Raw genomic sequence first — 144,179 nt, forward strand, 5'->3', positions numbered from 1 at the left:
TACTGGACTACTCTGTATCTAATATAACCTACCCTAACCTGGCTTAAAGTAAATCGCAAAAAAAAACCTTTTCCACGTATTTTCAATATATTTCAAAATAAGAGGGTATGAGGGTTCTATGATGGACGAGGAACTTTGAGGGAAAGTTCCATATTTCCTATATGAATTACTAGCAACTACGCCCCTAGAAGCCTCTAGGGGCACTTAAGTTAGGAGGGGGAAAAGTCGACCTCATCCCATTTTAAATTTGAGTTTCAAAAGAGTAAAAAAAATATTTTTTTTGGGGGGGGGGGAGGTGAAGACACCCTCCCCAAAAGTAGTTGAAAACCTTCCCAGGACCTATAAGAAGCTTCACTGTAAAGGAGAACAATATCGGTTCAGCGGTTAGCGAGATCCTTCGGGACAGGTAAAAAACGCTAACTACTTTATATAATAGGATAATTCCACTTACACAAATCTAAAGAATCACAGACTGGAATCGGTGAAGATGCTTTGATCAACGACTCAATAGTGAAGGTAGTCCCAGTCAACAGTGTAGTTATTCCACGTGATATCCCCTTCTTTTGAAATGGTGTCTGCTGGCCGTCTGGCAGGGGTGCCAGGTAGCTGGATGGACCCACATACTCGCTGGGCACGGGCACCTCGAACCAGGTAAAGTCAGGGGTTATGTGCCGTGTGGATTTCTTCTTAGGATCCGCTACATTAGATGGTTGACATCATTTCATTAATATAAAGAAAAGTCCCTTCATATTTAAATTTAGAGAAAAATTGAGAGAAAAAATTGTATTGATTTATAAATTAAATAGCCTAAAACCATTTTGGAAATTAAATGTCAACTGAAAAACAATACAATACTGCAATCTAAAATCCTAGCTTTAACTGTAGCTTAAAATTTCGATAACCACTGAACCGATTAAGTTATCCATTTTCTGAAAGTTTTTAGGCTATTAAATTTTTATATCTTAGTTTAGTTTTAGACTATCTTCCTAATTTCCTTACTCCTTTAAATACAAAGCTTCTAAATGCTAGGAGCGCATCCGCTAGTTATTTTACAGAAGTAGAACAGCAACAAAAAGGCAAAAGAAAAAGGTGGTTATTTGTTCGACTAAGGACATTAAGGGAAACCGCCATTAATTCTATAGAGCATTAAAAGTCCCTTAAAATAACGAAATTCTTTTTAGTATTAGCGCAGCTACTCCAAAAAAAAATGCCTTGATTAATTTTGTTGATTAACAATACTTAAATACTAATTTTCTGCAAAAATAATATCAATCCTGAGTTAGAAATGGTAGAATTGTTGGCCCCTATAAATCCTTGGGCAGACATAAATAGACACACAGCTCCAAACAAAACTTGCCCGTGCATTTTATATTCTGAACAAGGATGACAACAGCCATAAAAGCAAAGTTCAATAAATTGGACACGAACAAATAAATATTGACAAAAATAGAGCGACTGCATTTAATTTTTTTAAGTATGAAAATACTGATTTTTTGGAAGCTGTTTATGGTGCCTATTAAATAATGACGCCATACATTACAAATGGCCAATGATAGTCCAATTCACAGACTAAATCACCGATGACAGGCAAGTATAGTTTTTAATTTACCAATGGTACGCCAATATGACGTCATTTTTTTATAGGTACTAAGAAAGCTTAATTTTTTGGTGAAGATTATATGATTCCTAGGGTTTTAAACTGTTGTTAATTGTAAAGTTTAAAATAAATACAAAACAAAAGCTATCCAGTAAAGACAGACCAACTTTAGATGTAGAAAAGTTTCGTTAATACTACATATACAGACGGGAATATAGCATATGAAGAAAAAAAATAATTTCTCTTAAGCATTTCCAAGGATTCTTAAAAGATTTCTAAAAAAATTAAGCCAATATAATTGGAAGCTTTTTTGTATTCTGGCTTGCCATTGTTAATTTAGTTTATTTAATGGCCTATCATGGGTCATGTGTTTTATATGACGTAATTTTTTATAGGCATTATAAAGAGCTTCCTATAATCATCGTTAATAGTGCTAAGTAGCTAAATGCTAAGTTGTTACGGAAGTTTTTGTATAATGAAAAGCTGGAGGTAATATAATCTTTCTTTGTGTTGATATATCCCTCTCCTGTACTTACATATACAGTATATACACTTTACTAAATATATGTTTACAATTCAACTATCAATGTCTGAAAAGTTTTCTAAAACTTTGAAACATTTTATGTAAAATCTGTGGCTCTTGATTCGCAAGAAATGTCAAATTGAACAGTTTTCATGTTATGAAATATTTTAGTTTCTAAATATCTTTTGCTAATATTTTCATTTACCTAAGAAGAAAGAAGACTATGAGCTATTTATTACACTGGTCCCCAAAGTTTTATAAAAAGTTTTTCGTAGTCATTAGTTTAACAACTTTGAGGACTTAAATGAATTTTGATTAGTTGGTTAATTAAGTTGAGTGTCCAAAAATTCAACCACTAATTGTCATCAACAGGAGGGGTAATTTTATTTATCATCATTTGGGATGGACATAAATCTATTGGCAATTAACGACAATTATCTTAAGTTTCCAAGATTTTACTCAACTTAATTTCAGTTATTTCTGCATATAGTACAGAGCTATATCTTTAAATCATTTCAATGGTGCGCCAAATCGGGTTGCACCAAATTTCAGCCAATCACAGCGCGGCGTTTCGTAAAATGCTGTGCTCTTATTAGTGGAAAGTTGGCTCACCCTGATTCGGCGCACCATTGAAATGATTTAAAGATCCAGCTCAGGATACACAGTTTACGAAACAAAGGTTTATTATTCTACAGTACATATAAGAATATATTTATTACTTCAGATGGACTGTCTCACACAAAAATCCGTCTTCAAAATTATATTAATGTATATTCTATCATAAATGTTTACTAGTGGCTACGCCCCTAGAGGCCTCTAGGGGCACTTGAGGAGGAGAGAGTCGAATTTGATAACCCAATTTCTTATTTTAGATTTTTTCTAGGGTGAGTTCTCTTGAGAGGGTGGTAGTACCCTTCCCCAAAATAGTTATAAACCTTCCTGGGACCTATGAGAAGCTATCCTGTTAAGGAGAATCCGATCGGTTCAGCGGTTAGCGAAATCCTTCGGTTCAAACACACAGACACACAAACACAAATTGACAAACAGACATCCTGTTTCTTTAGTATTAGGATTATAACTGTTCTTTTCGTACAAAAATGCGTCTAGGTTATAACCAACTAATAATATGGGCGGACTGTTCCTTCGCACTGTTCTCAATGGTCCAATTTACTAATTAGGGATCTATATCTACGTTATTTAATCATATATGTATTCTAAAGAGACAAAACAAACTTAACTTTGAACAATTCATTTGCTTGTATATGTGTGTAATACATTAATATATATTTGAAATGAATATATCAAAGAGTTTATCATAAGGTTTGTACTATCTTTAATACTTGCGGCTGCGCCATTAGCATCTAGAAGCTCCTTATTCGACGGTAGAAAGATAAAAAGGAAAATAAATCCTTACCACTTTATAAAAACGGATTTATAAGATATGATGCTTTCATTCAATCCTATTTGTAGCATTTTTATATAAATAACACAAAGTAGAAAAATGATTGTCTGCCTGTCTAAGGCTTAAGGTCTTAATCTTAGTAACCGCTGAACTGATTGGGCTCTACTCTTTATTGTATATAGATACGGGTCCTGCAGTGGTTTTACCCTATTTTGTTGGATTGTATGACAGCCCCATCCCCATAAAAAGAAATTATATTCCCCATTTTTTTTAACCTATGCGACGACCTGTTGTGCTACTTTCCTTGATTTCTCCTCTCATGGCGTTTCGCACCTAGAGGCTAGGGGCGAAATAAACGGCATTTAATAATGCTATATTAAATACAAAAAACGCTGTATAATTATGATAAATAATTGTAAGTGATATATCCTGCAATATTAATTGAATGCTGTCATTACCATATCTTTGGTTCTAGTATGAGTTGACAAGAGATTTAGTAGATGTAGATGGTCAAACTGGGAACATAATCCGTCAAAATTCTAGTAGACAAACGCCTTTGTTTTTTTTTGTGTTATAAACGATTCATTTCAATAATGACAAGTTTACGATATAATTTCCAAAAAGTTAACTGTATAGTAAAAAATTCAACTATTCTTAGCTGACTTATTATATACTAGCGGCTACGCCCCCTAGAAGCCTCTAGGGGCACTTAGAAAGGAGGGGGTAAAGTAAACCTCCTCCCATTTTAAATTTGAGTTTCAAAAAAGTACAAAAAAAATATTTTTTGAGGGGAGGGGGTTGTAGACACCCTCCCCAAAAATGATTTAAACCTTCCAAGGACCTATAAGAAGCTTTACTGTAAAGGAGAACAATATCGGTTCAGCGGTTAGCGAGATCCTTCAGGACAGACAAAAAACGCTTACTACTTTATATAATAGGATTAGCGGCTACGCCCCTTTCGGACTTTAGAATAACCCATTTCTTATTTTAGATTTGAAAAGAAAAAGTAAAAAAAATTGGGGAGAGGTAGTTTTTTTAGGGGTGATTTTTTGGTACACTCAACTAAAATAGTTATAAACCTTCCTAGGACCTATGAGAAGATACCTTGTAAAGGAAAACCATATCGGTTCAGCGGTTAGCGAGATCCTTCGGTACAGACAGACAGAAATACATACAGAAAGACAGACAGACAAAGATCCTGTTACTTTTTCATATGGATGGTTTGTCATATGCCCTTTATTATATAAGAGAGGAATTGCGACTATTTAGCTGACTTATCATACGAATGAAATAAAAAAAAAATAACTGCAAAATCACTTCACTTTCTAACCAATAATATGGCCGGATTGTTTTTCAACTATTTTCTTATTGGCTGATTTAGAGAGTATCTATCTAGACTAATATATCTATTAGATTGAGTATGAGACAACAGGACTAAAACAAATCTAATTAGAGTTTCAAATAAATTCATTCTAAACTTTATTCTAACCCAGGCAAGTTTGGCATTTTGCGGATGAAAACTTGTTTTAAATGAATCTGAGATCTTCAGGGGTAAGACAATGGACGTAAAAATGATATATATCCACAAGAGGGGAGTAAAAATTACTACTCTTTAGATGAATAGTTGGTTAAAGTTTAGACACACAACAAATATTGGGTATTGACCCTTTCATGGCAACGCCACTTAAGGGGCGATTCTTCGTTTTTTTCACATTAGCTTTTCTCCTATTTCTAGCCCCTGCAGGGGGCTCTAAGCCTGCGGGGCAAATTGCCTAACCCTGTGGGGCAATCACCTAACCCGATATAACCTATCAAAAGCCATTTTAAAAATACGACGAATCGCCCCTTAAGGGGCGTTGCAACGAAAGGGACTATACCCCAAATTTGAAACCAACCAATCAATCAAAATTTTAGATGTAAGATTTCATGGTTTTAGAACTTTGGATACCTTTGTAATTTACATCCAAATGGCAACTCCCTCCCTCCCTGGGGTCTTAGACAATGACATAGATTTTAAAATAATAAATAAAAGAAACAAACAACTTTGAAAGAAATCTAAAAAAAAAAAATTTTTAAATAATATAAAACAATGAGAATTACGAATTATTTATTAAGCTCTTTAATAATAATTAAATAATCCCAAATACGAGTGTATGTAAAATTTAGGGGGGGGGGAGTGGTGTTACCCTACACAAAAATAGTTATAAACCTTCCCTGTGAAGAAGAACCATATCAGTGGTTAGCGAGATCCTTCAGTACAAACACACAAACATAGATCCTTTTATTTTATTATAAAAATAATAATTTATTTTTTATAACATTTTTAGATTAAGCTTTTACTTAATTTTACGATATTGTTTTTAAATGACGAAAATAACAAAACCAGACATTAAAAAAGTAAAATCTACAACTATAATGATGAATACATAACAATAAACCTTGTGTGTCACAGATATTAATAAACTAAGTCAGCTACCATGAAGTGCCATCCTTTTATATCTAGAAAACAACATTTTATTATAATAGAGTTAATAGATGTAGCAAATGATAGAAAAAAACTGTTGATACGATATATATTCAACAATCTTAAGGGTTAAGACAATGGATGATAAATTTATGCACACACTCAATGATGATAAACTAAATGACCCTTGAGCAGATCAAATTTTAACCCAAAGTTTTTAAGCCAACGACGAATGAGAAAACTTTATAAATATTTGGTTAATATATAAATTTAAAATCCCTTTTTATAATTAAATACAAAAATGTTTAAATTCTCTGTATAATTTATTACTTCAATTGTTAGTGTCAACAAAATTTAAAATGTCGCGCAAGCACAAATGCTGCAAAAATCAGAAAATAGTTGCATATATGCTTTATCACGGAGTGATGAGACATTGGGGCTGCTTATTACTCTGGTCCCAAAATTTTATAAAATAAATTATGGGGACTTTTATTGAATTTTTATTGATTGGTTCAGTAAGTTAAGAGTCCATACATTACAACCACTAATTTTAATCTACAGAAGAAAGTAATTTTGTATATTATAATTGTTTAAAATTGTTAAACAGTATTAATTTTTTGTGGTAAAGCCTTTTTAAGTTAATAAATAACAGGCGAAGGAATATAAAACAAGATATGCAATCTATAAAAAAAATCCCCCTCAACACCCTATAATTATAAAATATTGTATAGATATTTTGAACCCCAAAAACCTCTTTGCGCACCTACTCGTAGAATTTTTTGATCGCTTAGCCATTTAGTTTTAACAGGCGTATTTTGGGATTTTTTATGTTTTTTTTTTATCTCCCTCCAGAAATATTTTAGATAAGGGTAATTTTATATATAACCCGCGACCGAGGCTCAACACGTAGCGCATCCGCTCGTCGTCGGGAAGGTGATAGGTTCGAATCTCGGGCCGACACCGCGTCATAACGAAGACGTTGAAAATGGTCCCTACTGCTGCTTTGTCAGATGCGCAACATAAATAGTTAGAGTAGGGGGAATGCCTTGGTCCAAAACAGGCGCAACTCGTTACCATGCACAGTTGGGACTTCTCAGACAAAGGTCGTGCATCACAGAGAGTTGGTTGTCTGTTGGATGTTAATTAACCTAATATCTTTGGGTGTCTGGACATAGAAGGGTGCGTAACAGTCATTCTTAGTTCTCCTGGATTGCTGGACCAGGACCTGGACAGTACATCAAGTCGAAAAGGTCCTTGACTGCAATCCCGCCCGCACCAGGTAATTACAGGTAGGGTAATTATGCTACCAGTTGACTAATCTAATGTTTAAAATTTTGCACTATTTAAACCAGGAAATGTCCAATAATTATAATTTTTACTATATAATTTATTATCATATGTTTTTTTCAGTTTGATAAATATGATTTTTACAATGATAATTTATTTTGTTGTTACTTGCTTTATTTGATTACTTGCGGCTAATTCAGAGGAATAGAGTAGAACAGAAAATGGCTTAAAACCATCCCAAGTCTTATATCTAAAAATTAAATTTGCTAAAACCATCCTTATGAATGGAAAATAATTTGAAATAATATTAAGGCTTAAATCATTCAATAAAAAAATAAAAACCATAACATTACCTATGAAAAGCTTACCTAGGATAAAGAACCCAATCGGATGGGTAGTTAATGAGATCTTAAGCTTCAGACAAACAATCCATATTACTTAATAGGACTAATCTTTTAAGCATTTTATTTTTATATGTCAGAAATGTGTGACTATAAACTAGGCACTGTGCGCGTTTTAATAAAGATTTCTTTTGTGGTTTCCCTCAAAGGACCTAGTCAAACACAAAACCGTTGGTCGCTTTACTCTGAATTAAATTAATAAGGGTAGTTTTTTTGGTAAAAATTTTTACCTAAAGGATATGTAAGGCCTTGCCTTAATTCCATATCAGTCTAAATCATTTTTGGGGAAACGTGATTTTCACGGATCCTATAAAAGAAAAACGACTGAAACTTTTTGTGAACATTTGCATCAGTTATATTAAATATTAAACATCCATGGCGGGTTTTTAGCTACTTTTAATCTGAATTAATATAAAAATTGTTTATAACTCAAAAGAAGATGTAATAATACAGTTGTAAAGAAATAAAAACTGTTTATAACATGCATTTAACCCATTGCATGTAGTATTTAGTTGTCATTCTTGTATAAAAATGTTTGAACTATTATGATGTTATACTTCCGCAGTGCATTTATATTTGGGTATATTTATATGATTAAAATCATTTTTTTTACATCAAAGCTTTTTTATAAGTAGGGTACGTCCGTCTGAAACAGATAGCTCGTATCGTTAATTTAGGCATGTTAGAATTATCCTATAGATTTCAAACTTTGCACGATGATTCGCACTTAAGAAAGCGTATCAACTCTATAACCATTTCCAGAAAGTCTATATGTCCATTTAAAACATGATTTTCAAAACCAACAATTTTTGAAAGATACAATCATCCCCATTTAAATTATATTTTAAAAATAAATTCCAAGGGTTATTAGGTAAAATGTTATAAGTGAAGCATTTATATAAATTGTTCCTGTATTTAAGTAAATATTTTTTTTTAGATTACTAAATAATGTTAACTGCATTGATACATAATTGTTATTGTATGTTTGTCTTCCCTTTTATGGACGTTGTCATCCTTGATATATGTGATAAATCTACCATTTTGATGCATCGGTTAAAAAAATGAGTTAATATGTAGGTTGTTTTATTCTATTTAGTAGCAAAGCAACTCTACATATAATTACAAATATCTGTTTGTCCGACTTCGGATTTGTATTTTGTGTAAACATTTTTATGCACATAATCCCTCCTTTCATGATTAATTGGTCTGTTGAAGACAAAGAATTTTTTGGATTTTTATTAAGAAAGCTAATTTATAAAAAGTTACTTCTGATCACTTTGGATCTTCTCTGTTCATTCATTTGTTCCGTTTGTCCGTCTGTCATGCTATTAAGAACATGAAATAGAGATATAGACAGAAGCCTCACCCACCTGAAATGGAATATAATGGGGCAGATCAGACAGTTACTTTCTTATTGCCTAACCCCTGCGAAGGGAAACCCAACGGTGGCACTCAATACCTAATACAACCTAAATTAATCTAGCCTAAGGTTACAATTAACACGAAACCCTTATAAGGGGGTAAGGGGGTTTTTGTGTTCGGAGAGGCATTTTGAGGGAAACTACATTCTTAGTTCCTTGCAAAAAAAGAAATATGTCTCTTTACACTCTTTTTTCCCGACAACATTTTGTTATTTGGTTTCGTGTGTGTGTAGGTGTGTGAGAGAGCGTGTAGGTGTGTGTGAGTGTGTGTGAGTGTGTGTGTGTTGCTCAAGAGAATTCCAATAAGAAATGTTTAATCTTGCAGCTCACTTTCCAGTCAACCAGTTGAATACAAATATCCCCCGGACCCAATATATATATATATATATAAATACCAGGGAGGAAGGGGGTACCCAAACACTGGTACCCAAAGTTTTATAACCAAGTTATCTTATTCGTAGACTGAAAACTGTGGGTACTTTTATTAATTTTGACTACTTTGTTTATCATTATTAAGGATGTTAACCAATTTATCGTCTACTGTCTTATCCCTTAAGATTCCTGATAAAAAGAAATATACAGAGTGTCGTACAAATTAAACTATTACTTGATTCTATTTATAAATTTTATTTCGTAGGGGTAGAGAAATAAGTGAAAAATAGCCTAAAAATATACCACGGCATAAATCTAAAAGAAAACAGCCTAAAACCACCCAAAGACCTAAGTGAAGCCTCACTAAAATAGAGAAGAATTTAAACAATTATACAGGGTGTCCTGCAAGTTTCTTTAGAACCCAATTTATAAAAATACAGGGTGTACCATAAATTGCCATATTATCTAATAAAACAGGGATTATTTTAATGATATATTTTATTACTTCTCTTTAAATAATTTTTCAGAATGGAATAGAACCGGTTTTTATGTAACAGAAAAGTATTGGATTTAGAGCCAGACTGGAATAGTTATTTATTGTATTTTTGTAAAGTTAATCATGTTGCAATGGGTTATTTGATCACATGTTAAAAATTACTATTCTTCAATGTGAATGTTATATAGACAGAATAATATAAAAACCCTAGTCCTGCACATGTGCAATATTACGAAAATGCGATACCTAATTTTGTTGTATTTAAAGCAATAGTTTCTGAAAAACAGTATTAAAAATCCTTATGATAAAGTAAGAGGATGTATGTTTTTCTCTCTGTGTGTCTGTTTGTCTGTACCGAAGGATCTCGCTAACCGCTGAACTGATCGGGTTCTCCTTAACAGGATAGCTTCTCATAGGTCTCGGGAAGGTTTATAACTATTTTGGAGGAGGGTACCACCACCCTCCCTAGAGAAATTGAGTCCTCTAGGGGCGTAGCCGCTAGCAAGTGATAAAACAATACTGTATAAAATACAACAAAATATATCTTTTGACCGGACCCTGTAAGTAAGTACTGTAAGTAGATACATATGTACTACAACCTTGAGTAACCCAATAAAAATGTATCTCTTGACTGGACCCTGTAAGTACTGTAAGTAGATACATATGTACTACAACCTTGAGTAACCCAATAAAAATGTATCTCTTGACTGGACCCTGTAAGTACTGTAAGTAGATACATATGTACTACAACCTTGAGTAACCCAATAAAAATGTATCTCTTGACTGGACCCTGTAAGTACTGTAAGTAGATACATATGTACTACAACCTTGAGTAACCCAATAAAAATGTATCTCTTGACTGGACCCTGTAAGTACTGTAAGTAGATACATATGTACTACATCCTTGAGTAACCCAATAAAAATCGTTGTCCTGTCTTATTTATTTGTACTTCGTCTTTATAGTGGATATTTAGTTCTATACATTGACTATTGGGGCTTTAAAGTTAACTATCCAGGCATATATTTAAAATTCCAATCTTAGGTAAAGTATTTTATTTTTAAAAGCGAAGCTTTTCTATAATTAGGATCGGTCCGTACGTCCGTCCGTCACAAACGGATAGATTTTTAAGTTAATTTAGGCATGTTAGAATTGTCCTATCGATTTCAAACTTTGCATGGTGATTCCTTTAGTAGTTAGGTACGATTTAGAAAGCGTAGCAACTCTATAATCATTACAAAAATGTCCGTACGTCCATTTTAAACATGTTGATTTTTTTACTTTTTAACAACTAATTTTTTTGTGATCTAATCATCCAATTGATCTGATTTTTGGTATGTTTATTCCAAGGACAACAAAGTATAATATTTCAAGCGAAGCAACTCTACAACCTAGTCCTAAAAATGTAAGTATGTCCATAAACATTATTCTGTATCAAGCAATTTTTCAACAATTTTACTTACAATTTTGCTTCGACATTATACATTTATATTCTGATTATTCAGTTCTGACACTATATAAGTGTTAATGTCCGTTTGTCCTACAGTTTCAGTGCTTCGCTTTTATGGATGTTGTCATCCTTGTTTAAAAAAGATCAGCTGAAAGAAATTTAAGTACAAAGAATGTAAAGTAGTCATTCATTATTTGGTTATTGGTTTTAAATTTAAGGTTTAGCAAATTTTGATTTCAATTACAAATATTGAATTATCCAAAATTTAAAATATAGGCAAAAAACTGTATCAAGGATGGTGATATCTATAAAAAGCGAAGCTCAATAAATTACACAATCAAAGACATTTATAAGACTTAAGCTTAGCTATTTTTTTATAGGGATGTTTTTTTACTTATGAAATTGATGGTAACTGGACTAAGTGTCTCAAAAAATCAGCCTTATGACGTCATAAAAATGAGGGATTATTCAACTCTTTTGTATGGGTTTTCTTTCCCACTTCTCCTCTCATCTCCCCATTTTTATGAATTCGCATGGCTGATTTTTTATTCACTTTGTCCAGCTACAATTGATGCCTTATCGTTATTGAAATCACAATCAAGTAAAAACAGCAACGGATCTTAAGGAATAAGAAAATGGACGATCCCGAATGATTATAGCTAATGTGGATTAAAATTATTGGGTATAGTCCCTGCTTTTGATAGATTATTTTAGGTTAGGCAAGGTAAAGTTAGGTTAGATGATTGCCCCGCAGGGTTACAGCCCCTTAGAAAATTCCCTAAAAATTTGAGAAAAGCTACTGTGAAAATACGACGAAACTCCCCTTAAGAGGAGTTGTCACGAAAAGGACTTTACCAAAATTATTAGTGAAAAAGATTGTACAATGCAAGTATAAAGCGAACCAATCAAAATTCAATAATAACAAGGGTGACAACATCCATAAAAGCGAAGCTCTGAAACTGTAGGACAAAATGACATTGACACTTGTAGAGTTTCAGAACTGAATAATCAGAATATAAATGTACAAGAATCGAAGCAAAATTGTAAGTAAATGTGTTGAAAAATTGCTTGATACAGGATAATGTTTGCGTACATACTTACATTTTTAGGACTTGATTATAGAGTTGCTTCGCTTATAATATTATACTTTGTTGTCCCAGGAATCAGTATCCCAAAATTAAGATCAATCGGATAATTAGATCATATAAAAATTTATTGTATAAAAAGTGAAAAAATCAACATGTTGAAAATGGACATTCTGGTAACGATTATAGAGTTGCTACTATAGTTTCTAAATTGTACCTAACTACTACAGGGATCACCATGCAAAATTTGACATTAATAGGATAATTCTAACCTGCCTCAATTAACGAAAAAGCTATCCGTCACGGACGTACGGACGGAAAGACCCTAATTGTAGAGAAGCTTCGCTTTTAAAAATGCTGAGAACGGGGTTATAAAATTGTATGTACCTACCATTGTGATTTACAGTCAAATGCCCCCTCTCACCCTGGGAAATTTAAGATGAAATATCTACATATTTTGTTAAGCTTTTTATTTAACAATATTTTACAATTGAGTAGGTTGGTTGATGATAACAAATTTTAGAATTAAATAACTTATAAATCAGGGATCTAAAGGGATAAGACAGTGGCCGAAAAATTGTTGTACATTCCCATTGATAATAAACCAAATTTACCCTTCGGTAGATTACAATAAGTGGTTGAAACGTTTGAACACTCAACTAAATTCTAAAAACTCAAAAAGTCTCCAAAGTTGTTAAACTAACGAATAATAATACATTATTATAAAACTTTGGGGACTATTGTAATAAAAAGCCAATTGACCACTTCCTTCCAGCTTATAGAAATAATAATTATAAAATACTTCCTAGCCTTAAAATTTCAAATCATGGCCTGGGTAGGTTTTACACATCATTTAATTCTATATACATTTTTTTATATAATTAAGTATATAAGTTTAATGAATTTTCAATATTTTTATACGGGCTGCTAAGCCCCTAGCCTAAAAATCTTAATGCAATAAAAATGATCAAACTGTCTAAGACATATAAAATGATTCCATTAAAAAGAATAAATTCAGCGAGATCTTAATTTATTTAAAAGTTAGTTGTTATCTGCTTTATTAGTTTAAAAAATCATTTTTATAACATTTAATTAGAGAAATTAATGAAACATAAAAAACATTAACAAGTTAGAATTATCAATAATCAAGAATAACAACATCCATAAAAGCAAAGCTCTAAAATCAGAGGGAGGGGCAAACCAACAATAACTTTTGAAGGGAGTCAGAAATTATTAAGTAGAACATTAATTTGTTGAAAATATATTTGTTACTAAATTTGTTAAATACAGTACATACTAACAATTTTAGGCCTTGAAATTAGAGATGCTTCACTTGTAGTATGGCACCTTGTTGTCCTACGAATCATTATTCAGCAACTCAGATTACGAGTTGCTGAGCTTCGTAAATCGTGTCTAACTGTTATAGGAATCATAATTCAAAGTTTAAAATATATAGGACAATTCTAACATTTCTGAATTAACGAAAAGAACTAACCGACGGACTGACAAACATACGTACGTACGGACCGAACTCAATTATAGCTTCGCTTTAAAAATGATTAATAAAATTAAACCATTCTAATTATTTTAATTTTTAAATTTACCTAAAATTTTGTTTTGATTAGCTATAAAAATAATATGTTGACATTAGGTAAATTAGGAGAAATATCACTCACTCAGAAATTAATGAACATTAATAAATCTAATTTTTTAAAGCGAAGCTTTCCTTTTATTAGGGTTTGTACATCACAATTGGCTCTTTACATTATTTTAGGTTTTTTAGAATTGTCAAATCGATTTTAAACTTTGGATAAGGATTTCTGTATTAGTTAGGTATAATCTAGAAGACGACGCAACTCTATACATAGTCGTTACCTGAAAGTATGTACGTCCATTTGAAACATTTTGTTTTATAACTTTTTCTACAGCCCTTTTTATTAGACATGAATTTCATATTCATCTGATTTTTGGAACAACATTTTTTATGACAACAAGTTAAAAAAAATAAGCAAACCATCTCTAATATCAAGTATTAAAATTGTAAGTATGTGCTTAAACACTCGACCTTTTGCTACAAGTTTATGTTTTTTTGTTGAATTTAAAGCTTCACTTTTATGGATGTTGTCATCCTTGTTTATTTTATAATCTAAACCATAATATCTATAATACAAAGTAGAATGATGTCTGTCCGTCTGTCCGTCCGTCCGTCCGTCCGTCCGTCCGTCTGAAGCTTAAGCTATCGGTAACCACTGAACCGATTGGATTCTACTCTTCATGGTATATACCTACTGGTCCTGTGGTGGTTTTAAGCTATTTTCTTCATTTTTTTTTGCAGAAGATTTCCTGGGTCCTTTTTTTTGCAGAAGATTTCCTTGGTCCTTTTACGGGCGAAGCCGCTAGTATTATATATTTTACTTCAAAAATATTTTCATTGTTATTTATTTAAAAACCTAATTATAAGTATCAATTTGTTTAACGTGACAATGAAATATTTTGTTGTCATATAATGATGATTTTTATGTTTTTTTTTGTTGCATCTAAAGTTGCGGAAACTGTACACACCCTTCCTGTATAGAATCTAGATATTATAGTGTAATAATAAAAATTAAACGGTACTTAAACCTAACACAGATCATATCCCATCCTCTTTTTAAAAATTGATGGAAAAAAATACACTTTTACAATTAGACTCGATATTTACAAGTTGTAAACATTAAAATGAAAGAAAAGAGGGGGCACAAGCTATATGTAACTCTAACAACGGGGTTGAGACCCTGTGCCGACTTTTAATTGGGTTTTTGATTATTAGTTATTAGCCTCGGAAATATAAACACAGCCCTATCGCTACAAAAGAGCAGAACGCAAAAAATTGTATAAGCGGAAAAGAAAATATGTAAAAATTAATAACCATGTAAAAAATCTAATTATATTAATATTTTTTCTCGTATTCATTCGAATCCGGTGGATAGGAACCGGTTCTCATCCATACGAAAAAACTATGTCTAGCATCGTATTATATCCAGCTTTCTACGAATATAGAAATGTATAATCATAAGATTAAAACCAGTTTTTTTAGCCGGCGCCTTCGGCACCTCGGGGCTAAAAAAACTAGTTTTAATCTCATAATTGTACTTTCTATATCCGCGGAAAGCCGTTTATAATACGATGCAAGAAATAACTATTAGACATTTTAAAGGAGTGGGGACAAAACCGCGACAAACAAAACCGCGACAGTTAAAAAATAACAGAAATATAACTATTTAGGATTTTTTTTTGTAGAAATAAATGGCCGCAGCGCTCGGCCCCCTGGCCTGCCTAGCCGCTGGCGCTCGGCCCCCTTGCCAATAACCTAACCTAACCTAACTAATGTAAAAAAAATATTAAAAATTTGAAAAAAATCTACCAACCCCTTTTTGTAAAATCCACGAAATTCTAAACTATAAATAAGTTAATGTACATTAAACATTTAAACATATAGGTTAGGTTAGGTTAGGTTATAGGCAAGGGGCCGAGCGCCCGCGGCTAGGCAGGCCAGGGGGCCGAGCTCTGCGGCCATGACCTTCTAGCATTAAGATTTTGTATTATAGATTTTTTTTGCAATGTCGCGGTTTTGTCTTTGTCGCGGTTTTGTCACTGTCGCGGTTTTGTCCCTGTCGCGGTTTTGTCCCTGTCGCGGTTTTGTTTGTCGCGGTTTTGTCCCACTCCATTTTAAAGAATGTTTGATGCTTTTTGGTGTTTTTGATTTTAAAGTTTTGTTTGTATTAAGGTAATACGTGCGTAGGATTACTTTTTATTTATTTAGGATTATACTCAGGAATCCAAAGGGATACGACAATAAAAGATAAATTAATTTTTGCCTCAAATTTTGATTACCTCTTCGGATTATTCAAACTATTAGTTGAAAAGTTTTAAGATAGAAACAGGACATCCAAATTTTACAAAACCCACAAAAGGGCTTAAGTTGATGAATACGAGATATAATATGATATTAAAATTTGGGTACCAGTATAATATACAGTCCAATGTACTCTCCCTCCCTGAAGTATACTAAATAAAGAAATGCAACGGTACCTCAAATTCTCAATAGAGTGCTGAAAAAATGCGGTTATTTTCCAGCATGGTTTACCTGTCCTACTTTTTAGCCCCCCGTTTCTCAACTCCTTGTTTACCTAGGGATCTAAAGGGATAGGATAATGGCCGATAAATTGATGTACATCCCCAATGATGCATACAATCATCCCTTCTGTAGATTATAATTAGTTGTTGAAACGTTGAAACACTCAACTTAACAAACCAACCAATCAAAATTGATTTACTGTCCCCAAAGAAGTAGAGTCAAGGAATAAGAAAGCGTTAATATAAAACTTTGGGGACTAGTGTAATAAACAGCCCCTTGTCTCCTCTCTCTCTTCGCTGTTTTTCAACTGATAAATTCTACCTATAGATCACACAATTATGTTTGCTGTAGTTGTTATAAACAAAGAAAAAAATGTTTAATGTAAAAGTAAAAAATGGTGTTTTTTTTACTGGATGCAAAAAGGGGTGACCCCCCTTCCCCTTCTTATAAAGGGGTTTACAACTTAGAAACCCCTCATTTTATCCCACCTTTAAAATTTCAAAATACATTAGATTATCCCCCTCAAACATTTTAAACCCACTTAAAATAAAAAGCTTGGACGTCGTCGGGGGGTCAGTAGGAAGGTCAATCTAAGTCAACAAAAAATTGACAAACTTGCATAAAAACATAAAAATGACAAAAGGAGTACAGAATGTTATACTAAACGTATTCAAGTTTGATGAATTTGTTGTATCTATACAATGCAATGATACAAAGAAAAAACAAGGATGACAACATCCATAAAAGCGAAGCACTGAAACGGTAGGACAAACGGACATGAACACTTATATAAATTGTAAGTAAATTTGTTGAAAAATTGCTTGATGCAGGATAATGTTTAAGGACATCTTACATTTTTATGACTTAATTATAGAGTTGCTTCGCTTATAATGTTTTACTTTGTTGTCCCAGGAATCAGTATACTAAAAATCGGATAATTAGATCATATAAAAATTTGTTGTTAACAAAGTGAAAAAATGAACATGTAGAAAATGGACGTAACGATTAAAGAGTTACTAAGCTTTCTAAATTGTATCTAACTACTACAGGGATCACCATGCAAAATTTGAAATCGATAGGACAATTCTAACGTTCCTAAATCAACGAAAAAATCTATGCGTCACGGATGGACCGACCCTAATTATAGAAAAGCTTCACTTTAAAAATCAGGGAGGGAAGGGTAAATTACACTAGTGGAAAACATTTTTAGAATCACGTTATTTTAATCTTTTGCTCTAAAACTTTGGGTACCTTTTCTTAATTTTGATTGGCTGATTCTAAACACTTAGTGTCTAAACTATTGAACCAAAATATATAATCAACAGTATGTGTGATTTAATTTATCATCATTGGGAATGTGTAATTATATCCCTGAAAAAATTAAGTTTTTTAAATTGGCCCTAATTTTATGTTGCATATATATAGCATTGAATTTTAGGTTAATATAACTAAAAGCGAGGCTTTTCTATAATTAGGGTCGGTCCGTCCGGAACGGCGAGCTTTTTTCGTTAATTTGGGCATGTTAGAATTGTCCTATCGATTTCAAACTTTGCATGGGGATTCCTGTAGTAGTTAGGTACGATTTAGAAAGCGTAGCAACTCTATTATCATTTTCAGAATGTACGTACGTCCATTTTAAACATGGCAATTTTTAACTTTTTTAAAAACAAATTTATATTTTATAATTTTACGATTGATCTGATTTTTCAAATACAACAAAGTACTAATGCTATAAACGAAGCATCTCTATAACCAAGTCCTAAAAATCTAAGTATGTCCTTAAACATTATCCTGTATTTAATCCGTTTTTCAACAAATTTACTTACAATTTTTTTCAACTTTTATATATTCATTTTCTGAATATTTAGTTGTGACACACTTCGAGTTCATTTGTCTTACCATTTCAGAGCTTCGCTTTTTTATGTTGTCATCCTTGTTTATTTTATCTGTTATCTTTTGACTATTGTCATGTTTTACAATGGATGTAGGATATACGTGGATATATCGACAGGGAAATATTTGTCGTCATTTTAGCTTGCTTGCTAATATGAACCTCATTTATTGGTTAGTTTGTTCATCCAGAGGGAGGTGAGGGAATGAGGTAAAGGGGGTGGATGGTGGGTATCGTTATTTTAGCCAGCTGCGAGTATTACTTTATCAGAGTACATGGAAATATGGTACAACATCCAAGTAATAATATTTAGATTTGTATAAACTTAACTGTTAATAATATATATCTACATAACATCTTTACAAACTCCCTCGATTTTATTCAATAAAAAATCTACCGAAATCTTATTTCAGTATATAGCTACTAATAAATAATAATCATCTTGGTACGTTAGTCATGCTACAAGCATTTAAATAAGTTCCTTCGTAAATGATTCGTCGTCGGGGAGGTATTATAACTAAATAAAATAAAAATGGGTAATACTGCAGCTATGTCAGGTGCGCGACGTAAATACTTAGAGTATGGGGAATGCACTGGCCCATAAACAGGCGCTACTAATTATCATGAACAGTTAAGACTTCTCAGACAAAGGTCATGCAATCAAAGGGTTTGATGTCTGTTGTATGTTACCAAGCCTAATATCCTAAGGTGTTAAAGTATCGCGTTCCATTACAAGCGGATGATTCTCCGAATTTTTGTACATTATCGCTTAAAATCGGAAGACCTTACGATGTAAGGCATGGTATCTATTGGACTAAATCTGCCATGTTCTTAAAATAATAAAAATAATAATAAATAAACACATTTATTCTTGACCACAGATAAGTTACTTTTAATTTTAATAAATCAGGGCTCGGCGGCCGCGCGTCAGCCGCTGGTAAGCCTAAGGGAAATCGACCCTTTACAATTTTAAAAATCAGCTGGAAGTCTAACCCTGACCCAAATATAGTAATCCTTCCAATCAAAAAATTTTCAAAGCGTTAAAACTGGTTTTAATTTGAGGATTTTTGTGGCTGATGCGCTGCTGCCGAGCCCTGATAAACACATACGTTTTAGGTTTTTTCTTTACATGATAAAATTATCTTTTTTTTGTACAAATATAGATAAACATTTTGTAACATTTGTTAGATACATTTAGAATATAAATTGTAATAGTTATTTATCGCATTGTATTGTAGACAAATTTCCGCGGATAGTAAAAGTAAAAATTTTAAGATTAAAGCTAGTTTTGTAAGTCTCAAGGGTCCGGAAGGCCTGGGCTAACAAAACTGTTATTTATTTCAATATTCGAGGACTATTGTCTGCAATACAATACTTTACATCACTTTTCAGTATGGCTGGTAACCGGTTCTTATCCAGCGGATTTTAATCGGTTTCGAAGTCATACTGGAAAATGACATTTCTCAATTGTTCACTTATGTTGATAATGGATGTAGAATATACGTGGATGATAGTAGAAACATGAGAAAAGTTGTCATCAATTTAGGTTGCCATTTCCCCTCTCCTTTTATTGGTCGTTTATCATCCAGTAAGAGGGGAGGAGAGGGGGCAAAGGAGGGGGATGGGTAGATCGTTATTTGAGCCCGCTACAGAGTTCACATGCAAAATTTGGTGTAAGGTCCAATTAATAATAAATCCATTATGTTGATTTGACTGTCTCTCCGATGCTTTCCAGAAACCTTTTCTTCCTGATTTCTTCTTCTCTCATATATCGTTCCTGAAATTTAATATTTTGTTCCAAGTAGTTTTTATCAAATCCTTTTCTCTTGAGTAGGTATTGTGGTGATTTTCCTCAAAGTACCCAGCGAGCACTTAACCCCCCTTATATTTTATCAAATATATTTAAAATAAAGTTTCTTTTCATTTGCCTTACCTTTGCTAGGCCCATGTTTGCGATGCCTAGAACTAGGGTTGGGCCGGATATCCGGTTTGGCCGGATAGCCGGCCATATTCGATATCCGGCCTGTTACCGGATATTGAAACTATCCGGATACCGGATATCCGGCTGATTTTTACTGCCGGATATCCGGTAATTTGCCGGATATCGAGCGTTGGCCAGATATCCGGCCGGATACCGGATATTGAAACTATCCGGATACCGGATATCCGGTATCCGGCCAAAAAAGTATCCGGCCCAACCCTACCTAGAACCCAATATAACCTAACTAAACCTGGCCTAAAGTTATAAACAAACAAACAATTACACCAATTCTTAATTTCAATTTCTTTAAAAATAAAAGTGCAAAGGGGGGGAGGAAAGGGGGTGTCTGCTCAATAAAATATAACCAAAAATCATAACAGCGCACTAAAATAGAGAACCCACTGTGGTAGTTATTAAGAACTTAATCTTAATACAAAAAAAAATATTACTACTTAATGTAATAGGATTATGGTTACATTATCTATAACTAGCGGCTACGCCCCTAGAGGCCTCTAGTGGCACTTTAAATGTTTTTGTTTGTTAAAGTTTCTACGATAATTTTTTACGGACGATACCTCTTTATTTGACATTGAAGTCTCCCATAATTTTTTTAAAATTTCAATTTTTTTGTCATTTTTCTTGGGAGGGTGGTAGTACCCTCCCCCAAAATAGTTAAAAACCTTCCCAGGACATATGAGAATCTACCCTGTTAAGGAGAACCCGATCGGTTCAGCGGTTAGCAAGATCCTTCGGTACAGACAGACACACAGACAGACAGACACACAGACAGACAAACATCCTGTTACTTTAGTATAAGGATACAAAGTAGAACGATGTCTTTCTGTCCGTTTGGGGCTTAAGATCTTAGGAACCATTAAACTAATTGGGTTATACTTTGGATGACAATATAGCTACTTTCACTATTTTCTTGGGAGGTGGGACACCCTCATCCAGCAAATAAAAAATAAGATGTCTTTCCTAAAAAATTATGCCATTCGGGCTCTGCTTGTCCTGCGATTTTAAACTACTTTTTTTGTAAGTGGGACACCTCCCATCCCCCCCCCCAAAAAAAAAAATGTGACTCAGCGCGATGAATTAAATTTAAATATACTGAAATAAAGATAATTATTATTTTGCTGTAGCACTTTTGGATAAGATTTTTGTTATTGAAAACAAGGTGCAACCTTTTCTCTCTTCCTCTGTATCTGTTTCTGTTTCAGCTTGTTGTTGTTGTAGAACTGGGCAAAGTTGTTCACCACGATGGGGATGGGCAGGGCCATGGCCAACACTCCAGATATCGAGCACAGGATCGCAACAAACATACCTGTCAAGAAAAAGAATTAAAAACGATGATGTATACTCAGTAGTCCGAGAATATACGCTAGTTTAGACAGTATAAAAAATATTTTAAAATACTGCTTTAACAAGTAAGATTAAAATTTAGATTTAAGAATCACTTTGTTTTGTATATTTTATTTTAAAATATAAGTAAAAGATGAGAAAAAACGCCTATACAAAATTAGGCTCTAAATTTACCAATTATAGTTATTCTAACCATATCCAACAGTATTCATAGTAATAATAACCTACCCATAGGTGCTACAGGGTACATATCACCATATCCAACAGTACATAGTAATAATAACCTACCCATAGGTGTGACAGGGTACATATCACCATATCCAACAGTATACATAGTAATAATAACCTACCCATAGGTGACAGAGTACATATCACTATATCCAACAGTACCTAGTAATAATAACCTACCCATAGGTGACAGAATACATATCACTATATCCAAAAGTACATAGTAATAATAACCTACTAATAGGTGTGACAGGGTACATATCACCATATCCAACAGTACATAGTAATAATAACCTACCCATAGGTGTGACAGGGTACATATCACCATATCCAACAGTATACATAGTAATAATAACCTACCCATAGGTGTGACAGGGTACATATCACTATACCCAACAGTACATAGTAATAATAACCTACCCATAGGTGTGACAGGGTTCATATCACTATATCCAACAGTACATATAGTAATAATAACATACCCATAGGTATGACAGGGTACATATCACTAAATCCAACATTACATACAGTAATAATAACCTACCATAAGTGTGACAGGGTACATATTGCTATATCCAACAGTACATAGTAATAATAACCTACCCATAGGTGTGACAGGGTACATATCACTATATCCAACAGTACATGGTAATAATAACCTACCCATAGGTGTGACAGGGTACATATCACCATATCCAACAGTACATGGTAATAATAACCTACCCATAGGTGTGACAGGGTACATATCACTATACCCAACAGTACATAGTAATAATAACCTACCCATAGGTGTGACAGGGTACATATCACTATATCCAATAGTACATTGTATTAATAATTTACCCTTAGGTGTTATAGGGTACATATCACTATACCCAACAGTACATAGTAATAATAACCTACCCCTAGGTATGACAGGGTACATATCACTATATCCAACAGTACATAGTAATAATAACCTACCCATAGGTGTGACAGGGTACATATCACTATACCCAACAGTACATAGTAATAATAATTTACCCATAGGTGTGATAGGGTACATATCACTATATCCAAAAGTACATAGTAATAATAACCTACCCATAGGTGTGACAGGGTACATATCACCATATCCAACAGTATTCATAGTGATAATAACCTACCCATAGGTGTGACAGGGTACATATCACTATATCCAACAGTACACATAGTAATAATAACCTACCCATAGGTGTGACAGGGTACATATCACTATATCCAACAGTACATAGTAATAATAACCTACCCATAGGTGTGACAGGGTACATATCACTATATCCAACAGTACATAGTAATAATAACCTATCCATAGGTGTGACAGGGTACATATCACTATATCCAACAGTACATAGTAATAATAACCTATTCATAGGTGTGACAGGGTACATATCACTATATCCAACAGTACATAGTAATAATAACCTACCCATAGGTGTGACAGGGTACATATCACTATATCCAACAGTACACATAGTAATAATAACCTACCCATAGGTGTGACAGGGTACATATCACTATATCCAACAGTACATAGTAATAATAACCTATCCATAGGTGTGACAGGGTACATATCACTATATCCAACAGTACATAGTAATAATAACCTATCCATAGGTGTGACAGGGTACATATCACTATACCCAACAGTACATAGTAATAATAATTTACCCATAGGTGTGATAGGGTACATATCACTATATCCAAAAGTACATAGTAATAATAACCTACCCATAGGTGTGACAGGGTACATATCACCATATCCAACAGTATTCATAGTGATAATAACCTACCCATAGGTGTGACAGGGTACATATCACTATATCCAACAGTACACATAGTAATAATAACCTACCCATAGGTGTGACAGGGTACATATCACTATATCCAACAGTACATAGTAATAATAACCTATCCATAGGTGTGACAGGGTACATATCACTATATCCAACAGTACATAGTAATAATAACCTATCCATAGGTGTGACAGGGTACATATCACTATATCCAACAGTACATAGTAATAATAACCTACCCATAGGTGTGACAGGGTACATTTCACTATATCCAACAGTACATAGTAATAATAACCTACCCATAGGTGTGACAGGGTACATATCACTATATCCAACAGTACATAGTAATAATAACCTACCCATAGGTGTGACAGGGTACATATCACTATATCCAACAGTACACATAGTAATAATAACCTACCCATAGGTGTGACAGGGTACATATCACTATATCCAACAGTACACATAGTAATAATAACCTACCCATAGGTGTGACAGGGTACATATCACCATATCCAACAGTACACATTGTGATGATAGCCCACCAGAAAGCTGCAGGTATAGAGGTAAATGGGGTGTCTTCAACATCTTTTTCTAGAAAATATAAAAAGAATATTTAACTTTTTAAAGAAGAGAGAGTACCTTTTAAACTTCCGGTCCAAACTTCAAATAACAAAGCATCATCTCCCCCACTCAAAAAATGTTTTTGTCTATCATCATTGGGAATGTCCATCAATATGTCGTCAATTGTCTTATCCCTTAATATCCCTGAGAAATGTAAGGTGACTGTGCAAAATTTAGGTAAGAAAAATAAGAGGTTGTGTCGACTAAGAAACAGATACTAATTAATCAACTAAAATTAGAAGAGAAACTTTGTTTAAGATAGCCTGATATCTAGTTGCCGAAAGTGTACGCAGTTTCCTGGGTGTTTCCTCATCCTCGCTCAATATTTACTACTAGCTACAAATCTTCAAACTTCCCTTAAAAAAATCAAAATTTGAATGTGTAAACGATTTATACAATATACATTATAAATTTGAATTTTTTAAATTTTGATTTTTTTTTTTTGAAGTTTGAAGCTTTTTTAGCTAGTAGTAAATATTGAGCTAGGATGAGGAAACACCCAGGAAACTGCGTACACTTTCGGCAACTAGATATCAGGCTATCTTGTTTAAACATGCATATACAATAGATGTAAAAAGTATAGATAAACAAACAACGTTTAGACCAATTGTAATCAGTTTTATTAACGCATTCACACAATAAGACATTATAAAACGTTTTAAATCAGGGAGGTAGGGGACATTGAGCTTTTTATTACACTAGTTCCCAAAGTTTTATAAAAACGTTTTCTTATTCGTTGACCTTAAATTTTGCGAACTTTTAATGAATTTTGATGGGTTGTTTCAATAGGTTGAGTGTCCAAACGTTTCAACCATTAAATGTAATCTACAGAAGGGGTAATTTTTTGTATCAATATTGGAAATTGATCAGTCAGTGCCTTTAGATCTCATTTTTAACCATTTAATACGTAAAAATTTCAAATATAAAAAAGTGTTGGAGGGATAATTGTTTATGAATTATCTTCTAGAGTAATACAGCTATTCTGCTTACACTTATAACACACCCACACACTCTCACAAACTTTTAAATTGAAAAGAACTAATATACATAATTATATGTATCAAAGGAAGGAGGGGACATTGGACTGTTTATTATAATATTTCACAAAATTGTATAACAACGATTTCTTATTCGTTAGCTTAACAACTTTGGGGACTTTATTGAATTTTCATTGGCTGGTTCATTAAATTAAGTATCCAAATGTTTAACCACTAATTGTAATCTACAGAAGGAGTAAATCTTTGCTTTTAAAAATCGCCCCTTTTTTGTTCTAAAAATGTCTAAGCGCATTTGAAAATTTTTGCACTCCCCTCTAACAATTTTTTCACCACCCTTAATTTTAATGGGGGTGAAGAAGTTTTACAATCCCCCACACAATTTTAATCAAAAACTTTCACTCAATTTTAGATTCTAATCTACATAAGAGATAATATTGTTTAATATGATTGGAGATGTATATCGTGTATTGTCTTATCTCTTAAGATCCCTGAAAATGTAGAACTATATTTCCAAAGTTGTATCACAAGAAGGAATTATCTTCATTAAAACATTATGCATAAGGAAAATATAGAGCTTTATAATTTAACTAGCGGCTTCGCCCTAGGCTCTAGAGGCTTTGGCCCAAGATATGATAGAATAAAAGTTAAGGTGAAATTCATTAAAAAATGACAAAGGAAATCTTCTGCAAAAAAAAACCAAGGATATCTCCTACAAAAAAAATAGAAGGATTTTTTTGTTCTTTGGGGGGTTGGGGGTGTCCAACCCCCCAATAAAATAGCCAAAAACCACCACAGGACCAATAGGTACATACCCTGAAGAGTAGAATCCAATCGGTTCAGTGGTTACCGAGATCTTAAGGGACAGACGGACGGACAGACATCGTTCTACTTTGTATTATAGATATGAAACAAAAAGTTTTGTTAAATACTAATATAATTTTGTCATTTATAGTTTTATATGAATATAACATAAACTTTCAATTAAACAAGGATGACAACATCTATAATAGATGGTTAAATAACAATTATCAAATACTGAGTTTGACAATACCTGCAAAATAGCAGAGTGATGAGAAAACCAGGACACCCACGGCCATGAACAGGACCAACAAGAATAGTTCCTTGTAGCTGTTTCTCACCGTGAAGGCTATTGACTGCAAGTTTTACACAATTATTGAAAACCAATATTAGATCAGCTTAAACTTAGGATTTAGGTTTGGATATTTATTCAAATTGAAATTTGTAAAGAAGTAAGTTTTTTTGTTTCTAGAAAAATAGATGGTGCGATTATTTTGCGTTTTTCAGGTAAGCTAAATATTTTTCTTGTGATGTTTTAATATAATTTAACTCCATTCCTATTTAAATCCCTAAAAGCTAGGGACGAAGCTGCAATTTTTCAGAAAATGTATTTTTAATTATCAAAAAACTAACGCAGACACCTCTTGAGCCATTGCACTTTAGGGAGTAGGAGGGGAGAGATTAAGCCAACCCTCTATTTTTAATTTTGCTTTTGAAAATAAAATAAAAATAATATTTATTTTTTTTTTTTTTGGGGGGGGGGGGTTGGGGTAAAGGCGAAGAGGTCAATTTTAACTAGGGGCGATTTCATCGGGAGAGGGAAGATACCCTCGCCTAAAGTAGTTAAAACCTCCCCTGGATCTATACAAAGCGTTAAAGGAGATTTATTGGATTAAACGTTAGCAAGATCCGTTGCTAAACAAAGACAAACAGACAGACTCCCTGTTACTTTTATATAAGGATAAATAGATTTCAATTAAGTTCCTGTAGGCCAGTGGAGTGGCGAGCAATCTTAAAAACCCTCAGAATTCTCATTATTCGAAATATTGAAACTATTCTTTTAACATCAGAGAAACTGTCGGATTCTTCCTAAAATATAAATTCAAATAAGGATGACAACATCCATAAAAGCTTAGCTGAACAAATCATATAAATAAATCAAAATGGATAAATTTAAATGTAATAACGTATTTAATGTTCAACAATATATCTAGAACTTATAGTCAAGGATAGCTATTCTAACAATCAATTCTACAAAAAAAAATTACGAAACCTTTCAAAGTATGGTGGGGTTATATTTTGTTTTTAGTGCAATTGAAGAGGGGTGGGTAAGAAGGGGAGGAAAAGGGGATATGGGTTGTGGTAAAATTTTTCTTTAGAATTGTTTGTAAGAATATCTTTTCCCTGGCTTATAGTGCCTATAAAAAAAGGCGTCATCAAATACAAAAGACCAAAGGCCAGTATATATTTTACCATTGGTCAATTAAAATGTATACTAGCCTATCATTGGTCATTTGTTTTGTATGACGAAATTTGTACAGGAGAAAGTGTCTCAAAAATTAACCAAGTGACGTCATACAAATGAGGGAGAAGAGAGGAGAAGTGGAAAAGAAAACCCCTAAAAAAGAGATAGATAATTCCTCATTTTTAAGACGTCACATAGTTTAGACTTTTTGTCCCGTCCCTGTAATTTTTTAGGCACTATAAGCTGCTTCAAAACTTTTATCAGTAATTGTAGAGTTGCATTCAAAATTGTACCAGGAATCACCACGCTAAGTTTGAAATGCTTTTTTACGGACGGACTGACTGTAGGAATAAGTTTTGCTTTTGATAAATTAATGTTAAATGAAGGAATTAATTATGTCACACAGAGCCAGTCTTATTTTCATCAATTTAGATTTTAATTAAATTTAATTGAGATTACAATTACTTATACAATTTGTCTCATTGTTATAAATTAATTATATTGAGTGGCGATTCTTGTAAATTAATTATAGAAATTGAAAAGTTTTTAAACTAATCTTTTTATCTACAATACTACGCTCCTACCTTCTAGGGGCGCTGAATATATTAAAATGGATAGTGAGGCGAACAAATTTTTTTGTGATAAGTTAAAATTTTAATATTCTTTTCCGTGCTTATTTATTCATCTACATTAAATTTTCATTAAAATGTTTTATCTTATTTCTAAAATTAATTCGCTTTTGTCTTTTATTTTTTATGCCAGTAACTTCGTTTCTAGCCTTCAGGGGCGTTGAATTTAGAAAATTAGGCTCACAAATATTTAATATGAAATATCCAATATCTAAGGGGGGGGGGGTTTAATGCAACCATCTCGTAATCAATGTATAAATGGCACTTAGAATTCGAATTTTGATCTGAAATTTTGCATGAGTAATCCTTGGTAGGTCTATTTTCCCTAAATCAAACAAAAAGTTGGAAAAGTAGCGGCTAACGGCTGGGGGCTCATCCGTTTAGCCATTTGTTGAGTATTTTCAAGCGAAATCCATCACGAAACCTCTCTCCATATAATGCTCTTTTCCGATCCAAAACGTTTTCAAACGGTTCTAGCCGGTAGTTGCTGGTACTAGAAATCTAAAAAAATGTTTGTTTTGTATCATTTCACATGATTTAAAGCAAAAATATGTTTCAAAAAGTTGATTTCTACGTAATTTATGACAGATTTGCCCTAAAAATGGCCAAAAAACGACTAAACGGCTGAGCCGTTAGCCGTTACTTTTTCAACTTTTTTTTTTCGATTTAGGGAAAATAGGCCTACCAAGGATTACTCATGCAAAATTTCAGATCAAAATTCGAATTTTAGGTGCCATTTATACATTGATTACGAGATGGTTGCATTAAACCCCCCCCCCCTTTGTGAATAATCGATTCCAGCTACTTTTTGTCGTGAACCTTAATCAGAAATAAAATTTTGAAGTTTTATTTGTTGTTAATTTTTATTTTAAGTAAAAGGATCTTTGTGTGTCTGTTTGTCTGTCTGTCTGTTTGTCTATCTGTCTGTCTGTTTGTCTGTGTGTACCGAAGGATCTCGCTAACCGCTGAACCGATTGGGTTCTCATAGGTCCCGGGAAGGTTTATAACTATTTTGGGGGAAGATACCACCGCCCTTCTAAGAGAAATCTCCCTTAGAAAAATTTTACCCCCCTCCCCCAAAAAATTCTTTTTAATTTTAAGAAACGGGGTTATCCATTTCAATTCCCCCCTTTTCAAGTTCCCCTAGAGGCCTCTAGGGCCGTAGCCGCTAGTCATTAAGAAAGTAAAAGGATTTCTGTGTATCTGTTTGTCTGTGTGTACCAAAGGATCTCGCTAACCGTTGAACCGATATTGTTGCCTTTACAAAGTAGCTTTTAGTATAACCTGGGAAGGTTTAAAACTTTTTGGTGGGAGGGTACCACCACCCTCCTAAGAAAAATCGCCCCTAGAAAAATATTACCCCTCCCCCTCAAAAAAAGACAAAAAATAGATTTTTTAGAACCAAATAAAATTTTAATACTTTTCCTTTTTTAATCTAAAATAAAAATTGAGTTTTCAAATTCAATTTCCCCCTCCTAAAGTGCCCCTAGAGGTCTCTAGGGGGCGTAGCCGCTAGTATATTATACATTGTAACTAAATACATGCGCATGTTTGTTTTCCTTTTATTCATGGCTCAAGTTTCGGGGCTAAGAGTCAACAAAACGGCCATTGAAAATTATTTCCAAGATTTATAATTTAAGACTTTCAGACAATGAGCTAACTTGCCACTATAATAAACCAATTTTCTCAGATATCCAACAATATGCTGGTAAGAGAGAGGTGATTGGTTCATATTTTATAACAAGGATAACAATATCCACAAATATTTTCTGGTAGGGAGTATCTTTACTTTTCAGAGGTCTATCTTTTCAGAGGCCGCCGAAAGATTGACGAAATAAGGGACAGACCAATTGATTTTTAGAGTAGCTTCTCCATAAAATTTGGTGATACTTTACTTACAACTGATAGACCTTATATAGCTATATTTCAAAAGTACACTTTTCATATTTTACAATTAGTTCGGGTAACCACGAAAAACAATGAAGCTGACGTCACTAAGTTCTCATGAATAAAGTTTATACTTTTAACTATATGTACACAACAAGACTCTGCCCAGGTTAACTTTTTGTTTTGTTTTAAAGATATGTATTTCATAAAGAAAAGACATATACATACAGAATTACATATTATAGTACGAGACTTTTATTTACATCAACATAGCTTAGTAGCTGGAAATTAATCAGAAAAAACAGGAATCACTGTGTTATTAAAAACTCAAGAAAATCAGAGATAAAATTAGTTTCTTGCCCTGCATTTTGTAACAGTTTGAAGGAAAATTGGGTTAGGAGAATTGTATGGGCATGCAGGTTGTTTTTATTCCAATTTGAAATACAGTCTTCTTTGCTTAATTTGAGTGATTTGTCTTTTGCAGCTAAAATAAGATTGGATAGTTGAGTATATACATTTAACGAGAAATCATCATAATACATATTAAATAGGTAAAAGCTTTCTTTTAGAAAAATAAATTGAGGTTGTCCATTATTATACTTAATATCTAAAAAGACAGCTAGTTTATGAATAAAATAAGAAGGAAATAAACAAAAGAATAATGCATGATCTGTATTGCTTTCTGTATTACATTTGTTGCAAATATTTGAATCGACTAATTTGAATTTAAATAGTTTATTTTTGCTTGGTAGTGTGCGATTCAATTGTTCTAGATAAAAGTTTTTGAAATGTAATATAATTGGTAAATTAAAAAGTTTCTTAATAGTAAGTTCAAAAAGTTCCTTGTCAGGAAAGAACAGTTTGTCTCTTTTTCTTGTCATTATAGAAGGTAATTCTATGTCAATTTTAGATTTATACATTTGTTTGAAATGAAAAGAAAAGAGTTTCTTGTTCTTTACCAACAATGAACTAAGTGGGTTCAGGAACAGCTTGGATTTTTGCAGGCTGAAACTAGTAGCAGAGAAGCAGGGCTTGAACGCATCAACCACTTTTTGTAACTTGTTAATTAGAATTAGATCATGAATTGATTCATGTATATTGAGATCAAGAATTGGTAGATATAGAGCTTTGGCACCAATTTTTTTGCATTCTAAAATTGAAGCTATCGTGAATTTTTTTGCATTAGAAAGAATGTGTTTGTCATTTTTAGTAAAGGGTGTAGTAATATTTGCAAAATTGGATGTCAGAATGGGTGAAAAAAGACATGTTGATTTATCATGTTCAAGGTTGTAGAAAAATTCTAAAGCTTTTTCGAAATAATCGCCGCCCTTGCAAGGATAAAGTTCTTTGAAAGTTTTTTGATATTTAGTAAGAGTAAGAAAACTAAAAGTCTTTAATAATGACTTAATAGGCATGTGTTTGTGTGTGAAAATTAAGCCAATACTTGTGTCAGGGTGGTCAGATGCATACTTAAGACAACTCATAAAACTATTAATCCATATTGAGAAAGATTGGCTTTTTGGTAATAATAAATTTAATCCACCCCTTCTAAGATCTAATTCAATCCTTGGACGAGCGATTTTTGTTCTTGAAGTAATGGTACCATCTTCTTTTCTTTGAGACCATAGGAATTGCAGCACAATTTTTTGCAATCTTTGCAGGGTTTTCTCGTCAGGGTTGTAAACTCGGTAGATGTGATAGGCTGAAGAAGAAAGTAGGGCAGAGCATAGATTCCTTCTTTTTAGCAGATTGTATCCTGGCTTAAGGGGAAACCTTTTAGCTTTCTTTTCTAATTTATAACAAAGTTCATTATATGTCATTTCTTTAGCTAGTGTTTGATTAAAGGAAATATATATCCCTAAATGTTTAAAGTATTCCACGATTTGGCCTAATTTTGATAATTCACTTGGATATGAACCTTGAACTAAGATTTTTGTTTTGTCAAAATTTATTTGCAGTCCTATACTATTTTCTAATTTGGACAGAAGGTTTATAAGTTCCAACACGTCCTTGTTTTCTTTTAAAATGGTGCTTATAATAGTGTCATCAGCAAAACTTTTTGGTCTAACAGGGGTGGGTCCTATTTTATAATAAATATGTTTAATCTTAGTACTTTCTAAGCATGCAATAAAAATATGGTTGACAATAATGAACTTTGAACCAGAAGGCGAGTCTCCTTGCGACGAGCCCCTTTTAATTTTAAACCATTTAGAGAAATATCCATTAACAGCAACTCTGAATCTACCCCTATTAGTAAAATTAATAAAACAATGAGCAAAATTGCCTTCAGGGAATATGAAGGATAAAATGACATTAAAAACCTCTTCCAAAACCATGTCGAAGGCTTTAGAAAAATCAAATGATATTATTTGGCAATTAGATTGGGCTTTTTCCATGTGATTGATTTCGGCAGTCAAATTAATACTTGCATTAGACATTAATCTTGTGGGTACATAGGCAAATTGACCACTGTGGACGATTCTGTCCAAATATGACGTAAGTTTTCTATTTAAGGCTTTAGATAATATTTTGTAAACAATCTCTAACAGTACTATTGCGCGAAAGTGTTCAATTAAAGTCAGATCAAAGTTTTTTTTGGGAATGAAAATTACATTTCTGTCTTTTATCCATCTAAAGGGACTGTTGTCAATGTCTATATCATATAATTTGTTTAATGCTTTAGTAAAGAAAGTTGGCAATAAATCTAAGAGAAAAAGAAAAAGTGCTTTTGGTTGTGATGAAATTCCTGGCGCGCTTGTGTTTTTCATAGAATTAATAATCTCCCTGAATTGTTTTGTAGTTGAATATGGACTGGTGAGATTTTTAATTCTAGGAAAAATTTTTTCCATGTTAAGATCATAATCATTGAGCAAGTTATTCAATGTTGACTTTGGAACACACTCAGGGCTTATAATTTTAGCATGTTGGTTAGCAAACAAATTAGCCAACTTTTGGGGAGATGTTACTGTTTCTCCATTTGTATTGATTTTATACGACGTTTTTTTAAAGTTTGGTATGTGCCTAAAAGTCATGTTGTTGTATCCTCCATCATATTGCAGCCTCCGAAAATATTTAAACTCTGCTTGTGAATACACAAGAGACTTAAAATATTCCTGTTGACTTGATACAAGTTTCTGTATTTGTTCCACTGTGTCAATGTTGGGTTGATTTTTCATACTTTTGTACAGTTTAGAAATTTCATCATCAAACGATTTAAGCTTTATAGAGTTTTTTGCCTTGTCTTTTGAAAAAAATTTGTCATGAGCTTTTTTTAAATGTGTTAAAAGGTCAAAAAATGCTGAGGTTTCTTTGTATTCTAAATGATCAAATGACACTTCATTATCAAATAAGTTTGGATTTGTAACATAAACCTCTTTAGTATTTTTTAGGTGTTGTATTTCAGACAAATCATACAAAAATGAAATAGTTTCTTTTTTTAAATGCTCAACAAAGTCTGTTTTTTTGAAAAGATGACTTTTCCATGTAGGAGAACAATAAAGAAAGGACTTTCTAAAAGACACAGTACAATGCTTATGATCGCTGAAACTATTGTGTTGGAATTTTATTGAATTAAACATATTAATATTGCAGTAAAAATGATCGATTTTGCTAGAATGAAATTTACCGTTTCTGATTGCGCACCATGTATAATCATGGTTGTAGTTTAGTTTTTCAGATAAATCAAACAAGTTGAATCTATTTAATATTCTATTTAATCGTTTGGCCTTTGTCAGATGGTGTGGTGAAGTGTCGGAGATATTAAAATCACCATAGAAACAAAAGTTTTCTATAGAATTTTCCTGAATAAACAATTCTATTTGATGTAACACTGCTAAACATTCCTTTAATTCACAGGGAAGGTATACAATGATATTTTCAATGAATGTAGTTCCAATCTTAATTTTTACGTACACAGCATATTTTGAATAAATAACTTTAAAATTATCAAACTCAAGACTATTATGGATGTAAATAAGAATGCCACCTTTTTTGTTTGCAGTTTGCCCTACAAATTTTAAATGCCTTGGTAATTTTGGTATGTTTTTATCTGCCGGTAGTTTTGTTTCAAGTAAGCAATATAAGGAGGGAATGCCTTGGCTTGAAAAGTCAAGTTCTTGTATCTTATGGGAGATTCTATTTGTTCGATGTCCTATTTGGTTTGTGCATAGAGATCCTAACCCGCGTACATTGCTAAATATGATATTAAAATTTTCTTTAAGAGACATAAAAAAATATTTACACTAAACTACTATACAAGTTTTTACAGAGCTTAATATAAAACAGAGAATGGGGGGGGGCACGGGGGGGGGGTTGTGCTTGATAACACAGAGATGGGGGACTGGGGTTTCAGAGGAAAAAAACCTCTGAAAAGTATTTGCCCAAATTTCTAATAGAAGTTTGGCTTTGGGCTCTGGCCAAAAATAGGTAAAAACAAATGAAAGATTTTTCCCTATAACAACTTACTGTTGAGAATTAATCATTCAATTAAAGAGAGAGCAGCTTATTACAATTATGCTGAAATGTTAAAACAAAAGCAACTCTGGTGTCTTATCCCTGAAATATAAAATAAATATTGGCTTTGTGCATTAATATTTGTATTTTTCCGCAGTGTTACTAATAAAATTAACTTTTGATTAAGAAATAGTTGGTGCTTATAGATTAAAGATTTTGTTTAATTGTGCTTATGATCCCTTTTCCGTGGTTTAACTTAGAAAACAGTAAAAGTGTCCAACCATGACGCCAGAAAAAATCAACAATTAACCAATAAGAAGCCAGTATTCACTGCAGTAAAATATGTAGCGGCCTCTCATTGGTCAATCGTCACCTTCCCCCGACGTCACAGTTCGACACTCCCACTGCCTTCTTTATCTTATAATTTTGTAATGATACAACTGTTTTTAGGTGCGAAGTTTCCTTTAAATAGTTCTGGTCCCTTACATATATTAAATAAGATTACTATGTTAATAATTGTTAAACGAGAAATGTTAATTAACAAAGTTTTTAGCTTGTCACTGCTTCGCATTTATTGTATTAAAAAGCTTGTGTTTCCCCTATTTAAAAAAAACTATTACACAAGGATGACAACATTCTTAAAGGCGGAGTCCTAACTAGAAGAAATTCATAGATCTGAGCGTTATAGTACTTACTTTGTTGCAAGATGCAGTAACTTTTTCAAAATACTTTGTTTAAAAAAATTGATAATTAACTTCTTTGTTTTTCTTAGAATAATATATTGAAAATTCAAGAACGATTGTATAAGTAGAATTGATGTAAAAAAAAGATTGAGTTCAGCACATTTCAAATGTAATCCATTGCTTGCGGTCGGACGGCCAGGATTGCAGACGTATGTACGGACATGTTGGCCTAATTGTAGAAAATCTTCGTTTTTATTGATCATAGAAACTAGAAGGCTACAATAAAAGACATTAGTTCAATCAGGGATAAGACACTTGTAGAGAGTTTATGTTTTGTAGTTGCATTGTATATATTCATCCTGGGGGTTTAGTTTAGACCATTGTATTTAAATTACTTCCTTGATCAAAACAATATGAGGGATTTAGGAGAGGGGTTGGAAAGTTTGGAGGGGGGAAGGGGGGGAATTCTGAGGTATTACTTATATGGGGCAGGCTGTAATCTCCGTGTGCTACAGGTGCAGGGGGTAGGGGAGTGTGGTTTTGATGGGAGGATGTGTGTGTGTTGATGTAAACCTGTGTGTCTTTTCTCATGATTTTATTTGAAATAAAATCCTGAGAATCCTGATTTTAAAAGTATAATTTTCATAAGAAAATACAATATGCAATAATAATAGAGTTACTCAATAAGTATATTGTCTTAGTAAGCCAATAGGAGATTACTGACGGAACATTAAAGAGATCTCATTGGTTGAAAAATTTTACAGATCTTGGTATGTAAGAGCATACTTTTTTCATTTCGTTCGCATTATGAGTCAGCAATAAATTGTCGCATATCTTAGGATTAAGCTTTTCCTGTAGTCTATTGGAATTATTTCTTAGGATCTCTGGCATTATAACTCATATAAAATAGCCTAAAACTGACCTCGACATTGCTAGTTTCCATAACCAGAGCTGATATGAAGTATGGTAGAATAGCCAGCACGTCAACTATATTCATTCCATCCTTCAGAAACTCACACTTCTTGGGAGCACCATAAAATCTACAAATACCCAGATGAGCTAATGGGACAACGGAAAGTGTCGTGTGTGACGTCATAAAAATACGGTTAAAAAGGGAGGATGAGAGGAGGAAAGGAAAATAAAAAAGAGATAAATAATAGACATATTTTTATTACATCACACATGACACTTTCTGATGTCCCGAACTAATCGTAAGACCTCTTATCAAAATACAAGAGTATTATTGGTTGTATTTTAGATTAGATTAGATTAGATATTTATTTTATGACACACATAACAAATAATAATAATAACAGTATTATGATACAGGTATTTAATATTAATTTACAAACAATAAAATTGAATATGAATATAAATTAAGGACAGATCAATTAGATAATAATTATGTACAGTGTCAAAGGACTAAACAATCTCGTGAGAGGTAATATTGGATAGCCTTTGAAATAGATAATATACAAGTTTAAAGAAACAAAGATTAGGAATATGAAACAACAGAAATTTACTAAAAGGATTATATTTCATTCCGGTGTGAAATTTATTTTGTCAAGAAGACACGAGATTGGATCATGTTAGCGGCAAATCATAAATTCAAAATTATAAAGTTTTTATGAAAAGGAATGAGGTGCAACTAATAGGAGCCAATAATATTTCTGTATCAGTTACAATTGAAACACAAAATACCCGACCTCCCCATCCCCCTATTGATAACATATTATTTCAGAATGGCTTCAAAACCGATTAATATCCACTGGAATATAACCGTAATCCCAGTCATATTCAAAAGTTATCGTAGTACAGACAATTTTTCACAATATCAAAAAAGTTTTGTTAGACCGGGTCTTCTGATCCTTGGGACTTAGAAAAGAAGTTCTTATGATTTTATAACTAAACTTAACCCAAAGTAAACAGAAACACATTTAAATATTCCCCCGCTCCTCTTTAGTTTAAAACTAGCGGTTACGCCCCCTAGAAGCCTCTAGGGGAACTTAAGGTAGAATGGGGAAAAGTCGACCTCATCCCATTTTAAATTTGAGTTAAAGAGTTAAAAAAGTATTTTTTATGGGGGGGGGAGGGAGGGGGGTGAAGACACCCTCCCCAAAATAGTTTAAAACTTTCCCAGAACCTATAAGAAGATTCACAGTAAAGGAGAACAATATCTGTTCAGCGGTTAGCGAGATCCTTCGGGACAGACAAAAAAACGCTTACTACTTTATATAATAGGATTATTCAAAATGATGAAGGAAGAGGGGTATTTGTGTTCGCATAGGCACTTTGAGGAAAACAACACCTATAAAATTCATGAAATAATTATTTTTTTCGGTTACTAACCCAACCTTGCTCATTAAATTAATACAAAATACATGAAAGGCTGCACTTGAACCCTAAGATAAGTTTATACAAAGTTAAAACAGTTACTAACTTAAAATAAAAGTTAAACTCAAAACTTAAAATTGTTTTATATGTATAGAATACACTATACTAAATCTCCAAGAAAACTTATAAATTAATATTCTAGGGTGTACTATATAATATACTAGCGGCTTCGCCCCTAGAAGCCACTAGGGGGGCACTTGAGAGGGATGTTGAATTCCTAAAGCCATTTTCTTTAATTTAGAATTTAAAGAAAATTTTAGAAAAAAAAATTTCTTTGGGAGAGGGGGAGGGGGTTTTCTAGATTCATCTTGGGGTGGTGGTACCCTCCCCAAAAATAGTTATAAATCTTCCCTGGACCTATGAGAAACTAGCCTATTAAGGAGAACCCGATCGGTTAAGTGGTTAGCAAGATCCTTCAGTACATACCGACAAATGGACTAACTGACAAACAGGCAAACAGACAACCAGACAAACAGACGAACAGACAAACAAACGAACAAACATCCTTTAACTTTATTATATGATATATGTATATATATATATATATATATATATGTATATATAATATATGAATACTATGGTATATATAAACTATGAACCTAACCTGAGTAAATATTCCAGGGTAAACCATATGATATATATGAATACTATGGTATACATGAACTATGAACCTTAGTAAATATTCTAGGGTAAATCAATTGATATACATATATGAACTTTAAAGGGCGAATATAGTTTCAATATGATATGAGCTTATATGAAAGGTGCCATTACATACTTTTAAAATATCTATGTTAAATTTAAAAAATCAAAAAAATCCTTAAGTAGATTTTGCAATTTTTGCTTTTACTTCAACATATGATAAATGAGAAAGTCAACAAAATCGTTTATTTTACCCCTTTACAAGACTTTTTTTGACTAGTTTTCTTAAGTTTAATTGATTATTACATTGGCATGCATCTTAATTGATAATTAAAGTGTTTATTTTTTTATATTATATACTATTTTATTGATTTTTTAAAAAGCATAAAATAATTTGCGTCAATTTGCGTCCGGAGTAATTACTAGGGTAAATAATACGTTTTAAAGTTTTTTTTTCTGTATAAAGATCAATGATTAATTCTTGATGATATAATTACCCTAGTACGCATTTTTCAACACACACACACAAACGCACCGATCGCCAGATTTTCTCCAGAAAAAAATATAAGAAAAAAAACACTATTCACCTATTATTTTTGTCCTCTTTAAATTAATTATAACAATTACCATATAATTTTCATACTTACATGAAATAAAATTTCTCCTGTAAAGGTTTTTTTTAAAAAATAAAATTCATATACTTTACACTTTGTTGGGGAATATTGTCAAGGAAGAAAAAAAACTATTCAGTTATAAATCTTTCTCAACCCAATTTAAAAGGAAAAAAGTCTACTTCATCATTCCGAAATATATTTCAAGTAAAAAATACTCATTATCAATCGCATCTGGAAAAAAAACAACAAAATAAGTATATGATAAAACATTCTTTAAGGGTAAAACATTTAAACCTAACTTTGATAACAAATAATTATGATAAAAAGGAAGAAACAATCCACAATACAAAAAAATAGATTGATAACTGGTTTCCACTTTTATTACGACTATCATTTAACGAAAGCTTTTTAATTCAACCTTAAACCGAAGCCTTGTGTGATGCTAGGGTGTTTGGAGTTCTTAGGGAACCACACTTATTACATAAATTTATCCTGAGAATGTTCAGGTTTTAAGCTATAACAGACTTATACATTTGGATATGTCAATATCTTAAAGTTACTTATAATCTATGGAATTGCACGGTTTTTTTGAGCCCATATTATATTCAACCTATATTCGCCCTATAAATCTGAGTGAATATTCAAGGGTAAACCATATGATATATATGAATACTATGGTATATATGAACTATGAACTATGAACCTAACCTAGCTATACATTCTAGGGTATATATGAACTATGAACCTAAGTAAATATTCTAGGGTAAACCATATGTTATTTATGAATACCATGGTATATATGAACTATGAACCCTAGTAAATATTCTAGGGTAAACCATATGATATATATGAATACTATGGTATATATGAACTATGAACCTTAGTCAATATTCTAGGGCAAACCATATATGATATATATGAATACTATGGTATATATGAACTTTGAACCCTAGTAAATATTCTAGGGTAAACCATATGATACATATATATGAATACTATGGTATATATGAACTATGAACCTTAGTAAATATTCTAGGGTAAACCATATGATATATATAAATACTATCGTATATATGAACTATGAACCTTAATAAATATTCTAGGGTAAACCATATATGATATATATGAATACTATGGTATATATGAACTTTGAACCCTAGTAAATATTCTAGGGTAAACCATATGATATATATAAAAACTATGAACCTTAAAAAATATTCTAGGGTAAAACATATGATATATATAAATACTATGGTATATATGAAATAAATATTCTAGGGTAAACCATATGATACATATATATGAATACTATGGTATATTTGAACTATGAACCTTAGTAAATATTTTAGGGTAAACCACATGATATATATGAATACTATGGTAAATATGAACTATGAACCTTAGTAAATATTCTAGGGTAAACCATATGATATATATGAAAACTATGGTATATATGAACTATGAACCTAAGTAAATATTCTAGGGTAAACCATATGATACAAATGAATACTATGATATACATGACCTATGAACCCATTAAATATTCTAGGGTAAACCATATGATATATATGAATACTATGGTATATATGAACTATAAACCTTAGTAAATATTCTAGGGTAAACCATATGATATGTATGAATACTATGGTATATATAAACTATGAACCTTAGTAAACATTCTAGGGTAAACCATTTGATATATATGAACTATGAACCCTAGTAAATTTTCTAGGGTAAACCTTATGATATATATGAATAATATGGTATATATGAAGCTAACCTGAGTAAATATTCTAGGGTAAACCACATGATACAGATGGATTCAATCATGGATAAAAGTTCATTCTCTGTTGGTTCGCCCTGACACAACAAACAAAAGTTAAAGTTTATTCAGGGATAAAGGATAACTTGATTTTACAAATGAAATAAATGAATTTTGCAACTGTTATTATTCAATAATGTTTTATTCAAAAAGGAATGAACACACGGTATATAACCCCACATTAAATTTGTTTTAATATCCTGCGCATAATACTGAAGTGACCATTTAAAAGATCTTAATTTGCACACCTACATACATCCAACTGCTTAACAAAGGGAACACTAGCCTTCGCAAAATTTTGTAAAGTTAAGAATTAAGATGAGGATTCCAGTCAAATGCGCTTTTTAGGTCAAATTTGTGATGAATTATATTGAAAATTGATATATGTTTTATATTGTTCAAGTTGTATGGAAAAGTTTCAATTAACAGTTTATGTACATTTGACATTTATCAAAGAATCACTTTATTTACATTTCCCTTTATTTATCTTCTAGTAAATTAGCAACGTTGAAAATTAACTTCACTGTTCTTGAACAATATTAATCAAAGTTCACTTTCAAACAGGGCTCGGCAGCCGCACATCAGCTGTCTGTAGGCCTCAGGGAAATTGACCTTATACAATTTTATAATTTGAAAGTCTAAACCTAACCCAATTATGACAATCCCCAATTTTAAAACATTTTCAAAGCATCCAAACGGGTTAAAATTTGTGGCTTAGTCGGGCTCAGGCGCGGCTGCCGAGGCCTGCTTTCAATGTTATGCAACAAAATTAGAAATGTACCTCGTAACCTTTAACACTATTTCAAAAATATATCAATTGATGTGAAACAAGGATAACAACATCCATAAAAGAAGCACTCTTAAATTGATAAAAAAAAACACACAACATATTTAACCCTTTACAGTCGGGCCCCTTGCCGCACCTTAATCAGTCGGGGGGGGGGGGGGGCGTTCAACGCCCCCCCTTATTATCTCAGTTCCTATTACAGCTAGAGGGCTAATTTTTTTTGTGCAAGTCCCCTGTTTGATAATGAATTTCCGACTTTTTATAAGTCTAAGTCAATTTTCGCTTCCTTCACCCTTTTATTTAACAACCTTTGTTTTTAGGTCCTTTTTTACTTAAAAATTTCAAACGGCTGTAATTTTTTTATTTTTAAAGCTAGAAGAAATTTTTTTTGCAGAAAATGTTTATTTTTGTGTAAATTTTACATTAGAAATATCAAAATATAAATTTCAGCGGCCGCAGCTGTACTTGGCAGCTGCCAGCCGCCGCAGTCGGCGGTCGGCGGGAAAACGGCGGCGGATCTTCATGAAATTTTAATACGTTATGTAGACATGTAAGGAAAGCTTAAGTTTAAAATTTGAAGTCTCTAAGTCAAAAATTGCGGCCACAGGAGCCTTTTAAAGATTTCTGGAGACCTGGAGGATCAGGACCTGCAGGATCATACCTGGAACCTGAAAGTTACTTGAACACCTGTATTTGATATAAGGATGTACTACTAGAGGATTTTTTAGTATTTTGGTATGATAAAATGCTTTGTTTTAGTCAAAAAATTATTTTTGCTCTTTACCTGGATGACCCTGCCAGGTTTGCTGGCATCCTGTGCCCGCCAGGATGGAGATATTCAAAAAATTCCAACTCTCAGTTATGTGTCATACCCATACTTAAAAAGTCAAGCAGTTTGGGCTCTTTATCTTTCACACACAGGAACACCGTATTAGTGTCTTAGAAATTATCAGTGTGACGTAAAAATAATAGGATGTTTCGATAGTATGAAGATTTTAAGAATTGTTAATATAGCTCCGAAATTAAGATTTTTTTGCTTTTAAAAAATATAAAAAAATATTTAATAAATTGTATAATATTTTTGCTTACTTTTTATTTAACAAAATCAACGTTTTTTGCAAAAAATTTTGTATTATAATATCTTTAAAATTGAAGGTTAGTTGAAACAGCTGATTAATGTTTTGATTTTTGAATCCGAGGATTTGGCAAGAACAACAGACCATTTTTGTTATACATTTTAAAGCAAAGCTTTTCTATAATTAGGGTCGGTCCGACGGTCTGTCGGTCCGTCGGTCCGTGACGGATTGCTTTCTTCGTTGATTTAGGCACGTTAGATTTTTATATCGACTTCAAATTTTGCATGGTGGTCCCTGTATAAGTTAGGTACAATTTAGAAAGTGTAGCAACTCTATAATCGTTACCAAAATGTCCGTACGTCCATTTTTAACATGTTGATTTTTCCACTTTTTTAACAACATATTTTTATATGATTTAATTATCAGATCGATTTGAGTTTTGCTATACTGATTCCTGGGACAACAAAGTACAATATTATATTTTTGCACACACTATTCTCCAATATTTTTTAATATACTCGCAAGTCAATGTTTACGTCAGTAGACATTTTACCATGTAGCTTCCTAACTATATGTAGAAGTTAAGAGGAATCATTCTTATATTTCCAAAAAAAAAAATAGTTTGCATTTCAGTAAAAAATGGGAAGAAAGTCTTAATACAATGAAAAAATGGCGGAGTTAAAAAGGAAGGAAGAATTAAACAATTCACTCTTCATGGTATGTTAAGTTTAATATTATTTGGTGAGAAAGTAGAGACGTTCCAAAAAAGGGGGAGGTAGTAAATGTATGCTAGCCGAGGGTCAATTGGTTAGTGCCCGCGCATCTGTGTGTATTTCGACAGACAGTGTTTTGGTCTCAGTATCAGTCTGTACACAATTAATGAGAAGATATTTGTGAATTATATACAGTTTGGATTATTGTATAAAATATAATTTTAAAGGTACATTGTCAAATTTTAAAACAATTTTTGTCTTAATATCTACAAGCAAATTAAAATTTAAGTGTAAAAACGGTTTAGTTAAGAATTAACTGTCCATATTTGTATTTTCATATTATTTGATATATATATTTGTAGATATATTATATAGTAAAACAACGTTTTTAAAAGCGAAGCTTTTCTATAAATAGGGTTGGTCGGTCCGTCCGTCCGTCCGTCCGAGATAGATAGCTTTTATTCATTAATTTAGGCATGTTAGAATTGTCATATCGATTTCAAACTTTGCATGATGACTACTGTATAGTAGTTAGGTACGATCTAGAAAGCGTAGCAACTCTATAATCATTACAAGAATGTTCGTTTTAAACATATTGATTTTTTTTACTTTTTTAACAACAAAGGGGGGAGGCGGATGTGCCACTTTTTGAAACCAAAACTAAAAGTCAAAGGAACTCAACTAAAAAAAGAGTAACAGGTCTGAGATTTTGCATGGCAGTTGCTTTATAGGGTTACAATATGGAACAGTGAAGAAACGGCGGTGCAACCGCCGAAAACCGCTGATAAATTGCAAAAAAAAATCGGCGGGAAACGGCGGTTTTCGGCGGTTGTGCCGCCGTTTCTTCACAGTTCCATATTGTACCCCTATATAGCAACTGCCATGCAAAATCTCAGACCTGTAACTCTTTTTTTAGTTGAGTTCCTTTGTTGTCTTTTAGTTTTGGTTTCAAAAAGTGGCACATCCGCCTCCCCCCTTTTGATCTGATTTTTGGTATATTGATTCCTGGGACAACAAAGAACAATATTATAAGCGAGGCAACTCTATAACCAAGTCCTAAAAAGGTAAGTATGTCCATAAACATTATCCTGTATTAAGCAGTTTTTCAAGAAAGGGATAGTTTCACGAAGTGCATTTAAAAAAAAAATAGTTAACTGTAAGTTTTTTTCTATTTTAAATAACGTAGTAGTGCATAATATAAAGTTATTGATTAAAATTAAAAGATTAGACCAGGGATTTTCCTTAAAAAATGAGTTTTTCATTTTTATTTTCAACTTCCTTGCATGTTACAATGGCAAAAACTTTAGTTAGTTAGTATTTCCGCGTGAGATAATGTGTATTACAATTTTGCTTCGACTCTTATACTTTATTTCTGGTTATTCAGTTCAGACACTATACAAGTGTTAATGTCCGTTTGTCCTACCGTTTCAGTGCTTTGCTTTTATGGATGTTGTCATCCTTGTTTACTTCAATTTTATTTATCTTAAACTTAAAGTATCACGCTTTCGCAATCTTCAGAAAGTACTGATTTTTAAAAGCGAAGCTTTTCTATAATTAGGGATTGATTTTTGGTATATTGATTCCTGGAACAACAAAGTATAATGTAATAAGCGAAGCAACTCTATAATCAAGCCCTAAAAATGTAAGTATGTCCATAAAAATTATCCTGTATCAAGCAGTTTTACAACAAATTTACTTACAATTTTGCTTTGACTCTTATAAATTTATATTATGATAATTAAGTTCTAACACTATACAAGTGTTAATGTCCGTTTGTCCTACCGTTTCAGTGCTTCGCTTTTAGGGTTGTTGTCATCCTTTTAAAAGCGAAGCTTTTCTATAATTAGGGTCGGTCCGTCCGAACGTCCGTACATCCGTAACGGATAGCTTTTTCCGTTAATTTAGGTATGTTAGAATTGTCCTATCGATTTCAAATTTTGCATGGTGATTCCTTTAGTAGTTAGGTACAATTTAGAAAGCAACTCTATAATCATTACTAAAATGTCCGTACGTCCATTTTAAACATGTTGATTTTTTTTTACTTTTTTAACAACAAATTTTTATGTGATCAAATCATCGGATTGATCTGATTTTTGGTATATTGATTCCTGGGACAACAAAGTATAATGTAATAAGCGAAGCAACTCTATAATCAAGCCCTAAAATTGTAAGTATGTCCATAAAAATTATCCTGTATCAAGCAGTTTTACAACAAATTTAATTACAATTTTGCTTTGACTCTTATAAGTTTATATTATGATAATTAAGTTCTAACACTATACAAGTGTTAATGTCCGTTTGTCCCACCGTTTCAGTGCTTCGCTTTTAGGGTTGTTGTCATCCTTGTTAAAACATAATTAGATGATTTTTAAAAAAAATTTAGGAGATTTTTCACCATATTACATACTTCATAAAAAAATACTAATTTTGAACAGCTACATTCTTCAGTTTCTTTATAAGGTGATATTTTCTGTGGATGCACTTTGAGAAAATTTCAAGCCGTTTATTGAGAATAGATTCTTTGTCTGAATATAAGATTGTAACTTTTCAACATATATTATTCCTCTGATAATTGGTTGGGCCAGAAGTTGATTTAAAAATTAATTCCTTGGGGTCTTTGTTTTCATAGCAATAGAGAAAAAAAAATGAGGATGATTTAATATTCTATCCTGTTTTTGATAATAGCAAAATTGGCTGTTTCGTTTTCTTCGTGTTCTGTAATATCTGATATTTTATTGTTTGTTTTATTTTGAGTTAGATATTGTTAACATATGTTCCTTCAGTACAAACAAACAGACATACTTTTATTTTTTTATAATGCATTATTTATAGCAGATGTCGCCCTTGGAATGAACAACTTTTATCCTCCATTCCAACAACTCAACGCCAAGCGGGTGGTTTCAGGAAAAGAAATTAATTTGATATAAGTTGCATCATATTCAGCAGATATTAAAATGAAAATGAAAACATTAAAACCAGTTTTGTTAGCACCTAGAAGAAACTAGTCTGTAATACGTGTATGGTTAAGAACTGGTTTTAATCCAGCGGATATCAATCAGTTGCGAACCCATACTGGAAATTCTTTATTCCAGCGCGGCGGCTATGTTCCTATAGTCTACCCTACACTTTCTATTGTAGGTTTAAAATGGGTTTTTCCAGGGGGGCGATTACAATTGGGAGGGTGAAGGTACCCTCCATCCAAAATAGTTATAATTATCTTTCGGTACAAACAAAAACATAAATCAAAGTAAAATTATTTTTTTTTTGCGGCAGGATGAAGTACAGGTTGAGTTTCGATCTACAAGGTAATAGTTTTTATTGCATAGTATTATAGACAGTAGGGTTGGGCCGGATACTTTTTTGGCCGGATACCGGATACCGGATATCCGGTATCCGGTAAATATCCGGTTATCCGGCCAAATTACCGGATATCCGACCGGATAAACGGCTAAATTACCAGATATTAAAGTAGCAAATAAAAATTATTAATAAACTTTAGAGATTTCATATATAAAAGGAGGATGTGCTTAAGGACCATTTGGGCAGAGGGGGGGGTTTACTCGAGAACCCTTAGAGCTAGAGGGAGCTAATTTTGGATTTAAGCTTCTATGGGGCCAAAGTTACTTTTAAAATTATCGTCGACCCCCCACCCCCCCCCAAAAAAAAATTTTTTTTTGGGGGGGGTAAAATTTTTTTTTATTGCATTTCTCGCCGAATTAGGCAATTTGGAATCATTTGAGACCATGTTATTTTTTTCAAAAATTTTTCGCCTTACAAGCAACCCTGCGGGGGGACTATCTCTAAAACTAAGAGAGTAGCATACTGTATTTAAGATATACCTTCATAAACGAGAATTTGAAAAAAATGACTAAGTCCCTCCCGCAGTGTTGCTTGTTAGGGGAAAAATTTTTGAAAAAATAACATGGTCTCAAATGATTCCAAATTGCCTAATTCGGCGAGAAATGCAATAAAAAATTTCTTTTTTGGTGGCGGCGGAAAACGGCGGCGGACGGCGGGAGCGGCGGTCCCGCCGCCGTTTTTTTTAAAGATACCAAAACTTGGGGTAATTAGTGACACAATCAAAAAGATTTCATCCAATTATCTTTAAAACTAAGAGAGTAGCATACTGTATTAAGTCCCCCCGCAGGGTTGCTTGTAAGGCGAAAAATTTTTGAAAAAAATAACATGGTCTCAAATGATTCCAAATTGCCTAATTCGGCGAGAAATGCAATAAAAAAATTTTACCCCCCCCCCAAAAAAAAAATTTTGGGGGGGGGGTGGGGGGTCGACGATAATTTTAAAAGTAACTTTGGTCCCATAGAAGCTTAAATCCAAAATTAGCTCCCTCTAGCTCTAAGGGTTCTCGAGTAACCCCCCCCCCCCTGCCCAAATGGTCCTTATGCACATCCTCCTTTACATAAAGATAAACATATTCAAAAAATGTTCTTCTAGCTTCAATAATAAGAAAATTATAGCCATTTAAAATTTTAAAAAGCAGGGATTTTTGGTGTAAAATATAAAAAAAGTTATAGCCGGATATCCGGCCGGATAGTTTCAATATCCGGTATTCGGCCGGATATCCGGCCCAACCCTAATAGATAGCTTTCCGCGGTTGGAAAAGTGTAAATTATAAGATCAATTCCAGTTTTGTTTGTCTCTTAAATTTTTCGTAAAAAATTGTATAGATTCAATGCACGTTTTTTCATCATGGCTAAGAAGCCGTTTTAATTCAGGGATAATAATCGGTTTTAAAGGAAAAGTAACTTTTTACAAATATTTTACATAGTGATGGAGGGGACACTGGAATAAGAATTATACAGGTGCCCAAAGTTGTGCAATATCCAAGTATTAATATATCTTTCTCCATAATATGGAAAGTGTCGCACACTAAAACTAATCCTTGTTATTTCAGGCCTAACCTAACATCCAGTGTGCAACGTTGTCACCCTCATATCTGCAATGAAGCTTGAGCGAGCGGTTCCAATTTTCTGGTTCACCTTGTACGTCTATTCAGAAGTAGATGCAGCTAGCCAGGTAAAATATTATATCAGGGAGGGAGGGAGGGAACATTGGGAAAGCATCGGACACATGACCGTGAATTTACTCTTATTCTTTGGTATAAAAACATAATTGACATTTATAAAATATTTATTGGGACAAAAAAAAGCATTGTCAGAACTTTTCCACCAATAATTTTAATATTTTTAAAAGTAAATCTCAAAAACAAAAATGAACATCCAGTTATTCAGTAATAGCCCCTTTCGTGGCAACGCCCCTTAAGGGGCGATTCGTCGTATTTTTAAAATGGCTTTTGATAAGTTATTTTAGGTTAGGTTAGGTTAAATTGGGTTAGGTTATTGCCCTACAGGGTTAGGCTATTTATCCCGTAGGGTTAGAGCCCCCCGCAGGGGCTAGAAATAGGAGAAAAGCTACTGTGAAAAAAAAACAAAGAAACGCCCCTTAAAGAGCGTTGCTCTGAAAGGGACTATACCCAGTTATTCTAATAAAAGTAAAAGGGGACTATCCACGAACAAAAGCAAGTGATTCTAAGCACCTTCCAGCATTGATCCATAAAATTTTTAATATTTGGTTTATCGACTAAAATTGAGGTTTCATCATAGTATTATATGGAAAAAAAACTTTGAAATGTTAAGCATCTTTTAGTGCAATATCATAAAATTTGATGAGTTCTAAGTTCAATATTTTAAACAGTTTAATTAATGTACTTTTACAATTTACAGCATTTGATGCTTTTATTTTATTTTGTCCTTTGAACTCAACAAACCATTTGATCAAAAAATGCTTTACATTTCAAAGTTTTTTCATATAAACAATGGTGAAGCATAACTTTTTAGTCGATAACCCAAATGCTAAACATAAACCTAGTATATTCACTTGCTCTTGTTCGTGGATAGTCCCCTTTAACATAAAAAAGTCATAATTAAGACAATTTATGATGTATTTGCATCTAACATGTTATCCTTATAAAAAAGAAACAGAATATCTAGCTATGAGTATGTACCGAGGGATCCTTAACCACTGAATTGTACAACAGTTCTCCTTTACAATGTATCATCTCCTGGGTCCTTAAAAGGTTTATAACTATTTTATGGGAGGCGATCAAACCTCAAAAAAATTAGGGGGGATTTACTTATTATCTTTTTGAAATTAAAATAAAAGAGAAGGGGGGTCGAATTCAATTAAAACCACCTCAAGGCTTCTGAGGACGTATAGCTGTGCCTTTGCTTCTCTTTCCATGAAACAGACTATAAAATTTTCCTTTTCAGGTACGCATGAATCAGAAAGACAAATACAGGCGAACAACAATACCTTGGAATCTAATTTAGAAACAGGTACAGTAGGGATGGGACATTTTATTGTAAATTACATTGGTACCCAAAGTGGCAAAGTTTTATAACTATGTTATCATTTTGTTTGCACAAAAAATCCTTGGGTGCCTTTATCGAATCAGGGTAATTTTAATTTAAAGAATGAATGATTTTGTGTATCATCATTGGGGACATATATCAATTTATCTTCCATTGTCTTACCCCTAAAGATTTCCGTGTATAAGTAAATGTAAATAGACGATAAATTAATCTTCCCCCAACATTTTAAGCTAAGACAGATATCAGTAAGGTTTATTTCTATTAACAAAATCAAAAGGGTACTTATTTGCTGGTCTTTGGATGCCAAATTCAGTGGCATTGAACAATTGAAATCATAACTTTACAGGTAGATATCGTATATAGGTTTCCAAATTACTGGCTTATTAATCAAAGAAATTTCGGTTATAGTCCCTTTCGTGGCAACGCCTCGTAAAGGATGTTTTGTCATATTTTTACTTTAGTTTTTATAGGTTGTTTTAGATTAGGTTAAGTTAGATAATTGCCCTGCAGGGATAGGCAATTGTCCCCACAGGGTTAGAGCCCCCTGCAGGGGCTTGAAATAGAGGAATTGCCACGAAAGGGACTATACCTGAAATTTCAAAAAGTGTACCATCTGTTTCTATGTCAATCATGCAAACAATATAATAAAGAATGGTGCTTTCAAATTGCCTAGCGAGAATAGAAACTTCTCCTTTAACATTTTAGATAGTTTAAATTGTGAGGGGTTATCTTAAACCCAATACAACCTAACCTAACCTAACCTAAGTTAGAATAAAATACTAACACACAAAAAACTATCCCATACTTTATTTTAAAAATTTTTCCAACTAATGGGGTGTTTCTGCTTGACTGGACACTTCAAGGGAATCCTCAAAAAAATATTGAATTGAGTAAATATTATAAAATGTTGAATATTATATATTTTTTTCAGAAAAGCCACCCAGAAGCCGTGGGCGTCTCTCCCTTTTTTACATTGCAAGTAAAAAAACATTTAAACCTTTTTAACTATTTGTCTTAGGGTATCAAAACAATGCATTTTACTTTTTTTTTAATTATTTTTTTATTAAGAACTAATTAAAAACATAGACAAATCTAACTTTGCATTAAAAAAAAATAAAGAAAAGTTCCAAATGATAAAAACAAAAAAATGTACCTTACAAAAACAAACCAAAAAGTCTTTCCAAGAAATCTGAAGTTGTGTTCTTTAGATATGATTGCCTTCTATTTTAAGTTTTACTTTTTTTATCCATTTTTTATTAAATTGTCAAAATCTAGGTGATGTAAATATTTATAATTGTTATGTTTTTTTCTATTGTGATAAAGTATAAAATGTTGTATTTTTTTTGTATATTAATAGTTTAATATTTATATATCTCATCGTATTATGGTCAGCTTTCTGTAGAAAATAAAAATAAAAATATTAAAACCAGTTTTGTTAGACCCAAGGGGCCGAAGGTCCCGGATAACAAAGCTTATATTAATTTATGATGTTTATTTAAATATCAGTAATTAAGAGATTTTAAGGTCTTGCTGTTATGGATGTTGTCATCTTTGTTGTTAAATGTTGAATACACTGTAAAGTTTATTAAAAATATAAAAATGTTTGACTGCATAATTTCATCTTCTTATCCTTTTTAAAGCGAAGCTTTTCTATAATTAGGGTATATACCTCCGTAACTGTTAGCTTTTTTAGTTAATATAGGCATGTTAAAATTGTCCTATCGATTTCAAACTATGCATGATGATTCCTATAGTATTTAGGTACGATTTAAAAAGAGTAGCAACTCTATAATCATTCATTATAAACGTCCATTTTGAACTTGTTTATTTCCAACTTTTTAGTAACAAATTTTTATGTGATATAATAATCCGGTTGAACTGATTTTTGAAATACTTATTCCTAGGACAACATAGTATAATGTTATAAGTGTAGCATCTCTATAATCAAGTCTTAAAAATGTAAGTATTAAACATTATCCTGTAGTAAAGCAGTTTTTCAACAAAACGTACAATTCGACTTTTATACATTTATATTCTGATTATTCAGTTCTGACACTCTACACGTATTATTGTTCGTTTTCCTTCCTTTTTAGAACTTCGCTTTTATGGAGGTTCATCCTTGTTTTGTATTTGTTAAACTGAATCATTGAAATATATAAAAGAAATGATCTAAAATTTTTAACCAGTTACTCGCTAATACTGATTCCTATGACAACAAAATACAATATTATAAGCGAAGCATCTCTATAATCAATTCCTAAAAATGTTATTATGTCCTTAAACGATATCCGTTACTTAAGCAGTTTTTAACAAATTTACTACAATTTTATTTCGACTTTTATACATTTACCCTTAACAGTCGGGCCCCTTGCCGCATCTTAATCGGTCGGGGAGGGGGGGGGGGGAAGCACCGTTAAGGGTTTATATTACAATTTTTCAGTTTAATTAATGAATGTTTATGCTCGTTGCTACCAATTTAGAACTTCGCCTTTATGGACGTTGTCATCCTTATTTTTTCCCCAAAATTTAGGGAAAATACAAAGGGGTTACATAAAAAGAGAAATATTCATTGAAGAAGGCATGTTTCGAACTTGCTAACCGCTGGACCGATTTGGATCTGCTTTAAATTTTTGTATATATTCCTTCAATGTAAATCGCCGCTATTAAAACAATACGTTCCAACTAAGCGGTTCCCCCCTCACTCCTCTTCCCTCATATAATGATTTATATTTGTCATAGATATTATGCTGACAGAAGCTTGATAAATTATACAAATGACTATGTTTGCTCGAAAAATTTAAATTAATCTATGCATTGAAAACAATAATATAAAAGCTAAATTGCTATTGCTTATTCTAAAGGGCGATTTGTCGTATTTTTAAAATGACTTTTTATAGGTTAGGTTAGGAGTAAAGCTACTGTGAAAAATACGAAGAATCGCCCCATAAGGTGCCATGTTACGAAATGGACTATACCCGATATTTATTTATAGAAAATCTATATTAATTCTTCTTTGGAAGGAAAAATAAAGAAAGATAAAAACAGATTTACAAAGAGTATAAATATTATAGTATTTTGTACTCTTTGTAACATTATTTCCTAAATTTTCTTTATAAATTATAAATTATCGATCAGTCCTATTTTCCATCCCACCAGTTCTATTATCCATCCCTTTTTTAGGGGTTTCCTTTCCCACCTCTCCTCTCATCCCTCAATTTTTTGTTACGTCACTAAGTTGATTTCTAAGACAGTAATACGGGGTTCACACACAGAAAATGAGATAGAAAAAACCGGAAGGGGGGGCGTTCAACGCCCCCCCCCCGACCGTTAAGGGTTAAATTACTGCCGTAACATTGCATAATTAATGCGAAGGAAACTAAAAAACGTCCTTATTGTCAAGACTTGATTAGAGAAATGCTTCGCTTAAAAATGGTGCCATATTGTTATAGAAATCACTATTCCAAAAATCAAGACAATATGATAATCTTATCATTAAGAATAAAGGTTTAAAATAGACATTCAGATGTATCTATAGAAATTCTGCATTTTCAAGATTGTACCTAACTATAACAGGAATCACCATGTTATTGCTAAGTTTAATTTCTACAGGACGATCTGAGCTATTATTACAATTGTCATCAGAAAATTCTTAGAAATTCGCAATTCTTTAGAGCTTATAAAATCTATATGTCTTTGTTTTCAGTTTGAAAGTTAGTTATGTTTTGTTTTAGCATAATTACATACTTAAATATACATTCCGGATTTTAAATATTTCCTTGGAATATCAAAGTAATTTTTCGAGGATGACATCATCCATAAAAGCGAAGCACTGAAACGGTATGACAAACAAACATTTATTCTTGTAGAGTTAAAACTGAATATACAAAATATGAATATACAATTTCTGACAAAATTATACGTCAATTTGCAAAATTCTTAAATACAGAGTACTGTTTAAGGACAAACTGACATTTTTAGGACTTGATTATAGAGATGCTTCTTTTAAAATATTGTAGATAAACTTCTCTTTTAAAAATAAATTAGCACAACAACCTCCATAAGTAGCGTAGTTCTTGTAAGTAAAATAAGAACTGCAAAGAAAATGAATGGAAATAGGGTGCATAACAGACAAACATGAAGTTGCTACGCTTTCTCAATCGAACCATTAGAGTAAAACAGTAGAGGGGCAAGGGGTTAAATAACTGTATGCCTCCATCCCAAGGACCTTGTGCCGTCTCTCAATTGGGTTTTTGAAAATCAACCAATAGTGTCCGGAATATTACCACAGCCAAGTAGCAGAAAACAATTTGCTAGCAGAGAAAAATTGTCCTTGGAAAAGGGAGGCAGGTAGTTATCTGTCTATATATATATATATACAGGCGGCTGCGCCAATAGCATCTTGAGGCACTTATTTCGAAGTAATATCGAGGGGCAGAAAAGTAGCCTAAAACCATCCCGGGGTCTATATGAAGCTTCACTGTAAAGGAGGACCATATCGGTTTTCCGAACTGATCCTAATCATAAAAAGCTTCGCCTTTAGTATTTTAGTAAAATTATGTAAAACGTACTATTTAAGTCCAACATGTTAATTTAAATTTTTCCAAACTTTTCACAGCGGCGTAAATTCTAAATTCTAAGAGAGAAGGCAAATTAAATATGTATTAATGTAGAGAAAATCCTGTTTAACCAAAGTTTATTTTCTTTTCTTCTCGGGACCTGAAGCTTACTTTACTTCCAAAATTTTTGCTCAAACTTTGGATACTTGAGAAACAAAAGGAGTAGAAGAGTAAGGATAATGGGGGATAATTAAGGGTTTTATTTTGTACAGTACTTATTATTGTTTACTTATTGGGTTTTCCAATATTGAAAAAGGTATATCCTATTTTCTAAAGTAGTTGGAACTCACTAACCGCTGAACGGATATGGTTCACCTTTACAGTGAAGCTTCTTATAGGTCCTGAGATGGTTTTAGGCTATTTCATTTTCAAAATTATGAACGGGTATGGCACTAGGCTATTTTTTATCCTTCCATATCCTTTTAAACAAAGAGCCCCTAGATGCTAGGGGCAAAACCTCTAGTTTGATATATTGTGAAGAACAAATTAGAATCTTGTTATATAAACTAGCAAGGTTTTCTTATCTGAAGCTTAACATCTTTAAAACAATTGGTCTGACTGAGTTTCGCTTATCATAGAAGCCTTATATATATTTTTAGGGTGGTTGTATATTTTCATTCCCATTTTAGAGCCCCTAGAGTGAACGGACGAAGCCACTACTATTGATTGAAAAAGTTATTTGGAGGTTATTTGAACTTTCTCGGTCCACTGGTTGTCTGCCACCGTTAGGATAAATAGATCGAGAATAATTTCAGCAAAATAAAAGAGATATCACCTAAAATATTATAGATAAGCTAAAGTTTGTAATGGAGTGTCATACAGACGTTCCAATATGATTAGTTTACTACTAGGAAATAGTTAAATTTAAGCCCAGGGGAAAATATGGTTTGATTAAAATTTTTGTTTTAATTATGTATATTCAAAATTATTTATGTACAACGTCTTCATTTCATTTTATTAAAGATATTATGTATCTATTCATCTACATGTAAGTAGAATAATGTCTGTCCGTCCGTCTGTCTGAATCGTAAGATCTCGGTAATCACTGTTTTGGGTCTACTCTTCAGCGAATATAGCTATTAGACCTACAGTAGTTTTAAGCTGTTTTCTTGGGGAGTGGGACACACCCCCTACCACCTCAAAAAGGAGGACTGGGGCGAAGCTGCTAGTATGTATTCAAAGAACTCAGAAGGGAGATGTAAATAGGTTTATTACCCTTAGATGTGCTGCTAGACCCAAAAATTTGAATATTTTTTGTTGGATTATTACAAGGATGAAATTTAAAAAAAAATGCCTATTCTTACCAAAATGTGTACACGTTCTAACCAAAAATATGGCCGGATTGTTCTTCCATTATGTTCTTATTTATCCAAGCAGGTATCTAGATCTACTATATCTATTAACTTAGAAGGGAGATGTATATACAGTTCACTTTCCAACTGTCGTTTAAATGTAAATATCCATACTTTACATCTTTCACATGGATAGCTTTTCAGGGGGATAGCTGTCTATCTACATTATCAGGGATACAGGGATGAGAAATGGGTTTAAATAACTCATTTGATGTCTGTCTGTGTGTGTAGTTAAAAAGATCTTTACAGTGAAGCTTCTATTAACCCATTAGTGCCGAACCGGACATTAAAACCCGGTTCCGAAAAATGGAAAAAAAACCGGTTTCCGGCTCCATAATTGCATCATTCTCAGTATGAATCCCTCCTCTACTACCCTGGCTTTCATTTCCCCCTGGAGCAGGCAGTTTAGCTTACTTCCGTTTTATAGTATAGCTCAACAAAATTTGAAAATCATGAAATTCAAAATACCCCTTCTAACTTTTTTGTTTTTATAGTAAAGTCGCTGATTTTTTTCGTGAAATCTAATGTTTATTGACAAGTACATCTATATGTGAATTCGTTTTATTCAAATTATTATTTTTTATATGATTTTTTTATCGTTTTTTTACGCCCTATTATGACCCGGTTCGGCTTGGCCATACATACCCGAAAATTTTAAAACCCGGCTCGGTTTCGGTTTTTATTACCCGGTTTTAACTTTTCAACCAATAAAAATAACAATTAACGTCATTAGTAAGGGTTTGAGCCACCATAATAACCCTAGTAATCTCTATAGGTGTCACCCAATAGTTTTATGATCGTTTTCTGATATGTAACACCCAAATTTTATATGTTCTTTTTTTTGTAGTGTGTGTCTTTTAAAACTTCGAGCAACGGTTTTTTTTACCCGAAAACGGCGGCACCTATAGCCGAAACACTAAATTTGAAATAAATCGCTTCTTATTATACTTGTAGCTCTTTAGATTACATGTGGTTGTGTAGTTTTCAATTACGGATCGTATCAAAGTTCTAAAAAGTGTTCATCTCACTTTTGGCGTTCAAAAATTACATTTTTCGATTTTTGGTCAAAATAACCGGGTTTATACAGGTCAACCGGGTTTTAAAACTGGGGGAAAGCACCAAAAACGGGTGTTAATGCCTGGTTGGTATTTATGGCCAAGCCGAACCGGGTTTTTTTGCAACTTTCCTGTGCACGCCACTAGAGCAAAACAAAAAAATACGAATTCCGTTTTGACCATTATAAAGCTTCCCTGAAACTTACAGCTCGATCGGCCCATAAAAGTGGCGCTCGGCACTAATGGGTTAAGTCCAGGAAAGTAATTTAACTATTTTGGGGGGAGAGTAGCTCGATTTATCCAACATAAATCGCCCTGGAAAAATTTTTAAAAGCGAAGCTTTTCTATAATTAGGGTCGGTCCGTCCGTCCATCACAAACGGATAGCTTTTTTCATTAAATTAGGCATGTTAGAATTGTCCTATCGATTACAAACTTCGAATAGTGATTCATTTAGTAGTTAGGTACGATTAAAAAAGCGTAGCAACTCTATAATCATTACAAGAATGTCCGTACATCCATTTTAAACATATTGATTTTTTTTACTTTTTTAACAACAAATTTTTATGGGATCTTATCATCCGATTGATCTGATTTTTGGTATGTTGATTCCTGGGACAACAAAGTATAAAGTTATAAGCGAAGCAACTCTATAATCAAGTCCTAAAAATGTAAGTAAGTCCATAAATATTATCCTGTATCAAGCAGTTTTTCAACAAATTTACTTACAATTTTGCTTCGACTCTTATACATTTATATTCTGATTATTCAGTTCTGAAACTATATAAGTGTTAATGTCCGTTTGTCCTACCATTTCAGTGCTTCGCTTTTGTGGATGTTGTTATCCTTGTTTTTTTTACTATTTTTTAAGCTAAAATTTTAAGTGGAGAGTCAACCCCCCCTCCCTCTTAACGCAAGTGCCCCTTGAGGCTTGCAGCCGCTACTGAATATGTATAATCAACTTTAGAGTTTTTTATTAAACTTTATTAGAAGTTAGTTGCCAGTAAGTTCAAAGGATCGAATCTTGGTCTAAATTAAATCATATGTTTGATCATAAGAACATAATGAAAGAACATTAGAGTCTAGAATCTAAAAAAAAAGTAAGGTTGGCAGCATGTTTTATTCAGGCACTAAAATAATGATTTATCATATATCAATTATAGGAAAATAAATATTAATAGAAATTTTAAAAATTGTAATTACTTAAAACTTTTTTATAATTTTAAGCTCAGATACTTTCTTTTTATTGATAAATTGACCTACAATTATAGAAAGTTTGAACAGGTTGACAAGGATGTCCTAGCTTTTTATTTGTGATGGGAGAGGGGAGGGGGGTGTTGCAAAATATCAATCAGTGCAGTGGGATAATTCAAAATTTGACATGGAGGTTAAATGCTTTGTCAAAGTCAACATAAAGCTTTGCTAGGTAATTCTAAAAGCGAATTGTCCTATCGATTTTAAACATTGCATGATGATTCCTATAACAGATAGCAACTATATAATCGTTGCCAGAATGTCCGTATGTCTAATTAAACATGTTGACTTTTTTAGCAACCAATACTGATTCCTAGGACGACCAAGTACAATGTTACAAGTGAAGCATCTCTATAATCAAGTCATAAGAATATAAGTATGTTATTAACATTATTCAAGCAGTTTCTCAAATGATTTATTTACATACAATTTTTTCTCGACTTTTATACGTTTATATTCTGATTATTCAGTTCTGAAACTCTACAAGTGTTAATGTTCGTTTGTTCTACAATATCAGAGCTAATTATCATGGATGATTTCATCCTTGTTTTAAAATGGGACAATTTTGCTGAAAGACCTTGTGTATGTAAAATAAGAGATATAAGTTTTCCGGAATTGTAATGTAGGGAGTAGATTTGAAATCTGCATCAAATTTTAAGGATTTTTTATAAAATTCGTTTTTTGTATAATTCTTTATCTAAAAGCGGAAATACAAATTAAGTTAATTAATTTTGGCATCTGTGATTGGTGGATTTAAAAAATCTGCGCTCTGATTGGATGTCGTACATCATTTAACCAATTAGAGCGCAGGTAGTTTAAAATCCACCTATCCTATTGGTCAAAATTAATTAACTTAAAATGAATTTTCGCTTTTAGATAAAGAATTTTACAAAAAACGAATTTTATAAAAAAATCCTCAAAATTTGATGCAGATTTCAAATCTATTCCCTACATTAAAATTCTGGAAAACTTATATCTCTTAATGTAAAATCCAAACAGTATAGTGTCTGGACAAAGTATACAATACCAGGGATCTAAAGGGATAAGACATGGCCGATAAATTGATGTGCATCCCCAGTGATGATACACAAAATTACCCCTTTCTGTAGATTAAATTCAATAGTTGACTTTTGAACACTTAATGAATCAACTAATCAAAATACAATTAAGTCACCAAAGCTGTTTAACGTTATTTTAAAACTTTGAGGACTAGTGTAATAAACAGTCCTTAATTGTCCCCTCTCTGTCCCTGATGGTATGTATAGTTGAAACTAAGAAATAAGAAAAATGCAAAATTCTGTATTAAACTTTTACAAATAAAAAGATGTCTTGATAAATTCTATAGACATATTTTTTTTATTGCTGCCAAACTAAGAACTATTAAGACTACTCAGGGGGGATGTTGACTCCCATCCCCATTTTCAATTTGGGGTGGAATGATTTTTTTCTTCGCAGGGTGATGGTAATTGGTAACCACCCCCAAAATATCAGTTCAGCGGCTAGCGAGATTCTTAGCTACAGACACAAAATAACACAATCATCTACTTTAAAATCTAGTTAAGCTAGAACACTTTAAATCTTGAATTATGTTTGTCTTGAATTATTATTTTCAGTTTATGCATCGGTTTTACTATATATTGAAATAGTAGCGGTTGCGCCCCAATCAAATATGGGCTCTGATTTCAGGAGAGTATATAAATAGCCTAAAACCATACCAAGAACTAATTCTAAAAAATAATAGCTTAAAGCTATTCTGGATTGCTTCCCTGAAAAGGAAAACTCAACCATTTTTAAAGACAAAAAAAACTTTACTTATTTATATGTATATAGCCACGTAAAATGTTTTATTTTCAATCTATGTCAAGATCAGCTGTTTACCACAAATATCCGCTAGGCGGCACTTTTTATATAATAGGATACATTTAAATAATACCTTTTCATTGGGCGGTCCTTGCATCTCCGGGAGTGTGTTGATAACCATGGCCACAGTTGACACCAGCACAAATAAGATTGATACCATAGAGACAACCTTCCAGTTTAGTAATATTTCATGTTTCTATTAAGTGTTAATTGTATGCACCAAACAAATGAATCATTTTAGTTCGAGTTCAAGTTCCCATGTGGCAACTCGAATTTCTGAGTTGAATACATTTACGCAATTTCCCCTGGTTGTGTAAGAAGGGAGATTATTGAGTGGTTTGGATACTTATTAGTCACGTATATAATATCTGTACAACCCTTATCCCAAGCTCCACTGCGGAGAGCTTCGTTCAGTACGGTGACCTAATTTGGGTAAGGTAATAAAGGTTACTTGAGCGTTGAGCTTGATACTGATAGCCCTAGTGGCGATACAAAAGTGTCTTGTCATTCTCCATGACTAGAGTTCCAAACACTAAGAATCAATGGCTACACACAAACACACACATACATACATCTTTTTAGTTGCAAAGCTACTTTATAATTAAAATGTCCGCCTGTCTGACATGTTTTTCAAGATATACACTAAAGCAATGTATCTTTTTTACTATGACTAATTGAATGAGTGGGGGGGGGGGGAGTTAGTTGCCACTCTTTTTACAATTTTAGTATTATAATGATATGTCCCATTTTTTTTGGAAGGGGATTGGGGTTCTTCTAGGGGTGATTTGTCTTGAAAGGATGAAAGTAATCTCCCTAAAAAAACACCTTACTTTGATCTATTAGAAGCTACTCTGTAAAGAAATCTTTTTAAGCAATTCAAAAAGCAAATGTGAATATTCCTTTGCAGCCAATGAAGTGTCCGGTTTCTCCATGATGTCCCAGATAAATTGCTGGTACCGACCACAACAGCCTCGCCCCCAGCTGTCCTTTGCCTAAATATATATTTTATTACAGGAAGGAAGGAGACATTGGGCTGTTCATTACATTAGTTTTCTTATTTGACAACTTTGGTGCCTATTAAAAATTCCAGTTTAACTTAAACAAAGGGTTTCACATAGGTGTTTCTATCACCTTTATTCTTAAGATTGTACCAATTTCTTTTTGATGTTTTTCACTCTAAATGAGTATAAAATAAATTGAAAGTAAGGGAGGGGGAGCCAGTGCTCTACAAGCTCTTTAAGGTTATACACAGAGGGATATAAAGGGATAAGGCAATGGCTGACAAATTGATTTACGTCCCCAATGATGACACACAAAATTAGCCCTTCTGTAGATTAAAATTAGTGGTTGAAAGTTTGAACACTTAACTGAATAAACCAACCAATCATAATTTTGTACGTTTGTAAGTTGTTAAGCCAACATATAAGAAAAACGTTATTATAAAACTTTGGGGACTAGTGTAATAAACAGCCCATTGTCCTCTCACTTTCTGGAATACACACATTTTTAAAAGCGAAGCTTTTCTATAATTAGGGTCGGTCCGTCCGTCCATACGTCCGTACGTCCGTCCGTCCGAGAAAGATAGCTTTTATTCGTTAATTTAGGCATGTTAGAATTGTCCTATCGATTTCAAACTTTGCATGCTGATTCCTGTAGTAGTTAGGTACGATTTAGAAAGCGTAGTTACTCTATAATCATTACCAGAATGTCCGTACGTCCATTTTAAGCATATTGATTTATCTAATTTTTTAACAGCAAATTTTTATGTGATCTAATTATCCGTTTGATCTGATTTTTGGTATATTGATTTCTGGGACAACAAAGAACAATATTTTAAGCGAAGCAACTCTATAATCAAATCCTAAAAATGTAAGTATGTGCATAAACTCAATAAACATTATCCTGTATCAAGAAGTTTTTCAACAAATTTACTTACAAATTTGCTTCGACTCTTATACTTTTATATTCTGATAATTCAGTTTAGACACTATACAAGTGTTAATGTCCGTTTGTCCTACCGTTTTAGCGTTTCGCTTTTATGGATGTTGTCATCCTTGTTAGATAAAGTTTTCCATCTCTGGATAATATGATTTTTGACAAACCTCCTCTTTTGTGTTTTCTTTTTCTTTTCTAAATTGTTCTTCTATGTGTTCTTTCCTAAAACAAATAATTTTAAAAGCGAATTTTTCTATAATTAGGGTCAGTCCGTCCGTACGTCCGTTACAGATACGGATAGCTTTTTTCGTTAATTTAGGCAGTTAGAATTGTCCTATCGATTTCAAATTCTGCATGGTGATTTCTTTAGTAATTAGGTACGATTTGAAAAGCGTAGCAACTCTAAAATCATTACCAGAATGTCCGTACGTCCATTTTAAAAATGTAAATTTTTTACTTTTTAACAACAAATTTTTATGTGATCTAATCATCCGATTGATCTGATTTTTGGTAACTTGATTCCTGGCACAACAAAATATAATGTTATAAGCGAAGCAACACTATAATCAAGTCTTAAAAATGTAAGTATGTCCATAAACATTATCAATTTTATAGTAAAAATTTAAAAAAATTACCTACAATTTTGCTTCGTCTCTTATACATTTATATTCTGATTATTCAGTTCTGACACTATACAAGTGTTAATGTCCGTTTGTCCCACCGTGTCAGTGCTTCACTTTTATAGATGTTTTCATCCTTGTTTAAAAAAGCTTTCAGTCATGCATAATTCAGTACTTTTTAGTTATTAGAACATTTACTCTAAAAGTAAGGTAGGTCCGACCTTTTTTTTCTCTCAGTAATTTGAATCTAAATTTTATTTTTTTTAATACAAATTATTTGATAACAAGAAACATAAACTTCATTAATTTTAAACTTCTAGCATATAGAGGCTTTGTATTTAAGAGTTAATCAGTTTTAGTGGTCTTCAAGATCCTGACAGAAAAGTAGATAAAAGACGTACATCTATTTATATATTAATAGCGGCTACGCTCCTAGAGGCCTCTAGAAGTACCCCACAGTTTAATTTTAGTTTTGAAAAGAAGAATAGAAAAAAGTTCTAGTGGTCATTTTCTTGTTCTCTTGGGAGAGTAGTGTTACCCCTCCCATAAAATTTATAAACCTTCCCATGACCTATGAGAAGTTCTTTATCAAAGGTGAACCATATAGGTTTGACGGTTAACGAGATCCTTTGTTACAAACAGACAACACAGACATATCCTGTTACATCATAAGTATTTCACAATTGCCATTAGCTAGTTATTTGTGCGCTATGTATGAAATTATTGTCCTTGTCTAGAGAGAAAAAACTTGCTTGCCAACTGTGAATGTTTACCTCAATGATGATAATTAGAAATAATAGCTCAGATTAACATTAAGTGCATGGCTAGCGAATCAGGGATCCTAAGGGATAAGACAATAGACGATCATTTTGTGTATACCCCTAATTACGATCAATAAAACTACTTCCTCATAGATAAAAATAGCTGGTGAAAAAGTTTAGACATTAGAGTTTTGTACAACCAATGGAATCCTTATATAAAGATGACAGGATGTCTTTGTGTGTGTGACTGTATGTACCGATATGGTTCTCCTTTACCATTTCGGTAGCTTCTCTTAGAAACTGAAAGCTTTATAATTATTTTGAGGGAGGTTACCACCAACCTTCCAAGAAAAATCGCCGCTCTGGAGGCCTCTGGGGCGTATTAGCTTGTATCTAATAAAGTACACCCAATATGCCAGTCAAGAAGCGTTTTTACAAATGCATTGAGGGTGCTATAATTTACAGTCCAATGTCCCCTCACTCCCTGCATGAGAATATATAAGTGCAGAGAGAATTAATAGTCTCATAAAGGTTTAAACTGCAGACTTTTAAGTTTTAAGTTTTTGAAGCAAATATTTGGTTTTGTCTGTTCCATTTGCTTTAAAAACCTCCAAAATTATTTATGTACATGATCCCAAAAGCGTAGTAACTCGAAAATGATTGCAAAAACAGTTATTTATCGCAACGATCAAAGACAGCTTTCTGCAGATATTAAAATAAAAAATTATAAATTAATAAAGTTGTGTTAGACCCGAGGGTCGAAGGCCTAGGCTGAAAAACTGGTATTGATTTTTATGATTTTTAATATTCGTGGAAAATTAACCGTAATACAGTTTTATACATGATTTTGCAGTATTGCTGAGAACCGGTTCTAATCAGCTGGATGTTAATCGGTTTCGAAGCGATACGGGAAATATGATTCTTGCACTGTATTTTTTAAAGATTTTTTGAACCTATAAAAAATGATATCATACTGGCCTACCATTGGTCAATTAAGTTGTATACTGGCCTGCCATTGGTCAATTAAAATGTATACTGGCCTACCATTGCATTGGTAATTTAGTCTGTGTATAGGCCTAACATTGGTCATTTGTAATGTATTACATTATAGGCACTTATAGCTTCTATTTTTATTACTTTTTTGGTTATTTTTACACTAAATCGTGCAAAATGAACTCTCTGATTAAATATTACCTGGTCATGTACTTATTTTGACAACAGCTTTCAATCCACAAATCCTGAAAAAAATTATATTTCATGTTACGAAGTTTTAATAATTAAAAGTATATTTACAAAAACAAGAATGGCATATGAAATATTGCTGCACAGTCTAGTAGACTAATGGATATAGAGTAGTCATTTGATATTAACATAAAACACATATCTTTCATTTGCTTGTTGTGTTAATGAATTTTTTCCTTATAGACTACAGAGTAGCTATACAAAAGACTACTACATTTCGAGTTAGGTTTGAACAGTAACAAATTATGGACAATCAATCATTTAATGACGGTTCCAGGACAAACACAGGAGTGACAAACGTCGGAGTGGACAAACGCAGGAGTGTCTGAAACGTAAGTGTGTACTTATATACAGGTTAGGTTAGGTTAAGATATGAATTTAAAATAGGGGTAAGGCACTTTTTAAAAAAACCTATAAGATGGTTTAAAACAGATTAGGTTAGGTTAAGTGTTCACTACGACGTTTGTCACTCCTGCGTTTGTCCTAGGACCTAATGCAAACATACCGCTATTTGCCAGTATTGAAGATCTTCGCTGAATGCTTGTATACACATCTCATCAATGATGTGAAGATAGCCTAGTTCACATTGAAACCAAATTATTTCAGTTATAAGCAATAAGTTTTGGTGCCCCAACCCTGCGGGGCTACCCAATACCCATATAACCCAACCTAACCTAACAACCCCCCCCCCCCCAGCCTTTTATTGTAAAATCTATCCGTTACGGACGGACCGACCCTAATTATAGAAAAGCTTCGATTCTAAAAATGACATCATACCGTCCTACCATTGGACAATTAAAATGTATGTATGTCTGCTAGCTGTCAAACGGCTGAACGTACTTATCATGCCCGCACACTGTTATAAGCGGCATAAGAAGGCCTACAAATAATCTGGAATATCTGGAATCATCATTAGATCTTGGCTATTTCAGATTATTTGTAGGCCTTCTTATACCGCTTAAAATAGTGTGCTGGTATGATCTGTACGTTCAGCCGTTTAGCAGCTAGCAGACTTTAAAACTCATAGATTTTTGGTAATATTCGTTACGAGCAATATTTTATCGTGAACTGCAGTAGATCCAAAAATTATGTTTCATAATTAAAAATTATGAAACCCTATGACAAAGACCAAAGTGTGTTAAAAATCACCCATATGACGTCATAAAAATGAAGGAGATGTGAAGTAGGAAAGAAAACCTCTAATAGAGATATGGAGATCCTAATTTTTAAAATATTAGATTTATTAATGTCTTTGATATCAAATAATTGACAAATATAATTATGTATCTATATTTGGTTTCCTGTTTTGTAGTACATTAGTATTGTCTTGAAAGATCTAAATATAATAGTTATTTCTTTCATTGTATTATAGACCGCTTTCCGCGGATATAGAATGTACAATTATTAGATTAAAACCAGTTTTTTTGCCCCGAGGTGGCGAAGGCACGGGCTAAAAAAATGGTTTTAATCTTATGATTGTATATTTCTATATTCGTAGAAAGCGGTTTATAATACGATGCTAGACATAGTTTTTTCGTATTGATGAGAACCGGTTCCTGTCCACCGTATTTGAATGAATACGAGAAAATTTATTTATCACTTAAGTAATGGTTTTAATTTTTTAGTATCCCATTTGTTGAATACAGCCCGTCTCCTACCACAGCCATCAAATTTTAATTCAGCCGCAGTCACCCTCAGCTGCAAGTATCCCTTAGCCCAAGTAAGCCTCAGCTGCAGCAGTTTCTTGTATTCAGCGGCTGCATGCGCGATTTCTCCAAGGTAAGATGGTTTACGAAGCTTTATCAATGTTATAGCTGAATGTTTATATTAAGATTGACAAAAAGAAAAAGTTACACAAGAAAATCATATTCAGTTATGTAATCAGAAAGTATATTCTTTATATAAAATATACAGGAATGGCAGAGACAATATTAAAGTAATAGAATAGAGGGGACAGGGGTTAAATAAATTTATGTCCACGAGGTGGGGACCCTGTGCCGACCTTCAATTGGGTCTTTGTATATCAATCCATACAGTCAAACACAGCCAAGTCGCTATAAATTACAAATATGATTACGTTTTGTAAGAAATAAATCTATAAATATAGATGTATAACCAGACAACTTCAAGTATCCCTCTGTTTGGGACTTTTTTCATCTGGAAGCAAATTGCTTTCTGATCTTTTGTAGCGACTTACCTATGTTTATATTCCCAACGCTATTGGTTAATTTTCAAAAACTCAATTGAAAGTCGGCACAAGGTCCTTGGGGTGGGGACATACAGTTATTTAGCCCTTTCCCTATCTATTGTTCTACTCTAATTTGTAAGGTAATGTATGATTCCATTTTCCCCTCTCTTCACAATGATATCCAAAATGTTTTATTCTAATTTGTAAACAATAAACATAAATTTTAAAGCAGCTAATGGTACCTAATAAAAAATGACGTCATACAATACAAATGACCAATGATAGGCCAGTATACATTTTACCACTGCTCAATCAGGCCAGTATACATTTTAACATTGATCAATTACAAAGTATACTGGCCAATCATTCACATTGGTCATTTGTATCGTATGACGTCATTTTTTTATTATGCACGATAAGCTGCTTCATTAATCTAGTTTGTTTACTAAATGCCAATTCCCTGGACCCCTGTTGCGAATGAAAAATATGATTATTAAATTAGTTGTAATCTAATTACCTGGGATGTCTATCAAAGAAATATTCATTGTCTATCAATGAATAAAAATCCACCAGTCCCATAATTTCTTCGTGAGTTCGAGCTCTAAACAAAGATAAGATTTTATATCAAGACTTTTGTTACAAAATCTAAAAGAATTGTTTTAAATTTTTTCCCCCCCAATAGTAGTTTAATATCAATATTTTTCCCAAATGGTAGATGAATATCAAAAAATTATCCCCAATAGTAGGTGAATGTCCACGTGGATACTAAGCTACTATTAAGCCCAAAATGTTATGCATATCAATTGTATTTTGTTGTTATTGTTTAGAAATAAATCTGAATAATCTAAAGTAATTTTGGTTCATAGTTATTGAACATTACTATTTTTATTGACACATTTAAAATGAGCTGTCCTTTGTTACTAGTTACTAATTGCTTTACCCCTAGCATTTAGGGAAGGACAAGGACAAACCTTTAACACTCGAAAACATTCATAAAGCTTCCCTGAAAATTACAATTTATTCGGTCCAGCATTTTCGAGTTTTTTAGCTTCAGACAAAAAAAAAACTTACCACTAGAGTGGAAAAAAGGTTTTTCATTTAGAGATAATTTGTAAAAAATGTATATGGGATTTTGAGGAAAAGCTTAAATTTATATAATATAAATGTTTTTTGTTCCAATGCTATTTCTTTATAATTAATTACTAGCGGCTGCGCCCCTAGCATCTAGGGGCTCTATATTTGAAGGGCAGAAAAATAGCTTAAAACAATTTCCAGACTTATTTTTAATAATCAAGTAGCCTAAAACCATCTTAGAGCCTATAAGTGGCTTCACTGTAAAAAAGAACCATGTCGGTTCAGCAGTTAGCGAGATCCTTCGCTACAGACAAAGAAATCTATCTTTATATTATAAAGAAGATTTATTACTTCTCTGAATATTAAAATTCTAGTAAGCAATTGCCGGGATCTTAAACTTCACCAAAAAACCGTGTTACTTTATTTAATAGGATAGTAATTTGTTTCCATATAAGTTTGTAATGAAAATTCATGATAACTTCTTCCTAACTTCACCACAGTTCACTAAAGCAAAATATTGTTTTTGTATAAAGATAGTAAGGGTGTGTTGTATATATGTGTACTAAAGAATTAAAATTTTCAAGTGTATGACCCTTTTCTATTATAATTTTGATATTTGGCATTCCAAACACTCCATTTCTTGGATGAAAAAGCTATAAGATTTAATTTTGAATAAGTATATTGTACAGAGAGTTTTACCTTTAAATACAGGGAAAAAAAACTCTTCAAAGTGCCTAATCGAGTAAAAACCCCATCCCCCATATAATTAAAAATAAGAGACCTAAGGGCTAGAGTGTGGTATATTTCATTGTGTTTAGTTTTTGGGTAGCTTGCAGGGTTAGGTTATTGACCCTTATGGTTAATATCCCCTGCAGGGGTCATCAAAGAAGGAAATTAAACTACATCCTCCCCCTTATTGTATTTTTTTTTTCGTTGCATTTTGAGGGAATGAACAAAACACTGTAAAAACCCTAATTTTTGCTAAGGTTAACTGTGCCATTTCTCATTCTATAGAATAAGATCTATTATAATAAAAGTTTTTCTGTATGTAAGAAATCTGTTTGTATGATTAATCTCTGAGGGACTATAAAAGACTTTTCCGATGATAGATTCAAACACAACTTTTACTTTTATTGAAAATAATACATTACCATAATATTTTATGGTTTTTTTCAGGGAAGGAGGGGACCATGGCATATTGATAAGCATTATCCCCAATGTGCAGGATACCAAATGTAGAATAATTCTAGGGAAGATTTATTTATCGTTCATTGTCCTATACTTGTATCCCTGGCTATATGTTACTAAAGTTAGAACAAGCTTGATTTTTATTCAATAATCTTGGTTTGTTTCTTTTCTTTTTCTTACACTTTTCTTACAATTTTATCAATCAATATGATTATAATACACTTTTCTTACAATTTTATCAATCAATATGATTATAATACATGTGATATCATTATCAAATGATATCATTATGGCTGCGCCCCTAGTATCCATTATTTAACCCTTACAGATCGGGCCCCAATTCCCACCTTAATAGATCGGGGGGGGGGGGGGGGGGGTCAATTTTGGCTCCTGTTACAATTAGAGACATAAAATTTTTTTTCTGGTGGTTCATGTGTATTTTTAGAGAAAGTTACTTTTTCTAGTCTTAGCGGTCAGACCGCTCCTTAGCCGCATCTAGGATAATTTTGCAGCTAGGATGACCAAATTTTAGGACGAACTTTTATTTATCATAACAAAAAAAAATACTTTTTCTGATCATCGCCGAAAAACGGCAAATAACGTAAACCTCCATTTTCGGCGGTTACGGCGGTAAAACGGCGGTTGGCGGCGCCAATTAATATTTTTATCTGTTTATTGTTGCTCAAGGATTTACCAAAAAAATGTATAAGTCTCTAGCTGTAATAGAAGCCATGATATTCATGATATATGTCTGTAGTAAAAGCCGGACAAAAATCGGTCATAAAGTCGGTCATGGAGCGGTCAAACGGTCATAACACCACTTTTCTCAGAAGGTCATTGATATCTAAGTATTCACCAAAAAAATTTTAGGTTTCTACCTTATACACAAAAGTTATAATGTAGAAATTAAGATTTATTTATAATTTTTTCTAAATTTGGTTCCACTTAACCGACTTTGACCGGACGCCACGAGCGCCAAAAAAATGTTTTTGGAGTATTTCTTTTTTTTTGAAACTGGCATAATTTTGCTTTTTGTAGGGTAGGGGGCAAAAAGGGGCATTTTTGTTGACCAGCGGGGGGGGGGCAAAACGGGGCATTTTTCAACATTTGGGGGGGAGGGCAGGGGGCGGTGGCTAGGGGTGAGCAGGGGGGGGGGCGTTTTGGTCGCTAGGGTGGGGGGGGGGGGCGATTGCCCCAAATTCCCCCTTCGGTTCGCACGCCACTGTTTACAGACTTAAGCTTTTTAGAACACTCAATGTATGCAAATTAAATTATTTCAGACATAGCTTCGAAACCGATTATTATCTGGTGGATTAGAACCGGTTCTAAGCCATACTGAAAAATCATGTAAGGCATCAATAACAAACAAATTTCTACGAATATTAAAACAAAATCAATACCAGTTTTGTTATCCCGGGTCTACGGTCCCTCTGGGCAAAAAATGGTTTTAATATTAGTTTTTTTATTTTAATATCCGCGGAAAGCTGTCTATAATACGATGTGATAAATAACTAATTTTACCTGGAAAGTTTACCCAATCTTGTCTGTGGCATTTGATTTAAAAGCGCCCAAGAAACCTGAAAGATAAAATCATAAAACATAAATAAATTTTTTTTGAAACAATATAGATTTTTTCATATGTTTAAATTTTCAAAATTCCTTTAATGTTTCTGATATATTTGCATTTTAAAACTCATTTTGAGGAAATATTGGAAAAATTTAGAAATTAGAAATTTGTGTGAATTGGGAAGATCTAAGAACCTAATTTTGTTATATCATCTCTTCTATGTTTTCATTCAGGTCGCTAAATTTTATTCTTTAGACTTGTACTGCTTAAAAAATGTCCTCAAAAGTAGCCAAGGGATAATTTTTTTTATCACTATTGGGGATGTTAATTTATTGTCCATTTTCTCATTTCTTAAGATCCTTAAATATTCTACTTTGATCCTTCCTAATGGATTATTATAAACTAGTGGTTGCGCCCCTACCATCTAGAGGCTTTTTATTCTAAGTTTAATAAATAGCCTAAAACCATCCCAAGAATTAATTCTGAAAATAAGAATAGCCTAATTAACCATCCCGGAAACTATGTAAAGCTTCCCTAAAATGGAGAACTCAATCTGTTTATTATGATTGAAGTCTTAACCTTCAGACAGAAAAACCTTGAAAATTTATATAATAGGATAGTTATACTTATAGTAAGAATTCGAACCATCTACCACATAAAATTATATAATAGACATAATTTGGAAATAAGATTTTGCAGCCAAAATTTGCACCTAACAGGATTTGTGGTATTACTATGCGGGTGTCAGTGATGGTTAGGAGGCATTGAGACAGGGGACAATGGGCTATTTATTACACTAGTCCCCAAGGTTTTATGATTAAGTCTTCTTACTCATGTCCTTGACAATTTTGGAGACTATTTATGGATTTTGGTTGGTTGTTTTTTTTTAAGTTGAGTGTCCAAACTAATTATAATCTATAGAATTGGTAATTTTGAGTATCATCATTGAGAATGTACATCAATTTACCGGCCATTGTCTTATCCCTTTACATCCCTGGTTGGAAGGATTGATTCACACATTATTTTGCATTGATTACACTGTTTAAATCCTTTGTGATAGAATTGTTCTATTTTTAAAAGCGAAGCTTTTCTATAATTAGGGTCGGTCCGGCCGTAACTGATAGATTTTTTCGTTGATTTTTGCATGTTAGAATTGTCCCATCGATTTCAAACTTTGCATGGTGATTCCTTTAGTAGTTAGGTATGATTTAGAAATCGTATCAACTCTATAATCATTACCAGAATGTCCGTACGTCCAATTTTAACATTTTGTTTTTTTACTTTTTTAAGAACAATTTTTCATGTGATCTAATTATCCGATTGAGCTGATTTTTGGTAAATTGATTCCTGGGACAACAAAGTATAATGTTATAAGCGAAGCATCTCTATGCTCAAGTCAATGTTATAATGTACATAAACATTATCCTGTATCAAGCAGTTATTCAACAAATTTACTTACAATTTTGCTTCGACTCTTATACATTTATATTCATTATTCAGTTCTGACATTATACAAGTGTTAATGTCCGTTTGTCCTACCGTTTCAGTTCTTCGCATTTACGTTGTCATCCTTGTTCAACAATATATTATTTGATCATTAAGTAAGATTATATAAAATTTAGGTAGAGATATTGTTTAACAAAGATACCAACATCCATATAACTAAAATCAGAAGAAAGACAAACGAACATAACTCTTGTAGAGTGTCAGAACTTAATAAGCAGAACATTCATTTCTAAGTCTAAACAAAATGTACATAAACTTGTGGCAAAATTACAAAAATACAGGATACAGTAAAAGGACATACGTTCATCTTAAGGATTTGATTATAATGATGCCTCGATTTTAATTTTGTACTTTGTTGTCCAAGGAATCATTATTTAAAAATTATATGAATAGGATGGAGAGGACAATAACTAAAAATTCAAAAATCAGTATGTTTGAAATAAACATACTTTATGGAAACGATTATTGAAATCGATAGGACAATCCTAACTTAATTCTAAATTAATAGAAATATTAACCGTTACGGACGGTCGACGGACCGACCCTAAGTACAGAAAAGCTTTGCCTTTAAAAATGTGTATATGTTGTATAGCAATGTATTGTCTAAAAAAGGTAATTATTACACATTATACATCGAAAAGATGGGAAAATACCGAAAATATTGTGGAATTATGACGGTGTGGTGTACCTTCCGAACGGACTAACGTACATACATTCCCTAATAATAGAGTAGCTGCGCTCCTGGTAAACTTATCTACCTCATGTCTTTCTCCTCCGATATTGAGAACTACTGTTTTGTTATACTCTCTGCCAACATCATACGAACTATGAAACAGCTTTCCGCGGATATCAAATTGAAAAATTATAAAATTTAAACAAGACCCGTGTGGCCGAAGGCCTGGGCTAAAAAACTGGTTTTAATTTTAGATTTTTTATTTAATATTTGTGGAAAATTGTCTGTGATACCATGCCATATATAATTTTTCAGTATGGTTAAGAACCTGTTCTAATCCAGCGAATATCAATCTCTTTCGAAGTCATGCTAAAAAAGCCTTTCTACATTTGGATATCTGTCCGTCCGACCATTCTTCCCCAACGGATAGCTCTAATGTTTATTGTAGGATGATTTAGATTTCCAACTTTGCAAGAACTTTTGTTACAATGCAATGTAGAAAGCAAAATATAACTCTATAACAATTCGGGGAGGGAGGAGACAATGGGCTGTATATTACACTAGTCCCCAAAGTTATACAATAACGTTTTCCTATTTGTTCTCCTTGGGGACATTTATTGAATTTTGATTGGTTGGTTCAAACGTTTCAATCCCAAATTTCAATTTACAGAAGGGGTAATTTTGTGTATAATCAATGGGGATGTACATCCATTTATCGGTCATTGTCTTATCTTTTCAGATTCCTGATGTGTACGTATGATTGCCTAGATTTTCCAAGGATGAAGGGATCAGGAATAGTTTCAGGTACATGGGGCTCCTGCGGGTCTTTTACTTGTCTAAAAGAAATACATAACACATTTTTACCATTAGAGTTAGAGGGATAAAGGGTTAAATAATTGTATCTCCCCATTGCAACCACCTTGTGCAACCTTTCTATTGGGTCATTAAAAATCAACCAATTGTGTCGCTTATATTAACACAACCAAGCAGCAGAAAATAATTTAGAAGCAGACAAACTCAAAAGAGGTCTTTGAAAAAGTAAGGGAGGTAGTTATCTGTATAAACATCTATACTATAGATATGTTTTTTTTTCTCAATGGATTTATAATCACTTGGATCATTACACCAGCTTATTACGCACTCTAATTTGGTGAAACTCGTAGCTGCCTAAAATAATAGTGCTCCCCTCCCCATCCCACCCACCCCCTATCATTGGATGAACGAATTGACCCATAAAGATGACAATATTAGCAACCTAAAATGATGACAATTTTCCCCTCTATGACATCAACGTATATTCTATTTTTAGTAGCGAAGCTACTCTATAATTCGAAATGTCCGTCCGTCTGTCCGTCCGTCCGTCTGGGACAAAGTGGGGGAAACGTGATTTTCTCGGCTCCTATAAAAGATAGACAGCTGAAATTTTTAGTGAAGATTCTTATAACATATGCCCATCTAATCTATACATTGTTTTGTCCAACCGTCTGTCATTTGGGGTGCTAGATCGATTCCTACATTTTCATGTTTTTCTGATTTTCTCAACTCCTTTTTAAGATAATGGGCTGAAATTTTCAGGGATTGCTTAAATTTACATTTTACATATTTTCCTTAAGTTTTATTACGATTTTTTTTATTAATAGGGGTGCTAGATCGATTCCTAGATTTTTAGGTTTTCTATTGTTTTCTCAATTCCTATTCAAAACTTACGGCTGAAATTATCAGGGATTGAATATGCTAATAGTCTACATATTTCCATCAAGTTTCATTAAGATTTGTGTATATATTGTGGTGCTAGATCGATTCCTAGATTTTTAATTTTTCGTGATTTAAAGGTTGCGTGATTTTGAAGTTTTCGTCATTTCCCTATTTCATCAAATATATAGGATGACACTGGTATATGGTAAATATATTCATAATTTCTGAGCTTCGCTACTTATGTATGCTGTCATCCATGTTTTAAATACAAAGTTATATATGTTTTAGATAGTGATTTTATAAAAGTAAAAGGATGTATGTCTGTTTGTGTTTCAGGCTATTTTATTTCGAGATTAATATCTTGGGATAGTTTTTGACTATTTTTTGCCCTTTCCTAGCTCTCCAAATACAGAGCCCCTAGATGCTAGGGTCGCAATCGCTAGTCCTAGTAACAGAACTTTTGTATAGCTGGACCGATATGATCCTTCTTTACAGTAAAGCTTCTTATTGGCCCAGGAAATGTTTATAACTATTTTACTTCTTTATACACTAAAATTTATGAGGGTCGAATGCCCCTTCCCCTTCCCTCAAGTGTCCCAGGAGGCCCCTAGAAGCGTAGCCGCTATTGCTAATAAGAAGAAAACTAGATAACATTGCATGCCTACCTCGAATCAACACTAGGTACTATTTTTCTGTTGGAAACTGATTTCTGTAGGGACCTGCAATCATATTCATTATTGTTGTTTTTTATCTGAAGAAAAAATCCTTGAGCTTTTTAATGTTTTTTTTTATTTTTGAGCTTTGTAAGATCCTACACATAAGCCTTGTAATAAAAAGTCTGTGCTACAAGTATTTAAAAAGCGTAATGAAATAAAAAATGGTTTTATATTTTCTTCAAATGAAACAGACAAGGTTGCGTGATTTTACAACAGCTTGGCTCAAAATAATATGTTTTAATCTTGGATTAAAAGAATATATATTAGGTATTAGAATAGTTATCTCATTGTATTATAGACAGCTTTCCGCAAATATCAAAATTAAAATTAAAAGATTAAAACCAGTTTTGTTAGCCACGAAGAGCTAAATAACAAAACTGGTATTATTTTTTTTATTTTTATTTCAACATTCGGGGAAAACTGTCTGTTATACGATTTTTCAGTATACTTAGAACGTTTCTAATCCAAGAGATATTAATAATTAATCTGTTTCGAAGCCATACTGGAAAATAACCTACCTTTTCAAAAATGAAGATTGGCTGTTTTCAGCGAGGCCATAATTGTACAGAGGGGTCAGAATACTAGATATTTTATTTCAACACTTTAAATTTAACTAGTGGCTACGCCCCTAAAGGCTTCTAGGGACACATATAATGCATTCTTTTCAATATTTGTCAAGATCAGCTATTTATCAAAAAATATCCAATAGGCGGCGCTTTATTTCTTTTATTTTGGCGATTTCTCTTAGGATGGTGGTGGTACCCTATCCATAGATACATATAAACTCTCCCAGGACCTATGAGAGGATACAATGTAAAGGAGAACCATATCGGTTGAGCGGTTATCGAGATCATTTGTACATACTGAAAGAAATACATTTACCTTTTATTTTATTACAAGGATTTAGAATGCTTAACTTACTCTGTTACTTCTCTTCAAAAATTTATTCATTATATGGAAAACTTAAACAAGCATGACAACATCCATAAAGGGAGAGCTTGATAAATCACACAAAAAATTAGTAAAGACTAAAGATTAAGAAGATCTGTTTATGGACAGCTTTATCATGGCCAATAAGAATTATTTTGTTAAATTTCAGATTAAAACGGTTTAAAACTCGAAGATTCTTATAGTGCCTGTAAAAAATTGACGCCGTGCAAAAGAAATGAACAATATTAGGCCGATACGCCGGCTAAATTACTAATGGCAGGCCATTACACATTTTAATTGACTAATGGTAGGCCAATATATTCAGCTTCAAGGAAATACAGCTCATGATAATCTTTTTTTTAATAAAAAAGATAAAGTATCATTATAAAAATGTTAAAGAATCAATAAACCTTATGAGCTAAAGTACTAATACGGTGTGAGTGAAATAATGATAGGCCTAAGAAAATTACCTAGCTACAGAGTAGCTTCACCACCAGTATGATATACAATTTACCCAGATTTTAACCCTTTACAGTCGGGCCCCTTGCCGCACCTTAATCGGTCGGGGAAGGGGGGGGGGGCGTTCAACGCCCCCCCTTATTATCTCAGTTCCTATTAGAGCTAGAGGGCTAAATTTGATAATGAATTTCCGACCTTTTATAAGTCAATTTTCGCTTCCTTCACCCTTTTATTTAACAACCTTTGTTTTTAGGTCTTCGGATCTTCATGAAATCTTAATACGTTATGTAGACATGTAAGAAAAGCTTAAGTTTAAAATTGCGGCCACAGGAGCCTTTTAAAGATTTCTGGAGACCTGGAGGATTAGGACCTGCAGGATTGAACACCTGTATTTTATATAAGGATGTACTACTAGAGGATTTTTTAGTATTTTGGTATGATAAAATGCTTTGTTGTAGTCAAAAAAATATTTTTGCTCTTTACCTGGATGACCCTGCCAGGTTTGCTGGCATCCTGTGCCCGCCAGGATGGAGATATTCAAAAAATTCCAACTCTCAGTTATGTGTCATACCCATACTTAAAAAGTCAAGCAGTTTGGGCTCTTTATCTTTCACACACAGAAAATGAGATGGAAACCCCCCCCCCAGATATACCACACTTTTCTGGGATCTTGCCAGATCAAGTATCAACTGTGTGGAATACCAAAGGATGACTCCATGCAAAATTTGAGCCGGATCCGGCCAAAACCGGCCGGGATTTTTATAAAAAACCGGTTTTTTTCCGGTTTTTAGGGGGTATCTGTAAATCAAGCCCCCTCCTGGGTACGCCCCAATGATGATTTTTGCTTTAAGGTCTGATCTGAATTCCTTAACACTGGATATGACCCCTAGAGTTGAAAAAATGGTTAAAATCCGGTCTTTTGACCGGTTTCCGGCCATTTCCGGCCCCCCAAAAAAATTTTAAAAATAAAAATTTCATCTAAAATTTTAAAAAATATGCTTAAAATTACATTTTTCATTAATAATTTTTCAAAAACCAAAAACCTTAGGTAATGAAGATAATTTTAGCAACTTAAAATGTGAAAAAAGGTTAAAAATTGACAAACTTATGTCAATTTGAAAAATGTTGGTAAATCCTAAAAATTTGATGGATTTATACATACATTTCAGAATTTAGGTTGACTATGGTCTTTAAGACATGCCATATCCAACAAAATTGCAATCAGAAGGTCTAAATGTTTTTCTGAACCAAAATTCTACATACCCTGGCGGTTCCAGGGATATATCATCAAGGCCGTACGGCTGGCCAGAAAGCTTTTAACAGGTGGCCGACTAAAAGCCGGATTTGATAGTTATCAACCGTAAAAAGTAGCGATTTTCGTTTTTTTGGCCAAAACTCATGCAGGGAGTTGTTTTTTGGGATTGACATACAAAAGCAAGTTTGTACAACTTTTTGGGGCGGACATTTCTTTACTTACGCATTATCCGCCACAGGTGAACCGTTTGGCCGTTATTTGCCGCCAAAATCGCAATTTTTGGCGATTTTGCCGTCCACGAGGTTTTAACGATCATTTTTGAGGGGAAGAAGTCATCCAATCAATATAACTCTGAAATACTTTTCATTTGCAAATTAAATTGGCTACATTTCATGTGAAGTAAATTTTTTTGTGCATCCAACCGTTTTTGTTCCAGTTGAAATTTAAAAATTATTACTTTTTAATTATAATTATTTTTTTCTTGTAATTTTAAAACTAATTAAACACTAATTGTTAGTACATCAAAATTTTGATAATTAATTCCACATTTCAATCACTGATATTTACTACTTGGTAATTTTTAATTTATCTTTTAATTATCTGATTAATCTCTAATGATTATTACTTTGTAAATCTGAATACTTATTATTCATCTCTAGCAATTATTTATAAACTAAAAAGTAATAAAAATTACTATAAGATATGTATTAGGTTAGGTAGTTCATTTGATAATCAAATAAAGTAATTTAGAAATGGTGATAGTTACTACATTATAAAAAAAAATTATAACAATATGAATAAGTATTGATCAATTAGTAATAGGATATTTTATATGATTAATAATGATAAAATCATAAACAATAAGTAATAAAAAGATAATGATAATTAATATGAGTTATTATTGATAGATTTAAAATAGGTTATGTAATATAATCTATTGATTGATTTGTAATAGGTTATATATGATAATTAATACTTATAATACTATAACTGAATAATCATAATTATTATGCATAAATATGGTAAGATAATATAATCCTATAATATAAAGTAATAAGCTTTTTTTGTATGTACCGAAGGATCTCGCTAACTGCTAAACCGATATGGTTCTACTTTACAGTGAAGACTCTTAAAGGCTCTGAGAAGGTTTTAGGCTATTTAATCTTTTTCAAATAAGTCTGGGTATGGTTTTAAGCTATTTTTGTGCCCTCCGAATATAAGCCCCTAGATGCTAGGGGCACAGCTGCTAGTTCATAATTATAGTGTTATAATCAATAATAAGATAATTTGGAGCCTGCGGCTTAAAAAATTATTTCACCCAAACTTGTTTCTTGTGGGGGGTAAATACATTTCATGGGGTTGGTGTAATTAGTAATTGTTCTCCTTTTTTTAAAATTTCAACTGGAACAAAAACGGTTGGACGCACAAAAAAATTTACTTCACATGAAATGTAGCCAATTTAATTTGCAAATGAAAAGTATTTCAGAGCTATCTTGATTGGATGACTCCTTCCCCTAAAAAATGGTCGTTAAAACCTTGCAAACGGTAAAATCGCCAAAAAATCGCGATTTCGGCGACAAATAACGGCCAAACGGTCCGCCAGAGGTGAATGATACATAAGTAAAGGAATGTCCGCCTCAAAAAGTTGAACATTAATGAAAAAGTGTCCTCAGTCGCTAAATCGGCTCCGTCATCCCCTAAAGGGGCAAAAAAACAAGATTTTTTAAAAATCGTCAAAAATCGTGCCTTTGGCGGCGCATATCGGCCAAACGGTTCACCCGTGGCAGATAATGTATAAGTAAAGGAATGTCCGCCTCAAAAAGTTGAACATTAATGAAAAAGTGTCCTCAGTCGCTAAATCGGCTCCGTCATCCCCTAAAGGGGCAAAAAAACAAGATTTTTTAAAAATCGTCAAAAATCGTGCCTTTGGCGGCGCATATCGGCCAAACGGTTCACCCGTGGCAGATAATGTATAAGTAAAGAAAAGTCCGCCCCAAAAAGTTGTACAAACTTGCTCTTGTGTGTCAATCCCAAAAAACAACTCCCTGCATGAGTTTTGGCCAAATCTTGAAAAATCGCTACTTTTTACGGTTGATAACTATCAAATCCGGCTTTTAGTCGGCCACCTGTTAAAGCTTTCTGGCCAGCCGTACAGCCTTAATGATATATCCTTGGAACCGCCAGGGTATGTAGAATTTTGGTTCAGTAAAACATTTAGACCCTCTCATTGCAATTTTGTTGGATATGGTGTGTCTTAAAGACCATAGTGAACCTAAATTCTAACGTATGTATAAATCTGTCAAATTTTTAGGATTTACCAACATTTTTCAAATTGACATAAGTTTGTCAATTTTCAACCTTTTTTCACATTTTAAGTTGCTAAAATTATCTTCATTATCTAAGGTTTTTGGTTTTTGAATATTTATTAATGAAAAATGTAATTTAAAGCATTTTTTTTTTTAATTTTAATTAAAATTTTGATTTTTCAAATTTTTTTTTTGGGCTGGAAATGGCCGGAAACCGGTCAAAAGACCGGATTTTAACCATTTTTTCAACTCTAGGGGTCATATCCAGTGTTATGGAATTCAGATCAGACCTTAAAGCAAAAATCATCAATGGGGCGTACCCAGGAGGGGGCTTGCTTTACAGATACCCCCTAAGAAACGGAAAAAACCGGTTTTTTATAAAAATCCCGGCCGGTTTTGGCCGGATCCGACTCAAATTTTGCATGGAGTCATCCTTTGGTATTCCCCACAGTTGATACTTGATCTGGCAAGATCCCAGAAAAGTGTGGTATATCTACGGGCCCCCCCCCCCCCCCCCCCAACCGTTAAGGGTTAACAAGTCCTACGAGCAAATCATGGAGGGAGGGGATATTGGGATATTTATTAAGTCCCCAAAGTCTTATGATAACGCTTTATTTCTCGTTGGCTTAACAACTTTGGGGGCCTTTATTTTATTTTAATTGGTTGGTTCATTTAGTGTTTCAACCACTGATTTTAATCTACAGGAGGGGTGATTGTTTTGTATCATTATTGGGGTTGTACATCAATTTATCTGCCATTCTTGTATCCCTTAAAATCCCTGCAAGCAAATCCTCTAGTTAAATAATTAATTAATCTTGTTGAATTAAAATAATTTTCCTGGAATAATCTTCCGGTTCCTCTCCCCTCCAGGCTTCCAGGACACTCAGGTCATCATAATATTCTACCTTCTCTTTTCTACAAATAATATCTGAATTAAAAGAATCTCTTTGTTGCCTGCTAGCGGGTACGGCCCTTAAGGCCTCTAGTGGTATTTTAAATGTTTTTTTTTAATTTCAAATAGCTAATTTTAGAAATAATTTGTCTATGTTGCGTTTAGGTCTCTTCGCAAAAGCAAGAATATTAAAAAAATTTAGATTTTTTGTGATATCTCTTGAGAGGGTGCTACTACCCTCCCCCAAAATAATTATAAACCTTCCCGGGACCTTTGAGAAGCTACCCTGTTGAGGAGAACCCGATCGGTTCAGCGGTTAGCGAGACACACAGACCAACAAACATACATCATGTTACTTTTTTTAAATAAATGACGTCATTTTTTAGGTACTATAAAAAGCTTTGAATTAAAATAATGTGATTAAAACAAGGATGGCAACATTCATAGATAGCAAAGAATAAAAAAAATCATGAATTGACAAACGGACAAAGTAACTAATAGAGCATTCTATAAGAGAGATAGAGATAGAGCAAGAGAGAGAGAAAAAAAGATTTAATATATAGTTCACTTTTTCTGACCGTCCATCCAAAAAGGTTTATAAGAATGACTGCTTATTTTTTTTACCCATTACATAAGAGTATCCTGTATACAATTGACTTGGTCCGTCAGTTTGTTGGTCATACTACAAACAATATTCGCTGATATGTAAAAGTGTCTTGAATACTTTCATATTCTGCATACTTTCATTAAGTTTTTTCGTGATTTGCTTATTGGTTTGGGTGCTAGTTCGATTCATAGATTTTTAGGTTTTCATAATTTTCTTTACTCCTATTTGAGATAGACGGCTGATATTTTTAAGGATTAAAAAGTTCACAATTTACTTATCCCCACATAGTTTCATTAAGATTTGTTAATTTGCTGAGGTGCTAGATCGATTCCTAGATTTTCACGTTATAAAAGGTTTCGTGATTTTTTAGTTTAGTGTTTTTTTTATGAAACTGCAATAAAGTTAATTTTTTCCCGGATATCCATCCATAATTTTTGAGCTTCGCTACTTATGGATGTTGTCATCTTTGTTTAACATCTTAATTGGAACTATTAATTAGTGAAACAATTGTATGAATAAAATTTTAGAGAAAAAAGTTGTATTTCTATCTATTACGTCATTATACTTAGATTAAATACAGATATCTATACCTTTGAGAATTTGGTAATAATAAGTTGTAAGAATCAACATTCAGCACAATATTCAGGGAAGGAGGGAACAATGGGCTGTTTATTACACTAGTCCCCAAAGTTTTTTAATATCTTTTTTTATTCGATGGCTAAACAACTTTAGGGACTTTTATTGAATTGTGATTGGTTAATTCATCAAGTTGACTGTCCAAACGTACTACTTATTGTTATCAATATAAGTGGTTATATTGTGTATCATAATTTGTGATGTACATCAATTTCACGGCAATTGTCTTATCCCTTTAGATCCCTGTACATTGTAAGTGTGATTGTAATAATGAGGTCACAAGCTAACAATATCCTAACTCTAACTACAAACTTTAATATCTACACGCCAAATTCCTCATGACAATATACTATTATAGTATTATGTACAAGCAAACGCTCCCATAGCCTCTAGTAACTCTGTCTTCAAAAGGGTAACAAAAGGTGCAGAAAAATAGCCTGGAACCTTCTCAAGCCATAGAATAGACTGTTTGAACCAATGTGGATATAAGTAGATTGAATAAATAGAGAATCAAATGCTCTGCAATACAATGCATTTTCGCATTATCAGGCCCTAGCATTTTTTTAAATCACGCAACCTCTAGATTTATTATAAAATTCTACCAGTACAAAACTCTCTTTCAAAGGGTAAAAATGAATAACCACTTTTATTGATAAAAAGAAACATGAAAATAATTTACCTAGCATAGTAATTTATGAAAAAAGCTGTACAAACAATGTCTAATTACACCAAATTTTGTTTATCTATTAACCGCAAGGGTGCATAAAGTTTAAATCCACACACACACAAACAAACACACACGTATACACACACACACACACACCCACACACACACAGGTTTAAGAAATAGCTTTAAAAGTAACAAATTGCAAGTTAATATAAAGTGCACAAAAATGAGGTGGAAGATAAATGGTTGAAAAAGTAAATCTATTTAAGTGAACAAAGGCACCTCTATCTCCAGGGAGGGAGGGAACATTGGACTGTTTATTACACTAGTCCCCGAAGTTTTATAATAATGTTTTCCAATTCGTTTGCTTAACAACTTTAGGAATTGGATGGCTAACTAATTTAAGTGTCCAAACGTTTCAACCACTTATAGTAATTTTGATAATCATCATTGATGATGTACATCAAATTCATCAGCCATTGTCTTATCCCTTAGATCCCTGACCTATCTCCCTCTCCTCTATCCCTATGTGTATTTATATTACGCAGTAAAACAAGGATGATAACATCCATAAAAGCGAAGTTCATCAAGTAAAACTTTCAGCTAATAGAACACTGACTTTAAGATAATGTTTGGTGAAAATATGGCACAAAATGACAATGCAGGATGTAAAAAATTACATACTTTATTTCGCTTATAACATTTTACGTGATCGTTAAAGGAATTAATTCCATAAAGCATATTAAATAGAAAAAAAATAATCAGTCAAATTGCCAAAAATTATATTTTTAAACAGAACCTACCAACTTTCTAGTTATTATTATTATTATAAATGTTACGCTTTCTAAATTGTAAATTACTATCGGCCTCTAGGGGCACTTAAGGTTTAAGGGGGGGGGGGGGGAATTCGACCCCCACCCAATTGTCAATTTGAGTTTTAAATAGAAAAAGTAAAAAATTATTTCTTATTTTTTTTTATAAAATAGGTAAAAACCCTCCAAGGAATTAAGCTTCAGGAGAACCATATAGATTCATTGTTTAGCAAGATCCATCGCTACAGACAAAAAAGCTTACTACTTTTTTATAATAGTTTTGTCACTATAATCATCATGCAATGATTTACTTCTATAGGACAATTCTATATTAGAGCAATTCTTTGCGGACAGGCAAGCGGACCTGCAATAAATAAAGAAAAGCTTTGCTTTAAAAAGATCTTTCTTTTCTTCAAGGTGAAAATGGTATTTAAGGAAAGATAAATGTTTTAATTTTTTCGACAGTTTCTCTGAAAGTTCCTAGTTGAGCCCTAAAACCCACCCCCCCCCCTTATTTGAAATAAATTTAAAATAAGGCGCGGGGGGGGAGGATAGTTAGTTTTTTTTGTTACTTTAGGTAAGGTTAGGTTATGATGGGTATTGGCTAACATTGCACCACCGTAGATGTCTTTGCCTACTAAAATTGACGAACCCCAAACTGTCCCACTTTGAGAAAGACGATTCCAGTGACGTCATATACGTTTCGGGAAAGAAAAAGGGAAGGGGGGAAGAAAATCTTTCCAAAAGAGATGGGGGAAAAGGGAAGAGAGTTTCTTCCGCCCTTCCCTAGACGTATATGACGTCACTGGAATCGTTTTTCTCAAAGTGGGACAGTTTGGGGTTCGTCACTAAAATTTAAATAAGGGGGGGGGGTCACTGATGCTTGTTTGACACTTGGAGGGAAAGCATCATTTTTTTACTCACTTTGTAAGGAATATAAACAACATTTTCATTAAATAAATAAACAAAAATATTTTTTTAAAATAATCATAATATTACGGCTATGCTAAAGTGAATTATTTTTATTCTTGTGGTAAATATGATTTTTAAAGATCATGTTTCGCAAAGTTTTAATGATATTGTCATGATTTTGCATTTACATACTATCCATCCATCTAGTATTATAAAGTTAAGATATTAAAGAGATGTTGAAGGGTTGGAAAAACTTGTTTATTACTGCATTCCCTTTTTTTAGAATTATTTCATTTTTAAAAGTGAAGCCCTGTATACACGCGACTAATTAAATTGCTTAGTTTGACCGACATGAATCATTATTACAATAACAACAAAAAAGTAATAGTTATTTATCGCATCGTATTATTGACAGCTATCCATAGACATTAAAACAAACAATTATTAGTTTAAATCCAGTTTTGTTAAAACCGAATGGCCGAAGGCCCAGACTAAAAAAAACTCGTAAACAATTTTAAGATTTTTAAATATTTGTTGAAAATTGTCTGCAAAACGATGCTATACATGATTGTTCAGTATGGCTGAGAACCGGTTCTAATCCAGCGGATAGTAATCGGTTTCAAAGTGATAAGGGAAAAATTCTTTTTCTTTCTTCCCCTGTTTCCAAATGTTTAAATTAATCCAATTTCTGTATATTAGTCTATTGTATTGTAATTTTCCAGTATGACTTCGAAAACGTTGATATTCGCCAGATTAGATTAATCCTCAGCCATAATGAAATATCTAATACTAGCGACTTCACCCTTAGCCTCTAGGGGCTTTGCCCCATGAGGTAATTAAAAAAAAATCAAAATTGAAGGTGCCTCCAATATTTTCGATTTAAAAAAAAATTGACAGATTTTTTTTTGTTTTTGTCCTAAAACCACCACAGGACCAGTAGCTAGGTATTACCTAAAAAGTAGAATCCGATCGGTTCAATGGTTAAGGAAATCTTAAGGGACAGACGGACAGACAGACAGAAAGCTACTTTGTATTATAGACAGCCGAAAATCCTGTTACTTTATAATAAGGACAAGCGGCTTTGCCCCTAACCTCTAGGGGCTTTGCCCCATGAGGTGATTTTAAAAAAATTCTAATGCTGCCATTTATTGTGAAGTAACTGCCTAAAAACTATTTTTTTTTTTTGGGGGGGGGGGTTCATTTTTGCGGGGGTTGAAGGTGTCCAACTTTCCAATAAAATAGCTTAAAACCACCACAGGACCAATAGATATATACCCTGAAGAGTGAAATCCGATCGGTTCAGTGGTTACCAAGATCTTAAGGAACAGACGGACGGACGGATGTACAGACAGACAGACAGACATCGTTCTACTTTGTATTATAGATAGCATTGAATTACAAACAATTTTCAGCGAATATCAAAATAAAAATCCTAAGATTAATCGGCCATACTGGAAAGATATTTCTTGTATTCATTTGAATCCGGTGGATAGGAACCGGTTCTCATGAATACGAAAAAACTATGTCTAGCATCGTATTATATCCAGTTTTCTACGAATATAGAAATGTACAATCATAAGATTAAAACTAGTTTTTTAAGCCGGTGCCTTCGGCACCACGGGGCTAAAAAAACTAGTTTTAATCTTATAATTGTACATTCTATATCCGCGGAAAGCCGTTTATAATACGATACGAGAAATAACTATTCTCGTATTCATTCGAAACCGATTCTAATCCGGTAGATTAAAACCGGTTCTCATCCATACGAAAACACTATGTCTAGCATCGTATTATATCCAGCTTTCTACGAATATAAAATGTACAATCACAAGATTAAAACCAGTTATTTAGCCCGTTTCTTCGGCACCTCGGGGCTAAAAAAATGGTTTTAATCTTATAAATTCTATATCCGCGGAAAGCTGTTTATAATACGATGCGAGAAATAACTATTAATACCTGTAGTTTCCGAACTCTTCAACTTTTCTTATTCTCTGAACTGTGTTTTCTAAAATAATACATTTTTAGTTTAATTTTTATAGCAAAGTTTCGATCTACTGCAGTTCACGGTAAAATATTGCTGGGGTAAGCAATATTTCCAAAAATCTATGAATTTTAAAGGCTGCTAGCTGCCAAACGGCTGAGCGTACAGATCATGCCCGCACACTGTTTTAAGCGGTATAAGAAGGCCTAAAAATAATCTGGAATAGCCATAAATTAATAATGCATAATTATCTCGCAGTGCAGAGAAATGCGCGAAAAAGACCTATTTTATGCGTTTTTTCTTCAGTTAAGCTTTTCCTGTGTATAATTGGATCTTGGCTATTCCAGATTATTTGTAGGCCTTCTTATGCCGCTTAAAATGGTGTGCGGGTATGATCTGTACGTTCAGCCGTAGGTCCCGGGAAGGTTTATAACTTTTTTCTTGGGCGGTGGGACACCTCCAACCCCCCCCCCCAAAAAAATAAAATTACTCCCCCCCAAAAAAAAAAAAATTTAAACTTTTTCTTTTAAAATCTAAAATAAGAAATTCAAATTCAACTCCCCCCTCCTCAAGTGCCCCTAGAGGCCTCTAGGGGGCGTAGCCGCTAGTTTAGAATAAATTGCTGATTTGTTTTATGATTCTAACCCCGTTCAAAAAGCATCCAGTATTCAACTTACTTTGTCTGTTAGTCTGTCGGCTATGAACAATTTTTTTATTTGTAAAGATTTCGTGATTTTCTCTTTTATTCTTTTATCTTCTACTAGCGGCAAACAGACAAACACACAGACAGACAAACAGACATCCTGTTACTTAATTATCTTCATTTCTGTGACAAATGCTTCGCTACTTTTGGATGTTTTCATAAAATTACTAGTGCATGCAAGAAAAATTAATATGAACAAAGATGACAACATCCATAAAAGTGAATCTCTAAAATCAGTATTCCAAAGAATCATTTATACTTGTAGAGTGTCAGAACTGAATAAGCAGAATGTAAATGTATAAATAAAATCAAGAAATTTGTTGAAAAGCTGCTTTAAATATGTTTAAAATAGAAGTACGGATATTCTTGGAACGATAATAGAGTTGCTACGCTCTCTAAATTGTACCTAACTAATGCAGGAATAAACATGACAAGTTTGAAAGCGAAAGAACAGTTCTAACATGGCTAAATTAACGAAAAGACTACTTTAACCGACGAGGGACCGACCATAATTATAGAAAAGCTACATTTTGAACAAAATGAAAATTTCTTTATAAATATTTCCTTTATTTTGATATACAATATGAATATATAAATATTGTACAACTTTATGACAAAACTTTATATGCAAATTTGTTTTGACTTTAAATTTTATTCAATGATCATCGACTAGACTAGAAAGTTTTCTCTGAATACATTTTAGATATTTATTGTGTACGCATGTCCATATGGAAAATTATAAATTTTTCAATTCTTTTCTTTGTCATAAAATTCAGGGATCTAAAGGGATAAGACAATGGAAGTTATATTGGTGGACTTTCCCCAATTTTGATCAATTAACTTATCAATATTCCATAAAAATGAACCCACAAGTTTTTAGTCAGCTAATAAAACTTATAAAACTTTGGGTACCAGCGTATTTCACAGCCCAATGTCCCCTCCCTCCCTGTATAAATGTAAATATTATATTGGGTCAAGGTAGTGAAAACTAGGCAGTCATTCTCAAACAAAGATGACAAAAATAAACCTAGTTAAAAGTTTTAGAAATCTTTTACAGGAATTACCATTCGAGATTTTATAACAATAGGACAATTTCAATACGCCTAACATTATCCGCTTATCACCTATGTTTGATATTTATTTATCCCGTCGAATTATAGTCAACTTTCTGCGGATACTAAAATAAAAATTTAAAAGTTTAAAACCAGTTTTGTTAGCCTCTAGGGGTTAAAGGCCTGAGCTAACAAAGCTTGCAATTATCTTATGAATTTTCATTTTAGTATCCGTGTAAAGCTGAATATTATACGATACAATTCATGAATTTTCAGTATGGCTCGAAACCGATTCTAATCCATCATATAACAATCGGTTAGGAAGCCATACTAGAAAAGAACTTTTTTACTTTGAAAAAAAATATATCATATTGGTATTTACCTATATTTTTGTTGAGACGATTAAGAAGAATATTTATTGGAGCAGTTTCTAGTATTAGTTGCCAAATATCTTCACTCTGTTCCTCGTCTGTCTTGGCCTCAAACGCTTCAAAGCTCTAGATAAAAATATTGGATCAACTGCAGTTCACGGTAAAATATTCCTGGTAACGAACGAAAATCTTTGAATTTTAAAGGCTGCTAACTGCCAAACGGCTATTCCAGATTATTTGTAGGCCTTCTTATGCCGCTTAAAATGGTGTGCGGGTATGATCTGTACGTTATTAGAGATTAAAATTCTAGATGTTTTTGTGTGTGTTTGTGCGTTTAATCACACAAATTAAAGAAAAATTTCCACTTTTCTAAACGTTTAAATAATGAATCCAATGTCTACATGTACATAATTTTCTGATTCTGTTAAAGCTAAATTTCTTAAAATTTGATTAATACTGAAAATCTAACTTTTAACTATTTTGTTGTTCAAATAATTGACATATTGCTAAACCTGAAAAATGAGAAAACATGTTTAAAAACAAAATATGATAAAAAGTCTCCTTCCTCCCTGATTGAGACTTTAGAGTAAAACAATAGTGGGGAATAGGGGTTATATAACTTTATTTCCCCACCCATGGACCCTATGCCGATTTTCAATTTGATCTTCGAATATCAGCCAATAGCGTCGGGGATATGAACACTACACAAGCCGCTACAAAAGAGCCGAAAGCAATTTGCCAGCAAATGAAAAAGGTCCCCAGCTGGGAGATCCATGTAGTTGTCCTGGTTTTACTATCTATAATACAAAGTAGCTTGATGTCTGTCTGTCTGTCCGTCCGCCCGTCTGAAGCTTAAGATCTCTGTAACTACTGAACCGATCGGATTCTACTCTTCAGGGAATATAACTACTGGCCCTGTGGTGGTTTTAGGCTATTTTTTTTTTTTTGGGGGGGGGGGGGTGACACCCCCAACCTCCCAAAACAAAAATATCCCCCCCCCCATTTTTTTAAAAAAGAATTTTGTAAATTCGTTATTTAATCGCAAAAATTTTTCCTGCTGGGTAGGTGCGAAAATTTGCGATCCGTTCTGCTGGGTAACTAATAGAAGATGTAATTATACCTCTAGTGGCAAAGCCCCTAGAGGCTAGGGGCGAAACCGCTAGTATATTTATAGATTTATTATTAAGATACCTGATTAAGAACATTTGCTATCTTAAGCATGCTGCTGTTCCAATATTCTTTTAATTCCTCACTGCTCATGAGAGGCTCCGGGGAAGCTGTCATCATACACACAGTCAGGATTACATTGTACTACAGTCTGAAAGTTATTGAAACTCTTTTTAGTGCCTTTAAAAATGATTTCATATTAGAATATTCCATTATTCCAATAGGACATGATTCGGGATTTTTCGGTTTTAAATTTATCCCCTTTTGTAATAAACACCAATTTTAAAAACTTTTCACCGAGAAATCCCGAATGCCGTCATATTAGAATAATGGACTATTCCAATATGATTTCATTTTTGTAAGCACTATAAAAAGCTTCAATGTTAGTGTTTTCATGATTTCCTTTATCATTATCTGTAAGTCCATAAAGTCAAGACCTTCTCCGGATTTTTATCGTTCGAGAGGTTGAGGAGAGGGGGGAGTTGAACTATGACCTGCAGGATCATACCAGGAACCTATGATTGAAACCTTTACCTGGATAACCCTGCCATGTTTACTGGCATCATGTGCCCGCCAAGATAAAATATTTAAAAAACATTTTTCTCTAAACTAATGCTGCTCATAGTGCCTTAAAAAAATTACTTCATACAATACGAATGACCAATGGTAGGCCAGTATACATAATAATTGACTTATGGTAAAATATATACTGACCTATCATTGGTCATTTGTATTGTAAGACGTCATTTTTATATAGGCACTATAAGTTGCGTGATGAATTTACAAATTAAATCCTATAAAATTTCAGAGATGGGTTTTTGAAAGATGAATGCCACGTTTTTTTAATTCGCGAAATTTAAACAGAGTGTACAACTATTTATTTAATTATTTCGCTTTTGTTGGTACGGCCTTCGTAGAAGAAAAACAAATTATCTTCAATCCAATTTTTGCTGCATATTAATTAATGAATCTTTTTAGAGCTGTATTAGACATTATACAAACGGCTAAAATAATCATTTTAAAATTTTGAATTCTTAAATTGTATACTCTGTTGAAATTCTATCGTCTTCGTTTAATCAATCAATGTCGAAAAAATGTCGAAAAAACGCGGCATTCATCTTTCAAAAACCCATCTCTGAGTTTTACATAGATATAAAATAAATACAAGATTTAGGAAACCTTAACTCCTAGGCTAGCCGACCTTTTAGCCTTACAAGCCTAAGAAATTTTATAGGGTATAGCCCATTTATACATGTTTGGTTATGCATCAATTGTTCGAAAAAGCTATATAAATAAATAACCTAAAATATTTCAAGCTAAATGTTTTCAAATCTGTTTTTGATGCAAACATTTTCCTGTAAAATCTGCTTATATAATTTAAAATGTTTTATGTAAAGTTTGGTTGCAAGGACTATAGGGATAAGTCAGGAATTTAAAGGAATAAGACAATAGCCGATAAATTTATGTGCATCCCCAATGATGATACACAAAATTACCTCTTCTGTGGATTACAATTATTGATTAAAACGTTTAGACACTCAAATTAATGAGTCAACCAATTTAAAATTTATTAAAAGTCCCCGAAGTTGTTTAGACAGCGATTAAGAAAACGTTATTAAAAGCTTTGGGGACTAGTTTAATAAACAGTCCATAGTCCCCTCCTTCTCTGGGAAAAGTCAATAGACGATAAATCAACCTTCTGGTCTATGCTTAAGTGTTTACTTGGTCTTTTTAAAAGCGAAGCTTTTCTATGATTATTAAAAACGAAGGTTTTCTATAATTAGGTCCGTCCGACCGTAACGGATAGCTTTTTTCGTTAACTTAGGCATATTAGAATAGTCCTATCGATTTCAAACTTTGCATGGTGATTCCTGTAGTAATGAGATACTATTTAGAAAGCGTAGCAACTCTATAATCATTACCAGAATGTCCGTACGTCCATTTTAAACATGTTGATTTTTTTACTTTTATAACAAAAAAAAATTATGTGATCTAATTATCCGATTGATTTGATTTTTAGTATACTGATTCCTGGGACAACAAAGTACAATACTATAAGCGAAGCAACTCTAAAATCAAGTCCTAAAAATGTAAGTATGTCCATAAACATTATTTAGTTTTTTTTTAACAAATTTACTTACAAATTTGGATCGACTCTTATTCATTTATATTCTTATTATTCAGTTCTTACACTTTACAAGTGTTAATGTCCGTTTGTTCTACCGTTTCAGTGCTTCGTTTTTATGGATGTTTTCATCCTTGTTATTGCTTAAAATTATTGGAAAGAAAGATTGATATAATAACAGATCTATTGTAAGATTTATATGCAGACAACTACCTCCCTTCCTATTTAAAGGACCCTTTTCGTCTGCTTCTGAATTATTTTCTGCTACTTGGCCGTTGTAATAAAAGCGACACCATTGGTTGATTTTCATTGACCCAATAGAAAGGTTGCACAAGGTTGATGCGATGGGGAGATACAGTTATTTAACTCTTTACAGCGTTTCGGAGCCGTTTGATTTTGGTGCGGCTCCGGCTCCGACCTAAAATAAAAAAAAACTCAACATATTTTTCCCCCATAAAAAAGTATTTTTTTTTTATTTTTGACTTTTGAAGGTTTTAAAAGTTCAATATTTGATAAAAATGGACTTATGAATGAAAAACTTAAAAAGGGCATTTGCACAAATCTCTTTATTTATCTAGTCCGGAGCCGGAGCCGTTTTTTAAAGAAAATTACGTCTCCAGCTCCAGCAAAATATGGCGGCTCCACGGCTTTCGGCTCCGGCTCCGAAACACTGCCTTTTCCCTTTGGTGTTTAACTCTAATGATATAAGCACAATTGTCCACTGCCTCCCTGCAGAGTTGCAAGCAATGTAAAAGTTGAGTAGTTTCAAAATTTTGTTCAGTATTGCATAGTTGAATTATTTAGAGAGAAAACACTACAATTATATTCTTTCAAAGTCAAGTTTAGATATTTTTGCATAATTTAGTTGCATGTATAAAATTACTATAGTTTATGAAACACAATTTGTAAATGGGTAATTATGAAATTTTACTAAAAGAATTGCCCTATCAATTTTAAATTGGCCTTGTGGTTCCTCTAATATATAACTAGCTGTTGCGCCCCTAACATTTAGAAATTAAGGGGTAGGGAAGAAAAGAAGATTGACTAAACCACCTCAGGACCAATATGGAGCTTCCCTAAAAATACTAAAACCACCCCGTGACCAATATAAAACTACCCTAAAAAGGAAAAATGAATTGGTTAAGTAGCTGTCAAAGTTTAATACTGAAGACAAGAAAAAACATTGTTACTTTTATATAACTACTAGCAGCTGTGCCCCTAGCATTTAGGGTCTCTGTATCCAAAGGGGCAGAAAGGGGCTAGAAAATAGTTCAGAACCATCCCAAGACTTAAATGGCATAAAACCATAACGGAACCTATGTGAAGCTAACCCATTATAAAGAACCCAATCAGTTCAGTAGTTTGAAATCATAAGCTGCATACAAAAAAACGTACTACTTTATAGAATAGACTACGCCCCTAGAGGCCTCTAGTGGCACTTTAAATGTTTGCTTTTTTTTATTTCAAATATTTGGTAACCTTCCCCAAAAAACAGTTATGAACCTTCCCGGGACCTATGAGAAGCCACCCTATTAAGGATAACCCGATTGGTTCAGCGGTTAGCGAGGTCCTTAGGTACAGACAAACAAACAGACGAACAAAAATCCTGTAACTTTATAATATGGATTAATCATTAGCAGAAAATATTTACCTGAAAATTTTTAATGAAGGTTATAAATAAATATCTACATATTTTCGTGTTTAAAATTCCAGCACATTGGGCAATTCTGGCGTTTAGTAGTTTAGCGCAGGGATCTAAAGGGATAAGACAATGGCCGATAAATTGATGTACATACCCAATGATGATACCCAAAAATTACCTCTTCTGTAGAAAACAATTAGTAGTTGAAACGTTAAGACACTTCAAATTCAAAATTCAATTAAAGTCCCCAAGGTTTTTAGGCCAACAAATAAGAAAACGTTATCATAAGACTATGGGGACTAGTGTAATAAACAGCCCAAAATGTCTCCTCCCCCCCCCCCCCTGAGTTTAACGGGATATACTCAATTCCTTTAATTGTTTGTAAAAAAAAAAAAACAAATATTTATCTTTCAAATTGTAAAGCAAAAGTGAATAATAATAAATCTCGTATTGGCAATATATGTGTCGACGGAATAGCTGATATAATGTCCCATTCCAGAGGTTTAATGTTTGCAGTGACTAGGACGGAACAACATATTGGAATAAGGCAATTAAATCAAAGAATATGTATTATTGATAGGGATATCCCGATTTTTTCATTTAATTTAAAGTTTAAAAAATAACTCACTGACTGACTAAACAGATCTATAGTATATATTTATATACAGACAACTAGCTCCCTTCATTTTTCAAAGACCTTTTTCGTCTGCTTCTAAATTATTTTCTGCTACTTGGCTGTGTTAATATAAGCGATACCATTGGTTGATTTTTAATGACCCAATAGGAAGGTTGCACAAGACGGTTGCAATATGGAGATACAGTTATTTGATCCGTTCTCTCTCTAGTGTTTTACTCTAATGACTGACTATAATAAAAAAATGTTCCTAAATGCGGAACCGATATAATTCTCTACTACAATGATGGTTTTGTAAGTCCAGGAAAGGTCCGTCCGTCCGTCCGTCACGGATAGCTTTTTTCGTTAATTTAGACATGTTAGAATTGTCCTATCGATTTCAAATTTTGCATGGTGATTCCTTTAATAGTTAGGTACGATTTAGAAAGCGTAGAAACTCTATAATCATTACCAAAATGTCCGTACGTCCATTTTAAACATGTTGATTTTTTTACTATTTTAAATAGGCTTTTTTCGTTAATTTAGGCATGTTAGAACTGTCCTATCGATTTCAAATTTTGCATGGTGATTCCTGTAATAGTTAGGTACGAGTTAGAAAGCGTAGCAACTCTATAATCATTACCAGAATGTCCGTACGTCCATTTTAAACATGTTGATTTTTTTTTACATTTTTAACAACAAATTTGTATGTGACCTAATAATCCGATTAGTCTGATTTTTGGTATACTGATTCCTGGGAGAACAAAGTACAATATTATAAGCGAAGCAACTCTATAATCAAGTCCTAAAAATGTAAGTATGTCCATAATCATTATCCTGTAATGTTTAGTTTTTCAACAAATTTACTTACAAATTTGATTTGACTCTTATACATTCGCATTCTGATTATTCAGTTCTGACATTATACAAGTGTTAATGTCCGTTTGTTCTACTGTTTCAGAGCTTCGCTTTTATGGATGTTGTCATCCTTGTTAATTTAAACAAAATTGGCTGTCAAATTTGAAATATTTACATTTTCACACTAATCTTTATATCGTACAATCATATTAGTAAAATTTCTTCTTTTGTAATGAAAACTTTTTCTATCCCTATTTCTTATTGCTATAGGTTTTAAAAGTATTTCTTTTAGAATCTACTATTACAAATTTAAGGCACAAACAGAAAAATCACGAAACCTTTGATGGATTTAAAATTGATTACAGAATACCTGAAGCTTATTTCTCGTATTTATTCGAAACCGATTAATATCCGGTGAATTAGAACCGGTTCTCAGCCACACGAAAAAACTATATGTTTAGCATCGTATTATATCCAGTGTTCTACGAATATAAGAATGAACTATCATAATATTTAAACCATTTTTTAGCCCTTGCCTTCGGTATCTAGGGGCTAAAAAACTAGTTTTAATCTTTTATATGTACATTTTATATCCATGGAAAGCTGTTTATAATACGAGAATGCGAGAAATGACTATTATATATTTTTTGTATACATAACCTTGGATTTTTTATAGGCTATTCTCTACCCCCACAGCACCTTAGAATAGAAGGCCCCTAGATGTTAGGGACATAGCCGCTAGTAATACATTTAAAGTAATAAGGTTTTCATTTGTTTGGTAAGTTTACACCACTCTTTTATATTCTAAAAAGCTTAAAATAACAGTATACGCTCCTTGAGGCCACCATTGAATTCGACAGCCCCCTGCCCAACATTTTTATAATTAGAAAAAAGAAAATGAAAAAGAAAAATTTTGGTGTGGTTTATTTTATTTTGGGTTATTTATCCTTGGAGTGTGGTTGTACCCTCCCAAAAAATAGTTGTAAACCTTCCAAGGCCTATAAGAAGCTACATTTTAAAGGAGAGCCATATCGGTTCAGTGGTTAGCGAGATTCTTCGGTACAAACATCCTGTTACTTTATTATAAGGATGCCCTTTAGAGGCTAGAGCAATATACTTTATTTATTGAATATAACCTCAATTTAAAATTTATAATGACCATCAAAGCATAATTGAATCTAACTAACTTTGTATTATACTGTTTTTTTTTAACATTTTATACAAACTCACTTAATTTTCACATAACAATAATATTGAATATTATAAGTAACTCCCAAAGAATGTGTAACTATATTCAAATTGTGTAAAACCAGTAGAATCATGATTGTTGAAAAGCAAAATAAATTATTATTTATAATATATATATATCGTATATTCAATATACCCCACTCCTCTCTATATCTAGAGGAGTATAAAAACGGTGGGTGTATAATTGGGTGAACATGGGAGTACATGGGAGTATGCCAGGGATCTTAATGGATAAGACAATGATGATAAACAAAATTACTGTATATTAAAACTAAATGGTGAAAAGTTTGAACACCAGTTTGGATCTAACTATTCAAAATTCAATAAAAAGTAAACACAAATTTTAAGCAAACAAATATGATAACGTGGTTATAAAACTTTGGGTACAAGAATGATTTACAGCCCAATGTCTCCTCCCTGCCTGGCGGTGCGTGGTAAAGGCTTTCCTTTTAAAAGCAAACTTCACCATGGTTCATGTCAATACAAGTTGTTGATAAATATTCACAACTTAATTTTTAATTAAAGTAATATTTGGTGCTTTCCCTCTAATTATCTTGGGAGCACAGAACCCCCCCCCCACTACTTTTTTTAAAAACTTAAATCCTGCGTGGGGGGGGGGGCTTTATCTGCGGTGCCTTAACCTTTTACGGCTAACCTTTACCCAATATAACCTGATTTCTTAGGGTAAACATTTAAACATGATAAACTCTCCTCCCCCCTTTCATTTATTCAATTTATTTTAAAATAAAGGGAGATCTGTGTTCTACTATACTCTATAAGGGAAACCGCCTATTATTGTCTACAATTAACCTTGCATGCATTAGTAATAAACATTTTTTACGCATTCACAATAAATTTTCCTTTAATTTTGCAGAAATTATACACAAAAAATTCTCATGACGAAGCAGCTTATAGTGTCTCCAAAAAAGTGGAGAAATATTACAACGTATGGCCGAACTATTCCGATTGACGTCATAATAACGTAAATCCGCATAGTTTGGCCAAACGTTGGAACATTTGTCCACTTTTTTTGAAGACACTATAAGTTGCTGCCTTAGGGCACTTGATATGAAATCTATCTTATCTAGAGTTAAGAAAAATGTTTTGCCCATATTCATTTTGATAAAAATAGAAAGCAATCCATTATAGAAAATATAAATGTTTTATGCCTTACCTTTTATAGTCTGGAGAGGCGTATAGAAACTGACGTCATATTAGAATAGTCCATTATTCTAATATCTCATAATTCGGGATTTTCAAGCCAAAAGTTTTTAAAATTAGTTTCTTTCAAAAAAAGGGGAAAAATTTCAAAACTTTCAGAAAAGCAAGATTTTCGGTCCAAGGACAAACGCAGGAGTCCCAAACGTCGGAGTGGACAAACATCGAAGTGGACACTTAACCTAACCTAAACTATATCAGACCATCTTTAAGGTTTTTTAAATGCCTAACCCCTGCGATGGGGGCTAATTTGTACATTCATATCTTAACCTAACCTAATCTATATAGAAATACTTACATAATCTAATATTTTAACACTCCTGCGCTTGTCCACTCCGTCGTTTGTCCTGGAACCAGATTTTCAAGACTATATTTTTGTTTTTTTTACGTTATGGCTCATTGTTAAGTCTCGACGTAAACCTATATTATACACGTATATTTTTCAGGAAAGTAGGGGACATTGGACTGTTTTTACACAAGTCCCCAAAGTTTTATAATAACTTTTTTTTCATATTCGTTGGCTTAACAACTTTGGGGACTTTTATTGAGTTTTAATTGGTTAGTTCATTAGGTTAAGTGTCCAAACGTTTCATCCACTAATTATAATTTTTGTGTATCATCATTAGGGTTGTATATGAAATTATAGGCCATTGTCTTATCCCTTTATATCCCTGATTATACATACACGTATAATTTTACTTTTTACAGGATGGATTTATTGATTATTGAACTTTATGGGTACACTTAACATGAAATATTTAGATTGTGTTTAAGCATGTATACATAATAACAAGGATGACAACATCCATGAAAGCGAAGCTCTGAAACAATAGGACAAACAAACATTATAAATTGTAGAGTGTCAGAAACTAAATAAGCATAATATAAATGTATATGTCAAAATAAAATTACATTTAAATTTGTTGCAAAAATGCTTTAAATAAAGGATAATGTATAAGGACATACTAACATTATTTTGAGCTGATTATAGAAATGCTCCGCTTATAACAGTGTATTTTGTTGTCCTAGAAATCAGTATACCCAACATCAGATGAATAGGATAATTATATCACATAAAAAATTGCAACGTTTTCCAAATTGTACTTTAATGTTATAAGAAACATCATGCAAAGTTTGAAATCGATAGAACAATTCTAACATACAAAATCCGCGAGTCGGCTCCTATTTTTTTCTGGCTCCCAATATCGAATCTCATATGTATTATAGTAAAGATTATAAGCAAATTTACATATATAATCCCAGAATTTTGGGAGCTAAATAATTTCTTCAAAGGCGATTTTTTTCAAAGATTTTTGGTGTTTAGGAGCCATTTTACAAATCTGATATGTAACGGTAATAAAGATGTTAAAGATAAGAAAGTATTGTTTATAAATAATCATAAACTTAGTAAAGTTTAAGTTTTATTGAATGCAAAAATTCACCCAATCTCTTACTTATATTAATATGAAATTTAAATTCAACTGGAGCAAAACCAGTTAGCAAAACCTAACTTCTTTGTTTATGAACGGATTTCAAAAATTCTTTCACTAAACCCAGGGTGGGGAGGTATCGAGTGGGGTTGATGGGGGAAGAGGGGGGCGACCTCACCCCCCTAAATTTTTTCATTTTTTGTTTCTTAACCAATTAAAAAATTCTTTCACACATGACATCACCAACCCCCGGAGAAAGAGGGAGGGGGGTGGGAGGTATTTCCCCCCCTCCCCACATTTTTTTTAACTTTCTTGTTTCTTAACTTATTTCAAAAATTCTTTCACACACGTAATCACCAAACCTCAAGGGAGGAGGGGGGGAGAGTAAGTCCCTGCATTCCTTAATCCAAACCTCCTAACACTGCGGGCAAACCTAACCTTAACTTAACACACCCTAACCTCCCTTTTCTGGACCCTGCGGGGATCTCCAATCCTACAGGTCTTTATTTCCAACCCTGTAGGAAACTGCTTAACCATTACTTAACCTTACATAACTAAACTAAAATGACAACATTCAGTAAAGTAAATTTAAAAAAAAACAGACGAATATTGAAATAGAGAGTAGCTGCAAATTAGCCCTCTTTACTTTAAATAAAGAAAACTTAAAATTTGTCGTTTTTTTTTTGCTTATTGCTTCAGGGAGGAGACAATGGAATGTAAATTCTTCCCCCCCAAAAAAATCGTCTAATTTGTCTTTACGTAGTTGGTACTTTCTTATGATAAGATGGGATATTTTTTCGGCATTGACTAATCCCTCCCTGTTGTAATCTGAAAAAGTATATTTCATTTTATTAGAAAAAGTAGCCTTTTGATACTGCCTCGTTGTTGAAAATTTTTTTTAATACCTAAACATTTCCCGAATAAAAAAAGTAAATAAAAGATGCTGCAGTTTTTAATCGCATGGGATGTCAAAGTAACCAATTTCATTGAAAGGCAATACATTTTTTAAACAGTTCCCATGGAGGAAGGATTTTCTTCATTCTTCATCATACAGGGAGGGAACATTAGGCTGCTCATTACTCTAGTCCCTAAAGTTTTATAATAACGTTTTTTTATTTGTAGGTGTAATAACTTTGGGGATTTTTTAGAATTTTATATAGCTTATCCCTTTAAGTCTCTGAGTTTATGGCTAATATACCCATTATACAAGTTTCCGTTTGCTAAAATCAATAGATTTATTGCTTTAGATGGTTATTCAGAAACACATATTAAAAAAAATTTTTGGCAGAAGAAGATATTTTTTATAATTGACATATGTGTTACATTGAGTAATAAATACCTTCAAAATTAATGATTTGGTCGAAAACTTCCTATACTATTTTCCTTATTGGTATAATTTTGAAATTGTAGATCTAAACCTATTATGTCTATTGCCAAATTTTCCAAAACTTCAAAATAAGTGTTCTTTTAAAACAGCAAAAAAAATAGTTTTTCTATGATTAGGGTTAGTACGTCCGTCCGTCAGTAGTTAATTTAGGCTGGTTAGAATTGCCATATTAAATTCAAACTTTCAGGGACAAACCTTTAGCAAATATTGCTGTTAATTGTATCCTAAGCTTCACAATCAATAATTTTGTAAGCCTTATTATTTATTCATATAAACAAGAAAACGGGAAAGTTTGTTACCAATGAAATATATGGATGCTAGACTATTGCAGAACAGCGAGGAGGTACAACAAACATTACCAGAAAAATGAAATGTGATAGTTTTTTGTTGTTTTCAATGTACACTTGGTGCATCTGTTTAGATTCCTCTCATAAATTAGCATTTATTTATTCTTTTTGTCCCTGTCAGTCATGCTAATAAAGACATGGATTTGCCCAAAGTTTTATAATAACATTTTCTTATTCGTTAGCTTAAAAACTTTAGGTACTCTTAATGAATTTTGAATGGTTGATTTATTAAATTGAGTGTCCATACGTTTCAAGCACCTACATAAGGGGTTATTTTGTGTATCAACATTGGGGATGTACATCAATTAGTCAGCCATAATCTTATCCCTTTAGATCCCTGTGAATTTTTTTTTATTTCAAAGTTAGAGACAATGTTTAATTTTAACGGAAATTTACAAAATAAGACACATTTTTTTGCAGCTACTCTTCATCTTACTTTGGCTGAATCTTCTCACTAACTACTATGGCTGTCCTTCCGTATGTCAGGTTTAGGTGATAACGCAATTTTCTCGGCCACTAATTAAGATAAAGGACTCTTTTTTTCTGTGTCAATTCTGTAAATATTTGTCTCAGAGACTGTTAGTCAGGTGACCAAAGGTATAAATGTATAATTATAGAAATGTGAATTTCCCATTTGTTTTTTCAGATGGATAGATAGATAGATATATTGTATATTGAATGTCATATATATTGATAGGTATATGATTAGCGCACCCCCCTGGCAAAACCCTGTTCACGCCACTGAATAATGAATTCTACAGAGAGAGAGGGACAATGCGCTTTTTTTACACAAGTACCCAAAGTTTTATGATAACGTTTTCTTATTTATTGGCTTCACAACTTTGGGGACTTTTGATAAATTTTGATTGGAAAGTGTCCATACGTTTTAAACACTAATTGTAATCTAAGGGGTTATTTTGTGTATTAACATGGGGATATACATCAGCCATAGTCTTATTCCTTTAGATCCCTATGAATTCTAGCATATTTCCATAAAAAGGCTTCAATCAAATTCATAATAAACTTCTGTTATGGAGATTTACAAGGATAAAAAGTTAAAAACATCCTTAAAATCAGATCTTTAAAAAAATCAAATTTTTAATTATAGTTCTAAGCAAGGTAACTAATATGTTTTGGTTGTTAAATTTTTGGTCAAATTACAGAGTTGCTTACCTTATAGAAGAATCGCTATTATAATTCAAAATGGACGTACTTACCGTTGTAGATAAAGATTATAACAATAGAGTTGTTTTTCTTCCAAAATGATAGCTTTTTTGTTATCAGAATCAAAAACAATTTTGTTTAAGATTTATAACCAATAGGACAATTCTTTTATTTTACATGAACTTACTGATAGAGTTTTCTGTTTTGCTGTACATAAACGTATGGACGTACTTGAATACTAAAGTTATAGAGTAGCTATTCTACAAATAAAAAGGAGCTACACCACAATACGTCACCTATTATGTTTTATATACAGGCAATAAAGTTGGGTGGGTGAATATATCCAACTCGATTATCAATTATTAAATTAAAAGTATTGCTCAGTATAACCCACTTATCTTTAATACCTTTTTTTTATCAGAAACAAGAATTATCAGTTTCAATAATTAAGCTTCAAAACTTCTTTATCAAAATAAATGATTTGTGAAATAATGAGAAAACAAGTTGTCTTCTCAGTTTTCTGTGGTTTAGAGTTTGTCAACTTCCTGTGCATTTGTAGTCAGAGAAAGAGCTGAGGGGACATTATGGTGTTTTTATGCTAGTCCCCAAAGTTTTATAAGTACGTTTTTTATTCGTTGGCTCAACAACTTTGGGGACTTTTATTGAATTTTGTTCTGTTGGTTTATTAGGTTGAGTGATAAAATGTTTCAACCACTAATTTAATTAACAGAAGGGATAATTTTGTGTATCATCATTGGCGATGTACATCAATTTATGGGCCATAGTCTTATCCCTGATTTATAAATGGATATAGAATATACGTGGATGAAATCAAAGGAGAAAAATTGTCGTCAATTTAGGTTGCAATTTTCCCCTACATGTTTTGGTTGAGCCGTTTATCCAGTTGGAGGAAAGAGGATGGGGGAGATTGTTATTTTAGCCCGCTTCAGAGTTTACTTGATTATTATAGAACATGAAATTCTGGTGTAAGATCCAAGTAATAATACATCCATTGATTTATAGTACTTTAATTCATAATCCATGCCCTGCTTTTAACAGTAGATGCCAAGTTGGCAATAGAAGTTTAGAGGGAAGAAAAAAATCATTTTTAAGAGAGGAAAAAAATTCAACCTTTCCAACTGTAATATTTAGAATTTAGATAGCATTTTATCTGTTTTCTTGCATTTATCAAATAAATAGCCCAAAACCACAACAAGACACTTAAAATTCCAACAATTGTCAAGATCTTAAGCTTCGCACAAAAAAAACTTTGTACTAAAGGGATAAGACAATGGATGATAAATTTATTTTGATCTTCAGTGATGTTAACTAAATTGCACTCTTTATGTTTATTAAAATAATAGTTTAAAAGATTTTAAAAGTTAGGACACCATTCTAGCTCAATTCGTTCGCTAGTTATCGAAGAAATAAGTAATTTTCAAACCTAAACAGGTGCCGCTGAAAAATTCAAGTTTTGGCCACTATCTGGGCTAGGATTGAGCTACATAAGATTTAAACACGGCAAAATGTTCGTCTCAATGAGTAGAATAAGCACACAAATTTTGGTGAACCTAGGACAATTTTAAGGGGGCTGGACCAAACAATGTAACTTCCATCGATACAAGTTTTGGCTCACTCTCACTGATTTCTGCCTCTCACGTATTGAAAAATCTAAGTTTTCTCCACCATTTGGGCTAGGATCGAGCTACCATCGATGTTAAGGTGTCTAAATGAGCGTCTCACCGAGTAGAATTCACCCTCCAAAGATGAAGATCCTAGGACAATTTTTAGATAGGCGGACCACAAGATGTAAGTCCTTCGATACAAGTTTTGGCTCACTAAAATTGAAGTTACAAGTCGTGGTCCAGCCCCCTTAGAGTTGGAATCTTGACCCCCAAATTTTGTACATGTGTGTAGCATATTGAGACGGACATTTTGCCACCTTGAAGTCCAAAATCGGTTGAGAAACAAAAAAGTTTTCCTAGGAAAAACTGATTTTTTGGATTTTAATGAGCCAAAACTTGCATCAAAAAATCAAACATCATTTGGTCTACCCCCCTAAAAGTTGTCCAAAATTAACCAAATTTTTTGTGTGGGTCCGTGATGTCGAGACGGTCATTTAGACTCCTTAACATCGATTCTAGCTCAATCCGTTCGCTAGTTATCGAAGAAACATGGATTTTGTCAATTTGGTATTTAATGTTTTTAAACATATTTAAGTGTAATTTTGAAATCTAGTGTATTTTCTTGGGGAACTATGATGTGCGTCTATCTTGGTGACCCTTTATGGACTTTATGGAGGTTTTAGCGTTAAATGGCAACACAAAAGTGTCTACTAAGCTAGTCTACGATGTAAAACTGTCCTTTAGAGGGTAGATAGAGCCCTCTTAGCTTAGTATAGAAGGCTTATAAATAGACTACGGTTGGAGATATCTTAACAACAGTTAGTTAAAGATCTTTAGTTCTAGCTTCCAGAGGGCTACTTTGGGGATACCCTGGCTTAGCTGGGTAGTAGATAACCTGGGTATTGGTGTCCTGGCCTAAGGAAGAGTGTCTTGAGGCTGGATTACGGTAGTCTAATTGCGCTTAAGTAGGGAAAGGGAGCCTATAACTGGGCGAGGGTTAGGGGTAGAGTAGTGTAACCTTCTCCCGCTTGACAAGGGTTACTGTATATGCACAATAAATGGTTTCAATATCTCAATAGACAAACAATAAATTAAGCCATTTTCTACTTTCAATGCAGGGATTCGAACCTTTAACATTCATCTAGAACTGTGACCTGTTAGTATGTTATAACTGAAGGTCAGACATTTCTAAAAATGTAAAGACCAAAATTTTGTGACACATATTGCCATTTGTAGAAGGTAAAAATGAATAAAAATTAATTTAATAAATAATCAAACTTTGAAAGGGCCTGAAACCTGCAACCTTTGTGATATGAACTTAATTTCTTGTGCAAAAATTGTAAATAGATAAGTCTATTAGCTAGTTTTGAAATTTTGTTAAAATGTTAAAAGACCTCGAAGCTAGAGTGCTGGTTATGGAAAAACCAGAAAAGATAAGTTAGATTAGATTAGAGTTGACTGATTTCCAAAAAATCACTTGGAAGTGGTACATAGTTATAAGAAATGTATATACACAATAAATGGTTTCAATAACTCAATAGACAAACAAGAATTACATTGTTGTAACCTAAAAAAACACTCAAAAATATCAAAACTTTAAAATGGCCTCACACCTGCCACCTATGAGATATGGCATTGATATGTTGTGCAATAATGGCAAATAAATAAGTCTATTATCAAGTTTTGAAATTTTGTTAAAATCCTAAAAAAACTCGGAACTAGAATGCTATTTAGGTTAAATCAGCAATGTTAGGTTAGGTTAGGTTGTAGTTGACTGATTTTCAAAAATCAACTGGAGGTTGTTGATAGTTATGAGAAATGTATATGCACAATAAATGGTTTCAATAAAAGACAAACAAGAAATTGAATTTTTTATGAGCTTATTTCCAAAATACAGCCATTTTCCACTTTCAATGCAGGGTTTCGAACCTTTAACCTTTAGCTAGAGCTTTGACCTTTCAGTATGTTATAACTACAGGTCAGACAATTCTAAAAGTATAAAAACCAAAAATTTTGGTCAATTAGGAGCTGAGCTACGATTTTTTAAACATCAAAATTGTCATTTTGGATTGTTTTTTTGAGGCTCGAGGCCGCCAGAGGCCACCAATCACTTGCTTAAGAAGGAGCAAAAATGACCAGCTCGTCAAGCTGATATCATTAGACACTTAAACTTAATCTGATTTGATTCAATCCATTAAGGTTAAAAACTGAAGTTACCTCTAAATTTTCAAAATTGGATTATGTTTTCTTCCCGGTCATCAAAAGTAGCCTAAAACCTGCTCTAATAAAAATTTTTGAAGATTTATTATTTTGGCCCATTTATGAGGGGGTAGTCGAAGCGGACTTTAGCCCTCCTGGGCCTCTGAAATGAAAATGTCTGCAAAATTGTAAAAGTGTACCCAGATTATTGGTTTGCTGAACCTAAAATAAGTTCATTTTTTGGCCACTTAATCTCTGGCCTCCGAGGCCGAATTTGGTCAATCTGAAAACACTTTTACTGTAAAAAAATTTCATTTGAGTATTTTTCCAACTGTCGTTGAGCCTCTATGGGCAGGTTTGATGCCAGAGATTAGGCCTTATTTTTTTGCTAAAAACACGAAAAGACCGAAATGCTTCTAAATGCTGTTCTTAAAATACACTGACTTATAATTCTTTCATTAAAAAATGTATAGAATAAGGAAAATCTGTAGGTAAATACGTTTTTTTATGAAGTTTTTAAAAGTTTACATTGCTTTAAAAAAAATGTAATTCGTCATTTATAACTTTAAATAACTTTAGAGAAAACAAGGATGACAACAATTACTAGAAGCAAAGATGTATCGATCAGACTGTCATTCAAACGAACTTTAACAAATGTAAACGATTCCTTTAATCAAACAATTAAATATCAGCTGAATTAGAATTCTGAAAAATCATCTATAATACAAAGTAGCTTGATGTCTGTCTGTCCGTCTGTCCGTCCGTCTGTCCGTCCGTCTGTCCGTCCGTCTGAAGCTTAAGATCTCAGTAACCACTGAACCGATTGGATTCTACTCTTCAGGGTATATACCTATTGGTCCTGTGGTGGTTTTAAGCTATTTTCTTGGGGGGTGGGACATCCCCAACCCCCCCTAAAAATGAAAATTTCCCCCCCCCAAAAAAAAAAAATTTCATATTTTTTTCTAATTTTAATGTTTTTTATGTTTTTATATATTTTTATATGTTTTTATTAATTTTTATTATTTTTATATTTTTTTATACTTTTTTATACTTTTTTATATTTTCTTTATATCTTCAATTATTTTTCTTCTTTTTAAATTTCTTTTCTTCTTTTAAACTTTGTTTTATTACATTCAAAAAGATTGTGAAAACTTCCTTCTCCTGTGGGGGCAAAGCCCCAAAAAGACTAATGGCAAAGAGATTAAAAAAAACAATAAGAAAAGGAAAATTTCAAAGGTTTTAAATATTATAAATCAATATAAAAAGTTATAAAGAGTTATAAAATGTTATAAAGAGTTATAAAATGATATAAAGAGTAATAAAATGTTATAAAATACAAAAAATATCTAAAAATATGTAAACAAAATTTTTTAAATTCTCCCCTGAACCTTCAAAAATAAAGCCCCTAGAGGCTAGGGGCGAAGCCGCTAGTTTATCATAAAGTATTATGGACAATGTGCAACAAATAAAAAATAAAAATGTCATTCCAAAATATACATATTTTAGATGATCTTATAGTGATGCTTTACAGTTACAGACAGACAGACAGACGAACAGGTCTACCAAATCTAAAGTTAGAAAAGCTGCTCTTTTAAAAGTTTATATTTTATCTTAAAATATATATTCATAAATTGCAGAATTACATTAAAAAAGAATCCCAAATGTATTGAATCTCAAATGAACCATCATTTTTGCATTACATGAATATTTGCAAATTTTTTATATAAAGAAATAACAAATCAAATAAATTTTTGTAAATAAGTCGGATTCAAGTGATTTATGTTATTGAAAAAATATGTAATTTTATTTTCATAAGTAACGTGGCTTCAAAAAACTAACATCGAGAGAAAAAAGACCATATAAAAAATATAATCATCTTATTTCTAATAAATCCTTTATATATATATAAGTGCCCAAAATTTTGTGCGAACATCCGAGAGAATGTGTTTTCAAAACTTTGAGCAACAGTATAATTTTCAGACCAAGAAAGCTTAATTTATTTTTAAAAATACGAAAAATAATTGAGTATATGCAATGCCATAGGTCCTGTGATGGTTCTAGGCTATTTCAATTTTAGATTTAAGCCTTGGTTTTAAGCTATTTTTGAAGCCCTTTTAGATACAGAGCCATCCTAAAAATGAAAGTATGTCCCATATTTAATTTATTTTGCAACAAATTTATGTTGTCTGATGTTGTCATCCTTGTTTTGGTAAATTTATGTGCTGTGTTCATTTTTAAAAAATTATTATCCAAAATAATCCTTCTATTAAAGTAACAGTGTGTGTGTGTGTGTGTGTGTGTGTGTGTGTCTGTCTGTTTGTGGCGAAGGATTTCGCTAACCACCGAACCGAGATGGTGTTCTTTTACAATGTAGCTTTTTATAGGTCCTTGTAAGGTTCATAACTATTTTGGGGGAGGGTACCACCACCCTCTGTTACAATACCTATAACTTTTTGATTTTCATTCTATGTTAACTCGTACATGAAAACTTTTTTCATATTTAAGGAGTTAAGAAACATAGAACAATCTTAGAAGTTAAATAATAAAGTTCAATTAATTCAATTCATTTATAAGTAGCGAAGCTTCTCTTTAATTTACTTTTTCTATTCGTCAGTCCGCCAGTCTGTAACGCTATGGGGGACATGCAATTTTCTCAGCTGCCATTGAAGATAGACAGCGAAGATTCTATATCAGTGAGAATAAGTGTAAATTTATCTTTATCTGTTAAAGAAAACAAGGATGATAACATCCATAAAAATAAATCTCTAAAAACGAAGGACCATAGAACATTAACACATGTAGAGCGTCAAAACTTTGGGTACTTATATTTAAATTTATTAGTATACTGACTTCTTAAATTTTAAGATGTCCCAACCTTTTAACCAATAATTTTAATCTAAAGAATGAATAAATTTGATAATCATCATTGAAGACGCATAAACATTTATCTTCTTTTGTGTTATTCCTTAGAAACCCTGCAGAAAATAGATGTTTTAAAGGTGAAATGCTAGAATTAAATAATTTATTGTCTGATATTTTCGTAAACTCTAATAATCACAGTTAAGTACAATTTAGAAAGCGTAGCAACTCTATAATCGTTACCAGAAATTCCGTATATCCAATTAAACATGCTGATTTTCTTGACACTTTGACAAAATAATTTTGTATTACATAGTTATCTTATTCATCTGATTTTTTAAATAATGATTCTTAGGACAACAAGGTAAAGTATTATAAGCAACGCAACTCTATAATCAAATCCTAAAATTGAAAGTATATATTAGAGAGAGGGAACAATGGGCTGTTTATATCACATGTCCCCAAAGTTTTATAAAAAGCATTTTCTTATTTGTTGGCTTAACAACTTTGGGGACTTTTCCTGAATTTTAATTGGTTGGTTTAGTAAGTTGAGTGTTCAAACGTGTCAACCACTAATATCAATCTACAGAATGGTTAATTTTTTGTGTCATCATTTGGGATGTACATGAATTTAACAGCCATTGTCTTATCCCTTTAGATCCCTGCCCAATTATTTCCAAAAAAACAAAACGGTCACGTATTAATCTCTATTAGACTATAGACTATTGTCTGCCCATTTATTTTTATTTGACGGTCATGAGTTAATCTGTACTTGATTTTACAAAATTGGGGTTAAACTACCCTCCCCCCCATCCCCACCTCTACAACCAAACAAGGAGAGGTTAAAAGCCTGCCCAGGATTTATATAATAAATAATTATTTTAATAGAGATGCTTTTCCTAATACATTGAAATCAGATGAATGTCATACAAAAAGATGTTGTAAAAAAAACATTAAAAATCACCCTATTTTAAATGGACATTTGGATTTTCATAGAGTTGCTATGCTTTCTAATTCATACCTAACTGTTATTGGAATCATCATGCAAAATTTGAAAACAATAGAACAATTCTAACCCATCCAAATTACCATGCAGACAGAATTAGAAAAAAGTTTTGTTTAAAAAAAGGTTTTCAAGAAATTTGAACAGTATAATGTAATAATGGAACATATATAGTCTGGATGACATAGATCTAAAGGGATGTGACAATGGCAGATATATTGATGTAAAACTCAAAAGATGATACACAAAATTACCCCTTCTGTAGATTACAATTAGTGGTTGAAACGTTAAAACACTTATTGGACTAACCAATCATTATTCTTCAAAAGTCCCCAAAGTTGTTAGACAAAAAGAACTTTGTGTACAAGTGTAATAAACAGCCCAATGTCATCTTCCTCCCTGGTATAATGTAATAAGTGAAAATGTATGTAGCCTTGATGTGCATAGGTCTTACAAGTTTTCACCAAAAATTTCAGCTTTCTACATTAATAGTAGTCAAGAAATTCATGTTTCCCCTTAGCCATACAGATGGACAGACGCACCAAGTTATTTCTAGAGTAGCTTTGCTAAAAAAATATAACATTAAATGATATTTAAATATTTCTGTATAACAAATTGTTATAATATAACGAGGGATCTAAAGGGATAAGATAATGGCCGATATATTGATGTACAACCCAAAAGATGATAAGAAAATTGCCCCTTCCGTAGATTACAATTAGTGGTTGCAACATTTAGACACTCAACTTAATGAACCGACTAATAAAAAGCCAAGAAAAATCCTCAAAGTTGTTAAGCCAATGACTAAGAAGAAAACATTGTTATGACTATGGGGACTAGTGCATTAAACAGTCCAATGTCCCCTTCCTCCCTGAATCTACAGAAGGGCTAATCTTGTTTATCATCATCGGGAATGTACAAGATTTGACTATTGTCTTATCCCTTTAGATCCCTGAGGTAACACCATGAAAGAAATGTGAATTTAATATTGTTTTTTTTTTCCAAATATATTAGGGATGCTAGGAAAATAGCTTAAATCCGCCCTCTAAGATATTTATAATAGAGAGAGGGTATAATGGGCTTTTTATTACATTAAACCTCAAAGTTTTATGATTACATTTTCTTACTCATTGGATTAACAACTTTGGGGACTTTTAATCAATTTTGATTGATTGGTTTATCAAGTTCACTGTTTAAATGTTTCAACCACTAATTTCAATCAACATAAGGGGTAATTATGTGCTTCATCATTGGATATGTACATCAATTTAGCGTCCATTGTCCTATCCTTTTAGATTTTTTCTATTGATGAACACTTTGTCTCTAGCCTCTGGAGGAAGACGTGGGATGTCAGGAAAATAGCTTAAATCAACCCTTAAGATATCTATAAAGCTTACCTGAAAAGAACAACCAATTGGGATCACCAATTTTCGAGAATTTTACTTTATATTACTTTTTAAGTGGATAAAGTCATAGTGATTTATTCTATAAATTGTAAAGTATCTGGATGTGTGATTGAGTGTAAGTCCTATAAACGGCTTAACTATTCAATGTTAAATTGTCATAAAAGCTTAGCTTTGTTATATGGACAGGTTTCAGGTTATTTCTTTTTATTTGATTCGATCTATCTATCTGTATATCTATATATCTAACCATCTATCTTTTAATCTATCTATCTATCTGTTTGTCTGTCTGTCTGTCTGTCTATCTGTCTGTCTATCTATCTATCTATCTATCTATCTATCTATCTATCTATCTATCTATCTATCTATCTATCTATCTATCTATCTATCTATCTATCTATCTATCTATCTATCTATCTATCTATCTATCTATCTATCTATCTATCTATCTATCTATCTATCTATCTATCTATCTATCTATCTATCTATCTATCTATCTATCTATCTATCTATCTATCTATCTATCTATCTATCTATCTATCTATCTATCTATCTATCTATCTATCTATCTATCTATCTATCTATCTATCTATCTATCTATCTATCTATCTATCTATCTATCTATCTATCTATCTATCTTTCTTTCTATCTATCTATCTATCTATCTATCTATCTATCTATCTATCTATCTATCTATCTATCTATCTATCTATCTATCTATCTATCTATCTATCTATCTATCTATCTATCTATCTATCTATCTATCTATCTATCTATCTATCTATCTATCTATCTATCTATCTATCTATCTATCTATCTATCTATCTATCTATCTATCTATCTATCTATCTATCTATCTATCTATCTATCTATCTATCTATCTATCTATCTATCTATCTATCTATCTATCTATCTATCTATCTATCTATCTATCTATCTATCTATCTATCTATCTATCTATCTATCTTTCTATCTATCTATCTATCTATCCATCCATCTTTCCATCTAACTATCTATCTATTCATCCATATTTCCATCTATCTATCTATCTATCCATCCATCTTTCCATCTATCTATCTATCTTTCCATCCATATTTCCATCTATCTATCTATCTATCCATCCATATTTTCATCTATCTATCTATCTATCATTGTCATTGTTAAAAAACAAAGTTTAACCTTCAGTTTTTCTAATTGACTTTCCCTAATTTTAAACATCTTTTAAACAGTTGAAAAATATCATGGATAGATAGATAACATTTGTTTTGTTTTATGAGCCCTAAAAGTAATTAAGGGGGGTGGGGGGGGGGGTAAAGAAGAAAGGGGAATAAGTGCTAAAACGAGCTTACAATAAACAGGAGGATATGCGCCAACTCTCGGAGCCACTGTCTTCCCCTACTCCGTAAACTTTCACTCATATTATAGAGTGAAGGGGAAAAAGGGAGGGGGGGGGGATATATGTGTGTGTGTGTGAAAAAGATAGACTCCTTCGTTAGACATTATTGTAGATATTTTAGTAGCAAAGCTACTCTATAATTTACAATGTTTGTCCTTTAGACACAAAATAGGGGAAACATCATTTTCGGATCCTATAAACAACCAACTATTAAACATTCATGGTGGTCGGGCTGATTTTTAGTAGATTTTAGGCTATTTTTATATTTTTCATCAGACTTTTGGTGTTTAGGGTTCAATTTTCAAATGTTTTCGTAGATACAATTTTTTGTGCGTTTCTAATTATGGATGTTTTCATCCTTGTTTCTCTTTTCAACAGTTGACATATAAGAAGGATATATGGACCAAGATATGTGAGAAAAAAACATTGTAAACATGGATATTAAGGGATAAGACAATGAATGATAAATTGATATATGTACATCTCTAATGAGGATAGACAAGCTTACCCCTTCTGTAGATTGAAGTTATTGGTTGAAATGTTTGGACTAGTTTTGAACTAACCAATCAAAATTTAGTAAAATTCCCCAAAGTTTTAAAGTAACGAATAAGATATCGTGGTTATGAAACTTTGGGGACTAGTGTAATAAACAGCCCATTGTCCCCTCCCTCCCTGCATTGTAAAGAAGTACTATATCTGAGAGGGGGGGGGGGAGGTGTGTGTGTAACCGTCTCCTCTAAAATTTTTTACTTTTTTCATAATAAAATACAATGACCAGTACTAATTTTAATAAATACGATTTTTTGTCTGAAGCTAAAATTCTCAGAAATTACTGGTCCTAAGGGTTTAATTTTCAGGAAATCTTTATTAATGTCTTTGGGTTGTTTTAGACTATTTTTCCAAACTTCCCCTGTCCTGCCATAGAGGTTAGGGACGAAGCAAATAGTATGTTAAAAAGTAGCAGAATTTCTGTCTATTCATTCTACTAATTTTTAGAAAAACAAGGACAATGTTTAAAATAACAAGGACAATCTAGTTTATGTTGATATGCAGCGCAGCATTTAAAATTTACACATTTTAGGATGAAAAGGTGAAAGAAATGAAAAAAAAGATAGAGACAGAAAGAAGAATAGAAAGATGGACATACTGATATGTCCTTTAATTAGTTTATTTGTGAAAAAAGTCGTTGAGTTCAGACCTTTTTGGGTGTTAAAAGATATTTAATGCTTTGATGGCTTCAATAAATCTTAATGTGTGTTAAAAGAATATTTAAAATTAAGGACAATAATGTTGACAGGTAGCGCAGCATTAAAAGTTTGTTAACCCTATTAAATAAAACAGATGATCTCACTAATGGATGAACCGATATGGTTCTCCTTTACAGAGAAGCTTCTTATAGAGACTGCAAGGGGGCAAAACTGCTAGTCTTAATATAAAGAGAAAGAGAGAAATATCAATTTAAAAATAATTGAAGGAACAAAAAGTATGGATGGACATACTTTAATCATAGAGTAGCTGCACTTACAAATTAGCAACTTTCACAGGGGGGGGGGGGGGGGGGCAGGACAAGGATTAATATAAGCTTAGCTAGAGGTAGCTTAACAATTATACTAAAGTTTTTTTAATAACAAAATGTTAATAATTCCAAAATACCTGGTTGTATAGTTTTACTAAAACAATAAACCTTGATTGGTTGGATAAGATTTAAACAAAAGTAATTTTGATTATCATCATTGGGTGCAAACATTAATTTATCGTCCATTGTCTTATCCCTTAAGATCCCTAATTACATAAACATATGTACTCAAGCTACTCATATGTAAAACCCACAGAGATATAAAGGGATAAGACAATGGCCAATTATTAATGCACATTCCTAATGATAATTCACAAAATAATTTCTTATTTATTAGCTTAAAAATAAAATCTGATACTTTGCAAGAAGGGAGGGGACATCTACCTTCTTTTAGTTTTAGACTAACCCATTCTATTTTCTCCTCCTTGTTTATCTTATCCTGTTTTAAATACATATGAAAATTGTTGAATAAAAAGTTTTTAAAATATCAATATGTTTTAAATGGACATATTTAATTTCTGATAACAATTATGGAGTTGCTTCGCTATAAAAAAAATTTATTCAACTGTTACAGGAATCATCATATAAAGTTTGAGATCGATATAACAATTCTAACATGCCTTAACTTAATTTAAAAATCAATATTTTTCAAATCATAGGTCAACCTATTTTCTCTAACAATGATAGAGTTGCTAAGCTCTGTAAATTGTACTTAAATATCACAGAAATCATCATGCTAAGTTTAAATCAATAGGCGAATTCTAAAATATAATTATATGCAATATGCATCATTGACAAAAATTTTAAATATTTGAAAGATTTAAAAAGTGCCTTGTTAACTTGTTAAGACTACCTTTGTTATTAATATACCCTCCTACTATTATTTAATTTTAAAAGCGAAGCTTTTCTAATATTAGGGTTGGTCCTTTCATCCCTCTGTCCGTCCGTCACAGATAGCTTTTTTCATTAATTTAGGCATGTCAGAATTGTCCTATCAATTTCAAACTTTGCATGGTGATTCCTGTATTAGTTAGGTACGATTTAGAAAGCATAGTAACACTATAATCATACATGAATGTCCGTAAGTCCATTTTAAACATATTGATTTTTTTACTTCTTTAACAACAACTTTTTATGTGATCTAATTATCCGATTGATCTGATTTTTGGTATTCTGATTCCTGTGACAACAATATACATTATTATAAGCGAAGCAACTCTATAATCAAGTCCTTAAAATGTAAGTATGTCAAAAATGTCTAAAAAACATTATACTGTGTAAAGAAGTTTTACAACAAATTTACTTCCAACTTTGCTTTGACTCCTATAAATTATATTCTGATTATTCAGTTCTAACACTATACAAGTTTTAATGTCCATTTGTCCTATCGTTTCAGAGCTTTGCTTTTATGGATGTTGTCATCCTTGTTTAATTTAGGAGGGGGCAGGGTATTTTTTCATTTAACTTTGGTTTAATTTATACAGCTTTTTGGTTCCGATATCTAAACAATGTATACTACTAAATTTGTTGGTTTCATTAAGTTCGTTTGTCATTTATTAGCTTTACTTTTAAGGATGTTGTCATCCTTGTTTAAAAGATAGAAACAGGGGAAAAATTTGGTGAAAAGATATTTAAGTTGTAAAAATAACATAAATAAATAAATAACAAGAACAAACATATTGAAATATTATCTCTTTAGAAACATAAGAGAGAAGAAAATATAAATCATTTACACATAATGTTAAAAATAAGAAATATATTATCAAAGCTTTTAAGATATTTTATTTAACATCAAAGTTGGTTTTACTAATTTTGACGAATTTATTTGAATCTATTGGATTGGGATATATGAATCCCAAACCAATAATATTTAATGAAAAATAAAACAATAGCCTCTCATATATCAGCAAGGCTTATCTAAAATTCTATAAAAAATGGCCAGCCCATTAACAAGTCCTACTAGATTTTTATTTTGTTTATATCAATCAAAAGATAAATCATTAGTAAGCTTTGCTCCTACATATTTGTATGTTGCCCAGAGGTAATTTGTATTTTTTAACAGATTTATTTGAGGATTTTTAGTGGTCCTTTTTTAAGGAAAAAATTATAAATAATACAAAGGGAAAAGGGGAGATATATAGGTAAGTAATTTTAAAATTTAAAACAAAGGTTGTTAAACATTATATAAAATAGTGAAGGAAGTGAAATTTGACATTGACCTACTTTGGGTCGGAAATTCATTATAAAACAGGGAACATGCACAAAACTTTTTAGCCCCTTAGCTTTAAACTGAACTGTGATAATGGGGGGGGGGGGGGGGGGCATTCAACACCCCACCCCCCTGACCGATTAAGGTTAGGCAAGGGTCCCGAAAGTTAAGGGTTAAATGAGATGCCAATTAGTTTAAATTATGAACATAATAAATGTATTCAAGTTACTAAATATCATTATGTAATTATTCCTAGCCTATTTACTTTTCTCTATATCCACGGAAATGTCGTTTTAAGTGGGGGGTTGACAAGGGATAGGGAAAAATATGCTTCAAGTATTTCAAGAACTCTTTTTGTATTGAAATCTTTAAATCTTAGAAAAGAAACTGATAGGAAGGGTTAGGTAGGAGGGATTTGGGAAGATTTACTAGATGGTTTGCAAAAAAAAGTAATTTTTGTCATTATGTTTAGAAAAAAATCATATCAAGCACATAAACTAAACATCTAATAACAATTTTTGATTACATATTTCTGTCCTAATGTGTTATTTACTTTTTCTTTTACAAGTTCACTTTTATTACTAAGTGAACTTGAAAACTCTTCCAACCTTTGTAAGATATGCTTAAAAAAAACAAATAATGCACAAAATTACCCCTTCTGTAGATGAAAATTAGTAGTTGAACACTGAATTAACCAACCAATCAAATTCACTTTGGTCACCCAAGTTGTTAAGCCAACAAATAAGAAAACATTATTATAAAACTTTGGGTACTAGTGTAATAAACAGCCCATATTTCCTTCTCCCCCCCCCCCTCCTCTTCCACTCCATCCTATTCTATAAAGTAGTAAGCTTTTTTTGTCTGTAGTGAAGGATCTTGCTAACCGCTGAACCGATAAATAAAGTTTTTTTTTATGGGAACCCGTCAACACATTTAGCTGTGCGGACGAGATAGCACATCATTTTATATGATTAAAGAAACAGAAATACTTTGCAGTAGGGTAGGGGAGATTTGAATATGCTTTTAATCTAACATTTATGTGGTGATGAATAAATTATCAAATTACATAAAATTATTAAATTCATAATGAAGCTACTCTGTTATTGAAAATTTCGTTATCATTTACGTAAAATACTGTCCAACAAACAAATAACCCTTTGATTGCACGAATTTTTTTCTGAAAAGTTCTAACTGTAATTGTTAACGAGTTGCGCCTTTTTAAAGGCCAAGGCATTATCCCTTCTCTAACTGTTTATGACGATCACATGACAAATCCAAAGTAGAGAGGATTTTTAATAACTTTAGTTATGATCTAGTGTCAGTCTTACATTCGAACCTATCACCTCAATTTTTAAATTAACAAAAAGAGCTAACCGTTACAAACGGACGACCTTAATTGTAGTTTTATAAAAAAAATACTAAAATGAAAATTATTTCATATTTCATTCTGAATACTGAAAAAGAAAAAAAATATTATTATTACTTATCATGCTGTGCTAATTTTGAATAATTTCATCCTTTTAATCAATTTTATCAAAATCTTTGGAAAGGTTGTGTGATTTAAACAAGACATTTTTGGTTTTCATATGTGAAAACTCTTAAACTGGCTCTAAAAAAAATATTGAGAGCCACTACATATTAGATTCCAATGTTTATCTCTAGATCAAGGTATTTATGACTTGGTGCTTATCTTAGCTAAAATCTTTTACATATAAGATTCAACAATGGCTCTTTAAAATTCTCCAATGAGCCGGCTCTCGGATTTTATATTATTACATGTGTAAATTAACGAAAGGAGCTAAATGTTACGGACAGGCCGACCATAATTATAGAAAAGCTTCGCTTTTATTAAAGTCAACTATGTATGTAATTTTATATTTTATTAGTACTATAGAAAATTAAACATAAGAAAATTGATTTCATACAATTGTAGATTAAATAATAATAATCAAAAACCGCCGTTTTTATAAAGCTGGTTAATTAAGAACCTTTTTTAAAAAAAACTATCGCTATTTGTACCTGTTAATAACGGTAAAACGGCGGTAAAATTTATACAAAACTTTTACTGTGTCTTCATACTCTATCTATAATAAGTAACTTGATGTCTGTCCGTCTAGCCGTTCGTTTGTCTGTCCGTCTGTCTATATGTCGGATTCTACTCTTAAGGGAATATACCAACTGGTCCTGTGGTGGTTTTAGGCTATTTTCATGAGGGGAGGGTGGGACACCCCCAATCCCCCCCAAAAAAAACAAAAAAATCCCCCTTAATTTTTTAAAATTTAATTAGAAATTATTGGTGGCAGCTCCAGAGGTACTTCATTTTTTTTTCTTTATTTATTTACCTCTTGGGGCAAAGCCCCTAGAGGCTAGGGGCGAAGCCGCTAGTTATAGATGAAGTAATACTGTGTTTTTTCTGAAGCATAAGATCTCAATAACTTCTGAACTAATTGGATTCTTTTCGGTAAGCTTCATTTAGATCCAGGGATGGTTTAGCAGGTTCTTTTTAGATTTTAGGCTTAGAATGGCTTTAGGCTTTTTTATGGCAGAGACCAGCTGCTAGAATCTTATATAATTTTCTAGCATCCCCCAAAAAATATTAGTACTTTTTAAAAATTAAGCAAATTTTTTATAGCCCACACTCAAAATGTGGGTTCTAACCTCCCCCCCCCCCTTTAAAGCTTTGACGTCCTTGGGTATGTTGAGTACCTCTCCATCCAAATAGATGTAAATTTTCTCAATAAGTTTTTTATCATATTGACCTTCTAGCCTCTGTATTATATGTATGAATATGCAAGGAGGGAGGGGGCATTGGGCTGTTTATAATGTTAGTCCCCATCGTGTTTTAATAATATTTTCTTATGCGTTGGCTTTACAGCTTTTAGAACTTAAGTAACATTTTTGTTGGTTAATTAAGTTGAGTGTTAAACGTTTCTATCACTAATAATATCTACAGAATGGGTAATTTTGTGTATCATCATTGGGGATGTACATCAATTTACCGGTCATTGTCTTATCCCTTAGGATCCCTGATAAATATGTATTAAAGAGATAGAAATAGTAATTGCATTTAATATGCAGTGCAAATTAGGCCAACCCAAATTTTTAAAGGGATATCTATAATACAAAGTAGAATGGTGTCTGTCAGAATTTTGCGAATTTGGCGAATTCGCCATTTATTCGCGAACATTTGCGATCCATTCGCATTTTTTTCGGCTGGGTAGGTAATAGAAGATGTATTTACACCTCTTTGGGGCAAAGCTCCTAGAGACTAGGGGCAAAGCCGCTGGTAAAGTGATAAGACAATGGCCGATAAACTTATGTACATCCCCAATAATGATACACAATATCACCCATTCTTTAGATTAAATTATTAGTTGAAACGTTTGAACACTCAAATTAATGAATCATCCAATCAAAACTCAATAAAAGGCCCCAAAGTTGTTAAAACGAAAAATATGAAAACGTTACTTTAAAACTTTGCTATACTATATCCAGGTGCGCGACATTGATAGTTAGAGTAGGGGTAGTGCCTTGACAGGACTTCAGGACAAAAGTCCTGTAATCAAAGAGTTAGTTGCCTGATGGGAGTTACTCTACCTAATAATATTTGGCTCCCCATAGTTTATCCTAGGTTGTTGGACCTGACGTTAGAATGTCATCGGTAGCAGCCTCGCCTGTATGAGGTAAGAGTCAGGTTTTTGGACCAGTCTGCCGAACATGCACTAAAACTTTTATTCAGCAAGAACAATATTGCAGAGCAAAGCAGGCAAGACCAGAGCATGCATATCTAAGATATTTCTAATAATGGATATATTATTACTTGGATCTTGCACCAGATTTTCAAGTTCTATAATAAAGTGAATTCTGCAGTGGGCTAAAACAACGATCTTCCAAATCCCCCTCCTTTTCCCTATCCCCTCCCCTCCTCCTGGATAAACAGAACATCCCGACCATTAAAAGCGAGGGAACAATTTTTCTCCTGTCATAATATCCACGTATATTCTACATCCATTTTTGTAATAGTCTTATTTACATATTTTATCTACACTTTGTATCAATAACCAATACGGAAAATTAGGAACGTACAACAAAATTAACTATTTTGAATTGGATTGGAAGATATTTGCACTTTATGTACTTGACTAGCGAATGCGCTCATATCATCTAGAGAAAGGCAGGTAAAGCCTAAGACTATCTCAAGAATTTGTTCTAAAAATTGAGTTCAGGAGTCCCAAACGACGGAGTGGACAAACGCAGGAGTGTTATAAATATTAATTTAATTCTGTATTTCTATACAGGTTAGGTTAGGTTAAGATATGCATATACAAATAAGCCCCTCGTAAGGGTTAGGAATTTACAAATCTATAAGATATTTTAAAATAGGTTAGGTTAGGTTAAGTTTCCTCTCCGACGTTTAGGACTCCTGCGTTTGTCGTAGGACCAAAAAAATTATATAGCCTAAAACCCTTCTGGGACTTTCTGTCTTCATTAAATGATAACCTAAATCTGTTCAGTAAATATTAAAATCTTAATCTACATACAACACAGATTACTCTATGGAACCTATGAGAAGCCTTGTACAGGAGAAACATATTGGTTCAGTGGTTAGCGAGATCCTACGGTACAAACACAGATTTTTTACTATATATACAAGAATTGAGAATTAGAATAGTTATTTATAGCATCGTATTATAGACAACTTTCCGCAGATAGAAATATGAAAAATTATTAAATCAACTTTCCACTAATAATACTAATCTACAGAAAGGGTAATATTGTTTATTATAATCATCAATTAATCGTCCATTGTCTTGTTCCTTAAGATTCCTGAATTTATTAACTAGAAACCATAAATAGCAATTAATATAACATAAATATTTTACTTTAGCAATAAAATTAACTGTACAATGGCATATTTTATTGATGTTTTGATACTAAGATATGCATAGTTTAGAAGTGTTTCATCAAATATTTTACATAAACTTTACATAAAAATATAATTTTCTGGAAAATAATGTACGGCCATTTAAAAATTTTAATTAAAAAAAGACCTAAAAACAAAGGTTGCTAGATAAGAGGGTGCATACAATTTACAAGCTATTTAGCTCTTATATGGTTTAAGATAACAAGGTAAGGGTCCGATTATTTATGGTCTGGAAGGGGGCCTGACTGTTAAGGATTAAATGATATAATTAAATTATTACCTTATATAAACGACGGATAAACGTGGTCATAGAATAGTTTCACTACTTAATAGTGTATCAACCCAAAATTGATAATTCAAATATCAAGATTAGAATAAAACACTAGAGAGAGAAAGGGTGAATTAACTGTAATTCCCCATCGCAACGACCTTGTGCAACCTTTCTATTGGGTCATTGAAAATCAGCCAATGGTGTCGCTTATATTAACACAGCCAAGTAGCAGAAAAATAAGGTCGTTGAAAAAGGAAAGGAAGTACTTTTCAGTATATACATCTATACTATAGATCTGTTATGTCAGGTAAGAAAAAAAACCTTACTTCATTTTCGTAGTTTTCTTTCACGACAGAGTTGCTGACGAAGGTAGTACTAGTCAGAGATAATGATGATAAACAAAATTACCCTTGCCAAAGTTTTTAAGCAAGCTAGTAATAAGATAACAAGACGAAGATCAAAATAACTTTTGCACCACTTTTGACGTCCCCCCACCTCCCCTCCCCCTCTTAAATATACACCATTGAGACTTGACATAGTCCACATTCACGTACAGCGGGACGGACTAGTGCATGTGCAGATTAGTTTTGCAACTTGGTATTTTGTGCCTCAAAATTTTAATAATATTTGACCTATAAAATGTAAATGCATAACCAAGGAGAAAAGGGATATCCTATTATATAAAGTAGTAAGGTTTTTTGTCTGTAGCTTGACATTTTGATAACTACTGAAAAGATTAAGTTATCCATTTTAGTGAAGCTTCTTATATGTCCCTGGATGGTTTTAGTCTATTTAATTGTTATATCTAATGGACTTCGGCCATTTTCTTACTCCTTCGAATACATAGCTCCTAGATGCTAGGAGCGCAGCCGCTCATGTAATTATAAATCATCAAAACAAAGTCATCAAACCAAAGTCTTATAAACACATTATCTCATTAATTGGCTTCGAAAACTGGGTACAATAATTCATGATTGGGTGGTTCAAACTAGAAATGTCCATATTTTTCCTCCAATAACTTTTATCTACAGAAAGAATTACATCTTTGGGGTTGGGCCGGATACTTTTTTGGAAGGATACCGGATATCCGGCTGCTTTCTAATGCCGGATATCCGGTTCTGGCCGGATATCTGGCCAACGTTCGATATCCGGAAAATTACCGGATATCCGGCCGGATAACCGGATATCCGGCGTCAAAAATCAGCTGGATATCATGTAACCGGATAGTTTTAATATCTGGTATCCGGCCGGATATTAAAAATGACCGGATATCCGGCTGGATAACCGGCCAGACCGGATATCCGGCCCAACCCTAACATTAATTTATAATCCATTGTCTTATCCCTGATAAGGTCTCTGATGCCCACTCAACACACTTCGGGTGCATAATGCATTAATTGCCCAGGAGAGGGGTATTGTGCTGTTTATTATGCTAGTCCCCAAAGTTTTATGATAACGTTTTCTTTTAGTTGGCTTAACAACTTTGGTGACTTTTATCGAATTTTGATTGATTGGTTCATTAAGTTAAGTGTCCAAACGTTTCCACCACTAATTGCAATCTACAAAAGAGATAATTTTAAGTATCATCACAAGGAATGTACGTTGATTTATCAGCCATTGTCTTATCCCTTAAGATCCCTGATTAATTGCAGTGATGGGAGGGGACAATGGCAAATATTAAATCAATCTACAACCTTATCTTCCCCCTATTATTTAAGTAAGAATTAGGCGAAGGATTTAATAATGGTCCTATCCCCTGTATCCCTGTAGCATAATTTGCAAGTATCTCGTATGATAATGAACTTGTTATAAAGTGCATATTTAATAGCAATATTAATATACATATTTTACAAGGATGACAACATCCATAAAAGCGAAGCTCTGAAACAATAGGAAAAACGACATTAACACTTGTAGAGTGTCATAATTGAATAAGCAGAATATAGATTTTTTGTATTTAGTCTAAACAAAATTGTAAGTAAAATTGTTGCAAAACTGGTTGGAGGATACTGTTTATGGACATACTTACATTTTTATACCATGAATATTGAGATGCTTCGCTTATAACATTGTACCTTAATGTAATAGGAATCAGTATTCCAAAAATCAGATGAATAGGATTAACAATTATATGAATTTTGATTTTGACTTTCATGGAAATAGTCTTAGTTATTAATTTTGTTAATTAAATTGATTAATTGATGTTTAAATATCTAACCGTATTCAGAACTATTGCCATTAGAGTAAAACACTAGAGGGAGAAACGGTTAAATAACTATATCTCCCCATCGCAATCGTCTTGTGCAACCTTCCTATTGGGTCATTGAAAATCAACCAATGGTATCGCTTATTTTAACACAGCTAAGTAGTAGAAAATTATTTAGAAGCAGACGAAAGAGGTCTTTGAAAAATGAAGGGAGGTAGTTGTCTGCATATACATCTATTCTATAGATCTGTTCTATTGCCAACTTTTAAGTCAATTATTCGGCAATATACCTCAGAGTAAATTTTTCCTGTGGCCCTGACCTCTTTTATGTTGCGAAACTCCATTTGGGTGTCCATCCGTTCGCCAGTCAGTCCTTGCCGCTAAGGGAGGCAACAGTTTTCTCGGCTGCTAGTTAGGATAGACAGCTAAAAGTTTCAGTGAATATTCAAATAGGCAATATTTTAGTTTTTTCCTTTTCTCTCTTTTCTTTTTTTACTACTGAACATTTGTTCTATGAATCACTCTGTCTTCTTTCCACCCTTTGTGTTGTTGGGCGTCTCTTCTTATGGATGTTGTCATCCTTGTTTTCATTTTTTTTAAATAATCAGTTGAGGGGTTTTTGGAGCTCAAGACTTAAATTGATGGAAAGCATCAATTTAAGAACACAGTAACAGTGTCTGACTAATTATGACGTAACAAAAAAAATTAGCCAATGACAGGCCGTTATTGACCAATGGTAAAATTTATAGTGGCCTCTCATTGGCTAATTTTTTTGTTACGTCATAATCAGTCAGACACTATTACTGTGTTCTCAATTTAAATTTTACTTTACAAGAAATACAATCATGGCTATCCTATTTTTGTACCACCAATAATTAAACAATCTAAGCTACAGCATGTAGTCGCATTTTTTGTGTTGCGGCTAAAGAGCCCCGACAAAAAGTTAATACTTAAAGCCTTGGGCAATTTATTGTAATTGATTAACAAACATTTTATTCACATCAAATAGTTTTGTGGGAATTAAATGAAATAGATAATTGCAGGAATAAGGTATAACCAACAAGCGAAATAAATCTAAAATATTATTTCGGGGGCAAATAGAGAGAGGTTGTCAATTTTACGATGTTTGCCCCCCCCCCCCCCCAACGACAGCTGAAAAACACGTATAGGTTTCGTGATTTTTTTTCTCGAATCAATTTCATTGTTGGTATAAGCTGAGATAATTGCATCTTTTTAAAAAGAAGCTTTTTAAAATTGGCGTAGGTCCATACGAATGAATAGAGAATATACTTGTATTTTATGACAGGGAAAAAATGTCGACTTGTCGTCAATTAAAGTTGCCAACATGGACAGCATTTATTGATTTTTCAATATTTTTTGAGCCCTGCTTTTATTGATGTTGTTAGAGTATATAGAGTTTAGTACCTGGCAGCACCAAATAAACATTATTATTATTATTATTATTATTAGTTTACAATTTAGCTTCTCATAGGTCAGGTGAAGTTTTATTTTTTGGAGGCGGGTTCCAGAACAAACCACAAACCTCCCAAGAGAAATCGCCCTAGAAAATAAGACCCCCCCATTTTTACCTTTTTTTAAAAACTAAAATTAAAAATAGGCTTCATCTCTCTCCCCCTCCCCGAGTTTTCCTCGAGAGATCTAGTTTTAATAACTAATGTTTGCAGTTAACATCTGCGAGTAAAAACTATCAATTTAAAATTAACTATTTACTTAATCACTTTATATTTTTTAGTTCTCAAATATACCTTTCCTCCTTAGTTTTACTCAGTTGGCATTTAAAGGAGCTAGTATGACAACATCCATAAAAACGAAGTTTAATAAATCAGACAGTTAGACATACGGACATTCAAGAATATTTTCGAAGAAGGTATTCAATATTTAACATCATTTAGGAGTCTAAACGAAAATTTCGGGAATTCCATCAAAAAATTTACCTTGATATATAGGAAGCCTTATTAATTAAGACTTGATTAAAGATATGCGTCGCTTATAACATTGTTCTTAATAGCTATAGGAATCAATTTTTCAAAAATCAAGGATGGTACAGGCTAGAATATTTATGTTGTAATAGGCCTGCAGCGCTTTCTAATGTGTTCAAAATTTTGATATGAATCTGCATCAGAAAATTATAATACATTAAAACTAAACAGACTAAAAATAAAAAGATTGTTCAATGTTCATTTAGGATTGAAAATAGGCATTTTAAAACTTATAAATAAATATTAAATACATTTCTCGTATTCATTCGAATCCGGTGGATAGGAACCGGTTCTCATCCATACGAAAAAACTATGTCTCGCATCGTATTATATCCAGCTTTCTACGAATATAGAAATGTACAATCATTAGATTGAAACCAGTTTTTTAGCCTGTGCCTTCGGCACCTCGGGGCTAAAAAAACTAGTTTTAATCTCATAATTGTACTTTCTATATCCGCGGAAAGCCGTTTATAATACGATGCGAGAAATAACTATTCTAATTTAAGGAAAATGATGTATGTACACTTTTTCATTTGGCTTTCATACTAGGAATCTAAAGGGATAAGACAATGGACGATGAATTTCTGTACATCCCCAATTATGATGAAAAAAAATTACCCCTGCTGTAGATCGCAATATGTGGTTAAAAAGTTTGAACAATTAATGAACAATCAAAATTTAAAAAGTTGTTAAACTAACTAAAAAAACATTATTATAAAACTTTGAGGACTAGTATAATAAACAGCCCAATGTCCCCTCACTCCCTGCCTTCATACTCAAAAAAGGGCCCCAAAATAGGGGTATCTTGCCAATGAAAAGCAAGAGAAAATAGGGACGGTGGCTTTAAAAAGGGGCTTGGTGGTGGTATTTTCTCAAGTCTAAATCTTACCATGCATTGAAATGGTGAAACATAACAAGGATGACTACATTGAGAAGCTTAACAAAGAGGATATAGAGACAAACAAATAATGTAAGGTATGTAAGGTAAATAATGTAATGTAATGCATTCCCACAACAATAAAAAAACTTTTTCACTTATTTCTACTTTATTTCAAACTTGTGGGGGGTTGTCATTGTTCGACTAAAATGAGATCCTAATTTATAAAGTAGTAGGCTATTTTTTTCTGAAGCGAAGGATCTCGTTTACCGCTGAACCGATTGGGTACTTCATTTTAAAGAAGCTTCACATTAGCCTGTGGATGGTTTTAGGCTTTATTATCTTTTAGATTTAAGTCGTGAGATGGTTTTGGGCTATTTTCTCCCTTCTTAACCCTTCGAATATAAAGCCCATAGATGCTAGGGGCACAACCGCTAGTTTATTATAAAGTACCTACGCTTTCTAAATTATTCCTTTCCTTATAAAGAAATCAACAAACAAATATAACATAACTAAACTAACGATAAGAACTATCCGTTACGGACAACGAACATATCCTTATTATAGAAAAGCTTCGCTTTGAACTATCCGTTACGGACAACGAACATTTCCTAATTATAGGAAAGCTTAGCTTTTAAAAAATACTTTCAAAATACACATATATCTACATGCAAAGTTCAAAATAACCTGCTCTTCCTAGTAACACAGGAATCTAAAGGGATAAGACAAAGTCCGATAAATTGATGTGAATTCCCAATGATGATACACAAATTACCCCTTCATTAGATTACAATTAGTTGTTTGAAACACTCAACTTAATAACCCAACTAATCAGTGTTCATCAAAAGTCCCCAGAGTTGTTAAGCGAACGATTAAGAAAACGTAATAAAACTTTGAGGACTAGTGTAATAAACAGCCCTGCCTCACTGCAAAAAAGTACCTTCGAATTATTTCTAACATTTGTCTAATCCTGTGCCTTTTTATAGTTGGGTAGGCTAGTTCAGGGCCCATTTTTGTACAGCAGCATATAAGGGAGGGAGGATACATTGGGCTGTATATTTCACTAGTTTTCATAGTCTTAAAGTAACGTTTTATTATTTGTTGGCTTAACAAACTTTTTTTTATTTTATTCTGATTGGTTCATTTAATTGAGTGTCCAAACCACTAATTGTAATCTAAAGAAGGGGTAATTTGTATATCATCATTTGGGATTTACATCATTTTATCGGCCATTGTCTTATCCCTTTAGATCTCTGACAACATATACAATATAAGATATGGCTAATTCTGCTTCAAGTTCTACAAATATTTCTTAAAAGATTCAATACCTCTGGGAATGTTTGATAACTTCTATGTAATGCCAGACATATATAGTAGGTCCCACGACACTAAAATACCAACGATTGCAGTCAATCAACCCTTGGATTGCACGTCCTTTGTCTGCAAGTCCAAACTAAGAAGTCTGGCAGAGATTCGAACCAATCACCTTCCCAACGACGAGCAGATGCACTATTTAATACGCTACTATTAATTTTTACTTACTAGATTATACCAAACAAATATTTATTCCACTTTTATAGAAGTAGTATTTTAGCGGCTTTGTACTGATTTAAAAATGAATACATTTTCAGTGTTCTGGGTCTCTGTATGCCTTTCTTGGCATTTTCATTCTAATTTATAGACCTTTAAACACAGATTTATTTTAGAGATAATTTTATTGATCTTTTTACTTGTTCCTACGCCCATAAGTTGTCCAAAGATGCATTTTTTTGTTCATTATAAAATTCAATTCTAGTGTTTAAGGGTAGAAATCTAAATTGGACAGTTTATTAAATGTCAAAAGCGAGGCTTTTCTACAATCAGGGTATGTCCGTCTACATTTTCATCCATCCAATCATGGCGGATAAGTACTGTTCGTTAACTTATGAATAGTCCTTTGTTCTAATAGTACTATTAAAGTAAAACTTTCATGATTCCTTTAATAGTAAGATACTATTTAGAACTAATAAAAAATATTATCAGAAAGTCAATGTATTCTTTTAAAGCATAATGTTTGACAAAGCACAAATTTTGTCAAAATTGTGCCAAAAATCATCCATTTAACGTCATAAAAATAAGGGTTTATCCATCTCTCATCTCCCTCATTTTTATGACGTCACATGGATCATTTTTGACACAATTTTAATACAATTTTGGCTTTGTCATAATGTTTTTTTAACCTTTGTTTTAAAAAAATCTTCATGTGATATAACTAATCTATTGACAATTTCTTTCTGAATATTGGTTCCTAGGACGATAAGTCACAAATATCTGTATTTGCTGAGCATCTTTTATAGCAGCAAATCCCTTTGTTTTATCAGAAAAAAAGGTCAGAAAAACAAAAAAATTTGAAGGGAAAATCTTCACGGATCATAAAATTTGTGTAGCAGGAAAATGCTACAATTTTCTTGGTTGTCTACAGCTTGCTTCAGAGAAAAAATACGCAGAGTCAAAGCAAATAAACATAAGTATAGTCATTTATCGCATCGTATTATAGACAGCTTTCCTTGGATAATAAAAAGAAAAATACTATACATGATTTTTTAGTATGGCCGAGAACCGGTTCTAAACCAGCGGATATTAATCGGTTTCGTAGGTATAAATTCTTTAGTTTTGCCATTTCTTATCAGTTATCTATATAAAACGCAGAAAGATGAGCTTTTGTATATTACACTAGTCCCCAAAGTTTTATAATAACGTTTTCTTATTCGTTGGCTTGAACTATAATTCGTTTATTTGTAGAACTTAGGAGACTTATTGAATTTTGATTAATTGATTCAGAAAGTTAAGTGTCCAAACATTTCAACCACTTATTTTAATCTACAAAAGGGGTAATTTTGTGTAACATTATTTGAGATGTATAGCAATTTATTGGCAATTGTCTTATCCCTTTACATCCTTAAATCATAATTATATCAAAATATATAGTCTACTCTGATGTATATACTTTGAGCAAACGTATTCATCATATGCTACCTACTATACTACTTTTAGGCAACACGGTACAACCAACTATAAATGGTGGTACCATACCAAACTTAGTGTGACGTCACAGTTTTCAGTTTTAGGCGCCATTTTATACACCAAATATTTGGTCGCACTGGAAAAAAATATTAGGCCAGAACGTGCATAAGGTTTAGGTTGGGTTGGGGGAGGGGGGTATTTGAGGGGGGGGGAATAGTTATATATCGATCCCATCATAGTTTAGACAGCTTTCCTCGGATATTATAATGAAAAATTAAAATGTAAAAGCCAGTTTTGTTAGCTCGGAGGTGCCTAAGTGCCTGGCTAACAAAACTGGTTATAAATTCATGATTTTTATTTTAACATTCGTGGAAAATTGTAATACGATGCTATTCACGATTTATCATTATGGCCGGTTCTAATCAAGCGAACATCAAAGCCAAACTGGAAAAAGTTTTACACGCCCATGGTTTTTCAGGTATATTTTGGAATATAAGTTGAAAATATATTTTTTACAGTGTCCATGGAGTAATTTAGTTCATGGCAATAATTGATTGATTCATATTTGGATATTTTATGGAAAATTAATGCAATGGATGTAGGAGAGAAAATACGTGGATATTATGACAGGAGAAAAACTGTCGTCAATTGCTATTTCTCTTGTTATTTCTTGGTCAGTTCTTTCATCCAGTAGAAGCGGAGGGGATGGGGTAAAGGGCGTGGAGTGGAGGATCGTTATTTCGGTCCGCTACAAGTTTCACATTATTTGAGTACATGTAAGTAATAATAAATCCGTCAGTATTTTGTTTAATATAATAAGTCCAGAAAATTTTTTAAATTGTATTTAGGGATCTAAAGAGATAAAACAATGGACAATAAATTAATATACATCCCCAATTTGCCGCTCGATTTGCATGTAAAAACTGCTGCAGTTTAAATGTAGCAAAATTTTAGTAAAATATTGCCTCCCTTTTCAATAATACAAAAACTTGTATTTAATACCTTTGATTGACAAAAAAGAGAGACGTTGTCTGATAATTATCAGGGTGTGAGACAATCTATATTACAAAGTAGAAAGATGTCTGTCTGTCTGTTTGTTTGTACTGAAGGATCTCGCTAACCGCTGAACCGATCAGTTAACTTCTTGTAGGTCTCGGTAGGTTTATAACTATTTTGGGAAAGAGTACTATAACCCTCCCAAGAAAAATCACCAAATAATCGAAAGAATAAAAAGTTTATGTAGAGACTTGAACGCAACATAGAAAATAATTACATATTTGAAATAAAAATAAAAAAAAACATTAAAGGTGTCACTAGAGGCATCTAGGGGCGTAGCCGTTATACATATCTCATTGTAAATCATTTTCTCGTATTCATTCGAATCCGGTGGATAGGAACTGGTTCTCATCCATACGAAAAAACTATGTCTAGCATCGTATTATATCCATCTTTCTACGAATATAAAAGCTGGTTTTAATCTTATAATTGTACATTCTATATCCGCGGAAAGCCGTTTATAATACGATGAAAGAAATAGCTATTCATTTTTTAAGTTTAATAAACACATTCTCCCATTGATTGGCTTAAACACTTTTATTTCTTAATTGCGTTGTACAAAATAGCAGTGACCAAACTTTGAACTAATAATTGGGTAATTTGTAAGTCAATTTCTCGTATTTATTCGAATCCGGTTCTCATCCATACGAAAAAACTATGTCTAGCACCGTATTATAACCAGTTTTCTACGAATATAAAACCGTAGCCCGTGCCTTCGGCATCTCGGGGCTAAAAAAACTAGTTTTACTCTTATAATTGTACATTTTATATCCGCGGAAAGCCGTTTATAATACGATGCGAGAAATAACTATTATCGTTCATTGTCTTATCCCTTGATATCCCTGGATAATTATCCAAAGTATTTCTGAGCGTCGCGCTACCTGCATTTTATAAATCATAATTTTGATATTTCATCAATACATCAATTCTTTTTAAAATTCTTTAATTAGGGTCGGTCCGTCCGTCCTGAACGGATAGCTTTTTTCATGTATTTAGGCATGTTAGAATTGTCCTATCGATTTCAAACTTTGCATGGTGATTTCTGTAGTGGTTAGGTACGACTTAGAAAGCGTAGCAACTCTATGTTATGTGATATAATGATCCGAGTGATCTGATTTTTTGATACTGAATCCTAAGACAACAAACTAAAATTTTATCAACAAAGCATCTCTATAATCAAGCCCTAAAAATGTTCGTATGTCCTAAAACATTATCATGTATTTAAGTAGTTTTTTCAACAGTATTTTTTTTGTATACATTTATATTCTCAGTACTGACACTCTACAAGTGCATATGTTCGTTTGTCCTACAGTTTCAGGGCTTCGCTTTTATGGATGTTGGCATCCTTGTTTTTGAGAGGTTTCCTTTAGATGTGCCTATCAAGCACAAAGCACTCTTCCCCCTTAGTTTTTACATAAATGGAAAATAAAATTTGGGGTAAGGGATATTTTTTTATATCGCCTTTTTTGTCAATATCATTGGTCAATAGATTCGAAATCAAAACAAACAAATTGAAGTATGTACTTTTAACCCAAGCTTTCTTATTAAGCATATAAAGTTACAAAAAAGCTTGCTATCTTGAATTCAAAAGTACCTTTTAGAACCCCCTTCTCGTTTTTTTTTGTTTCATAAATTTTACAACAAAAAAAAAACAAGGAAAATAATAATCAAAGTAAGAAATGTAATAACTTTTCTCCTATTCATTCGAATCCGATTAATATCCATTATATTAGAACCGGTTCACATCCATACGAAAAATGTATATCTAGCATCGTATTATATCCAGTTTTACAGTATAGTTGTACATTTTATATCCGCGGAAAGCTGTTTATAATACGATGTCAGAAATAAAAAGTATTTTAATTTTTATGCTCCTTACCTGAACTGGCAAATAAGAAAAAGAACTAATGAAAAATTACTATAAAATTTTTTAAAAAATTATAATTTAAAAAATAAATTATAGAGTAGTGTTGCTCTGAGCAAAAGAAGATACATAAAACCTTTAAAGCAGTAGAGAAGAGCTCTCTCTGTTTATTCAAAACTACAAATAAAATATAAACGCTTTGAAATCCTATATGTTTATTGTTTATGTCGACCAAGTGATCATTAATTTGTCTTTACTGACATATTAACGATATGATTTATTTTAGTGGCATTAGGCTTACAGTATTAGTTTGCTAAAAAAAACAGCAAAGAAGTATGATACTTTATATAGTAACTTTACAAAGTGTCTCAAAAATCCGCCATGTGACATCATAGAAACGAGGGATTATCCATCTCTTTTTTGGGGGTTTTCTTTACCCCTTCTCATCACATCTCCCTCATTTTTTAGCAACAATATGAAAATAAAACAGCCTATAACCATCACAGGATCTTTGTGAAATTTACCTAAATGTAGTAACTCAATCGGTTCAGCAGTTATTTACTTAGTATATTTGCGATAACTTTTATTTAATGAAATCTTCCAATTTTTAACATGTACAAAACGGCCTGCTTACTTGCTTCAAGATCCATGTCAGATCTATATAGGAAATAAATGTCTATAAACGAGCTCAAGTTTTCCAAGGAATATATGACTAAAACTCATAGTGCTCCAATAATCCATAATAAACTCTCATTGCCCAGAACGATAAGACTCATTATTTTACTTTATTAAAAATAAATTCCTTTTTTTTATTTCATGTAGCTATTTACCTTATATTGATGTATTTAATTTCTAATCATAAAAGAGAAAATTTAAATTTATAATATAATAAATTTAAGAAAACTCTGTTTTAAAAGAATTCGATTGTGGCGACATTTTGTGTGGTCAAATATTAAACTAAAATTGTAATCAGCATCATTAACCCTTTAGTGATGGTAATGTAAAGAAAAAAATATAATTTGAAAAATCTTTTTAAAATCATTTAAATTATTAAATATTTACTTTCTTTTAGATAGTAATGCCGGGTGAGGAAAATAGATTTATTGAGAAATAGATATGCATATAGTAAACTAGCTAATAGGGAGATAATTATATCGAGCCAACTCTAGTTAAGATATAAAGCTTCAGACAAAAAAAACTTCACAAAATTTTTGTGTTTCACGTATGAACACCGTATGGCCAATACTATTACACACTCCAAAGCACATAAATAAACGTGCCAGCTCTCTTTCTCTCTCTCTCTGCGTCATACACCATCCATCTGCGCGCGCGCGCGCTTTCTTGTGCGCGCGTTTGATGTGTCTGGATGGTATATAAAGAGTTGTTGTGCGGTTAAATCTTCACTGCAGCTCTGTCAACCACAGTGGGCGGTGAAATCTAATCAAAACCAAATCAACATGTACAAACTCGCTGTAAGTTTTTTTGAATTCATTGTTGTTTACCTTGATTTTAATTTAATATATTTTAGTCAATAATTTTTTTTTTGGGTGCAATATTTTGTCTTTAAGAATTTTCTAATATTTGTATAACTAAGCTCAAAATTGATTGTTGTGAAGCCTGTCTTTCCCTTTCACACCCATTCAAGAAGTACACCTCTCTTGCAAATCTCTGTGCACATCACTATTTTAAATCTTTAAAAATAAAAAAAATAAAAATTCTTATTTTTATTAACAAAATTGAGTGAATATTTTAATTATTGGGTTAATACAAATCTTTATATTAAATACAAACATAAATGTTTTTCATTAATTTATTCAATCATTCCACCAGCATTGCTAATTTTAAAATATTATCCTTGTGTCACAGCTTTATAATCAAATTAGTGTATGCGTCCCTAGCATCTAGGGACTCTATATTCAAAGGGATTTGTAAGGGCAGAAAAATAGCTTAAAACTATACATTGACATATTTAAAAAAAATGAAATACCCTGAAATTCATTCCAGGACCTTTTAGAAGCTTTACTGTAAAGGAGAAATAAATCTGGTTTAACGGTTAGCGAGATTCTTCGCTACAGACCAAAAAAGCTTACTACTTTATATTATAGGATAAGGATAATAACATTGAAATCTAACTCTTGTTTTTTTACAGGTTTTCTGCGCTGTCGTTGCCGCAGCTTACGCTGCCCCCGCCGCCGATGCCGAGGCTGACGCCGACGCCTACTACGGCTACGCCTACCCCGCTCTGTACAACGCCTACCCCAACTGGCCCGGCGTTGCCACCCCCTACTTCTCCTCCACCTGCTACGGCTGCCGTGGCAAGAGGTCTGCTGACGCTGACGCCGACGCTGATGCCTACTATGGTGTGTATGCCCCCTACTACTACGGCCGTTACTACGGATGGCCCGGTGTTGCCGGCCACCCCGGACACGCCACCAGCTTTGTTGCCAGATCTCCCCAGGGTATTGGCAAGAGGTCTGCTGACGCTGACGCCGACGCTGAGGCCCACTACGGCTACTACGGATACGGACACCGTGCCTACGGCTACGGATACCCCAGAGCTTACTATGGAGGATACTACGGATATCCCTACGGATACCACTGGTAATCAATCGGCCAGAAATCAAAATTGTTATATATGTTGATCTTTTTACCAAAAATGTTTAAAAATAAATTTTCTAAAAATTTGAATTTATAATTTTTTTTCTTGGCAATGTGCTTTTTGGCATTGTTTCATATTTAACACAAAGACTAAAATATATCCAACAGATAATTATAATCAAATTCAAAAGCGTAAATCTAAAAATAAATGGAACGGTACTCATTAAAAGAAAAAAAAAAGCAGATCAAAACAATTTAATAAACTTTATAATGGGATTATATAAATAAGTTCTTTGTCAGTAGCTTTAGATTTGAATAACTACTGAACCGATTTGGTTCTCCCCCTATTTTGTAAGTAGTAAGGTCTTTTTCTGTGTAGCTTAAAATCGCGATAAATTCTAAACCAATTGAGTTCTCGTTTTTAGGGAAGCTTCCGTGGGTTGTGGGTTATTTATACATAAAAGTAAAAGAATAGAGAGGGCATGAGCTGTGTATAAGTCTGTAAATTTAAAGACAGCTGAGTCCCTACAAAAGAACAGAAAGTAATTTGTTAGTTGACGAAAAGGTTATTTACCACTTGGGCCAGATAGTTCTCTGGATCATACTTTTATACTTATACTTATTAGTTATAGGCTTTTATATCTTTAGATTTAATTCTTGAGTTGATTTTATGCTCTTTTCATTTCCCTAATAATACAGAGTCCCAAGATAATAGGGGCGCAATTTATATCTTTATACTAAAGTAAAAGGATGTCTATTTGTCTGTGTGTGTGTTTGTACCGAAGGATCTAGCTAAAAAATAAAGAAAAAAAAAATACCCCCCTAAAAATCTTTCTTTTAAAATCTGAAATAATAAATTAGGTTATCAAATTCCTCCCCAAGTGCCCCTAGAGGCCTCTAGGGTCGAAGCCGCTGGTATATTATACAGGAAGAGGATTAGTTATTTCTCGTATCGTATTATAAACGGCTTTCCGCGGATATAGAATGTACAATTATAAGATTAAAACTAGTTTTTTTAGCCCCGAGGTGTTCCTATCCACCGCATTCGAATGAATACGAGAAAAGGATTTTAAATTACTCTTACTTACACATTTCTAATCTTATGTTATAAGCATTGTTTCCAAGAAATGGTTTTAGATTAATTAAACAAAAGGTATAAATTTCTTATGATTTCTAAAGTACTGTTTTTGTAGGAAAGCTATACTTTAATTTGGAATGTTTATTTAAACATGATTTTCTTTGCAACTATTTAAAATAGATGGCTGAATTATTTCAATGAATATTCCCTAAATTGATAAGCATTTAGTAATAAAGAGGTGCGTTGGTCTGTCAGAAATATATAAATATTAAAACATATCTGAAAGTTTTCGTGATTTTCAATTTTCCGGATGTCAATCCATAACTTATTTGAGCTTCGCTACTTAAGATTGCAGTGATCCTTGTTAATACGTTAATATATTTTGTTCCTCTAATTGTTGTGTAGGTGGTAGAAATAGATTTTTTTATACCAATTAAAATAAGAGTTATTCATTCATTTCATCTATAAGGGCTACACATAAAGGAAAAAAAACTCTCTCACTTATTCTCAATTTATTCTTAAAAATATGCTCGCTACGCACTTTGAGAGAAAGTTCCTATATTTCAGTTCATTTTGATTCCAATATAAAAATGTTAATCAGAAAGGTTCCTTTTAATTATAATATTTGTCATCATTTAGAAATGATTTCTTTGTTCAAGTGCCATTATGATTATTATGGCATCGTATTAAAGACAGCTTTCCACGGATATTAAAATGAAAAATTTTAAAGTTAAAGCCAGTTTTGTTAGCCCTGATGGACCGAAGGCCTGGGCCATCAAAAACTGGTATCAATTTTATGGTAATTATTTTAATAATCGTGAAAAATTGTCTGTCAATTAATTACGGAAATTAATCGGTTTCGAAGCCATACTGGAAAATATAAAATTAACATTTAGGGATATGTAAATATAAGAAGAAAATTTAAGTACCTATAGTCGAATGCAGAAAAAAATTGGGTAAGGGTAATTACCAACCCCCCGGCCCCCCCCCCCGGCACCCCTAAGGTAGGGGTAAATTTTAAATGGGGGGGGAGGGGGTAAAATGAAAAATATTTTAGGGTTGCCTATGGCAAATTCGTTTTACCCCCCCATCCCTTGGACGTCCTTGATGTTATGTGTTACTTTAGGTTAGATTATATAAAGTACAGGCTAGCCCCCTAGACTTAGTGCCTCCCGCAGGGATTGGACAAAGAAATAATAAGAACTTTGAAGGAAAAATATGAAACCGAAAAAAAGACGCTAACAAGTATAGAGTAACTTCGCTGTCAAAAGCTTAATACAAATTTTTAAAAGCTGTTTCTTTAGGGATTAGTGTAAAACACTATGGGGAGAAAGGGTTAAATAATTGTATTTCCCTATTGCAATGACCTTGTGTTGACTCTCAATTGGGTCTTTGAAAATCAACCATGGTAGCAGGAATATTAACACAGCCAAGTAGCAGAAAACAAATTGCTACCAGACTAAAAAGGTCATTGAAAAAAAGGGGGGGGGGGTATTTATCTGTATATACATTTATACTATTGATCTGTTCTATGAGGAAAGATAGATTGTTTGGTTGGCGTTTTCCTCTGCGGCTAGGCAGGCAAGGGGGCCGAGCGCTGCGGCTAGGCAGGCTAGGGAGCCGAGCGCTGCGGCCAGAGTTGTTCGTTGTCGGCGGGGGGAGTTTAGGTTTTATTAAAGGGGTAGTTTCATGAAATGCATTTGAACTTAATTTAGTGAACCGCATATTTTTTTCTAGTTAATGGGTTAAACCACATTTATTGCATATATCACAAAAAGACAATTTTCAAGTCTTGATATTTTAAAATCTACGTGGTAGAAAATTGAAATTCTTTTAAATATATGCCATATTAATGTAGTTTAGCCATTTAACCAGGATAAAATATGCGGTTCACTAAATTAAGTTCAAATGCATTTCACGAATCTACCCCTTTCATGATTTTTATTAATCTTGTATTGACAAAAAATAACTAATAATAATAAATTTTACTATCTAGACCAAAACATGAATACAGACAAAGAGAACTAGTTAACTGTGACAAAAATAAAGCTACTCTATAATTTACCTTGTCTGTTCGTTTGTCCATAACACTGTGGTGAAAATACAATTTTCTCGTCAGCAATTTAGAATTGACTGTTTATTTTTTAGCATCCAGTATACAACTTATTTAGACCCTCAGTCTGTTGGTCTTGGTCTTATAAATGCATGTATAATAAATTATATTTTTCTATAATACAAAGTAGCTTGATGTCTGTCCGTCTGTCTGTCCGTCCGTCCCTTAAGATCTCGGTAACCACTGAACCGATCGGATTCTACTCGTCAGGGAATATACCTACTGGTCCTGTGGTGGTTTTAGGCTATTTTCTTGGAGGGTGGGACACCCCTAACCCCTTCAAAAACCAAAAAATCCCCCCCCCCCCCAATTTTTTTCCTTTTTTAAGAATTTTTACGAATTTTGAAAATTTTGCGAATTCGCCATTTATTCGCGCAAATTTGCGATTCATTTGTATTTTTTTCTGTTGGGTAGGTAAGAATATTTTCGATTCCTTCGCATTTTTTCCGCTGGGTAGTCTTGGGGGCGTGGCAATGCCCCTAGAGGCTAGGGGCGAAGCCGCTAGTACATTATAAAGGTTTCGTGATTTTAATTTTTTATATATAATTAATATTTATTTCATTCTAAAAACCTAACACCTTTTCTAGAACTCACTTTGTCTGTTAGTCCTTCATTTGTGTTTTACTACTTATGGATGTTGTTATCCTTTTTTATATTCAATTATATAAATGAAGATTTATTTCAATAACTTTCAGTCAATGCGATTCATTTATGAATTAACTCATCATATTAAAATTGAAAAAGGTATTTTTTGACAAATGTAAATTCATGGTTATATTTTATGGTGGAAAGATGATATTATAATGAACCTCTGTTATGATCCAAATGTTTATGAATGGATTTATTATTACATGGATGTTACACCAGATTATCATGTACTCTAATAAAGTGAAACTTATAGCTGGCTAAAAAATATCCACCCTATTTACCCCATCCCCTCCCCTCCTACTAGAAAAATGAACTGGCCAATAATTGATTTATGTCCATATTAGCAACCTGAATTGACTACAATTTTTGCCTGTCATAATATCCACATATATTTTATATCCATTTTTTTATGGTACACTGATTCATACAATTTAAAACTTGATTACAATCAGAGTTTGGAAATGTATAAAAATAAAATATGATAAACATATTTTGGATTTTAGTATTTTATGTGCAAAAGTTGAAGGAATAGTTACATTACTTAAACATTGAATTGTATATTGTACACTGGAATTCAAAGATTTTTAAACATGTTCTTTTATTCGCTGCTTCAAAAACTTGTATAATATAATTATATACAAACAGCAAAAATAAATTTCCCATCGTTCTAAGAGATTTTGTGTTCATAGATGAAAATACAAGTAGCTTTTTTTGATTAGAAAAAAACGGAGTTTATAGAGTAGCTTCGCTACTAAAAATAAAATCTATAATAAAAAGTAGAACGATGTCTGTCTGTTTGTGTGTTTGTTTGTCTGTTTGTTTGTAGCGAAGGATCTCGCTAACCGCTGAACCGATCGGATTCTCCTTTACAGGGTAGCTTCTCATAAGTCCCGGGAAGGATTATAACTATTTTCTTGGGGGGTAGGACACCCCCAACCTCCCCAAAAATAAAAAATACCCCCCCCCTAAAAAAAAAATTTTCTTATTAAAACTAAAATTAAAACAGTTGGGTCTACTACCCGCCCCCCCCCCCAAAAAAAAAAATCCCCCCCCCCCCCAAATTTCTTTTATTTTTTCTTTTAAATCTTAAATATCAAAAATTTGTTTCATCAAACCTCTTGGGGCAAAGCCCCTAGAGGCCAGGGGCGAAGCCGCTAGTCCTAATATAACTCATGAATGCATCCATCTTTTTATCCATCTATTAATCTCTGAATACTTGTCTAACTTATGTATATCTTGCATGCTTTATTTAAGCTTTTTTTAGTAAGGTGTGGCTTTTTTTATAAGGAAAAAAGCTACTGTAGAAATTTTTTTTGTCAGTCCGTCAGACTGTCAGTATTTTAGGATTTATAAAAAAAGCCTAACAAAAGCTATTGGGAAAATGTGATTTTCTCGACTACTATTTAAGATAGACAGGTAAATTTTTTAATATTAATAGTTTCGACAACAACGAAATTTTTACCAATACCATATTGTCGAGTAATTCTTTGAAATTTTATGTTAACACAAGGTTTCCAAGATCAACATAGACTCAAGAAATAGGGCTATGAGATATTATCTCGCATTTTCTTATCTTTAAGAGCAAAACCATTCTATATTTCATTTTGTGTCCGTCTGTTAGTCCGTGAAGGAAATGTCAGTATGCCGTTCTTTTTTTTTTATAAAGATACACATTCACAAAGCACATCTGTTATACAAATTATTTTGTATGTATGTTAGTCTGTCGGTCAAGCTACAAAATACAGTTAAATATTGATTGAACTTATGTTCTAAAACTACTTTCGTCCGTTTGACCATCCTTTATTTGCAATTATGGATGTTGTGATGCTTGTTAGTAGCGAAGCTGCTCTTTAATTCCGAATGTCCGTCCGTCTGTCTGTCTGTCCGTCGGTCCGTAATTAACGAATTGGGGGAAACGTGATTTCTCGGCTCCTTTTCAGGATAGACAGCTGAAATTTTTTAGGGAAGATTCCTATGACATATGCCCACCTATTCTATACATTATTTTGTCCGTCTATCTGTTATTTGGGGTGCTAGATCGATGCCTAGATTTTCAAGTTTTCGTGATTTTCTCAACTGCTTTTCAAGATAGAGGGCTGAAATTGTCAGGGATTTATTAATTTTACATTCTACATATTTTCACCAAGTTTTATTACAATTTGTTTATTAATTGGGGTGCTAGATCGTCCTAGATTTTTAGGCTTTCGTGATTTTCTCGATTCCTATTCAGGATTGATTGCTGAAGTTATAAAGGATTGTATATGCTCATATTCTATATGTTTGTATGACACTGCTCTATAGTAAATTTTCTTTCATAATCTTTGAACTTCGCTATTTATGGATGTTGTCATCCTTGTTTACTTAAAAACCATAAATATAAAAGAAGAAAGTTTTTGCAAGATTGCAGGAACAAGACAATGGGCATTAAAATAATCTTTGATTAATTCTTGTGAGCCAAATACTACTTTTTGTAACTGGTTGATATTAAGGGGAAAAAAGTGTTTATTTAATTAATGTTCACTGTTGTCCTCTTCCTCCCTGCACAAAAACCAGTAAATTGATATATATCCCCAATGATAACACATTATTACCCCTTCTGTAGATTAAAACAAGTGGTTGAAACGTTTGAACACTCAACTTAATAAACCAACCAATCAAAATTCAAAACTTGGTAAATCAAAGAATAAGAAAAGTTTAAAACATTGGGGACTAATGTATTAAACAGCCCATTGTCCCCTCTCTCTCTCTCTCTGAATAAATCTACACGATTTTGCTTTAAGAAATATTCATTATTTTTCCTCAACGCCATTTATTTGGAACCAATGCCAGGTACATTCATGGATAAGACGATGAACGTAATATTGATGTGTACATTATTTAATAATTTAATGGTGGAAAAGATTGAACATTACTTTATTGAACCAACCATTAAAAAAAAGATTGGATGCCACTACAATTTACACTCCACTGTTCCCTTCTTCCCTGGAACCAATGCACATTGCACGTGCACGTTTCTTTTTGATTTCAGGGATACAGAGATAATCATATTAACGCACGAAAATTACACATTCTTATTTTCAATTTAATTCAAAATAATGGGGAGGGACTATGTGCTCGACCTAAAATTTTGAGGGAAACCCTACGAGAATATAATGTTGAAATTTAAAAATCCTATTCTTTATAGCATTGACATTTGATGCAAAAATACCAATTACAAATATGCTTGAAAAGCTCGAGGATAAAATATTAACAATTTTTCTTACATTCAAAAGTTGTCCAATGTTTATACAGACTTATTTTAACTCTATGTTAATGAATAAAAAAACACAAATCAGTACATACAAAAATTTGATATTTGAGCATTTTCAAATAGTAAGACAAACGTTTTATGCCTTTTTAAAATTTTCTGTCTGAATAAATTTAAGAGATGCAAGCTTAGAAATTCAAATATGGGGTCATATTTAGTATTTATCATGGTTTTTCCCCTATAGCAAAGATTGTGAAATTATTTTTTGAGAAAGTTTTTCTTTTCTGTTGCCATGACACATAGCGTAGCAGTTTTACAAAAATAAATTACGTAGTTTATGCATAACTAGCGGCTACACCCCTAGTGGCCTCTAGTGGCACTTTAAATGTTTAGTTTTTTGGTTCAAGTCTCTACGATACCTATCTACAGTGTGTTTTTTTTATGAGAACTTTTTTGAAAGCAATTCTACCCCACTTATAGTTATCAGAATTTAATGATTAATGGCTTATTTTCTCCGTTTTTTATAACCATTTATAGAACAGCAAAAAAATATTTCAGTTTTTATTAAAAAAGTGCAGTAAAATCAAAAATTCTAAACCTAGGTGTCAACATCTAAAAATGGCTTTAGCGCATTTTTCTCATACTCAAATCTTCTACCCTTTGCAAGAATGGCTGCAAAACGCTTCAAAGTTGAGATACAGAGTTAAAAAGTGATACAGATACTATTAGGGACATGTACTAGAACATATCAAAGATTAAAGGTCATATCTCAACCAGGGAGGGAGTACTTGCCCCCCAAAGTTGACTACTGAAAATCCAATTTTTTTCTTGCAAAGGGTAGAAGATTTGAGCTTAAGAAAAATGCGCTAAAAACATTTTTAGATGTTGACAACTAAGTTTTGAATTTTTGATTTTACTGTACTTTTTAAATACAAACTGAAATATTTTTTTTGATGTTCTATAAATGGTTATAAAAAACGAAAAAAATAAGCCATTAATCATTAAAACCTGATAACTATAAGTGGGGTAAAATTGCTTTCAAAAAAGTTCTCATAAAAAAAACACACTGTATGTTGCGTTCGAGTCCCTACGATACCACTCTATGATGCATTGAAGTATCTTGCGACAAAAAGAATTAGATTATTTTGTGATTTCTCTTGGGAGGGTGGTGGTACCCTCCCCAAAAATAGTTATAAACCTTCCCGGGACCTTTGAGAAGGAGAACCCGATCGGTTCAGCGGTTAGCGAGATCCGTCGTACAAATATACAACCACACAGACAAATAGACATCCTGTTACTTTAGTATAAGGATATAAAAAATGCTTAAACCAACAAATTTACCAAATCTAATCAACAAAACAGACTCAAGAAATCAAAAGTTTAGACAAACAATCAAAAATAAATATATATTTTTAATATCGCATTTATAATTCAATATTAATTGGATATCTAAATTCCGTATTTATACTAATATTGTATTACTTTATTACAGACAAGCGTTTACGCATCTGGAGGCCTCTAGAGGCACTTGATGTATTGCGGCCTTGAATTCTACCCTCCCCCTTTTTTATTTTAGTTTCAAAGGAAAAGTAAAAAATCTTATCGGGGCCTCTTTTTCCATGTGGGAGGGGGGGGGGTGGTAACCTTTCCCCAAATAGCTCTAAACTTTCCCAAGACCTATGACTCATAAGAAACTAAACGGTTTAGGAGAATCTTGGTTTAGTGGTTGGGAAGATCCTTAGCTACAGACAAAACAAGGATGACAACATCCATAAAAGCGAAGCGCTGAAACGATAGGACAAACGGACATTGACACTTGTATAGTGTCAGAACTGAATAATCAGAATATATATAAATGTATGAGAGTCGATGCAAAATTGTAAGTAAATTTGTTGAAAAACTGCTTGATACAGAATAATGTTTATGGACATACTTACATTTTTAGAACTTAATTATAGAGTTGCTTCGCTTATAATATTGTACTTTGTCGTCCCAGGAATCAGTATACAAAAAAACAGATCAATCGGATGATTAGATCATATAAAAATTTGTTGTTAAAAAAGTAAAAAAATCAATATG

General features: G+C 32.7%; 2 protein-coding genes and 1 long non-coding RNA gene across 4 annotated transcripts; 2 read left to right on the forward strand and 1 right to left on the reverse strand.

Annotated features, from left to right (window-relative positions):
- Window positions 1-19,355: 19,355 nt before the first annotated feature.
- LOC145312216 (potassium voltage-gated channel protein Shab-like) lies at window positions 19,356-90,066 on the reverse strand. The gene is made up of 23 exons (XM_080151439.1): window positions 89,938-90,066; window positions 88,758-88,872; window positions 86,596-86,644; window positions 80,951-81,028; window positions 75,682-75,744; window positions 75,113-75,166; window positions 73,517-73,588; window positions 72,838-72,886; window positions 70,528-70,583; window positions 67,262-67,345; window positions 65,857-65,892; window positions 65,062-65,131; window positions 64,509-64,552; window positions 62,101-62,155; window positions 60,897-60,990; window positions 60,072-60,166; window positions 40,856-40,935; window positions 36,348-36,465; window positions 27,293-27,398; window positions 26,563-26,664; window positions 24,373-24,483; window positions 21,670-21,809; window positions 19,356-20,281 (listed from the first exon to the last, which is right to left on the reverse strand). Exons 1-23 carry the CDS (start codon window positions 90,031-90,033, stop codon window positions 20,204-20,206), a joined length of 1,845 nt encoding a protein of 614 aa, XP_080007565.1. The 5' UTR covers window positions 90,034-90,066; the 3' UTR covers window positions 19,356-20,203.
- On the forward strand, window positions 43,441-51,477 carry LOC145312217 (uncharacterized). Of its 2 annotated transcripts, none has more exons than XR_013876959.1 (4): window positions 43,441-43,477; window positions 48,386-48,507; window positions 49,761-49,826; window positions 50,794-51,477. It is a non-coding gene; the product is annotated as an uncharacterized LOC145312217 (long non-coding RNA). The 2 variants fall into 2 exon arrangements; XR_013876958.1 differs by lacking the exon at window positions 43,441-43,477 and adding an exon at window positions 46,740-46,778.
- Window positions 90,067-133,704: 43,638 nt separating the features above from the next.
- On the forward strand, window positions 133,705-135,104 carry LOC145312215 (uncharacterized). The gene is made up of 2 exons (XM_080151438.1): window positions 133,705-133,888; window positions 134,566-135,104. Exons 1-2 carry the CDS (start codon window positions 133,874-133,876, stop codon window positions 135,019-135,021), a joined length of 471 nt encoding a protein of 156 aa, XP_080007564.1. The 5' UTR covers window positions 133,705-133,873; the 3' UTR covers window positions 135,022-135,104.
- The last annotated feature ends 9,075 nt before the right edge of the window (window positions 135,105-144,179 follow it).

The sequence above is a fragment of the Acartia tonsa genome, chromosome 2 (assembly GCF_053477335.1).
Source record: "Acartia tonsa isolate MP-2025a chromosome 2, ASM5347733v1, whole genome shotgun sequence".
In the NCBI taxonomy this organism is placed as follows: Eukaryota; Metazoa; Arthropoda; class Copepoda; order Calanoida; family Acartiidae; genus Acartia; species Acartia tonsa.

Bases quoted from the DNA above. Each gene is read 5' to 3' on its own strand.
- LOC145312216 (XM_080151439.1), bottom strand. From the start codon at position 90,033: ATGATGACAGCTTCCCCGGAGCCTCTCATGAGCAGTGAGGAATTAAAA. The intron at 88,873-89,937 runs GTATCTTAATAA...ATTTTTATCTAG, and splicing joins TAGCAAATGTTCTTAATCAG to AGCTTTGAAGCGTTTGAGGC. The intron at 86,645-88,757 runs GTAAATACCAAT...GTATTATTTTAG, and splicing joins TCGTCTCAACAAAAATATAG to AAAACACAGTTCAGAGAATA.